General features: G+C 39.5%; 4 protein-coding genes and 2 long non-coding RNA genes across 20 annotated transcripts; 2 read left to right on the forward strand and 4 right to left on the reverse strand.

Annotated features, from left to right (window-relative positions):
• Nucleotides 1-16752: 16752 nt before the first annotated feature.
• Nucleotides 16753-91297, forward strand: mtd (TLD domain-containing protein mustard). Of its 15 annotated transcripts, none has more exons than XM_017154428.3 (19): nucleotides 29845-30024; nucleotides 30571-30723; nucleotides 40121-40477; nucleotides 41050-41552; nucleotides 50381-50452; nucleotides 57212-57315; nucleotides 58591-58890; nucleotides 61542-62027; nucleotides 62090-62196; nucleotides 62257-62411; nucleotides 63168-63732; nucleotides 64547-64719; nucleotides 65387-65538; nucleotides 65593-65755; nucleotides 66096-66297; nucleotides 85069-85190; nucleotides 85332-85491; nucleotides 86041-86210; nucleotides 86273-91297. In XM_017154428.3, exons 3-19 carry the CDS (start codon nucleotides 40211-40213, stop codon nucleotides 86406-86408), a joined length of 3837 nt encoding a protein of 1278 aa, XP_017009917.2. In that variant the 5' UTR covers nucleotides 29845-30024; nucleotides 30571-30723; nucleotides 40121-40210; the 3' UTR covers nucleotides 86409-91297. The 15 variants fall into 15 exon arrangements, with proteins under 15 accessions (XP_044250631.1, XP_017009922.3, XP_017009917.2 ...); XM_017154430.3 differs by having other exon boundaries at nucleotides 63192-63732; XM_017154431.3 differs by lacking the exon at nucleotides 50381-50452.
• Tim17b1 lies at nucleotides 55066-56511 on the reverse strand. Its single transcript, XM_017154450.3, has 3 exons — nucleotides 56108-56511; nucleotides 55638-55822; nucleotides 55066-55574 (listed from the first exon to the last, which is right to left on the reverse strand). The coding sequence occupies exons 1-3, from the start codon at nucleotides 56427-56429 to the stop codon at nucleotides 55554-55556; spliced, it is 528 nt and encodes a 175-aa protein (XP_017009939.1). The 5' UTR covers nucleotides 56430-56511; the 3' UTR covers nucleotides 55066-55553.
• Nucleotides 67302-67977, reverse strand: LOC138913251 (uncharacterized). The gene is made up of 3 exons (XR_011418897.1): nucleotides 67838-67977; nucleotides 67714-67783; nucleotides 67302-67657 (listed from the first exon to the last, which is right to left on the reverse strand). It is a non-coding gene; the product is annotated as an uncharacterized lncRNA (long non-coding RNA).
• Nucleotides 82447-84535, forward strand: LOC108066085 (uncharacterized). Its single transcript, XM_017154446.3, has one exon. It carries the CDS (start codon nucleotides 82687-82689, stop codon nucleotides 84316-84318), a length of 1632 nt encoding a protein of 543 aa, XP_017009935.2. The 5' UTR covers nucleotides 82447-82686; the 3' UTR covers nucleotides 84319-84535.
• Nucleotides 91298-96636: 5339 nt separating the features above from the next.
• LOC138913250 (uncharacterized) lies at nucleotides 96637-98239 on the reverse strand. Its single transcript, XR_011418896.1, has 3 exons — nucleotides 97824-98239; nucleotides 96921-97760; nucleotides 96637-96850 (listed from the first exon to the last, which is right to left on the reverse strand). It is a non-coding gene; the product is annotated as an uncharacterized lncRNA (long non-coding RNA).
• Nucleotides 98240-99379: 1140 nt separating this feature from the next.
• On the reverse strand, nucleotides 99380-103172 carry LOC108066132 (uncharacterized). The gene is made up of 3 exons (XM_017154518.3): nucleotides 102051-103172; nucleotides 101213-101329; nucleotides 99380-101157 (listed from the first exon to the last, which is right to left on the reverse strand). The coding sequence occupies exons 1-3, from the start codon at nucleotides 102641-102643 to the stop codon at nucleotides 100509-100511; spliced, it is 1359 nt and encodes a 452-aa protein (XP_017010007.2). The 5' UTR covers nucleotides 102644-103172; the 3' UTR covers nucleotides 99380-100508.
• Nucleotides 103173-108991: the final 5819 nt, after the last annotated feature.

Here is a 108991-nt window from a genome sequence, read left to right on the forward strand (position 1 = left end):
AACAATAAGAAGAAGGTTTTAGAGGAAATAATGCAAAAGACACGAAGTCAATCGGATTACTACAACCGGAGATTCCGATTGTCAATGAGAGGGTACTTTTTCAAAATTCACGTTTTTTGGCAAACTAAAATATTCAAAAATCAAAAAAATATTTCGGCTAAATCCTGATACACGTGTTTACTAATTTTCCTAATAGTACAGGCAAATCAAAAATGTGACCCAAGAAAAGGTGTTCGGTTTGTAAAAGAACCGCCCATATCTTTTCTCAGTATATTGGAAACGTCACAGCGTATCGGGATAAAATCGATGTAATAAATTGTTCGCTTTGGTCTATAAAAAGCTTTTCTCAGGTTTTCTAAAAATATGTATTGCACCAAAATCAACAGTTTTACGAATTTAAATCAAAAAGGTATTCTGTAGTTATTAGCCAGATTGCATACGCTGATTGGAAATGTCAGAAAGCCAGATTTGTCAACGTGAAAATAGCCAGGGTGTCAACGCTTTGCTCCACACACCTCTGGAGCCTCCCAACTCCCTCTTCTCGTCTGTCTGTCTTCATGTTGTCGTTTTCAGCTGTCGTTATCGCTGGCGTTGCGCATTCGCCCCGTTGCTCCCTGGTCCGCTCGCGCTTCTGTCCCTCTCCCTGTCCCTTTCCCACCTCTCTATCACTCTCACTCGTGGCGTCTCCTACGCACTTAACATTGAAAACCGAAAACAAGCCCCCAAGTGGCCAGAAAGGCCTGCCATCCGCCACAAACGAGAATAAAAGCCCATCTCACCACGCCTGCGCCGTGCGCAAGTTCACGGAGTCGGGGCAAAAAGAGAGAGCCTTAAATTTATGGTGCATACCTATAGAATCGTGATAGTGAAAGTTTGATAGCAACAACAATAATTCGTAAGTTTTGAAGTTTACAGCGGGCCTTTCTCGTATGACGAGCGCCCCTAACAGTAGGCAATACATTTTAACAGAAGCTTGTCATAGGAAACGGAAAATGGGGTTCCGAACCTAAAGGATACATTATTTACTGTCAGTATTAAACATATTTTGTTATAATTTACCTAACTGTATTCAAAATACTTTTAAAATAAATACTTTTTACTAAATATATAAAATAGAATAATACAGAACACAGACATAAATAGATGCCTGACTCAAATAAAAGTTAAAAGGCTAAAACTTTTAGACAATTATAATTTCAGGTTCAATATTTTAAATGGATATAATGATAGAAAAGCACCAGTTCTGTTAAAAGCAACGGACTAAAAAAAAGTGGCCAGCAAGAGAGAGTGAACGCCAGTTCCTTCGCTCTCTCTTGGCCATGTATTTCGGCCCTGTTGGCTGGAGCGACGTAAATACCGTTAGCACAGTACATCGTGGACAGTTGAGCGTGCAAGTTTGGGCAACCAGAAACCCTTGCCGATTATACCAGAAAGGCCAACAAATATAAATCAAAACAGAGAATTAAAAAGATTACAAAAATCGAAGCAAACAAAGAACAGAAACCTGTGGTTCCCTTTAACACCTAAAATGGCAGCCCGTAAAGCCTAAAAACACAAATCAAAGAGAGACGGTTTTGTATTTTTGGCCAATTCGTAAGGTTTTTTCGGTCCCTCAGCTGTGTGTTACATAAATCTAGGTAAATGTGTGCGTGTGCGTGAGAGAGTGCTCATGTGTGTGTGTGCGACTAACAGCAACAGCAGCTAAAAAAGTAAAAAAAGCAGCTAAAAATAATTATAGAAAAGCTACTCCCCGATTTTGATCTATCGTTTGTGTGCTTAGTCAATTGGGATCAACCCAAAAGCTGTTTCGGTGTCAATTACGAGAAAGTTACTACCTAAAAGTATTAAGCATACGAAGAAGAACCACTTAGAAATCAGCTAATCGACAGTCAACAACCAGTCGAAGCAATGTAAGTGGAATAAAAATCCTATACTTTTATTTTTTTACTCCCTAATTTTCTTTACCTTACTCTAAATCATAGTTTTTTGGCGGAAGAACAGTTTATTAAGTGATCAAGTAATATTGCTTAAGTATACAGAATGCTTAGTATACAGAATGACAATTTCTCCGAAAAATAAATCCTATTTATCAACAAATCTTGTCTTTCTTTAATTTTAAATTTTTTGTCTTCTTAGAATAGATTTTTTTTAAATCTGATAAAACCATAACTGACTTTTTCGGCATCTGTTTCTGTGCCTGACCTCGACCAATCGACTGTCACTGAAACCTGAATCGCAACGTCTGTTCAATTTTAGTTAATTTCGCCCCATCAGCTGCAACATGTGTAGCAATTTCCCAGCGCTACATTTTCCACAACATTTATCGATTATCGGCGCCCACTCACCCATCGCCACCTCCCGTTTTCTTCTGGTCAAGTCAATTGCTTGCAAAATTTAATAACCGCACACTTGGCATTTTGCGTTTTGTTTTGTGCCCCAACTTTGTTAATTTCTTTTCGGCCCCTTCTCCGTTCCCATCGTTTTATTGCTCTTTCTTTTGTGCTAACGCCCACGCAGTTGCTCGTTATTTTCACTTTTTGTGCCGCTTCTCGCCCGTCATCTGCCTGCCACTCCCACTTTCCTCTCGGAATCTCCTTTTCGCCCGTTCTCGCCTGCCTCTTTTTCTTGCCACCTTTGTGACCTGAAATGGGCAATATCATCTTGTCGAGGCCCCGGATTGAATATCTTATTGTTGAAAGAGAAATGGTATCCCAAAAGAGTTTGATTGATTTGTTGAGGGCTCCAAAGGTTCCTCAGACTGGGACAATGTGTGTGGTATATGGTCGTGGATATTCCCAACGATTATTATCAGTCGAAGTTAAGAAAGGAGGTGGCGAAAGAGAATATAATACGAGCCATCAAAATAAAAAATATAAAATATTTACATTAGCTAAAAAAACTGGAATCTGCCTGTAATTGATGTTCAAACATTGACGGTAACTTTGAGTTTCTTTTTAAAAGTGAGTCCGTTAATAAAATATAATAAAAATATCATCAAGTGTAAAAAGAAAGAAAAAAGGTTTTCAAAATATAATTTAAAAAAAAATTACTAGACATACAAATTTACAAATGTCAAATTTTAAAACTCTAAGTACATACACAGCATTTAGCTCTCGGAAGCTAAATTCTTATTGTTCTTATGGGAGCTATATAATATAGAAGTTCGATCAGCACACGCTTTTTTTGCCAGATATATCCGATTGCTCATATGGGGCTATAGGATGTAGACATCCGATCGGGTACTCATATTTTACGACAACTCTAAAAGTTTTAGATCGCTAGTTTTTAAACTGAGCTCGCAAACGGTATTAATGCAGACAGACAGACGGGCAAACGGACAGACCGACAGGCAATATCGACTCCCCTGTCGATCCTGATGAAGAATATAAATACTTTATGGGATCGGAAACGTCTCCTTCGCTGCGTAACAAACTTCTAACCAAAATTATAATACCCTGAGCAAAGGTATAAAAATAGTCCCCGACTCTAACCATTGTCCATGTGTTTGGAATTCGACGCCAAAGTTAAAACAAGAAAGAACGCTATAGTCGAGTTTCTTGACTATTAAATACCCGTTACTCAGCTTAACAACTTTAATATAAATATGCCTTCTTGTATGTTTTTCGCGCGCCCCATTTCAAATAATTTACATTTTGCGGTTTGTGGGCGTTAGAGGGGGCGTGGCACCTCGATAAAATAAACTTGCGCTGCGTAGGAAGCCCAAGAATATGTGTAGGAAATCTCAATCTTCTAGCTTTTGTAGTTTCCGAGATCTCAGCGTTCATACAGACAGACAGACAGACAGACGGACATGGCTAGATCGACTCGGCTAGTGATCCTGATCAAGAATATATATATACTTTATGGGGTCGGAAACGCTTCCTCTTAGCTGTTATATACTTTTGCACGAATACAATATACGCTTTTACTCTACGAACTCACAGAATAACGATTATTTTGAAAGTTTTAAATAAAAATTGCAAAAATGAAAATCATTCCATTCCATTGGCATTATTATAATAATGTCAGTGGTGTAGTTGGCTTTTTTCTACTTAGTTCTTCCTTGTCGTTGATTTTCGGTTTGAAATAACAAAAATAACAGTTATTTCCGATCCCTGGTTCACATACACTGGTGATATGATTTTGTATCAGTTTGATATGACTGTGAGTAAAGAGGAATACATTGCTCTGCTATTTTCCTGTACATTTTGGTTGCTTCCATTGCTTTTACGTACATAGATACATACAGTGGCATAGCCAGGATTTTGTTTAGGGGGATTTTCAGAACAAATATTCTGTAACACATTTTTTAAAACCATGTTTTGCATATTATTTTACCTGAAAGGAAGAAAATTTTACACCAAAAACCCCCTGCCTATGCCATTGCAATCCATATATTTTGTTTCTGCGTCTAAGCGAGGTTTTTGTGAGCAGCTTTGTTGACCACCCACGACGAAGACAAAGTCATCGTAATTTCCAGGACACATTTTCGCTGCCTGCGTTTTCGTCGTTTCATTTGTTTCCCTGTTTATTGCTTTCTAGCTTTCGTCCTGCCCATTGTTCTTGTTGCTGCTCACACTGCTGAAGGACTTCAGCTTGAAGTATTTTGCCATTTTCTGGTCAACCATCATCATTTAGACCGACTTGGAGGGGACTGTGGAGGAGATGAAGAACTTTTGCTCGAGTGTCGCTTCAGTTGTAGCCATTGCATTGGCATCGCATTTTAGCTCGTACCACTTTGGCAAAAACTGCCATTTATAACTGTGGCAAAAAGAAAGCACTGGAGAAAAAACGTAAAACAAGACAAATATAATTTTCCTTCTACCCTCTTTTTTTCTTAACTCTCAATAAAAGATTAACAAAATAAAATTTTAAGATAAACCAAACTGCTTTTCCACGTGTGGTTCGATTTTGTCTGATTTGTATATCTTTTTAATCTTTTGAAGGATCAATTTTTATACCCGTTACTCGTAGAGTATTCGGGGAAAAGTATGTATGAAAGCGTGTCCGTCCGTCTTCCGTCTTTGTGTATGAACGCAGAGATCTCGGAAAATATAAAAGCTAGAAGATTGGCATAAAGCTTGCAGATTCTTGGGGTTCCTGCGCAGCGCAAGTCAGTTCCATCAATGAGCCACGCCTTCTCTAACGCCTACAATCGACTTAAACGATTTTAAATGTATCTGGCTCACACATCTTTAATGATTTAGGAAAAGTATAAAAAAAAAGTTATAAGTGCAATTTGATGTGCTTATTAATACCTATAAAAATGTATAGGAAATTTTTTCAAATTTGTTTTTAATTACTTGTCTCATTATTCCTTGCGTCCTGCAAAAGAAAAAATCCTTTTTGGAAAGTTTCATTCCGATGGCTTCAAAACTAACAAAATAGTTTACGCTGAAACCGACGGACAGAGCAAAGACATTAGAATATATGATTATATTGGTCTTTGGACAGACGGACATGGCTAGATCGACTCGTCTAGTGATCAAGAATATGTCTACTTTATGGGGTCGATAACGTCTCCTTTACACAAATTGAAAAACAAAATTGTTCTTGAGTTGTATAATGGCATAATGGAACCTCTACTAGGTTCCTGGCTTTTAAGGAAAGTGATTGCAAATGTATTTCATTACATTTTCGCATTTCTTATCCTCTCGGCTCAGCTCCATTCAAATCTCATTTCCGTTTCGCCTTGCATTAAGATGTCATTTCAAATGAATTGATGTATATAAAGTATTGCTGATGGTCAAAGCGAAACATTCAAATTGCAGTTCAGTGCTTTTCGTATTTGCTTGTGGTTTTCTGTTGCACATTAAATGAAATTGAAAGCCATTTGCAACGCCAACAGATTTGCACTTACTGTAGATATAACGGAATGTCTACAGTTTAATAGCTCGAGCGTTGATGTAAAAAGAAAAGGACAATGTGGGAAGGAAAATAACTTCGAGTCAAATGTGTCTTCCTCTTTGGTGTTTGTCGGTTTTATTGTCTTATTATTGTTGCCAACATCGTACCGTTTCCATATTTCCTTTCTCCTTTAATAAAGCAGAGGGTTACAAGTTTTTCACACCATAAATATTGCATTTTTATGACCTACTATAGTTTTCCCAAATTATATAGTTAAGGCTTTTGACTTGATTTTATTTACTTGAGGTTTCTCCCGTCTTGAAATGCTAGACCCAAAAGTTGTCGGGGCACTCATAAAACCTACCAGCAGTTTGCTACTATATACTATCAAATAAAAACACCTCTTAACGAGGTAAAAAACTAGTGACGACCGCACCTTCAACATACAAAAGTTCTGATATCAACATTTGTGACGAAAAATTATTACACTCGTCATTAAATAGACTTTCTAATCTTTTCTCATTCGGCCCGCCCTAGCAAACTATTCCAGCCTTTTTCCCTTTACAGGCATTTTCTATTGCAGCGTGACGAATGAGAAAAGATTAGAAAGTCTATTTAATGACGAGTGTAATAATTTTTCGTCACAAATGTTGATATCAGAACTTTTGTATGTTGAAGGTGCGGTCGTCACTAGTTTTTTACCTCGTTAAGAGGTGTTTTTATTTGATATCAGAAGTTTTTGTTTGTTTACATTTGCTCTCATAGGAGCTAATATATACATTTAAATTTAAATTGGTCAATCATAATTTTTAAACTATTGTATTTTAACAAATTAAGTTAAAAAGGCGTTGAAGTATTTCAAAATACCTTTTAAACGAGGTATAGCACATGTCTGTACCTTTAGTAGTGTAGAACTTACAAACTAACGAAATATAGCTATTTTTAGCTTTTTCCCGCTAAAGTAGCGGCTTTTTCCAAAAGTCGTAGAACAAAAGATTCCTATATGGAACTCTTAAGTGAAAATTTACTGATTCCATGACCCTAAAATACAGTTCGGATACCCTCCCACAAACATCAATACTCAGGGAGCGTTAGTTGTTCTGAGCTGGCAAAAGTGGCTATTTTCGAATAAAAATAACTTTTAAACGTGACTTTTTACAGTAATGTGTTATATACCAAAATTTAAGGAATCTCAAGGGCTATACAGTTTAAAGTTGTAAGGAAAATCGTTAGAGCCGTTTTTGAGAAAATTAAAAAAAAGCTAAAAAAAAAGTTTAAACAAATTTTCTTTTGTTCATATCTTTTTAACTATTACATTTACACAAATTGCATATAGAAGGCGTTTATAGCATTTAAAAATACCTTTCAAACGAAATGCAGCACAAGTCTGTAGCTTTAGTAGTATAGAAGTTACGGCTTTCCGAATTTTCGCTATTTATAGCTGTTTTCCCGCTAAACTAGCTAGTTTTTCCAAAAGTGGTAGAACAAAAGTTTTTTATATCGATGTGATGAACGTCATATCAAATTTTCAGAACTTAAAAAACATATTTTGGACAAGTGGACAAACAGAATTAAATTTTCATTTTGGGAAGAAGAAGAAAATCTTATTTTGGCTATAACTTTTGAACGGAGAGTCGGATTTTGACAAATGACCCCTCATTCGACGGGTATTTTCAAAAGGAATACAACTAAAATATTGCGAGGGGGCATTTATCCCCACCGGCCCCAACAGCTCCAAATTTCGAAATTTTCACTTTTTCACTTTCACTGCTCTCTCTCCCAAGCCAATTGATTTTCTTAAAGTCTTGGTATGCAATTCTTTAAGTTTTTGCAATACCTTTCGATTGGTGTATTACTCATTACGATCGGACTATCCCAGCAGATTTTCAATTTTGCGGCTATATAATAGTAGTCGCCTTCGCACACTCTCCTGGTGCGCTTCGTCACTACATGTACTGCCGTCCATAGTGATGGCAAAATTAGCCTTTGCTATGTATGAGTGGGAGGTCTGACACGAGCGCCCATTAAATTTGGCCAAAATGTCAAAACTAATAAAAAGTTTGTTGACATTGTGTGTAGGGGAAATTATGCTCCTGCCACGGCGATTTCAGAACTCCTTTGTGTGCCTGGCGCTCTCTAAAATTCCAGTAAATTATAATACGTAACTTTCTCGCTTAAAAATAACAGTCAAACAGAAACGAGAACGCAAGCGAACTTCGGCAAGCGGAGTTTTAATACCCTTGCAGATTTCGCGATTGAAAATGTGACTAGCATAGTAGAAATACAAAACATAAATCAAGAGAGAACGCTATAGTCGAGTAATTCTTCTATCAGATTTTCGTTATTCAGCTAAAGGAAGTGCGAGGGAGATGGAGATACGCAGTCGTGCTCATAACTTCTTAATGGATTGTCTAATTTAAAAATGTTCGTCTACACTTTGATAGGTATTAATAAACACAAGAATAGACTCGAAAAGTGATCCTGATACTATACGAGTAACGGGTATAATAAATTTACATATTTTAGGAACTATGACGTGTATAGCCTATAGCTCTTAATTATTATACCCTCTGAAAGGATATAACAAGAGAAAACGCTAGAGACAAATGTCCAGACTATCATATACCCGTTACTCAGCGTACCGATTTAACTTATTTAATTTTTAACCGTCTGGCGTATAAAGTAAAATAAAATGCGCACTAAAAAAATCTTAAAAAACATAAGATTTAAAATAAATGAATACTAATTTAAAAAGATATTGCAAATAATCTAAAAAATGTTGAGTTGTAAACCCTTTTTACTTTAAAGATCCTAGCACATGCAGGACCTTGTACTCATCTTGCATTGTGTGTTTTCGACGGCAAAATCCGATAATCAATTCTCAGGAAATGGGCAGGTTAGCAGCAACAGCAGCGGAAAACCCAGAGCTGTTAACAGCCTAGGGAAAACCTGTTAAGTTAACAACATGCGCAGGGCCTTACATTTAATTTTAGTACAAAAAAAGGGGGGGGGGTCGTTTGAGAGAGAGCGAGAAAGAGAGCACAAACAACAACAAACAGCAGCTCAGCTGTTTTCTGGCCGTGTCGCGTTCTTTGTCCTTGACAAGGTTTTGTTTTTCCAGCATTTTTCATATTTTCCCTGCAGGAGCGAGCAAGACAGATAGTCAGAGCGAGAGAGAAATATTTTCGCTGGCTGCGCCATTTTCATTCAGTAAAAAAAGGAGAGGAAGCTAAAGTTTTTCCAAGGCGGAAACGTTCCTGGTGGATAGTTTGTGTGTGTGTTTCTGTGCGAGGCTCATGTTTCTTGGCTTCTTTTGTGGCTTCCATTCGCGTGCCGATGGCTCATAAGTTTTGAGAAATACCAAAATTGGTTGAAAGTTTTCGGGAAAGACACATCAGAAACCGCAGAGCCCCTCCGTCACTGAAAACCCTATTCTATTGGCACACGAAAGAGAGTACTTAAACTTTAATTGATAAATAAACCGGGAGGTATTAAAATTAATCTTTTAAGGAGCTAAATACCTTTAGTATCACACATCTTAAATTTTTTTTTTAAACGCTTTAAATCTTTATATTTTTTAATTTAAGCTCTTCCTATAAAATATTTTTCTGTGTACGTCACATAAAATATAAATTTTGGGTTTCCTTTTTTTATATATTTGGGTTCAGCTGTAATGCGATGACCCATTGTGGAACCCATTCGCAGATCGCACCTTTAATTCTCATCGTTGTCGTTTTAATTGCGCAGCACGTGACCCTTCCTTGGACAGTAAAATTCTACACTCCCTCCTTATTCCGCCGTCGTAATATTTTGCGTTCCAGCTGGATTTTATTTTTAGTGCCTGCCGCGTATGTTAATTAAAACGTTGATAAATTGTCGACTCTACGGGCGCTTAGGGTCCAGTAAGCGTACGTGTTGGCAGGAATGCTTAGTTATAAGTTGACAGATGCCTGAAAGCTAATTATCTTAACAGAACTTGGCTCTAATTGGGGCCCGCTTAGAAGTAATAGATTATGATTATCTTGATATCTGCCAGGCAAACCCAATTATTTGGCCGAAAGCTAATTCCCTACCTTATCCTGATTATCCTAAAAGGGTCAATTGAAACTGGTTTTCAGTCCTGTAGGTATTTGTACGATGGGTTCAACAAATCGAAGAAGTAGAACGGATTATAGCGATTTTGACCACTCGGCTGTCTTACCTTGAAATGTTTCCTATACCCATGATACCATGATACCCATGGATAATTCCCCTAGCAGTGCATAACAAACTAACTAAGTAACCTGCTCGCTGCCTGGGCAAACACTCGCCCACAGGTAGACACATAACCGCAGGGCAAACACTGCGTATAAGTAATTTGCTGAGCAGAGCTGCAAACTAAGCCTGCAATTAAATCCACTTGTAATGCGCTTTTGTTATTGCTTAATCCATTTGTGCATGGCCAAACAATGCCCTAAATCCCCTCGTTCTGTGCAAATTGCAATTACAGACGGGGGGAATACGCAGTTGACAAACCCAAAGATGCAGATGAAACTGCAAATGCAAATGCGAATTGCGAAGCTCGAGAGATCTGGAGAGAGTCATGTCAACATTAGCCAAGTCTGTCAATGTCAGTGCTTTATTTCTTTGTTCGGTCTTGTGGCAAGGCTGGCATTAATGCAAGTGAAGTGGCAAGGAGGCCGGGGAGGCTGAGGGGACTGCTCCATTATCCTGCAGCACATTGTTTGCCTTCTCTTTGGCCCTTAAAATCCGTCCGCCAGGTAGCTCGAGGGTCCTGGCGCAGTGGAAAATAATCCGCTAAGCCCCTAAATTCCGCAACCGGATTGGTATTCCCCCAAACATGAATCATCCCATTTGGCCAACTATTGACCTAGTTAAATGGTAAACATTTTGATTATTATCACCTACTCTTTTCTCGCTGTGTGACAACTTAATTGGACTGAATTCCGCTCGTGTTTTTCCTCAGCCGATGGGCAATTGACTTTGTCATGAGAACCACAACCAAAACATTCCTGCTCGTGTCGATGTAATTTCTGTCACTTTTTACACCTTCACCGCCCATCCTCCTTCCCCGAGAAGCCTTAAAAATATTTCGGTTTCTGCTGTATGAAAACTATGGCTATGTATTATGTGGACAGCACTGACAGCAAGCGGATGAAATTGCTATATAAGGCCTAGAAATTGTAAATAAGCTATGTTCTAAAATCTTCGTGTTAAGTGGGTAATTGAAAAAAAGCGTAGCAAAATAAAACGCTTCTATTAAAAAGAATAGAAAGAATTGCCAAATGTAATAAGAAGGTTACTTTGGATAGAATATGCATTTCTGCATATACCGTAGAAATCTAATAAACTTTAAGATAGTACAGAACTAATTTAAAAAATGGTAATGCCACGTTTTTGTAGACTTGCTTTCTTAAGAGTTAGATTTATAAGCAGGTTACTTCTTTGATCTTTTGGTCCTTCGAATGCATTACGTGCTTGCTCTGCATTCAAGGAGTAATTAAAGTTTTGGACATGCCATTGCCAAGGGACAGTGCACGCATTCGAGGACTGCAGGGTAAATACTAAAATCTATTCAAAATCCACTTTGTTTCGGGGCTCAATGGAGTCAATCACCGAGCATTAACTGCTTGGTCGCCCCCGTCCATGTGTCACTTAGGCCATTTTGCCTGCAAATGGAAAACAAAAGCCACATGGCGGAGGCAGGACTCCATTATAGGCATAAATTACATTTGCGGGAAGCCGGAGCCCTGCAAATCGAGCACACATAGACACTGGCACTGGGTCGCTAGTTCAGTTTGTGCAGCAGAGCACTAGAGTTTCCGATTTTCCGCGCTGTCAATTCCATTACGTATGCGCCCGGGTGGCCCGAAGGCCGTTTAAAATATGTGAATGCAATTTGCATTTGCTGGACAGTCGCACACACTGGACCAAGAGTAACTAAATTAGGGGTACGCCCTTTCCTGCCCGCGAGCTCAATTAGGGCTAATAAGAGTGAAACATTTGTGCATTGGGAACTCGTGAAAGGACGACAAGTGGCAGAGCGGAGCACACCGAGGAATAAAGAAACTGGGAGAGTGCAAATATTTTTTCAGTGCCAACTCAAGGATATCCCTGATGTTTGCCCAGCCAAGGAGGAAGGGCCCGTTGGGGTGGTGCCAAAAGAACTAAAACAAAATGCATCCTGCAATTATGAATGAATGCCGAGGCACCGAAACAGCGGAAGAGGAAGTCAGCCGGGCGCCAGCGGATGCGTTTGCGGAAGCTGCACGCGGTTCACTATGCAAATGTCCTTTTTTTTATTGAGGCACTGGAAAAAAACATGTTTAAAAGAAAAAAATTAAATATTTTTTTAAATTGTTTTATTGTTTTAAATGTATTTAAAACAATTGAATTGGCTTCACATATTTCTATAAAATAAATCCCATATCAATTTTATAGGATTATATCTTATTCCATTTAAAATCTGTTAAAAGAATGACACATTAAGTAGTTTCCCTTATGTATTTTTACGTTCCTTAATTTCTATCAGTGATAGTAAGTCAAAGGATGTGCTGTCCTCAGTTAAAGCCTTTGGCCTAAAGCTGGCCAACACACTTTACATAACATTTTAGCACTCTCCCTTTCGTCCTGGCCACTTCCTTCGCTGCTTCCCCCCTGCGTCGCGTATTTATGACCTCGCCTAAGTGCATAGCCTTCAGAATGAACGAACGACTGTCTGTGTAAGGACATTGGAACGCGTTGCCAACGCTGAACTGCTGAAATGCTCTGGCTGAAGGCAGTCATTACTCATTCCACACCCACACACATATTAAAAAGTGCGCCCGTCCTGTCGGGAAATGGATATGTGTGTGTTTCCGAGCTGCTCACTCTTACCTTCGCACTGTACTCAGGAATCCATAGGAGGAATGCATGGAAATATTTCGAATTAAACGTAGAGCTGCAGTTTGAGTTTCTTCTCTACCGTTTACTGGTTTTACAAAATGTAGAAACTTGACATACCTTAAAGTAAAAATAATGAATGAGCGATGTGAAAGAATTAATTCATAATTAAAAATATGTTGCATACTTACGAAGCTTACTTAAAAGCGTGCACCAACTTATACTTTCCCAATCTTGTTATCAGAGATCAACGATAAGATATAAATCTCTTTCTGTAGTGGAAAGTCAGTAGACTTTTTACTTCCTTGTTTTTCAAATTAAAATGAAAATAGTTTTAAGTATGTGAGACTTCATTATTTTATTTTACAAATTTTAGTAAGTAGTTCTTACCACAGTGCCTTCTTTAGAGCAAGCTTCAAGTGCGATTATTAAATGTGTCTCGCTGTTCATTTCATGGCACCCCTATCTCCCTTTCACTCCGCTCACTTTTTTCTGGCGGCATCCAACTGAATGCCACATTTGAGGGTACACGGGGGAAAAGGGGGCAAGGTGGCAAGGGTGGGCATTACGTCGAAGGGCAAAGCAACAGACTTGGCTTGAATGCCGGCCAAAAGAGAGAAACTACTCATAATAATCATAATGAGCGGGTGTACGAGTGCAGACAGATGCAGTGCCTTTATGCAGGACTGCTGCTGTTCAGTTCGGTTTAGTTGAGCTCGGCTCTAGGCCATGTGGCTGCGTTTAAGCCAAAGCTATATATGTAGCGTGGGCAGTGACGTTGATGTTGGCGTAATTACAGCCAAAGGACATCAAACCAAAAAGCGCCATCTGCCCGGCAATACATTAAATATTAAATGTACGTAGAGCCGTAACATTGTGTAATTTATGACATTTATGTTTTCTTAATGAAGAAACTTAATTTTCTGTGCATGTATGCACATTGTAGCTCATTAATTTTGGTCGTTTTTATCTATAAAACTATTCGTAATATTTCTTTCCTATCTTTCCTTATTATATTTATTTACATATCATACACTTATTGGTTTAATAACTCTACTTCATATACTTAAAACTGAAAACAAATATAAAAGCACTTGCTTTAAAAATATCTCTCCCCTTATACCACCACTATTTCTTTAAAAACTATTTTTGGTGATTGGAAATTTTCAATTTTGTATATCAAATGTCAAGTCGTTTAGGGTTTTCGCAGCAACGACATCACAGCGATTTTGAATTCGTTTAACATTTTCGAATGTATAATGTGGGAGGAAAGCTCCTTGGCCCTGCACCCGCATTGATGCATAATTCATTTGGCGGCTTCTGCATATTTTGAGAGCCGGCACACTCTAATGCAATTTGACATTGGGTCTATAGCCACGTGCAGGCTTAGGGGATTTTAAGGGTTTGCTCTCTGCTTCTTTTCAACGGCATTTCCTGTTACAATTCAAACGAAAAGTAAACGGAAAGTGGGGGAAATCATCGTTGATGGCGCAAGCGGGTTTTTGGAACATGCCCATTTCGGAATGGCATTGAGTCCGTTTATTTTGCGGAATTTCATGGGGCAAAATGCATTTCAGCCAATCGACAAGAGAACATTTATGAAGACTTTTTTCTGCCCCCTGGAAATCGATGTTGTTGCTGTATCGGAAGGCTGAATGTCCTTGCAGGAATTTTGATTTTATTTTACATGCATTTTGGATGTTCTCTATTTGTACGCGTCCTTTTTGCAATCAAGATAAAATGTTGGAAACTGCACTTGTTAGTCAAAATGTTAATGTAGAGTTAAATATTTGAAAAAAAAATGTTTATTTTTATTAAGATAGACTACGATAATTTTCATTATTTTACTACACGTTAATATATAAAAGTTTTAACAGCAATCTAATGTGACAAATAGAAACAAATTCATAAAAGTGTGACAGTTCTTGTTTCCTCTTCTTGCTTTTTGTCCTCGTTTTAATGCAGATGGTGTACATCGTTTTCGGATGCTTTCAGATTATTAATATTTTAAAATTAAAAAATAATTATAAATATAAATATTATAGATTAACTTTACCCTAAAGTAAAACTTATTTTTTAAATACCGAATCTCTGCCTTCTTACATTTCTTAAAGTATCATCGATAAACCCAACATTAATCCTTTTCATTGTTTTTCTTTGCAGGTTCGTTGCCCATCAGATACCCAATATCTAATCCACTTATAAAAAATATAAATATAATGATAATGCTATTAATACGACTATATAGCGCACACAAATAATCCGAATCCAACTCGAACACGCCACAAAGACCCAGTACTCGAAACAAAAACAAATTGCAGCACCAAACAAATACGAACAAGAATACAAACACAGAAACACACTGAACAAATATCAAATAGAACGAATATGCATATTGCTAATTAAATTACGAATAGCTAAAGCTAATTAAGCAACAATGCCCGTACAGCAGACACATAACTAGCCCATATCCAGTACTACCTACCTGTAATCGTCCGCCTCTAGCCACATAGATAAGCTGCTAATATTTGCGCAACATTTAGCAGCAAAGACAGCAAAGCCACAACACTGAATAAAACATATTGAACAAACACGAGAAAAGAACACCCAGCAAATACCGAATACTGAATACTAAATAGCGATATCAAAATCAAATATAGATTGCCTTGCCCCCCATATAAATGTCTACCTAAATGTACTGTTTGATCGTTCTAACCCGTAATGAAAGTAATGAACATCCGCTCTTACTGTTTGTGTGCCTTCGAATGTGCAGTAAATGCAGCTTCTGCATCGGCTGAACACGCTATGCCCAATATCTGCTATGCCACCTATAGCTAACCCGACTGCAGTCAACCCTACTAGCCAGACATATGTAAATACAGACTCTACCTACCCAAACAATCAAAGATCAGTTTCCAGTTCCTGATTTCCCAAGCCATTGGATCACCCGACACCGATAACACTCACACAATCCGTGTCCAGACTCCTGAAATCCCGCAGAAAGGCGACAACACACGAACTGAAATGTGCGTTTTTTCCTTCCTCCAAAAGTTGAAACATTATCCACCACCTATCTGAACTTGTCAGACTTTTACACACTTTTCAAAACTATTATCTTCCCGATTCCTTTAAGAAATGTACTATAACTATAGCAATAGAAGGCATGCTGCTTGTGATCGCTTATGACTCTTATACGGCTCTTATACATCTCTAAAACAGTTCGAATTATACTCCTCTCATATATTACTCATGTAAAACACGCTTAAAGTCTTCTAAATAACTTAAATAAATTTTAATACGTATACAAATATTTTTTGTAGCTTTCATTACAAAGCGTTGATTTTATGTTTAAATAAAATATACATTTTACCTCTATAATTTCATTCAATACCTTATCATATTTCTTGTACCTTCTATGTGTAATTTCCAAAGCTGTACAAAATCTCTAACATTTCTAACTCTGTTATCCTATGCTATATACTACTATTTTTTTAATACAACACTAATACAATCAAACATACACCGATATACATTTATGCTTATATTACCCGCACCTTTTCCATGCCCAAAACGGAAATCCCAACGAATGTTTGCCTCTAAGTGTCGCGTATGCCAAACCTATATTTTATTTCGATCAAATGCAACGTGTTCGTCGTATGAGAATCGTTTTTCTATACTGTTTATCAACTCTACTCTTTTTTGATATTTTTCTTTGGTACATGCCTAACCCCTCCGAATAGCCAACTTTTACACACCGTTAATACTTTTTGGCTCTATGTGCAATTTAAATCTCAATAAACTCACCACCTAAGCAACAAAGTTAAACTAAAACCAAAATATCAAAGCAAGTTCAAGTCGCTCGTTCGTTCTCTCTTCATCTTAAAAACAAAACCAAAAAGCAAAAAAAAGAGAAAGCTTCAGATAATTGGCTCCAATTGAACTAATCGTTTTATGCTTCTAATTGTTTTATGCGAAATTTCTATCGATAACTAACCGCCAAACCAAACCGCTTAAAATCGAAATCGAAATCGATCTGTAATGTCTCGCGAAAACTCGCCACGCCACGGCTCCTTTCGCCGAACTCTGAACAGCAGAGATCCTTCGGCAGGGGCGCCGGGCTCTGGAACCGGATCGGGACCGGGATCGCCACTCCACCAGCAGTCGAACCACCAGCACTATCACCACCACCACCAGCCGCCGATCATGGAGCACGCCGGAGCGCCGATCTCCACTTCCGCCTCGAACATAGCCACTGTGCTGGAGGACGGCGAGAACGCCCATCTGCCGCCCCTGACGGGATCGGGGCCCAGTCGCCAGAGGTCCCTGCGGGATCGGCTCAAGGACGGCATCACCGGCAGCTTCTCCTGGCAGTAAGTCCCGCCACGCTCCTTCTTTTCGATGCTTCTTCCACCACTTTTGTTCCAAATTTAATACCACTCTTTTCCAACACCCCGAACTTGAAATCGTTTGAAATTATTTTCCGTAGATTTATTTTCCAGTAGTCCAATCTCCTCTGTATGTTAAAGCTTTTCTTTCTAGATTTGAATTCGATTTAGTTAGTACCCACACGAAATTTAAGTGCACATCGTTGTAAGTAAGCAAGTTTAAAAAGACTCTGTTAAGAGTGGAAGCCTAATCGAAGAGATCAACTAGATTGCACAGCACCCTTTTTTAAAAACTATAAACTAAAAACCCAAACTAAACTTTTAGCACTTATATTGGTATATATTTGGTAAGTGATAAATGCTATTGATTTTGTAGCATTAAAAAACAGGGAGTAGAAGGTCTTAAATATCCAGGACATATAAAGTTGGAAAATTAGATGACACGGTATTTTTGAGGTTTTACTTTGGAAACAAAATAAAAAATGGCGTATTTAGACTTATTTCGTTGATGACTGACATTTGGGGAAATATAATGAAATGAAAAGCGAAAGCTGAAGCAAAACATCTCTGACGTTAAATAAAACCCACAACAAAATGAAACAAAAATGAAAACAAAGCGTTTATGCAATTTTAACGGTAATAATGAATCACAGGTCATAAATCAATTAAATTTGACATTTTTATTTCCCAATCCTCCTTCGTCTTCCCAAAGGGAACTCACGCGCAAACAATCACCTAAAGTGGCTCAAACATTGCATAATTAATATAAAAATAAAAATAAATACTAAGGGAAACGTCGGAGAAAGCGAGAGAACATGAGGAGGTGGCTATATGACGGATTGAAAGGGTGACATAAGCAAAGTCAATGCACTTCACTTCCCAATTGAGGTGGGAAAAGCAAGGAAAGGTGACAGCACGTGGAAAAGCTAATTTACCAACAGGAAATACAAATTAACACACTTAATTTATATATTGTGGCACTTACTGTAATAAACTCAAAATGAATCAATTTACGACTCGACTCCAATTTAAAATAACCGTTTTATAATGTGATACAATTTCAAAAAATAATGGTAAGTCCGTTTCTGAAATTGTAATAGGCCAAATATTTTTCTTAACAATGATTTTCAATATTCGGTTAAATCAGAAGAGCGAACAGTTCATTTCATTAACATGTTAATATATTATTTCGAAATATTAGTTTAAAACTGTCCATTGCCTTTATAACTATCATCAGCGTTTAAAGTTTCTAGGTTACCCAACAATGATTTTCGAAAATATTTCCATAAGTCAAAACAGCAAAGAACAAAAAAGAAACTTGCAATTTATTTGCAAAACAATTGAAGCACGTGCGACGAGCCTTGAGGTCATCATAAATGCCTTTCCCCGACACTGACCCCTTTACCCAACTATGCCTTCCGTTCCACCAAAAAAGTTGTTATAAAGTCAGTTCAAAAGTTTGGCCTAACAACAACAATTTAGCAAACTTTTTGGACATTTCATTTGGCGGGTTGGCAAAGGGAGTAGGTTGGCAATTTTTCCGTTGGCCAAGTAAAAGGAAAAGTTCACTTCGAGTTGAGTTATTTTCCACCCGGCGTATGCGTAATATTTATTGTTCTAAAAACTTTCACTTCATGTTCGCCACCAGCTCGGTTGTGTCATTTTCATTATACAGCACTTTTATATAGACACCAGAGTAGTTATCGTTGTCGACTTCGCTCAAGCAATTTGACCTTCAAAGTTTTGCCAGTATACCTGCACTTCTACTCCACTTCCCCACCCGCAACACACCGTATCCCATACCCTCCGGATCTGTGTTGTGTCTTGTATCGGGCACTCCTCAAACTTGTTCTTCGCGCAGACAGCTGCAACTGCAGATTGAATCTGTGCAGTTCCTTTAAACACTTTAAGGTGGTAATTTATAACCTTGAAGCCTTTTTAAGCTGGCCTTGTTTCCTTTGTTTACCTGCTGCTTTTGCGGGTTCCCTCTCAGATCTTCTTTTCTCTTTTTTTAGCAGGTAAAGGCTTTACCCTTTTCGAGTGGTCGTCTGGCCACTTTTCATACCCGCTTCAAGTGAAAGCAAGGGTATAATAGATTTGTGTCAATGTGTGTCTATACTACTCCTGATTACCACTAAAAGTCATCCGTCGGTGTAAGCAACGAGATCTAACGATGTTTCAATGCAAAAATTATTTGTTTACATTTAATAGCTTGTCAATGAATTACGAGGTATCCCATAGTCGACACACAATGCCGTTCTCACTTGTTTAAGCCGGCTCAAACTCAGAGACAGACACTTGGCAGGCAGTTAAGTGAGCGGTATTTATTGTGAATTTTTGTACGAAGACTATAAGGAATGAGCCAGCTTCATAAAATGGGGATAGACGTTTGAAAAAGGCTCTCAGTTTTCAGTGCTTTAATTTCTTTAATTTCCGCCTTGGAAATGTTTTATTTCTATTTTGTCAAAAGTTAAGTAAGTCAAAAGTTAATCTGCTTAGTAAACTCCGTGTTTTTCTGATTGTGATTAATGTTTTTAATCCTATTTCATTCGAGATATTTTTAAATATTATATTAAATAGAATAATATCATTTATGCGTAGTCACGATACCTCTTTAACATTAAAGCTCAAAGTGGCGGATTAAAAACATCCTCCATACAAATTCTTATAAGTAGAAGGGGGCTTCAAATAAGTAGCAGATCGACCTTGACCTGGTCTTTAAATTCGCATCTCATATCGAAATTCGATCTTGCCTTCAAGTCACAGACGCCCACACACGATCAATTCAGCCAAATGCTAATTGAAATTTCAGGAGCTTGTGGCTTTTGTTTCGCCACAAAACCAAAGTGGGAAAAGAGAACAATGACAATAAAATCATAAAGAATCGAGACAGTCGCAGCGTTTGTTGCCTGAGCAAATACTTTCGACAGGCCCCCGTAGATCAGATCGTCGAGTTAGCCAGGCCAAAATGGCAAGGCACGACACGAGAGCAGTTCGGAGCGGTTCAGCTGAATTTTGGATGTGTGAACAATTTTTATGTGTCGGCATTAAGACCTATGACGATGCCATGCACGTTCCGCGGCGCAGCGTTGGTGGCTGATAATAACGATAAATGGCCAAAATGATGATGGTAATGGATGTGTGGGCGTTTCCCCCAAAACTGTTGACTGACTGGCTGTTTTAGTAAATCCTTTCCCCAGCCTCACGAACACACACCATCTCGTGCGTACACTCGAAAAAATTATTCAATTATCTATCCATATTAACCATCCTTGACTATTAGTTTTTTCCATAATTTGTTATATATTTATGGTTTTACCACTCAAATTAAAATTCATAATTATGTTTTTAATAAAAATTCAAAAATTTGTTAAGATCTTATACAATTTTTTTTTTGTGGCGGACTTAACTAACGTTTTCTGAGTGTAACTTGCGCTGACATTGACTGTAAATAGCAGTTGACCCTGAAACGATGCACATGAGAATCTCTCCCCTTTCTCCCAACCCTTCGCCCCGCTAAATAGCTGGCAATTTGTGTGCTCATGTGTGCGCTCCTGGCCGAGTGTAAATGTGTGTGCCGGAGTCTAAAAGCGTTTCATGTTTGACTTTCACTTGCAGCTGTGACGAGCTGCAACGTTTGCCGCGCCTGTCAACGCCAGCAACACTGTGCAACAGCAACAACCACAGCCGACCAGCAACAACCAATGACTACGACAACACGCTCGTTTGTATCGCTCATGTTGTTGGCGCTGACATTGTTTTTGGCCATAATTTGCATCGATTGCACAGTGGTGCACGGCGCGACCTAAAAGGGTCTTAGTCAAGTACCTCGATTACTACAATTTCTTGTAAAATAATAATTAATTAAATATTGCAAATTTAAATTCACAGATATTTAAATGGGCTATTATTAAAACTTTTTGATATTTTGTTGGTATATTAAGAAATTTTCGAAATTAAATAGAATACTTTCACTATCCAAATAATTTGGTTACTATAATTTTTGTTACAATACTATTTTAAAAAGTTTTCATTGTCATTTTCTTTAAATTTTGAGAATACGTTTTCCCAAACCAACGAAAAATATTTTGAACAAATGAATTTGAAACAATGCTTGGGACCTTCACGTGCACGAGTTCGACCTTGGGGGATACTTTAGATAATCCCCAAAATGTGTATCCTTCACCACAGTGCCTGCCAAAAGAGCACTCATCCGATGAGCGTTTCCAGCCGCCCGTGTTTGGGGTTGTTGCTGTGGTCTTGTCTTCAGCCGAGGATAAAATGCAACGTCAATGTTGTCCACTGCCGCCCCTCCCCCAACATCCTGCCCCGCCCGCTCACAAATTTTCATTAGTGTTATGCCATCGCTGTTGTTGTCATTGATGTCGTGGCCTGTCGCTGGCAGCTGACTGCTCCTGCCCCTCATCCTAATTTCCATTCCGCTCCTCACCCTGCTCCCCATCCTTCTCCTCATCATACACATCAGGTTTGACGTGGGCGTTGCCATAGTTTGGGCAACGGTTATTGTGCTTGCGCTTTGCATAACGATTATGAAATGACGCTTAATAAAAAAAGTGGCAACCAAGTCAAACAGAAGCCAAGTCGCCTAGCTGCCGCCAGTCCCACGCGGCGTATGAGCAATGTGCATGCAAATACTTTTAACGAAGCCTTTTAATATTCATTAATTGCTACAATTAATTGCCAGCGTGTTAATTGTGTTGAATAAGGCATCCTGGCGAATAAGAACATTTTGTTGAAAAACCAAACCTAATAACAGAAAAGTATTAAGCCAAAAAAAGGAGTTTCTTAGAGAATATTGTCAATGACTTTCCAGTTTAGTTTATTTTCTTCTCAACCTACGTGCAATCGTCTTGTTTCATTTCAACTTCATTCCTGCATTGCATTGACTTTACCTATCGCCTCGTAAATCAAACTCATCACTTGGTTTTAAGTTTCACGCTCCGTGATGCTCGTGGCAATATAATCACCCTCAATAGTCGATAATCCCTTCATGACAGTCTTAATGTACAACCCCTAATAGCAACTGTAAGGCGCAATCGTTGGTTTATTTATGATCAAAGAAGAATTTAGGATTTTCCTAATTAACACAAAAGCCACAAGCTGCTAATTATAGCTATCAACTTACTATATCCAATACTATAAATATTATAGTGTATAGAGGGGAATAAATAAAGCTAATTTTTGTTTCGCAATTTCAATTTCTATGCTTTCGCTTTCCTCGGATTTGTGTTATTAATAAATGCAATGACCTGAAGACTTGTCTGGCTTTTGGCTCTCAAGAAGCACTGCAAATCGTACGGGAAGTTCTGACAGTCGGACATGCATATATATGACGCTCAGATACTATATCTATTTATACATATGTATGTGAGCCACAATGTCTGCTGGCATTGTTGGTGCCGACATTTTGCCTGACACTTTGTAAACAAACAATTTTCGTATTTCTTTTCATAAATTGCGACGAATTATATTTCGTTATCTAAGCAGAAGATATCCACACAGGCATGCAAATATATACAAATATATATTAATGTAAGTGCGCGCCAAACGGAGGCAAATGCACTTAGCCAAATTGTTCGCATTCATTTTTAATAACGCAAAGAAAATTTTCTCATCGCTTTTAGGGACTTAATGCGCTGGTAAATTCAGAGGAATTATTTATTGCTCCGAAGTGATTTTCGCAAAACGATTTGGTTTATTCGTCTCGAATGGCAAAAACTGAATGATTAACCATTTTCTAAAAGCTTTCTTAATTGGTAAATTTACAATTTGTAAATGGGTGTAATTTAACACAAAGGAATTCAAATAGAATCTCAAAATATGACTAAGAAAAATTATCAAGCATCCTTTTCAGCAATATGGATTATTATGAGAAACCGAAGCAGTTCCAAAGAATTTTCCAAACATCCCAATGAACCCTCTGTATGGCTTTTTCTCGCTCATGTAGAGATACGTATTTAATCGATTTTCACACCCTTTCCAGTGGCCATTTCAATGCCACATGAGCCGCCACACCAATCAATTTGGCATTCAATCTACGAGATTGCTCATATATATCAATATAATTATCTGTCATTATTGTTCAGCCGAACACATTACGCGAACAATGTTCGAACTGCTATCGATTGTCTCGGATCTGTGTTCAGGTTTGTTGCCCGTGTTGTCGTCCTTGCTAATCGAATTCAGCATTATGATTTGCTTTACAAATTTATTGCTTTTGAAATTGGCTTAAACATGTGGAATTAAGCACGGCAAGGCAGTAAAACATAAACAAGGATATGGGCCCGGGGGATTGACACGTGAGCCCCGGATCAAGGAACCCAAATATGGCTAAACAGCTCAATTAGTTTATGGACAGAATGATTTATTGACAGGCGACCTCACTTCTATTGGATCAGAGAAGTAATATTCTTCGCTTTCGTTTTGGATCGGGGAAAACTTATCGGTTGTTTGTTTGTCACAAGACTTTTTGTCGCCTGCTCGGATTCGGAATTTATTAATCTCCCTCCTACGCTGTCTCTTTTGGCTTTATTTAATTATAAATCCACAGGCTGCTTATCGCATCGGCTACCTGATATTTGCCAGTACTTATATTAGGGTGGCTTCAAAGGCAAAGAAGGCCGCCGATAAGGCAACCGATCCTCCCACCCTCCGCAAATTTCCATTGTTGAGCGAAGGAAAATTCCGAACAACTCATAAAATCTTTTGTGCTACGCTGACCCTTCGAAAATTAAGAGATGATAGATAGGTAGCAAGATGGTTCTTTGTCTGCACTTTGGCTTTGTTTGCACACACATAAATATTTGATTGCCAGTCAGAAATGGAAAATTAAGGAGATTAGAGAGGTGTTGACTTGACTTGCATCACGTACGTATTCCACACGAATTTTCTAGAATAGAATTGTCTATTCTTGAAAATTCCATCAATGGAAATTTTTAAGTTTAGCGATCATATTTATTATAAAAATAAAACGCTAAGAATAAAGTAAATAATGAATGTTGATGGTTTCCCATTTCATCATTTATTAAAACCTAAAAAAACCTTTATGTCTTTAAAATCTTGAATATAACCTTCTAAACATTTAAAATGGGTTTTAAGAAACCTTTTAAAATACTGCCTTATCGCATGAGAAAGATATACTTTATCTGGCAAAGAGACTCCTACCATAAAATGTTAGGTTACCTGCTATTTTGAAAATTTTGGATACCATTGAGGTGATACATCATCTTTTAAGTCTTGTGATTCTATGATGGGCCATTTATAATAATTCGATTGCGTGCTCGCTGGAATCCTTCTTGTGCGCCTAATTGATGTTTCGACTCGACTCATAAATAAAATATCAGTATTTTATTAAAAAATGAAATGTTTACCTTTGTCTTTGCCCCTGTCAAAATACTTGCGGTATAAACACAAATACAGGCTAAAAGAGTATACTACGCCTGACATTGACCCCAATTATTGCGCCCATGTGTTGCCAAAAGCGTTGGAAAAATACGAAAAATATTGATAACACAAAAACAACCTTTCTACGGTTTTTATTTACCATGTAAATAAATTATAAGCCATATGCCCCCAGGGGGGAAAAACAGTTTGGGTTTTTTGTTTGCGTTTTTGGCGAACAAATTGTATGTGCAATACAAATTGATTGACTGCATAATTGGAATTGAAATTGAATTTTCCACAAACCGGACAAAAATGGATGAATATTTAAATGTTCCATGACAAATGTTTTAGCACGATCCCCAGTCCTTTCCCCCGACAGCCCCAAATGGCAAATGTCAATGGGTTTGTCACTTCCTTTCGAAACAGAAATTCAATAGGTCTAGAATTTATGTCTCCGACAGCAGCCGTTGACAGTCATTTTGAATATAACAAATTCATTAATTAAACTCTGGATTTGTTATTGAAAAATAAAAACAAAATAGAACACTTTTGTTTGAGTAACGAGCTTAGTGACAGCAGCAGATTTCAATAAATACATATTTAAATCCGATTTGCCATGAAATATAGGAAATACTAGAGTATTAAAAAGATTTTAAAAAAAAATTGTTCTGTGGTTTCTGAAAAATAATATGTTATAAGGAAAAAACAAATTAAAATTAATTACTAAAAATCGATTTAGAAACATGAAATTAAAGTTTTGTCATTAACCACACCACCAAAATCACAATAAAAATAGCAATATTCTTAAAAAAAAACTGTGTATGATACTTTCTAATACCAAAATCAAAACTATATTCAGCAAAACACGAAAAAGATTTAAAGACTATTTGATCTCTACTATTTAATTGTTTTGTTTTCAATATTCTGTGCCACAACTGAAAAACAGAGCATTCAAGAATTCAGACAATTCAGGCACGTTTTGCAATTGCTTTGCAAATTTAAGGCACATTTATTTATATGAATCAAATGGCGCGCCGCGCCCAAAGCGACGGATTTGATTGAAAAAAGCCGAATCGAAAAAGTAAAGCTCGAATCAAAAACAGTAAACAAATATAAATTTCATTCACAGCGGCGGAATAGCCGTTGGTCCATCCATATAAATTTGATTTTTATGCATTGCATCAATTAAATGGGAAAATGAAAAGTAAACAGAAGCAAAAACAACAAGAGAGAACGCTATAGTCGGGTGCCCCGACTATCAGATACCCGTTACTCAGCTAAAGGGAGTGCGAAAGAGATGGAGAAAAACTTTGATCCGCCGTAACTTTTTAACGAATGGTCCGATTTAAAAAATTTCTTCTACATTTCGATAGGTATTGATAAACACAATAAAACTGCATTTTTACTTTTCCAAAATATTGAAATTTTTAAAATCGTATATAAGCGATTGTGGGCGTTGGAGGGGGCGTGGCACCCTTTTGAAACAAACTTGCGCTGCGTAGGAACACCTAGAATCTGCATGCAAAATGTCAATCTTCTAGCTTTTATAGTTTCCGAGATCTCAGCGTTCATACAGACAGACAGACAGACAGACAGACAGACAGACAGACAGACGGACAGACAGACGGACAGACGGACATGGCTAGATCGACTCGGCTAGTGACCCTGATCAAGAATATATATACTTTATGGGGTCGGAAACGCTTCCTTCTAGCTGTTACATACTTTTGCACGAATCTAGTATACCCTTTTACTCTACGAGTAACGGGTATAATAACTGCCATTCAGCAGATAAACAAACCGCAGCACATACCGTCGTCTAGCCGGGACTTCAACCGCCTTTTGGGGTTAGTAGGGGGTGATGATGTATGTATATAGTGGGCTCGAGACCCAAAAATGCATTTTATTCAGCTGCCTGGCAGCGACAACGAAATCGTTTGAATTTTTTCCTCATTTAAACGAAATTCGCATTTTCCTGTCAAGCCGGTTTTCCATCGTTTTTCCTCGCTTTGCCGCCGACTTTTCATTATTGGACCACACCAGCATGTGCTGTTGCCATTTGGCAAGCCAAACAACTTGCAACCAATGCGGCGACTTTGCTATTTTTAGCAGCTGCAACAAAAAGCCGTCGAAACATTGCTGACCAGAGATACTTGGTTTGGAAGTACCTTCCGTCATTTTCCGTAGGAACAACAACAGGCCCGAGCAAAAAAGTGAGCAAAAATTAAAAAGTAAATCTTTTTTGCTTTCCTCGAGCTTTGCATATTCAACAGCTCAACAACTCAGCAACAGCAGTCTGGGAACGCCGACAGTTGGATGGCAAAATTTTTAAGCTGCAATCGGTTTGGAAAACTGAGCGGCGAAAATGCCATTTGTTATTTAAATGAAGCTGCTTAAAAGGGAATATTTTCGCTCTTGTACTTTTAGTTTAAGAGCCCAATGAATTTGTTTATTATGGAGATGATTTGGGGGCAACATAACCCCTAAATGGAAAACAAGAAAATGGCTAAAAGAAAAGTTTTTCAAAAGCGGAAAAAAAACATAAATTTATATAGCTTCTTAAATTTATATTAATTTAAAAACTGAAGAGGCTAACAAATAACGTTATTTAAAAAGCAATAGTTTTTTTTACAAGGTATTACAAAGCACATGCTATAAAATTCACAATAAGTCTTCTTTGGAAGTGAATGGCATTAGCTCATTTATTGTATTTCAATAGCTTCAAAAGGTAATTACAGGCTTGTCTTTATTTTGGCCAATCGAGAAATCAAAACATTATAATGTCGATTCTTTATGGCTCTTAAGCTAATTAGCATTTGAAGTTGAATTCCAGTCGGAAGCAATGAGGTGGGTGTGTAAGCTTTAAACTCTTCCAACAGGTTGATTAACCTTTAGTTTTTGAATGTTAAGGTCGAGAAGCATTTATGAAATTTCATTTTAATAAGTATAGTAATTTATAAAATCTCCAAATAAGTTCATCATGGGTCATGTATGAAAACAGAACTTTAAAATACATTTTTAATTCTTTTGTTAGTGCGATTTATGTGTTTACCTCACCGGGGACCTGGGACTGGTTCGACTGAAGACCCTGATTATCATGCCCATAGCCGTGTCCATAACCATAGACATAGATTTAGTCATAGCTTTGGCTATGCATGCGATTGCGCTTTTTATTGGCCCCAAGGCGCATTCGAAAATATTTACATTTTAGTTCAGACAATTTATGATTGTGTAATAATATTGAAGGCTGAAAATTATAATCGTCCGAGTCCGAAAAACTGTAAGTACGTAGACGAAGGGGGGCGGAGAACGACTAGCAGCAAAATGATGTTGCACTTTTTCTGATTTCGTCGAGTTGCGTATTTGAAATTTGCATAATTTGCAATTTGAGCCCAGTCATGCGTCTTAAATGAGCCAACGAAAGAAGAAAAAGTCAGCCGTTACCGCTAAATGGAAGAAATTCCCAAGGTTAAATTGGAAATTCTATTTTCCCCTCTTTCTCCGGCGCTGAAATGCAGTTCACCTTAGGGTGAATGTGAATTCTCTGGGCAAATGCTTCAACCTTGGCGGTAATTTCCTTGTCGGATGGAAAACGCAGGTGGGAAGGGGCTGGCCAGATAATTGCAGCACTTTCACCCCTCAACAATGACCTACATTAAAGTTGAGGAAATGCATTTGCCACCGAGAAGCTCCAAGCGAAATCAAATAATTGCAGCGGCGTCACATGGCGTATGAGTAATTTAAATGAAATTACAAAGTCGCCGCAACTGACTAACCTCCAAAAAAATAATAGCAACAATAAGTGTATCGCAATTGCAATTCAAAACAAGTTCATTGCACATGCGCACCAACATTAGAAGCAGCAACAAAAAACAGAAAAAACCTAAGCTAACCGAATATTTTATACACTTTCTAAGTACTAAATAAGATAAGGATCCGATCAAGAATTCGTATAAAGTCTTCATTTGTAAGTCCTTTGCTTTCTTACGAAATAAACTATTCAAAGTTTTGGTTTGTTTGAAAATACCAGGTAAAACTGCTATTCTTCTGGTATTTGCAGATATAGACCTTCATCAAAACTACACTTTAAAAATATTTATAAAATACGTTTTCTACATTTTGAAGTAAACGATAGAATGTGTCAGTTAGACGGAAATTGAATGCTTATGAAATTATCCTTTTTGGATAAACCATGTATCTAAGCATCGTAAAATAAACGCACACTTGGAAAAAAACGGAAATAAGCCAAACGCCTCAAGCAGGTTTTAAAAACAAACAAGTTTATTGCAGCACATGTGGTCGCGAGAGAGAGAAGAGAGTAAGTGAGAGAGCTAAAGACGCAGCTGCGACTGCGCTGCGATCGAAAAACATAATGCCGACGTCGCACAGTGGCTGCAAATGCCACAAAAACATGCGCGCTGACTATCTATTCAGTTATGCGAAATTGAATTATAACAAAAAAATTAGATGTATCATTTTTCTAGGTCAAGCTTTCGAAGAATTTAAAACTATTAATTTTTAAAGCTGTGCATAAATAGATCATTTTTTTCCAGGGACCGTAATCATTATAAGTGATATAATAAAAATCAATATTTAATGATTATTTATTGATTTTTATAAATTGTACTCCATTTTAATAATTACTTGTTGAGTTTTTTTCAATCGCTCAAAGAATAATTATTATTATTGTGAGCGAAAAATATATCGATTAAAAAATAATGATTATTTTTTGAGCGTTATTTTTTCGCTCAAAATATCGCTCTTCCATATATATAAAAAACTATTTTTTAAACTACTGAGAAAGGAGATAACACAGATAACAATCACAATAATAATAATTATTCTTTGAGCGATTGAAAAAAAACTCAACAAATAATTATTAAAATGGAGTAAAATGTATAAAACTCAAGAAGTAAAAGATCATTGCGGATATGGATAGAGCACACAAATAGTAGCCGATTGGTATAATTCGTTTGTTTGTACGGCTTTTCCAAGTGGATGATTTTTTTGCTTGAAAAATACATCGATAATCATTATTTACGGTCCCTGTTTTTTTCATAAAATCCTTGTGTAGACCTACAGCTAGATTCAGATTCTGCACACCAAAATCAATTGAGGATCATTTATCAATGTGTAACGTTAAAAATATACGATCACTTCATTTGGTTCAATAGCTCTGAATTTTGCAACGAAAAACTCAAATGGACCCACTGTGCGTCGGCAGCGATCAGCTCGGTTCGTTCGGTTTTCGGCTCTCCACTTTCTGAATTTTTTTTTTCCACAAACGTAGAAATTTCGTTCGATTCGATCAGTTCAAGTTTTCCATTTGCACCGATCGCACGCCCAGGAGGTCCGCTCCGCTCCCCAAAACAAAAATCAGCTGAATAAAAACACAACTGAGAGTCCGCGCCAAACGAAAACGAAACAAAATAAAGTAACGCGCGCGCGCTCAAAAGTCTGTGCTTAATAATAAGATATACCCATGTGGAGCATCAACGATAATAATGTAAAAATTATTTTTAAAATATGATTAAGTTGTGCGCGACTGTGCGAGGCCGAAAATTGCAGTCTGATAATTATTTTTCTGCACTCATTTTCCGATTGTCCGTTGCATTTCGGCCATTAGCGTCCGTTGCTCTGGCTGTAGTAATAAATTGAATTGTTTAAAATCTCACAAAAGTCCATAAATTCCTTAATAACTGTCTGCAGTTGCAGTTATTTGTGAGAGTCTTTCAGTCTAAAGAGCTTACGAGTTGAAAGGGAAATTTCTCTACAGATAATCCGAATTCAACTGTAAATACCATTTTTTAAATTATTGAAAACGGTTTTTATTTCAACCAATCTGGTTTAAATAAATTCATAAATTAAAATGTTTGTGTCATAATACTAAAAAGATTATTTGAATTAATAAAAACACAAGATGTAGATTTTCTGTGAGTAATGTTATTTTTTATGATAAATTGAGGAGTACAATTTCCTTTTGTGAGTGTACGAAAGTAATTATAAGGAAATTAAAAAATTGTATTATTTTTAATCACAAAAATATCTGCAGAATCAAAACGTTTGTAATTGTGCGCGAGTGCTGTTTTAAATCCAAGCCAAAGTGTCAATACTGTGAAATCAATACGAATGAGAAATGTGACTAACCAACCGAAGGAAAACCAATTGTGCTAAACTTCGAAAAGAGACAACAAATTATAGAAAGGTAAAGCTTCCAAAATGTGATGCAATAATTAATGGCTGCGCTTGCATTTTTTTGACAAGCTTGGCTTAAAATTATCTCTCTCTGCTTCTCTTTTGCTATTCTGTTTTGCGATTGTTTTAGGCGCGGCTTGCGGTTTTTTTTCCAGATTCTTTGTGCAGTGAACGGTTTTTATTTTAGTCGGTTGGTTTTAGTTTACCGTTTGTATCGGCATTATTGCCCCACAGCCACTCGGCCATTTCCTTTGTTCTTAACTTTTTCAGGCTTTCATTTTTAGAGGCGAAACACAGCACAAATTATTTATATTATGTTCTTCGGCATTTTCGCCTGCCTGCAGGTCATGACATTCGTGTAATATCTTTTTGTTACTGCTTATTACAATGACAAAAGTAACCAAGAAAAAATATAAAAAACAGCTGACCACCACAAAAGAAACCAAAGAAAAAACTTGGCCAACAATGACGAATACGACAGACAAAAAAAACGAAAGACCTACGCCTAATTTAAGGTCATCAGCACAATAAAACAACAACAATGACAGTAACCACCGTCGGCAAAGAAGAAGCAGCACTAACTGCTTATGGCTACGAAAAAAAGTTGAAGTCGCCAGTTTCTCTGATTTTTTTTTGGATTTTCTGATTTTGTCTATGGCCCTTCCATGCCATTTGTGTGGAGAATTAAAAGGCAACGGTAGATAAAAAAGTAATGATCGCACACATACGTACGGCCCAAATACAGTTGCTTTCCCCTCCCAAAAGCTCATTTGCCTTCATGGCCTGACCCGCAAAAAGTGGCCACATCGTAAATGAAAAGAAAACCCCCACAAAACTGCAGACGACATTTTTCGAGCTAGCCAAATTTAATTATCGACCGAAACTTTTCATTAAAAATTATAATAATAATTTCAACCGAGTTACAAATAAAGAAAAAATAAATTTATTGAAAATATCAATTCACCTGTGTAAATTTGTTGAAATTTTCTAAACGGAAACCACTCAAAATAATATGCTCCCTAAGAGGAAAATAGAAAACTATGTAAATCTAAATTTATATAGATGCAAACCAGTTCCAAAATCTTGCAGTTCGATTCGCAGACTGTTTGGCGACTGCAGCAGCTTCTCTCTTTGATTTTCACGGCGAGAAAAGTGGAAAAGAGAAAAGCATCCACTTTAGATAATCGATGGCTCAGGTCTTCTCAGTGTGCGCTTGTTTATGTTTTTTATAAATAGCACAAAAAATGCGTAAAATGAGCAGGCGAAAACAGATTATAATTAGAATAAATGCTAAGCCCAAACATTGACATATACTGAATACTAGGCGTGCAGAAAATAAATCTCAGCACAATTCCCAATTTAAGCCAAACTGTGGTATTTCGGAAATAGAAAAATATATTTCCGATCAATTGCGACGCAAAATTAATAGCTAAAGTGTGATACGCTCCATCAAAACTTGATAGCATAATTAATGCGGATTAACTTTTCAGTTTCTATTTAGACGCAACTCAGCAAAATGCCGCACAAAGCGTTGATACAATATTTATTGACAAAGCCATTTATCACGATGTCCGCAAGGTGTGCATAAATTTCGGGCCACGTGATGTCGGCCGACTTCTAGATAGTGAAACTAAATAAAATTCTATACTATTTTAGTGGGGGCGCTGTGCTACGTAGTTTTCTCCGCAAAAAACTGGGGGTGGCCCACGTTAGGTGCAATTGACTATGCAAATCAATTAAAACTGTCAGGAAACGGCGAAAAGAAAATGGCAAAATTAAAATAAGAAGAAAGGGGAGAAAATGGAAAACGAAGTGCAAATAAAATGACTTAATAATTTAAAATCCAACACGGAAATGCAAATTCCCACAGAGTATCTACGCACAGCCGCGTCTGGTTTTTTACTTTTATTGATTTTAAGTGACAGCTCCATACCCATTCGATGTTGAACGAGGAAGTCTCTGAGTCACTTAGCCGTTGTTATTATTACGGCAGACGAAAGGAGGCTTGTCACAGGACAGAATATTTTAATCTGGCCTGCTCAATAATTAAACTTGTACATATATTTTTTATGGGCTGCTCTTTTGTCATGTTGTCTTTTCGTGTGATTTATTTATGGGCTTTTGTTTGCCGCTGCTCACTGTACCTGACTTCGCTGAATTCTACTTGGCCCAGACAAAGAGGCTTACTGTTATTTGTTTGCTCAAGTTGGCGTGAAAAAGTGTCATAATTACACAAATAAATATAAATCTATAGATATTTATAAATGCATATGTACCTACCTACCTGTGCGCCGAAATTCGAACAAAGGCACTTGAGATGTCCATCCGATCGTTCAGTTACTCGAGACAATAAGTACCCTCCATCCCCTATAAACATACTTTTGATTTACTGTCGACAATCGATGATTTAATAAATACCAATATTTAAGTATCGCGGAGAGCGTTCATAAAATTTTTATTACACATTTTCGGTTCTGGTCGCCCAAAGTGTGCCAAATTTTTCGAAAGCAGCTGCCAAGAAACTTTTCCGGCAATATGCTCAATAAATTCTATATATACTTTAGGGTTGGATAGATAAGACCAATTAAATAAAATACGCCTTTGGATTTGGACCAGTAAAATGAAACAATTTTGGGAAATAGGTAAAATGTACAACATTTTAAAACACACTTTTACAATGATTTTAAAGGATCAATTTATTTGTATTTTTAAAACTGGAACTAGAATATGTAGATCCGCAATCAATACAAAAATTATAAGGTGTTCCTTATGGCTCCCAAAAATCACTTCCACTTCCTGAGTGTCACGCCTACACATCTATCGAGTCTCTAGATCATTAATCAAGCAACTGCACTCATAACCCATTCAAATCATCGGGCGCTGCGTTATTAAAGGCGATTCTGATTTGCATATTGATTGCCGCCGGCAGGTGATTTTATTTTTATAGTCTTCCCATTCTGGGGACTATCGGGGCGTGAGGCCCACCCATGTGATTCGGTTCCGTCTTTGGCTTGTTTCGGAGCACTTGTAATTTGTTTACGCATACCCGCTGTTCTCCAAGCTGTTCACATTTTGCGGAACACAAAGTTGACGATTAATTGGGTCTGATTGAGCGAGTAGTTGCGCGGGAGACAGTGAATTCCGAATCCGAACTGGTTTCCCAACAAAGGCGACTCTACTTCCGCCATGGTAAGATACTTTTGTTTTGCTTCCAGTGCGGCAAATAATTATCGAGGCTCGAGAAAACCACAGTCGTCAGAACACTTTAATTGTTGACCGGCTCGAGAGCACAAAAGATACAGATACAGATACCGGGAAAGAGCCGGACTCGGATACCAAGAGCATGTCAGCATTCTTTCTGCGGTTCACACACAAATCGGCTCAAGTGTCACGGTTACGGATTATGTCATTCCATGTCGCCATATCAACCCGGCAATGTCCGCTCTCTGGTTACAAGTGCCCAATCCCCCGACTCGTTTGTCAGTCGGCGGCTTTTGAGTATCATGATTTCGATTCTAAGGCGGATTTATAGTTTTGTCGCTTGTTTATTAATGCTTGTAGACTAAACAGCGGGGTTACAGGTGTGATCAGACTCATGGAGACATCTCAAGATATGTTCCCCAGTCAACAACAAACATTATTGGTCCCTGTTGTTTACTATTTATATAATACTCAATTATCAGCGGCTATTTGTGATACCTGCTTGTTACTTTGTGGAAAAAATCGTTAAATTTGAGTTGGTCTTTAGCTATACAAATTTGTTATTACGTGTGCCTTTCTGGAATTCATATATTTTATATGGCTTACGTGTTCTGTTTAGCCAAGTGGCTGTATTTCATTCTAAAAATTCCGAAAGATTATATTCTTGTGTCATCGAACGGGCATCTTTTTTTGTTTGCAAACAACTTTATTTTCGAGTTTTTTCCGTGGATGTTTATTGTGATTGTATTGAATTACTTCTGGGAGCGGAGGTATCTGTAACTTGAAAGTGAGGCTTGTGTTTCTGGGAATGCTTATCTGAGCGGCAACTTTCGGGGAGCAATTACTTTTATCTGGTAGATACGGGAAAAAATAGGGTAACGATCAGTGGCGGATCTAGGATTTTGTTGTGGGGTGTGATAAGAACAATTTTTTTGTTGTATACTTTTTGAATACCAAAATTTCTTTCATTTTTCATCCGAGTGAGTGGTGATATATCACCCATATCACCTTCCGTGGATCCGCGCATGGTAATGATACTTTTGACTATTAATGTATTTATATTGGCAGTAATATTTCGGACCGTATTTCAAAAACTAAAATTTAAAAATATTATTTTCACAGCTTTTTGAATGGAAATTAATGTTTGAAATTGGTTGGAGAGTGTAACATCAAATGCGGAAGAGGCTTGAAAAGTCAAGTTACTTTCATAACGGACTGAGTTCAAAGGAGTGTCTTGCAGGGACTGAAGAAATAAATAAATATGAAGGAATAGCGATAACGTTTCGCCAAGAGACCGCCGTGACCATCGGACACCCGCTCTAAGTCCGGACCAACGACCCAACCCATTTTCGCCGGCTCGCACTTATAGAAGCCCAGAAACGAAACGCAGAACACTCCCACGCCCTCGCCTGCATCACGATGGTAATGGTATAGGGGGCCCCACCCAACGCCCTGCATTAGGTGTGCAAGCCCGGCCAGGTGTAAACAGGTTAGTTAGTGATCGAATGGACAGGCGGGAATTCGCCGGCGAGCAAACGCGTATGGGCAATGCGAGCAGAGTCTATTAATAAAGCCGCAGGCCGTCTTGTCATGTGAAACTGGGCTCAAATAAACAGCCGGGCTGCTGCTGATGCAATTGTTTATGGCGATTCCGAAAAGGAAATTCGAGCGATTGGGCAAACAGAACGCAGACCGAGAGCCACTCGTTTCTAGCAGATATGTGAGCCAAAACTGTCGACCACTTAGCACTTTGGCTAATGACAACGCCCGCTAAAACGGTAGCACATGCAGATACATTTGTCTCTTGGCCGCACACGTAGATACACATGTCACACTCGACGGTTCAACGACTCCCAGCGACCAGTTTTGTTTTCATTTCGAAAAGGAGCGCAAGAAAGGGAATTAATTATTCCAAAAGTGTGATTTATGGGCTCGAATTCGCGACAGCTGACAACCCTAGCACTACTGAGGGTGCTCGACATTTGGCTGGGAATTGGCTTGGAATTCGGCTGCTGTCGCACATGATATCGCAATTTATGAACCTAAGACGATTATTAGCGAGTTATTTGTTCAACCGGTTTGCCTAATAAGCAATTGCCAGCTGCTTACGCAGATCATGATTATTCAAAGGGGAGGGAACGAGTGGAATGCACATTTCAAAATTCTCATTTCTGCCCGTTTTCCCTTTCATCTGGGCAAACGGTTTCGCTTTCCCACCCCCGACGAGATGTTTGCGGCATTTATGTAGCAAATTGCTTCAACACAACGTCGGACATATCGCTTACATGCCGTGCACACGCGATGTATCCGCCAATCGTCGTGTGTAGATACATTTGTATCTGTACCTCCCAGTGTCCATTGTTGCGCCGTCTGAGTGGTTTATTTATATCGTGTTGCTCTTGTTTCGCTGCTGTTTCTGTTTCAGTTGCATTTTGTCTCCTCTGCCCGTTCGCATTTCATTCCATTTCATTTGGCCCCATAACGCGTCTGCACCTACCAGTCAACGTGTGTATCTGCGAGATACATTTGCTGCCGGTCGGTTTCTATCGAAATCGAAAGTGCACTTTTACGTGCCCGCAGCCCAGTCGAAATGCACTGCTGTCAAGGTTATTATTCTAGGGATCGTGAAAATATGAAACCCAGGGTTCCTTGAATCTCTTGGTGAATATTAATTACATATGATTTTGAAAGGGTGGCCAATATTTTTCATGTAATGCAATTTTAGGTGCTTGCGTTCAATTGAAAACGAAAGTATGGTTTTAGATATGCTGCTGCCATAATGACATTTCTATAGAAAATTATGGTTCAAAAACGTACCCATTTTTAAAAGATTGTAAATGGTTGATCTTAACTTTTTTTTAAGAAGTAATAATTATAATCAACAATAATGTGAATTGTTATTCTGGTTATTCTGATGAAACCGAAATTTAAGCGAACGTCAATCCCGTTTACGTATTTATTTAACACAATCAATCCCGTATTATCGTAGGTATAATTCTTAGGATTTCCCAATCATAAAGCCAAATCCTCAAGATTAGTCCCATCAAGTGGGCCATAAATCAATGTCGGTGGACAGTTTTACCTACTCGAATGGCTGGCCAAAGTTTCGCTTTAACTCAGCCGTATTTCCCATACCTTGCCCCTTTAAACTTCCTGTGATGCTATAATCTATTCTCGGCGCTCGTTTTATTTACCACAGCGTATAAACATAGACTATGGAAAATTTTCACACTTGAGCACATCAAAGTTTATCAACATTTTCACTGGACCTTGCCATGCACTGCAAATTGCAGCTGCAGCCTCAACCATGTGACAGTTGGCCTCGTCATCGAGTGTTTTATGGGCTCTTGTCTGCGGCATTTCCATCTGAATACGGAGAGGCGATCCGATACCCCCCAAAGAGGTATTTATAAGTCTGTGCTCTCGTGCGCCTTTCTGCGTCCTTATCAGCCGCAACTCCGCTTATCACGTGCTGTAGTTTTCCGTTCTTCTGGGAGTTCCATGGAAAATTTTGTTACACAGAGATTGCACTCGATTTTCCAGAAAAAATGAATAACAGAGTAATTAAATAAAATCAATAAGAATTTTAGTAATTTAAAGATCAGAATAATGATCTACGTTGCTGTACATTATAATTATAACTCTGATAAATATAGTTTTTTATTTTCCTCTTAGGGAGCATATTTTCCCTTCAGAAATTGTCAACAAATTTTCAGATATTTTCAATTTCAAGTCCTTATATCTTGCTAAATACTCAAAGTATAAGAAGGATACTTTTTCATTGCTAAAATAAATTAAAAATTAATTTTTCGTTCAGCCCATAAATTTTATTACTTTTCTTTCCGCCCCAAAAGTGCTAGCTAAATTTATTAAGGGATCCACAGCCCGCGACCAGTTTATACGCTTGACTCGCCATGACATTGACACACTAAGACTTTTAATACGGACTTTGGCTGCAGGTCTTTGGATTTATTTATTTATGCGCGCATTGCACAATTGATCAGGCGACAGCCAAATAGATAATAGACTCCTCAATGGATTATTAATATGGGCCATAAATTATGGAATGGATCCCACCTTCGCGGCCCAATGGAGACCGTGTGGAGAGCCGAGAGCCAAGACCTAGACCTAGACCCCATCGCCAACCAAAACCCGAAGCGAGACCCCGATCCAGACCAAGTCCAAGACCTAGACCCGTGACTTATGTACGTGCCTGGCCGTCAAGCGTGAACTCCAATCCATTCCAGTCCAGCGGAACCTGCACTTGATTCGAGTCGAGTTGGACTTACAGTGTAAGCGCCTTGAGCTCGACCGGTTGTGGTCAGTTTCGAGTTCCCGCTCTGCTCACTTATCGAGCGGACAAGGTTGGCTTTTTTCCATCACAAAGCTACCCGTATATTCAAATTGCTCTCTTCCTATATATTCGGCCCGATAAGGTGGCGCGTATTTACGGCTTTGTCAAGTGTTTGTGCGCAAACACTGCGGAAAGCCTGCCAATAGCTCCTCCAGAGATATTACCAGGGACACATGTGAGCAAATCTCGAGTACCGGCCCACTTCAGTGATCTAATCATCTGGGATTGCTATGCACTCCATACCCCGCCTGGGAAATAAAGTAACTCAGTCTCGAAATCAAGGATGCCTAAGTTATAGTTACAAAATGCTATTTGCCTTTTGAGTTTCTATAGAATATAATGTATAGATTAAAGTAATAGTTTATAACATAGTCTCTTAAATCTTTTTAAAACCACTTCTGAATGTTAGAATTTATTACACCACTTTTTTCTGGGTGGCCAGCACAGCACTATTCATAGTCTCGTAATTTGTCGCGTGGGGTCTAATGACCCATTTCAATTAGCTACCCCTGGTTCCCCCCAAACATTAACTACAATTTTCCCGGCCCGAGTGAGAATTGGAAATATAAACAGCCTCTCACGACTTGATCTGGCGTTAAATTGTAAAGTCTGTCGGTTTACAGAAACATATGCGGGGGCTCCCGCCCCTTAAATTGCCGACTGCCATCCATTGTTCCGACCAGAATCGTGTGATAGCGACAGTTGTAAGGCAAGTCGAGCTAAACTTTAGGCACTTTCGATTTCACAGCCAAGTGGCGTATCTTGGCCCCTTGTTCCATCCCCCATCCCCCACTCCCCCGATCCCAGCAATTCTAGTCAGTCATCGCCGGCATTATCATCATCATCACAGCGCTCGTCGTCATCATTGAATTTTTGTGCTGGTTTCTGTAATAACCCATGCTGTATAGGCTGTTGTTTTGTTGTCGTAGGTTGTTGCCCATTGTTACTCGCCCATGATGTCATGAAGTTTTGAGTTAATTTGCATTATTAACTGCTTTGTTTGTTGCTACCTCCGCGATGTAAGTACGTATTTTGTTGCGGAATAGGCAGGCAAGCGGGTTAAAAGTGAGAGGACTGAGCTGAGCTCTGTTGGGTGTAATTGTTTAAGTACACTTTTCTGGGTCGTTACGCGGATTAGACTTATTTCGGATATTATGAATCAAAGTGTTCAAAAATAGAAATTCAAAAAACATTTTATTTATTTTATCTAAACTAAATCTAATGGTGCTATAATTCCCACATATACAACTCAAAATTAAATTACATTAATATGTTACTTATAATAACTCACTTTTCAACGTTTTATGATGTTGGCTAGGAAAAATTTGTAATGACTGCAACTGATCTCATGTCTAAGGTTCTCAAGTCTTATTGGTTTTATTATTCAATCAAATATTTTCATAGCTAATTTTATTGGCGTTCAAAGGGTAGGCAAATTGAATGATTAATGTCAAACTGGCAGTATGTTTACATATCGATCTTGATTCGCTGCCCCTATCTTCCCCTAATGAAATAACCTCCCTGCTTTCCCTACTGATAAACCCGGCCCTCATCCCCCTGGATAGTAATAGTTCCCGATGCACTGGGGTATTCCAGTGCAGGCTGGTTTTATTGTGTTTGCTTGTCGGAGTAACGACGACGGCGTTCCGCTCGACCGACAACGGCCTGCTAATTACCACGCTAATGTCGGTTCAATAGAGTTCACCGAAAGTAAAAGTTTCGCAACCGCAGAGAAAAAGAGAGACAGAGAGAGGGCAACGCTTGGTAGTAATTGGAGCGCGGCAATTAACAGCCAAAACAAACCCCGTAGCCATGTTTTTCGACGATAATTAATCGGTTCGAGTACTTGCAGCGCCTAACGGTTAACAGTTATCGGCTAACGGTTAGCAGTTACCAGTAACCAGTCGCCAAATTAACCGCCCGAGAACCGATCTGAGCCACGATGAGCATTATCGACAGCGGCAAGTACCGCTTGCGGAAGGACTGGGCCAGCGCCTCCATTCCGTCCTTGGTCAACATCGATGAGCACGACGGCGACTCCGGATCCGGGGACACGGAGGGCAGTCTGAGTGTCACGGCCCCACTGCCCCCACAGAAGCCCCCGAGGCGCAGCTCCCTGGCCCTCGGACTGTTCTCCAGCAAATCGGACAAGAGCCAGAAGCGTCGCAGCTCCATAGCCGTCTCCTTCCTGCGGCGGGATAGTAGTAAGGTAAGTGCAACAACCCACTCAATATTTTGGATCTTAAATTCGTTTTTATATCCGATGTATCCCAGAGTAGGAGAGAATACGATCATAATCAAGGAATCTCTAATATTTATCGAACTCATTTCCTATTAATTTTCCGACTGTTTCCGTGGTAGATAGAGGAAATAATCGTCAAATTTTTTCAAATCAAATTCAAATTTCAGAAATATTCAATTGCTTATATCCCTAAAAGGACAGACAGTATAAATATATCCTCTAATGATTTACTTTCTAAATATTATAAATCTAGTACAAAAAGATAAGTCCAAACAGCTTTTAAAAATTTTGAAAAATGTTCAAAATCATATTTCTTTTTTTATCTGGTAAAAATAAATAATATAAGAAATAAGTTAGAAATCAATAAAAACTCTTAATATGTGATTATTAAAACCAAAAATGTTATTGTTACGGTCCCTGGAATATACAGAAAAGAAAGAAAAATGTAAAAGCTTACAGTTTTTAGTCAGAATGTTTTATGTTTAATATGAAAACCTCATTTGGTCTGAGTATTAACCCATTAATTTTTCCCCTTGCAGAACTCTACCAAAGACTCGTATGAATCGGCTGTGCGCAGCGAGAAGTCCGATGGCTCCGGCACACCCAACAGCCCGGAGATCGTATACAGCTCCGAGGAGAACATCAGGGCCAGTTCCCCCAATGACCCCGGCAAACAGACCTTCTTCGAGGATGGCAGCCAGTCGCCGAGACCAGTGCTCCAGGGGTTGAACACCTCGTACGAGGGTCCCGCCAACGATCGCCAGAGGCGCAGGCGCAGCTCCCTGCAGACCAAGTTGGACAGGCATCGCCGCAAGAAGATGGAGTACATCAACCAGAGGAGCTTGGACTCGGGCCTCATGTGCAGCGAGTCCCAGAGCGACCTCACCAACGACAGCTTGGCCGAGGCCTCCGGCAGCTTTGCCAATGGAAACGGCAACGATGACGAGGACGACATCATCGATCCCAGCCACGGAGAGTATTTCCCGCGCGAGAAGCGCCACTCCTGGTGGAACATTTTCGTGCCCGATAATTTCAAGAACAGGTTCGCCCCTCTCTCTTTCAATCTAACCGTCTGCGTGTTTAACAAGCGCCTTGCCAAGTGACTAAAATGCATCGATTGCGTAAGAGACCCTTTGTGCCCCCAAACCCACCAATCTCCTCCCGCTGCGAATGTTGAACTAACACCCGTCGAATATGTGATTAATTGCCGGCATGAAACACTCCCACACTCAGACACACACTTTCAGATAAGCTTCCGGTCTCCCTGGGCCTGGTATCCAGCTCCATCCTAATTTATGCGATGCGTCGGGAGACATTTCCTCAGAGGAGAACCTCCGCGCAGCTGGATTATCACCAGGCGAATCGCTCGATTGCCAATTAAGCATAACGATTCACGCACTCGCCAAAAGTCATTCATCACCGTCGAGGGTTCTAATTAAAGATTTCTGGTTAGCATTTTTCGGGTTAAGGGGTTGTCAGGGCTTATAGCAGGACCAAAATCGGTTCTAGAAAATGTTAAAAAGAAATTTTATTTTTGGCTTCACAGTTTAATAGTTCCTTGAGTCATTTTCCATGTGCACTCCATACAATCAAAATGTTAATATAGGTTTTACCTAAATATTTTACAATCGTTTTGACAATCATATGCATATTGGAAATTAGATACCTCTGCCTTAATTCGCAAATTCAGTGGCAGTTAAAAAATACAAAATAAAGATTGCTTTGGATGGATCAACCTATGTGGGAGGATTGCTGGTTTGGCATGATAAAGTAGTTTCTCACACCTGCTCTTCTTCCCCATACGAAGACAGACTTTTAAAGACCTTCGGCTGGGAGCTCAGAGGTTCATTCACTGACCCCGACCCGCCGACCGGGCCAAGTCATTGCCTCAGACGCCCAACGGGGGCTTTGGATCTGTTTCGGTTTCAGCTTCAGCCTTCGGACCCGCCTCTACTCCATTAGCCATTACCCATTTGGTTGTCTAGCAGGCGAGGCGGAATAAGCTTCATTATGCTCAGTATAATTATTATTTTTAATGCCCGCACAAATCTTAGCCCCCGGCAGCGGCAATTAGAGCCGGAGAAGAGCGAAAAGCCCTCGAAATCAGCTGATGATCGGACCGTGCAGCTCTTGAATTACGGGAATCGGCTTATAAATATTGCACATCGATGCCGATATTTCTCGTGTAATTTGTGCTTCCTCAAAAATACACTTTTTTGTTTGTTCTCGTCATATCTTACTTTTAATTACCCAGCATTTTGTATTGTTTTCTTTCTCTTGTCACACTTTGCTCATGTCTCGATTTCGATTTGAGACTCTGTTTGTATTTTCGTCTTGCCTCGCATTTTAATTATTTTTGATTATTTGTGATTGTTTTGTTGTTTCATTTTCTTTAATTAAAAACGAGAAACAATAGAAATTATTGCCCGAAAGGCCGTGTAAATAACAAACCTTTTGGGTGAACATATTGATGAGCAAATAATGCAAGACTGGACTTTTACATCAAGGCTATACTCTTTCACTGTTCATTTTGCAGTAATTATTTTTTTCCCACGAAAGAGGACTTTGAACATGTAAATTATGCAGTTGCAAAAAATTTATCTTGATCGGGTTTATATCTTTTGAAGGAACCCTCTTTTTCTGGCTTACGTAAGCGGCCTGGGAATAATAAAACGCGGCATTTACAGTTTCCAATGTCAATTAAACTTGTAAAGAGAATTAATGGAGCCCACAAATAAAGCGAATTGTCCAACGGAATGTAAACAAAGGCAATAACCGTAATTGACCATATTTGCTGCATCGGTCGCCTCCGTTCCTATGAGTCCATCCTATACATACATAAATATTCTACATCGAAGTGTCGCGCACTTTTAACTGCTCGGGCAGCACGTTTTTAGTACACGCGATACGGATCTGATTGATATTTTAAGGGAATTCCAAATGAAACAAAGGTTAATTTAGTGTTGAACATATTGTATAGAAAAGTATTTAAAGTAAATATTTTGTAATGCTAAATTAGGTAAAATATTTATTTATTTTTTCAAAAATGCCTCCAACGACCCTTACTTTTATACAAAAATCTTTTGTAAGCCCCACCAAAGATGAAGGGCTTTGTTGCTCGAAACTTTGAAGCTGAAATATATCCAATCATGCCAATCGATTGACTTGTGTGCTCTTGGTACTTTTGTGGATTTTTTCCCATCGAGTATCCGTTGAAAAAAGCGCTAAGCCCCCGCAAGCTTGCCACTTGAAATTGTTAATTAAGCCTGGTCCAAACAAATGCGAACAGCCTCCAGTCACAAGGCAGAATTTCGCCTCACGTGAATATTTGCTCAGCTTGGGGGCGCTGTGCCCCTCCTTATCTTTGTGCCTCCCATTCCCATTTGGCTTCTGTTTCAGCGCGGTATTGACACAAGTACGAATTCCATCAGTCCAACAATATCCCATAAGGTGCTTAGACTTAGACTTAGTGATTCCAACAATTTTAGCAAACATTTGATCAGCTTATATGCTTGTGTGCAACTGTATGCAAATGCCATAAATCCTCACATACCTTTTATATAGGGGTTCTGACGCTATCTTTAGAGTAATTTTAAAACAAGGCAATAAAATCAAATCGGCGGCATAAAAATATAAAGTATTATAGTGAATTATTTATGAGGTTATTATTTGTTTTTGCCAGTGGGCGGTAGGTGTGAGGTTTAGTTTAACCAAAAAAGTGTACCCAACCCCTTTTGAGTCTATTAAGTTGTCACAGTGACCCAAAAAAAGGCATTAAAGTAAATCATTTATACAACACTTTATAAAACCCCCAATTATAAATGCTTTACACCTCGTCATATATTCATTTCTTTCTCTGACTCACCGTGGGGATCAATCCATAAGGGGTAATAACTTTACCATTATTCTTGTGTTTGATACTGATTCATTTCCCAAAGAAAAGCACCTCAGTTATAGGGTTCAAAGAGTTTGGGTGACTCATTCGCGGGTGAAGTGCCTAGATCAAACTTTTACTGGTAGTCGGCAACTGTCGATTCCACACTTGAAAGTGTCTCAATATCAGATTCAAAGAAGCAACTATTTTTTTCGAGCTGAGGCCCACTTCAGCTTATCAAATTAGCACAAGAAACAACAAGCACACGAACACGGGAACCCTTTAGGAAACTCGGTACAATGTTCACTCCACCTCACCGCCTGTCCAGAACTCGTAACGCCCCCTTCGATGGCGTCGAGGGCTTAGTTAAAAACACAAACAAAAATAAATACAGAATACAAAAACAGAAACAAAAACGTTTCGAGCGAGAGGTAACAAGAATTTGTGACAGGTACTTGGCGAACGCAATGGGCTGGGAAGTATACTTTATTATATTGTGTATAATCGTACGATTTATGGGGGACTGACCAAAGACTTCCATAAGACCTCAATCGGGTTCGGCTGGCCTGACATTTTGGTATCAACATATATCTCTTTATAGCCGCCCAATATAAAGCGAATTGAGTCGTAATTCATTTTTACACCTGCCCCCGCCCCTGGCCATATATGTATGCCCCATAAGGTAAATACAAATGTGTGTCCGTTTGTCCAAAATCGATTTTGACTTTTTGTTTACAATTCGTGCTGTTTGGCTTTAAGCTATCTCTAATATGTATAAAGCGTTCTAAACAAGTCCGCGTTGATGTAATCCCACGGGTTCGATTGCTTCAATATTCATCGATGATCAGTGCAAAATTAATTACCCAGCTCCAGGCTCGAGAAATTCTTAAAGATAATTAATATTGCAACTAGGTAATACATTAAAATGGGGCCCAGACAGCTCGACGAGCTCAGGTGGGAATCCAGTAATAATGAAGTGTGATGGGATGATTGATCATAAAGATACCGCTTAGGTTACTAGACGATCATGCTAATTTGCTGGAAATGAGGTAAATATAATAATTAATTTTAAAAGTTTATAATCCAGTTGAGGATTTTATGACGAGAATACATAATGACTTGGCAGATAGGGAAGGGATTATCTCATTGTGGACTACGAATTATTATAAAATATATTAGTTAATTGCGTACGAAACAGTTATTTCAATTTACCGGAGTGTTTCGATTTCCTATCAAGCATCTTTATTTTCTATTATAAAACGAGATTCCCTTCTCACTGTTTGTTTGCTTAACTATTTAGCGCGCACTTTAAATTAGTTGCTCAAATATTTAACTAAACTAAACATATGATAACAATTATGAAAGACGTAACCTATCGTTATTTGCGTAACTGTCGCAGTGTCAACGTGGAAGTCATGTACTAACTGAAGTTAAGTCAGATCTATTCGGATATTTTCAGATCTGCTAACAATTTAATTTGTATATCATCTTGAGTTGATTAAAATCAATGCAGATATTATCAGATTGACATCAAATTCATTGAATCTCCTGTTAATAATCCTAGTAACTTTTTGCTTCAATGATGTACTGTGATGTATTTACATACTTTCGCTTCCACCCCAACTTAAGTTCCACACTGAGTGGCATTAAAGTGGGGATCTGGGGATCGCTTGGGTCGAATGATTACGTGCGTGTGTGCACAAAGTCCACAGAGGCAGAGGCCTTTTATTGCGCTCGGCTGGCTGCTGATTTGATAAATATATATTAATGTCAGAACAAGAGGGCAGCGGAGCACTCGCACTCGCACACCAGCGTATCCAGAATGATAACATCCAGTTCCAGTTCCATTGCCCATGCCATTAACAATGACAGACCCAGAACTCAGAACTGAGACCCATGGGATAATTTTATTTTGCGTCTGTCAGTTGGAAATGGAACTGTCGCGTAGCGAGACATTTGAACCGTTCTCTCTCCCGATTCCCCGGCTGGATCACACCCGAAAAATCGTAATTTTATGCAAATGCAAAGTGCCAGAGTGTTAAACTGGATTCTCAGTGCCTTCGCAGAGAGTGTGTTGAGTTAATTGCAATTCATAATTTATTTACAATGCGAATTACTTATATATTTATTACGAAATGTGCAAAGCAATTAGGCTTTATGGCATTAAATATTCATTACATTTAACGAAACTCTTTAAAACCAATTAAATGCAATTTCTTCGAGCACCTCAAATTCCAGATGGAAACCCAGAGAGGAAATCGTTGCGATATATCAATATTTGTTCATTGATGAAAATTTGTTCGATTCGAAGGCGGGTTTTGCATTCGTTTCAATTAGATTCTCGCTTTGTTCAATGCTTTGTTTATTGGTTCGCGTTTTTTCCCAATGATAAGGTGGTTCTTATCTTAATTTACGTAAAGCAAGTTTCAATTTAAATGAAAGATAACAGTTCCTCGGCGCTGTTGTTGCCGCGTCAGTTTGTGTAAATATTTTGAATTTTGGCCAAACGGGTTTATTGAAATTTCGTCTCTGCCTTTCTTTGTTTTGAATCGTTGTTTTTTATTCGTGTTGTGGAATTTACAAAAGTGAAGGTCAGTTAAGTCGTTGTTAGGTGTTTGAATTCTGAGTTCTTTAAATTTTCCTATCAAGGGGCTCGTCTGTCCAGCCACCAAAGATTTTGGCCAGGTGTTGCTTGGGTCCCCATATGAATTACCTCAATAAGCCGCTAATGAAGGCAGGCTGACAATTCTCACAGATTGGCCACAGAAATTATAGGCCCCGTGCTAAATACCTGGCAAACACGACACATCCAAACTAGATTTTATGTGAAATCAGGTGAAATAAAATGTATTCACGCTGGAACAAAAGTTTCAAACGAGTTGCTGATGTTTTCATTACGACGCCGCCGGCGCCGAGAAATTAAAGGCAACTGACCACAATCAGTCGTGCTCACACCCGGGAGGCATTACAAAAGTGATATAAAATGCAATTAATTGTTTCAATTAAGGCCAGTCCAAAAAATGTTGGCGTGCAATATAAATGTGCGACGATTATTTCCTCGTCTGCGCATGACTAAGAACGCCGCCAGCTAATTTAAATGTTTACAAACTGCCTTTTATATCCAAATACCGCAAACGAGATAATGCCGCCGTTGACTTTCTTTTCTGGCTGCGGGTGAAGGCCAACCTTAACCCAAATTTGTGTGTTTCTGTTGGTTTTGCGGAGGAGGATTACTTTCAAGAGCAGACTGAATGAGCAGTGACCTTGTGCGGGGTTCATGACTGATCACTCGGGAGCTGCGGCTGAGGTAATCAATGAAGTAATCAATGAAACAACCACTGATCTGGGGATCATTATCAGTTGGGCAGAGAAGAGAATATTTTATTTTATTTTAATTTATATTTCTTATTTCACAATTATTTTGTGTGTCATTATACAAGAGCGTTTTATCATATTTTCCACAATTTTGGCTGAAACTCCGCTGAGTCAAATTACGCAATCGTCACGTGCTGACTGGCCCTCGAACATGACACATTTTGTGATGCAAAAAATAGCACAGGCAGAGGCAAAAATGTGTCCAAAAATCCAATTAACCTTTTTCTTCGTCGTTAAGTTGGTAGCAACGGACGAGCAAATACAAACAGCATTTCGTTCGCCTTATTTTTCCAGAGCAGCAAAAAGCCAGGGCAAACAGAGATAACAATGCGGCATAAAATTCTAATTACGGGTGGCAGGAGGGGCAGACCTTAGGGGGGAATTTAAATATGATTATCAAAAGTCGGGCTGGGGGCGGGGGGCGAAATGGAGTTATATCAAAATCAAAGTCGGAATTAATTCGCTGACCGAAGAACACGTGACGGTGTTTATACGACAACTACTGCAGTTTGTTGTCAGTTGTGTTTGCTAGCATTCAGCCAAGACTCCGACTGATAAGGGCCGACTTTGGGCGTTTTTCGTAGTATTTTACCCTGCCCGACGACTGGCTCCCCCGACAAGCTAATTAATTTCGCCATCAATATTTTCCACCACCTACAGCAGTGACAGCCAAATTGAATCATTAAAAGTCAACAGTGTCAAGTGAATTTATCTTTTGTTTGCCTTAGCTACACTCCGCTTTTTCTCTCGCTCATCTGTCAACTGCTTGGGCTATGATTGATCGACTAGTTAATCGGTATCCAATATTTTCCCCGAAACATTCATCATTTCCTTTAATTGTTTTAGCCCTTGAGTTGTGTGTGAAGGCATCACAGAAATTGCATTTAATTTTGGGTTAATATTGTCTCTACTTTAGAGTAAGCAAGGTAATGAACTAAGTGAAAAAGTCGTACAAGTAGAAAACAAAATGCAGAACGTTATAATAACATCGCAATATTATTGGTAAGCTAATTTGTATCCTGAGTTCATACATTTTCTTTTAACAAAGCTGGCATCAAAGAGTTCTATTAAGAAATCAATAATTGCCTGGTAACCAAAATACTTCCCTCATAAATTGTATCTTTATGACGATTGTTAAAAACTTTCGATTAGAGTCCAAACGTTTTTGTCAGGCGATTTTTTAAAAATTGTTTACCAGGGGCGTGAGCTCATTATTAAGTGTAGGTTTTTATAAATAATCCTTGGGAAATAACACATTTTCTTTATATTATTAAGTTCAGAGAAACATCAAACCGAGTGTCTTACGATAAAAGTAAATCTTTTGAGCTGGGGACTAACTTCCGGTGAGCTTCAAGCCGAAGACCATTGCAATCAAACACTCCAAACATGATCTTGAGCACGTACTCATATTCCCCATGCTTCCAACCGAATTCCCTTTTGTTTGCCCATTAAGTTTCGCCTTTTTGGCGTTGTGGGTCAATGTTAAGTAAAGTGAACAAGTCTTGTAAAGCCAAAAGACGAAAGTACAAGCAACTCTCATTAAATAAAATATTTTATCTGCTGTTAATTACCTTTTAAAAATGTAAGATGTTTAATCAATTTATAAATCGTTTGCTGAATGGCTTTTTTCTGGATTAATATATTTATATGCTATTTAACGAATTTTTCTTCCAATTTCATTGGCTCATTTAACAAAGCTTCTCGCAAAAATTTCCTCGACACCTATTAAACACAATTCCTCAGTCGATTAAACGACTGTTTTACAATTGCCCTAAATTTAGATAAACTGTCTATGCCAAATGATTTGACCATGGGCTATATCGGAGACTTTTCGGGTGTCTAGGTTTGTGTATAAAAAAAACCTTGAGTTCTAGCAATCTTACCTGAAATAGTCGCGAATTGTGGGATTTTTGTGTGCACTCATATCATATCGGTCTATAAACTGTTCACCCTTGACAAGCTAAAGTATTTTTGCAGCTCAGGTTGGACATTGGTTTTAACAAGATTTCGAGTGCGTAGAAGAAAACAAGAACTCTAAATACCTACATATTGATAATGCTGATAGTATCAACTGATTGCAAATAAATGGTAATTCTTGAAAGGCACTTTTAAGTCTGAAGTGTGGAAGATTCTATGAATTTCTGAAGAGTCTACGTACAACTTAGTTTGGTTTAATCATTATCAGAATTTGTATTATTATTATTATTCCCAAGTCGGTCCCATTTATTTCCACGACCTCACTCGATTCGCCTTTTTTCTGGACGTGACGACTCCAAAGCAATTAGCTCAAAGTCGTCTAAACCACGTGCTCCCCACAGACATGTAGCCCTGTAGATACCCAATGGTGCATATATGGCGATCCATTAGACGGGAGGATTCGGGGCTGGGATCCGAGGAATTCCTCCAGCTACGTGTGCATTCCATAGACTGGCGTTTGTTAAACTCGCGCGATTTAGGCGATTTAGGAATTTACCATTTCGTAATTATATATTTTTATTTACCATATTATTTTCTCCGTTTATTTCTTTGGACCTACTGTATTTGTTTTGGCGCAATTTGCCCATTTAATTGGTTTTGTCCGCCTGCCCCGATGTGCTCCTTATGATTTGCGAACGTGCCAGGTCACGTAGAGCTAGTCAAGATGTTTCCAGTTTGTCACGCAGCGTTGACAATTTGGCGATACCCGTGCGCAGGTAAGTTGCAACTAACGATTCCACCTGTCCATAGAAGCACCCACACCCCACCCCACGCCACCCACACCCACACAAATGCAAATGAGCCAGAGCCACATCCAGTAAACGTAAATGTAGAAAAGGCACCTGCATGACATAACTATCTATATCTTTATATAGTCTATGTTAATCCACGTATCCATGTTGAATGTTGCACGGCCCGACTGTGTTCTTAACTCACCTGCATGCCCATATTTGATAACCCTGCACTTATAGAACTAAGAAATAATCATATATCTGACTTTCAGCGAATTGTGACCATAGCTGCGAAGCCAATTGGGCTGGCAATTTATGAACTTTCGAACAAGCCAATCGATTGCAACAATAAACAAGAAAGGAAGCTAGCTTCGGCCAGCCGAAGCTTAAATACCCTTGCAGATCATTCCTATTAATTAACAAATCGCAAAAATGTTCAATTAATTTCATTAATCTCATTAATTTTCCGATCGTTCCTATGGCAGCTATATGATACAGTCGTCCGATTTTGATCAAATTAAAATTGAAATTCGGAAATATTTAAAAAGAGTCATATCCTAGAGTAGAAGATAATACAATAAAAACCAAAGAAGTTAGAATTTATTTCCTATCACTTTTCCATTAATTTTCCGATTGTTCCTATGGCAGCTATATGATACATTCGTCCGATTTTTTAAATATTTAATTCGAAATTCAGAAATATTTAAAAAATAACATCCCCAAAAGTAGAAGGTAATATTTCAAAAAACACCGAAGCTAGAATTTTTTTAACGTTTTCTTTTCCGATCCTTCCTATGGGAGCTATAAGATATAGTTGTCCGATCCGGTCGGTTCCGACATATATACTACCTGCAATAGAAAGAAGACTTATGGGAAAGTTTCATCCCGATAGCTCAAAAACTGAGAGACTAGTTTGCGTAGAAACAGACAGACGGACAGACGGACAGACGGACAGACGGACAGACGGTCAGACGGACAGACGGACAGACGGACATGGCTAGATCGACTCGTCTAGTGATGCTGATCAAGAATATATATACTTTATGGGGTCGGAAACGTCTCCTTCACTGCGTTGCAAACTTCTGACTGAAATCATAATACCCTCTGCAAGGGTATAATTAGGCTGAGCGAAAACTAAACCGAAAACGGCAGGCAGCAAATATTGATAATTTATAAAGCGAGCGGGCCAGCGTTCAAATTACACTCGCTCCCAGATTATTTATAGATAATCTTAATGTTCGCTGTCGTCTTATTAACGATTTTTGATAATTTATAAGTCGCGTATAAGTGTAAATAAATGGCTGGTGTTTAATTGATGTCGACAGATAAAATCCGCGGTTTGAAGAGTGTGAGATAAGGCAGTTTTTTAAAACGCAAATATAAATATTCCATTGGGACTAGAATATTTAGATCCTACCCTACACCCAGAAAACAAAATGGACTAAAAAGGGGCCTAATTACCTAAAATTTTAGGAAACATGGCCAGAAAAATGCGCCAAGGCCATGCATTACCTTAAATGTTGTCCATGTGGACTATATTTTTTACGCAGTTTTGAATTTATTTCTGGTAATCGTTACCTAAAAAAATGGCTAGTGGACTAGATTTTTAGGTCAAAATTACCTAAATATTAGGTATTTTCAAAAAAAATTAACATTTTTACTATTGATAGTAACATATTTGTTTATTTTAATTGCTTATATTGTTTTATTCGGATAAGTAAACATTTTACCTTTCTGAAAAAACAATCATGTTATTTTGTCCTCGGTGGGAATCGATCCCCGGTCTTCTGCGCCAGAGTCCAATATGCTAGCCTCTGGTCTACGGAACTACTTAAAGGCCCTGCGGCAAAACCAAAGCCTGCTTCTAGGGGCACAGGCGAATTCTATTTTTAGAATAGGGCACTATTACCTTAAAAGTAGGAAAATAGTCCACGTTGGTATTGAGTTTATATATTGAAACTTTTATATCACTAGCTTTAAGATAAGTCTAATAAAAATTTTTAATAATAAACTTAAAAAACCGAATAAATTGTTTATTAATATTAAGGACCAATATTTTTATTAAATTGTGTGTAATAATCGACTTCAAACTATTCCTAAATTTTAGGTCTTATGGACCAATTTTAAGGTTACGATGGCCTATAAAAATCTCTTTAGCTTTACCTAAAAAGTAGGAACATAGTCCACATGCTAATATTTTAAGGTAACCCATTACCTAAATCTGAAATTTTAGTCTATGAAAATTTTTTAGGTCATACATTACCTAAAAAATAGTCCCACATTTCTCTGGGTGTAGGAAAAGGCCAATAATTGCGTGGAACGACAAGAGATCATTTTATTATCAATTTCACAACTGCAATAATCGCCAGTAATTCATGTTATTGTGCGTCGCACATTACGTACACGTAATAAAACTGAGTCATTGGCAGAGTTCAAGTCGTACTGTCTGCAATTCGCCACGATCGATGGTAAAAATAAATAAGACGGGGCTTCAAGTAACAACACCCCCGTGGGTTGTTGACACTTGGCCCGGTGGAATTGTGCCAGTAAAACGGCTACTGCTGTTTTCGGCGTTCATGCCACTGATCGCAGCCCAGGGCCAACTTCCCGAAGGTAAACAATGCACAAGAGCGATAAGATATAGAGGCCCAGTGATCGAGCCCTGAATGACTTGGGCTTCATTGGTTTCACCCAGTGCCCCCTGGCTATTTATGACACGCCGCATTCCTGCTATTTTGTGTGACTTTCCTGGTAGTGCACTCACTTTAACTTTGATTTTGTGGGAAATATGAAAAAAAAGGAAAACTACTTCAAGCATATATACATACGTCGCTGGAAAAGATGCCTTAATCAAAGATACCTTTTTTATACCCTTGCGGGTTTATTGATTTTAATCAGAAAATTGCAACGCAGACCCTATAAGGAATATATATTATTGATCAGCATTATTATAATAGTCGATCTAGCCATGTCCGTGTGTCCGTTCGTCAGTCTGTCCGTCTGTTTTTGCGAAAACTAGTCTCTCAGTTTTAAAGCAATCGGGATGAAACTTTCCCAAAAGTCTTCTTTCTTTCGCGAGTGGTATATAAGTCGGAACCAGCCGGATCAGACAACAATATCATATAGCTTCCATAGGAACGATCGGAAATTTTATTTTGGGAAACAATTTTTTTAATAATTTTCAGTTTTGAATTTATTTTTATCAATGATCAAAAAATGTAATATAAAATAAATAGGAAACAATTGTAGCTCATGGGTTTTTATTGTATTCTCTTCTTTTTTTTATATTTTGAATTAAATTTAACAATAATCGGACGATTATAGGAAACTATCCTCCTGTAAAGATAATACAAAATTAAAAATTATTGTAATTTAATAGGAACGATTTGCAAGGGTATACATAAAAGCTTCGGCTGGCCGAAGTTAGCTTTCTTTCTTGTTGCATTCCACCCACTTAGGTGGAAGATACTATCCACACAATATCCTCGAACATGTGATACTGCCAGTTTTTGGCTCGCCTCGCTTTCGCTGACCTCCCCGCCAGCCGAATAGAAGAATGCGAAAAATAAATTCAGCCTCCGAGAATAATATTTATGTCATTTACAATTGCCCGTGTTTACTTGCCGAACAAAAGCGAAATACTTTTCCATATTAACGCGAAAGCCAACTGTGCAAATGGGATTCCATTGCTGTCTGAACTCAATAATTTAAATGGCTAAATAACTCGAGACGTGGTCGTCGTCAAACGCAGCCAACTTAAAATCAAACACAGTTGTTTCGCCCAGCCCGTGTTTTTGCAAGGGTTTTTCACTCGAATAGGCCTATCCTTAGTGTGGATGTAGAAAGGTTTTTTCAGCTGCGCAGCCAGCCCAAGACTTTCCATGGAAAATTCTCATTGGCGAGCGGCGGTAAATATGGGTAGGAATTAAAAGTGGGGAAAACAAATAGCGAGTGGCCGACAAATATGCGTTAAATAATTATTTAGTATTTGCTTTCATTGTTTATCCCCGAACAAAAGCACTTTGCATGCGCTGCTGCCAGCTGAAAACTTCGGCGAACAATTATTTTACCCGCTCACATATTTATATTTTATCATTGATATTCAATTATGGTTATCGCCGTTTGCTCGCTAATTGGCAGCGCAGTGAAAAGCCACGCGCAAATAAATTTTTATTATTTTCAGGGGAAAGGGGGACACTTCGGCAGAAAGAAGCCCCCATACAATTATATTCACGAATATTTCCCCCTCCGTCAATTCGGACATGTAGTTGTCATTCACTCAGCTGCGATTCAACTATCTTGGCAAAGGAAAACTTATTTTCCCGCTCAGAATCGAAACGGAAATTAGTTTTGCCAATCAAAGGGGCCGCAATAATAGGGAAAGTGTCACATACTCACAAAACTGCAGGAAAGTATGAGTCGAGGGTAGAAGAAAATCAATTTCACATAATAGGAGTATTAAATTTAAATATCAAACTAAATAGCTTAAATCATCTAGAAAGGGTAAAATAAATCTTAGGCACGGAAATACATAATAGTCAGTTTGAATATAAAAACACAAAAAATAAACTTAAAACAAATAATATAAATGAAATATATTTAAAACCCCAAGGTACAGGTGTGAAAATGAACACCGCTTTTATCTATTTAGGAACTTGGCAACTTGGATCATATATCAAGGCGGTAGTAAAATAATTCTTGCTTGCCAACTACAGATAACTTCTATCTGGATCCAAGGGGTTTGGGGAGGTAGCCCCGGATGAATATGGAATTTCAATATGGAGCTAGGAAGCACACGCGCCTCCCTAAACACCACGACACTTCGGCTCGACTTCAGGCTGTGCCTATAAAAATGCCGAACCGAACTAAACAAGAAACGAAAAGGAAAATATATTAATGATTCTAAAACTTGCAATGGACGCCAATTGAATTTAAATTGAATTCGGAATCGGAATGCCGCCAGTCTCAGATTTGGAGGCGTTGTCGTGGAACAATCAAAGTAAGATTGTGTGGAATTGATATGCAGTCGTCGATTCGCGGATCGCGGATGGATAGCGAAGACTACGCGATGACGCAGCAAAGAATTCTACAATGACGACGGATCTGCCTGGAATTGAAGGGGCACCAGTTATAGGAAGAAGTATTCATCGCTAAAAGAGATTTGACTTACCTCAGCAAATTCCGCGCCAAAGGTAGAAAAGCCCTTCTGCTGCTGCCTGTAGAGCTCCTGCCGCTCGACGGGCGACACCTGGCGGTAGGAATCCGCCGAGTAATGGGCCACCGCAATGCCCACGCCCTCGATCAGGGCCAAAAGAATCCCGCCCACCAGGGCACTGCTGATCATGGAGGTTAGACCTGCGAACAAAATGTTAGGAATACAAATTTAAATGGTATTTATTCAACAACTTTTTGATACACATTCACTACTGAATACTGAAAATATTTTAGAAAAATGGAAATATGTATATACCCATCTATGAAAAACCAAGACAACAACTCTGAGCTATTATAATTGATATGTACTGAAAACGATCAGCCGAATGCGAGAAAAACTAAGATATGCTCTCACAAAAACCAACACTCAACGCTCAACCGTCTGTCAAGAGTCGATAAATCACCTGAAAGGACACAAAAACTCACCTGTTCGAGCAGCCAGAATGCCTCCGGTGGCCGCCCCACTAATTATCGCGTTCCACGGGTCCTCCTTCTTCCGGTAGTGGACCAGTGTGCAGTCGATGGTGCTGAAGGTAGCGCCCCACACCGCGAAGTTACCACCCACTAGGCCAGATCGAGCCCGTAACGCCGATAGTCCCCCGCTCAGACGATGCTTCAGGCCGGAGGGGGCGTTGCGGAAGCCCTTGATCGCCTGGAAGGCCCCTCCGCCCAGCGCGCCCATGGCGAAGGCCCCACCGCAATCCTCGATAATGCGAAAGGGACACGGCTCCCTGCTGTACTCCTCCATTTCAGTTGATTGTGCGGATTTGAGGCAGAGGGGAAATATTAATCGGGTGACAAACAAGCTCTATACAGCGAGGATAGATTTTAAAATCAAGGCCTTCTTTAAAGCTTGGTTATTTAAAACAATATTTATACCCATGCAAAGGGTAATAGCAAAGACAGAACATTTATAGGGAATTAATTAGGGAAAAAGTTATTGCTTCGTTGGTTTTAATGACACTTTCTTCTACTGTGGTAAATACCTTTTTTTTTAATATTTTAGAGTTCCAAATTAAATTTTTGGAAAAAGAAAAGGATCTAACAATGAATGTCAATATAATACAAAAACCGCTATAATTTTGTTTGTAGTAACCTATACGGAGTAGAACTAAATTAAAATTGTTTGTAGTTTAAAAGTAATGATCGAGCTAAGATTGTTAACCTAGCAAGCATCTTAAGGACAAATCAAATGAAAATCGTGACTTCCCTCAAATCGCTTAAAGGCTAATTCAAAAAAACAAATCGAGAACCGTTTAGAAAAACATTAAAACGCGTCGTTTGCCTTATTTGGACACTCACCGATTGTCAAGATAAGCTTTACAAAACGATAGCAAAATACACAACGAAAAGGCTGAATAAAAAAGGCAAGCGGGCAGCCAATAAATAAATTGTTATTACCCAGTTATGGTCACAATTCGAGCTGGAAATTTGTAAGTGATAAGGATCGCAACAGATTGCGCTCCGATCGCTACAAAGCCCAAATATTCCCTCACAGTCGATTTACAACCGTTTTGTGGCTTTTTCCAGGAGCAAATCGCGCAGCGTGGATCACGGCCTTGCGGCTCCGTTTGACTTGGACTCGCTCCGCTCGAAGGTGGAGCAGCGCTTCGAGAGCGTCGACAAACTGTCAAGTGAGTATCGCCATCGAAAAGCCTACTAACTAAATATCACCAGAGATGGATCAATGTCGATCTATAGCTCTTTCGCAGGGATTTTTCCGGTATTATATACCACCAACAAATTAGTAAACTGGTCCAATAGCGCCACCTATCGGTCTGTGTGGCCAAACTTGTATCTTGATTTCGCTGGCAGGTGTCGCCATTTCAGATTTTGACTAGTAGAAGATCAGGCCGCTAGATGTCTCTGTTCTATATTACCATAGTGCTACCTTGTAAAATGTAATGTAAATACTGGTACAGAAAACGGAGAGGCGGAGAGAAGAGTAAAAGAGCAAGGGAACGAAAAGTATTGATATAATAGGAGAATGGGGAGCAGCAGAAGAGAAATGATGTTTGCTGAAAGGCGCGTTATTCAAAAATTCAACTGATACACAAATGAGACCTTATGTATATAATTTATTTTCTTGGCACCATACGGTAAAAAAAAGGTTGTGATTTTTTAAAATATTTATTTTAAATTATATTTTAGTTTGGTTCATTTTAGAAACATATTTAAATGGTAATTAAAATTAAGTCTTTTACTGAGACATACATTTAGCCATAAGTAAATTTACGGTTGCTCAAGTGCCGACAACTTCCTGCGAAATCACTATTACTCAGCATTTGAACAACGCAAGGGTTAATGGGAACATCGATTGTCAACATATCGTATCATCGATCGCATAAGTAATAAAGCTCGCAGGTTATGTGAGTCACTGCAGAACATGGGGGGTTACCTATAAACTAATTCTTATCGCGTTTTTTCCGTATCAACATTCATAGTTGGTTTGATAACAAACAACGCTGTTTGCCCTGAGTTTGTGTTTTTCCTTCGGCAGTCGCTTTAGTTTTTCGCACGGTCCGTCCGCAGAATGTTAGGGTTTGAAAATGCGCGCCCAAGCCAACAGCGCAGATTTTGACAGCTGACAGAAGAGATGAGGATGTGCCGGCATTTCGGAGAATAAGCACCACAGAAAGTCTTAAAAATTCTGGGAAAATGCTGGAAGTGATTGAGATTTACTGGCATCTGCCGACAAACGAATTCTCGGTTATCTACCTGTGCCGGCAGCAGGTTCCGCCCACAGGTGTGCTTTACTCTCACCTGCGACCCGATGGCGAATTCTTCGAGGTCTTCCAGCAGAGGGAAGATACAAAATTACCCCAAGTTAACCCGTCGAGTAACGAAAAAAAAAGCGACCACGTTGCGCCAGTGAATTTTATTAATTATCATTTCTTTTCGTTTCGCAGGGCAAAAGTCTTCATTGCCCACCATACCCACCATTTCCTACACCGTGGGCAATCGCGACACCCTGACCTCCGTGGCCGCCCGCTTCGACACCACCCCGTCGGAGCTGACCCACCTGAACCGGCTGAACAGCTCCTTCATCTACCCGGGCCAGCAGCTGCTGGTGCCCGACAAGACGGCCAAGGACAAGGACAAGGACGACGCCTCGAGCAGCTCCACCCACGACCCCGACGGAGGCAGCCTGTCCGGCAAGTCGAGTCCGGTCGAGCGCAAGCTGTCCGCCGAGGAGAGCCGCGAGAAAGGTAAGCTCCGTGGAAATGGTGCAATTGGTGCGACGATAGTGAAGCATTTGCCATCATCGACGCTTGAGATCTTTAGTTGCACGAGCTCTGCATGCCATCAGGTCGAAAAAACCAATCAAAGAACCAGGTGCACCCTTTATGCAAAAAATTTACATAGTTTAAAAGTGATTATTCATTGCTCATCATTCTCATTCAAATAGTTGGGAAGCCAGTAATTAGGAGTCTATCCTTAAATTAAAAATTGAAAAGTTCGTAATTTAAAAACTTCCACCGCCAGTTTAAATCAGTTTCAGGAATCCCCCTCATTTAAATTGGTTAGCTATAGTACAACCAAATTGTACTAATTTTTCCCACTGCCAGTTGGCAATTCATCTTCCAGCGGTCACACTATTCAGACAACAGCTCAGCCCTCAATTTAACAGAAATGTTTAGAAAAGGGGGATTCCCTAAACTGTTGAATTGCTGAATTGTTGAAAATTCAACAAAAAATTTCAGCAATTAAGGGAACGACCCAAAATGGTTCCTGTTGAATTTTCAAACAGCTGTTATTTGTTGAAAAATTTCACGGAACTTAAAGCATGTAAAATTTGATTTATTATTGCTAGTTAAGCCTAGTACTCAGTTCGGCTAAGAGTTTTACTAGTCGAAAAATATTAATATTTTAGGGTGACCGAAGTTTTCGGAGTTCATCCGCAATGCATGTAGAATGGTCTTACTCTCAGCAAGCAAATTAACTGGCGCCAATTTTGAAATATTACAAAATGATTAGCCGACCTAGGTCGCAAGCTTTAAATTTGCTGTTGGAATGAGGATATGTATTGCTGCAACTCCTACAGGCAGTTTTCCATTGGTTTTTGGGGTTTTCATTCTATTTATAATATGTTATTGGCACACCGCTTCTGCACAAACACAGCCAAAGATCAAATTTTTTATTCTTTGGGCCGCGGCTAAAGGCGTTCATCAGAATTCATCCGCTAAATCTAGTATTTTAGTGGTATTTTCTTACTATTTCCTTAGCTCAACTGAGTACCGAGGTGGGAAAAAGTCCCCGGCTAAGGGCTTTAGCTACCTATTTGCCTCTCGCTTACTCCTATGCTTAGCTAGCAGTTTTCGTCGTACTGAGTACTAGGCTTTACTATCTAAAAGTGTTATAAAGGTAAAAAGAACCACAAATATTTTGTATGGAACAGCTGATTAACAGCTGACCAAAATTCAACAACTCAGCAATTCAACAGTTTAGGGAATCCCCCTATAATTTTTTTCAGCAAAAACAGCTGTATCAATAAAAAAAATAGAAAAAGGGGAAAATATAAAAAAGGCTTATTTTAAGAAACGTATCGGTTTTTTTTAAGAAATTAAAAAAGTAATATTGTACTATTGTAGCTAAGCAGCTAGTTGGTAGTCGGGAACAGCACTCATTGGCGAAATCCATGCCCAAAATTCTTTGTAAATTGATTAACTGCAAAACACTCGTTTTTAAATCTTCTCCATCCACTCATCAAACTCTCAAACTTTTGTTTGCACGCCTCTTTTAGCAGAGTTACTTAATTTTATTCGGTTTCGCAAAAGATTTTTAGCGTTGGAAGCCAAATGAGGTGTGATGGAAATAAAGTTTTACCATTTCGAGCCAACCCAATTAAAACAACCCAAAAATTTTAGTTTTAAAAAGTTTTTAAAAAGAACTGTTTAAAAAAAAAGCGGAAATACCCGCTGCCTGCTTTTATCAAATTCCAAAAATAAAATCCAAATCTGACGGGAAAGAAGCGAAAATGACACCTCTGCTGCTGACACATACGTTTGTCCAAAAACTGCGCATTCGGAGTGGTCACACTGCTAGAATGAACAATAAAAAAATTGCGGTTTTCCACCTTATAGAACGTGTTTTGTTTTGATCCGCCAATTACCGACGTCAGGTGGTTGATTAGTGAAGCAGCGACGGAGAGAGCGGGATAATCCAGGAAGAGTGCAGCAGGACGTACCAGGATCTGCCATTTCAGCATGCACACCGCTGTCTTCTGGCGCAATGGAGGTTATTGTTTGTTTTTCTTACCATTGTTGTCGCACCGAGCTGTGAACAGTGCTAATTGCGGTTGACAAACTTCTGGCCTTGAGCGGTCCAGGTTTTCCGGAAGCAAACGGCTACCCACGGGTCACGTTTTCACGGCCTTATCCCGGAAATCGCCAATCTCTTACTGGTGATAGAGGGGTACTTGTGTCTGGAAATTTGGTTTTCTTATTATACTTTATGGATAAATATTATTTATAACAATAATTATCCTCACAAAATACTTAAAACAAGTTAATAACTATATTTCAAGTTATCTTTTTACGTTATTACCTTACCCACCTAAAAAAATCGCATAAATGCCGTTCCCATCGCCACTCGTCGTAACGCCTAAAACAACAAAGGAGGTCACAAGGCACAGATTTAGTTTAAACTATCCCATATATCAATTTTGCTTTCACTATCTTATCGCCGGCCACGGGTGTAGTTGATAAAAATCACAGCCCAGCAAAGGCCCTCCGAAATCCCCCCGAAAAGCACTCGCACCCAATATATTATATTATATTAATAAAACGCCTTTTTTGCAGAGCATGTATTGTATTTTCGCACCCAAGACGTTGTATTAATTGAATGCCGTTCCTTGCAGACATACTCGAGGGCCTGCGCCCCGGATCCCCGAAGCCCGGCCACATTGAGCGCGTGGGCGGCAGCAGCCAGCAGCAGGCGGAGGAGGAGGCCAACAAGAGCGACGACCCGGTGATCACCCAGCGCTTCCTCAAGATCAATGTGCGCCACATCACGGACGGACAGGGCGTGGTGGGCGGCGTCCTCCTGGTCACGCCCAACGCCGTCATGTTCGACCCCAACGTCAGCGATCCGCTGGTCATCGAGCACGGTCCGGAGAGCTACGGCGTCATCGCGCCCATGGAGCTGGTGGTCAACGCCGCCATCTTCCACGACATTGCGCACATGCGAGTGGCCGGAGGAGCAGGGCAGGGGCTGAACTCCGGGTCGGGCGACGCAGAGAAGCCGGAGATCTATTATCCCAAACCAGTATTAGTCGAGGAGGACTCCAAGGAGTTGTCCGAGCAGCAGCCGCTGCTGGGCGAGGACGGCAAAGAGCGTTTGGATGGTGAGTTATTCAGTTACCAAACTTAAGTTCTTTATATTTATATGTTCCTCTACCAACCGTAGCTGAAATCGGATCGTTGGAGATTGCCGACGACCAGGAGTCGCTTTGCTCCAGCACTGGACGCGATGGCGACGCCTTTCCCAAAGCCTTCGACCGCGAACGTGTGGAGGTAAACCGCTTTAATCATGTTAACCTCCTATATCAACTGACTTGAGTCTGTTTGCACCAGGACTTATCCACGGAAGCCAAAGATAGCGCTAAGACTGACGCTCAAGACGACGAAGACAAGAAGACCGGCCTGGGCCTCTCCAGCACTCGCTCCACCCTCGAGGAGCGGCGCAAGAGTCTGTTGGATCACCACTGGGCCATTCCGAGCAAAGACCGGTTAGTGTTTGCCCAGCTGCCGCAGCCTTTGCATTTCACACATTCTCCCAGACATTTTGTTTGTTGAACCACATTTAAAGGTTTTTTTCTCACATCGCGAAGTAATGGGAATTTAGATGAATAATTGAAGACTTTAACTTGGTTTGATTCGTCTGTTTAAAATTGATTGAAGCTTTTCAAATTTATATAATATATATAAGTGGTTATTTACCCTTGCCCATTATTTGTGATTAACATTGATAGGAGATAATATTCATTACCAAAACGAATATACATTTATAGCTTCATCACGGAATTATAAGTCGATTTATTTGATGTATCATAACAAAAAACTTTGATAATTGATAATTATGCGATTTAAATCTGTATACGACTTCTCATGATTACCAAAGAGTTAATTAATTTGATAAATCTAGGCTAAATGCGCATTTTATTTTTTTTATTATCTCAAGTAGCTTCCCCAAAGTAATTAACTTGGAATATAACTAGGTGAACTACTTTATCATTCCGAAATCATTCTAGATTAGACTTTGGCTTGCCGAAGAGCACTTTATTTGCCCTAATAACTTTCTGTTTGTATTCTTGTGTTTTTATTTTCATATTTCGATCCACGCCACGCCAAAACCCCCACCCATAAATGCAATTTGTGTTATCAAACCAACCGCTTTACACCAAACCCCAATCACATCACACCCACAAACTCCCTCTTGTACATAAATCTGTGTGTGCCGTGCCACGCCCCCGAAAATTACTCAGCTATTGTTTGTCTAATTCCCGAAGATCCTCGGAAGACGAGGCCGACAACGAGTCCAACATAACCGTGGACAGCGGTGCCCGGGTGCAGGATCCCCATTCGGCCAATAGCTCGGTGAGCGGCGTGCCGGCCAGCCAGCCCCTTGGGGCAGCTGCTGCCCCTCCCGCCTCCGCCTCCGCCGTGCCCCCTCTGCCCCCCTCGGGCATCGACCTGGAGCACCTGGAGGAGCTGTCCAAGCAGTCGTGCTACGACTCGGGCATCGACATCCGCGAGCCCGTTCCCAACGTACAGCCGATACCAAAGAAAACCGTCTACAGCGACGCGGACATAGTCCTCAGCTCCGACTGGGTACCACCGAAAACCATTGTGCCGACGCACTTCAGCGAGTCTCCGCCGCGCAGCACCATCCTGGGCCAGAGCCTGGACGCCGGCACAGGAGGCGCAGGAGGAGCCCGCAAGAAGACCTCCAGCGTCAGCTTCAGCGTGGATGACGAGGCCGCCCAGCAGGCTCAGGCCCAGGCGGCTGCACTGGCGGCCACCGACAAGCAGGCGGACAAGAAGAACAAGGTAGTGTGTTGGGACTAGAGCCCTGCATGAATGGATTTAATGAATTATTTTAAATTTTTTGTTTTATAGGAATGAATTAATTAGAATTTTGAGTTTAATAGAATTGAATGAATGAATGAATGGCTTGAATTCCGAAATAATTCAAACGACAATTTCTTTTGAAGAAGAAAGGGCTATAATTTTGTGATAAAGTATGCATGCATTTTATTTTCTAAGCAGTTAACATTGATTTGTTAAAATTTTCCACTTTTTGTTCTCAAAAGAAAGTACAAACAAATTCTAGCAAATTCAAAAAATTCATAATAAATACATTCACTTCAAAATAATTTAGAAAAACATTCAATTTATTTCACATAGAATTGAATTAAACAAATCAGAAATTTCATGGCATACTATTGAATGATTGACTTGAAAAATTGAATGATTCACTTGGGATGTCGAAAAGGGAGTAAATCTCTTTAATTTAGTTAGGTACTGAAGATTCCATTTTAAAGAACTTTGAATTTTAAATTTCCTTTTACTCTTATATTTTGAGACATAGAACATATATAGGAATGCATTTGTACGCAGTTTTAAAATACCCTTTTAGTTTAGTATGGGATTCGGTTCTGAAAAGCATAACTTTTTAAGGTATTCAGCTGGGTAAAGGTGCCTCGTTTTAGTTACTTTTTCTAAGAAATACAACCAAAGATAAGATAAGACAAACTAGTTATTTATTTTCTGGTCAAGAATGACCAGTTATCCTGTTATATTTCGTTTTAATCCAAACATTTAATTAATTATATATTTATTTTAAACCCCTCTATCCCTCTAGATGCTGAAACGCCTCTCATACCCCTTGACCTGGGTGGAGGGATTGACCGGGGAGGGCGGAGCTGCGCAGCCCGGAGGCGTGGGCAGTGGTAGCCTGAACAAGTCGGGAGACACAGATTCGGCGCCCAACACGGGTGACTCCAATCAGAGTGTATTTTCGAAAGTATTCTCAAGGTGAGTCCATCCCGAACGCAATGAATTCACGCTTAGCGATCTCTGACTATAATTGGTATCAACAAATTTTGTTTATTTCGTTTCGAAAACTGAACAAAAACCGAAAAATCAAAATGCTTACCTTCGTTTTGTGCGGATCGGCTGCTTTGCTAAACATACATACTCCACTTATTCCGCTCATACCTTAACACTTCACAACCACACCACATGGCACAACACAACACGATACATAACACACAATATTTCACAAACTATATACACACACATGCATATAGCTCGCCCATTACTCTGGTGTCAGAGCTGGGCGGGAATCTATTTTCGAAAACACCGTCCGAGGACTCTGGTGGCTCACCTGTGCCGCCATTGACTCCGCACTCGACTCATTCCGAGGGTCATATGACCTATGGGTAAGGACGGATCTTGGATCAGCTGTCACCACTTTCTTGATGTGTTCTTGTTGCTCTTGTTGTTGCTAGTGATGTTGTAGTGTTGAATCGCAAAGAAGTACCTCAGTCCACCGAGCACATTCACCCATTTTTGGTTTCAAATAATTCATCAGCTTCATTTTTGAGTTCCAAGTGTAAATTTCGATCATCGTTCACATGTCGTTCTCCCTGTTCCAGCTTTAAATGATCTTTGCTAATTCTTTTGCTCTCTACCTCCCCAGACGTTCCTCAATCGGTACCTTTATACGTCCCCACTCATCGGAGGGCACTTCGTCCAGCACCAAGCTGAAGGAGGCCAAGCAGGCGCCCAAGCTGGACTATCGCTCCATGGTATCCATGGATGACAAGCCGGAACTCTTTATCAGTGTGGACAGTAAGAGGGATATTAACCGCGATCGATCAGAGGCTAATATTGTACTTTCCGCAGAACTCATCCCACGACCGGCCCGAGCCTGCCTTGACCCACCATTGTATCTGCGCCTGCGCATGGGCAAGCCCATCGGCAAGGCCATTCCGCTGCCAACCTCTGTCATGTCCTACGGCAAGAACAAGTTGCGCGCTGAGTATTGGTTCAGTGTGCCAAAGAATCGGTGAGTTCGAAGCCTTTTTCAATCTCGGAAGCGATTTATCGATGCAGTACATCCAGTATGTAACTGGAACACATATTAAGTTAATTGCAAAATGCTGCGAAATCGTATGCACCCTCACGGACAGTAATTATGCGCGAGCAGGCAATGCATGCAAGTTTGTCTGTTAGATAATATTAAAATTAATTTCTCGGAAACCGAAATTTCCCTAAAGCGATAAACCTTTAGCTGTAAATAGGTGCCTAATATTATTGCCTAACTTTAAAAACTAATAACATTTTTGGGCAAAAAATATATAGATTTTTGTGAGTTTATTTTATATTTATCTGTCTTTACATTTTAGCGTTGATGAGCTCTATCGCTTCATAAACACCTGGGTGAAACACCTGTACGGTGAGCTGGACGAAGAGCAGATCAAGGCGCGTGGCTTCGAGCTAATCCAGGAGGACACCGAGTGGACCAAGAGCGGCACCACAAAAGCCGGCATTGGAGGCGGCAGCCAGGATGGCGAGGAGATTAGCGACCTGACCCGCGAGTCCTGGGAGGTGAGTCCGAATCCATCCACGACCGCCCTGATTTGGGGCTCCCCATGCGCGACTATCTCTTTATCTATCTTTCCATATTGTTTAACTCTTTGCTCTGAGTTTTCTCCTCGAATTGTTCTATATTTTTCAACGAATCTCTCGAGCTCTTCCACGATATTTTTCAATTCTGAACCAAATCGAATATTACATTTGCTTCTTTAGGTTATGCCTCAGAAATCGATTTAACAATTACTAATTAATGAATTTTTTCGCCAAATTTTCTATACATACTTATATGATCGTAAATCTTGTTTACATTTTCTCCCCACGTGTATTGTACATGCGTTTTCTTGATCTTTTCTTGTTTTTCTTCTTCCTTTCGTGTCTTACAATTTGATTTGCGTTTATTTTCCAATCGAAATAATCCTAATATCGAATAAAATCGAACCAAAAACCAAAACTACAAACAATCACCATGAGTCTGTCAATTCGCCCCAATTTAATACTGAACCATATGATATTTAACCTCCTGCGACTACGACAGCTTATAAAGGCGCCGTTCGCCAAGACCTACAAGATCATTAAAACGGCATCGCATGCCGCATCGCATGACTTGGAAATGTTGGGCGGCGAGGTTAGGACCAAAAACCCTTTTATAAGAATTCTTCACCTAAACCTAACTGTGTTGTCCGCACCAAACTTAAACATAAAAAAAAAACCAAAAACACTTTTTGGAAATTGTGTGAAAATTTTGAATTTTTGCAAATTTGTATTTCGGTTTTTTGTTATTGTTTATTTTTAATAGTTTGTGCTCGCTGGTCTTTAGTTTTTGTTTCCGTAGTTTTAAATAACTGAACACTGTTGCACATTTTATTAGTTGTGTTTCTTCAACCCACCAAAAACAAAAAAATAAATTTTCTACAAAAATGTATGGCACCTTCTACAGCACTTGTTTGCGGCACTCGGCACTCAAGTCTTTCAGATATTTTCAGCACTTTTTTTCCACTTATCATTGGTTATTTATACATTCGGATCCCGATATCTACCGCATTGGTTCATCTGATTATCAAGCGAGCAGTTAAAATGCACTCCTTTGAAAAACCAACCACCTTTTGTTTAGATTGGCAAAGTTGAATTATTCCCATTTTCAATAAACATCTTAAATTCAAACATTTTCATTGCATTAAAAATTTAAGTCAAATTCTGGTTAACTAATTAAGACAAGGACAACAAAAAGAGGTGGTGAAGAACCAGCCAAAATTTCATACTTTAGACTCTAAAGTTTAAACAAGTGTTCAAATAACGAATCCCATCATATTATATATTGTCTGAGAACTTTTGAACCATGTATTCATTAAACAAAAAACCTTTCAAGACAAAGCTATAAAAAAGGAAGTACAAATATCTAATTCATCTTTTTAAAACGAGTTTACATACCTTTTCTGAACCGATTTCCATGACAAATATCTCATTTCCGATAACCTTTTTGTTTACTTCCATTGTAAGCCTAGAATGTATATAATTTAGCGATTCACTGAATATTTAGAAAAAAGGCCACTACATTATTTTTGCTCTTTATCGTCTCAAGAAACTCTTTTGGGGCTTCAATCACCCAAATACGAAGCAACCACAACGAATCATTTTGAGGCTTTATCATTACAGAAACATGGCCGTATTACCCAACCTAGCCTAACAGCCAACGTAACCCATTTACATGCGAAATATATACGACCACAGCTGAGAGCAGCCTTGCCGGCGATCGGCGTATATCACCTGGGAGCCGATCTAGAGCGGGCCCCTTGATATTCTGCCCCTTTCGAGCTAACCGCATTCTTCGTGTATCAACACAAAGCACCAAATTGATATGCTAATTAGCTGGGGTTCGACGGGGCTCTATTTCGCCATACTTAACATTTTAAAAGGCACCTGCTAGTGTGCAGACACATTTTAATTCATCAGCATTTTTACAACAATTAGCGCCTTTCGAGTATTTGTTTGCGCAATATTTACGGGCACGTTTTCACATTCCCGTAAGCGTGCCACCTCCAATTTTGGCATCACGATCGATGAGTAATTCGGTGGCTTTCAGGGACTGGGGCCAATGTTTGGGAAGGCACTGTTGCAAGCCCGCTTTGAGTTTCTCCTTATCGCCGAAATGGTCGATTTGCCTTCCTTATCAGCTACCAGAATAGCAATGCATCAGCAAATTGTTTCCTCATTAGCGTCGCATCAAAACATCTATAATCGTTAACAGAAAGCACAGAGCTATCAATAGATCTTGGCACTCAAGGGGTTATCGCTCAACAGATGGAATACCTATTAACAACTAAGGTTCGCTTCCGTTGCGGACTAAGTGTATAAAAACTTCCGCTGATACAAAATGCCCCCAAGCGGCCAAAGTGCCAAAAAAAAACATCCAAGAATGGCCACTCTCGATCACATCTCTGACGAAGATTTCTTTGTGTTTTGTATGGGTGAGCTTAAAGTGACAACAACTCAGAAAATGGCAAGCAATTGCGTAATACTTGAGCTTATCTTGAAATGGATTTGATGGATGAGCGTGGACGAAAATAAACCAGGATTGTGTATTATCTTAAAAAAGCAATATATTTTATTCGTCGAATTTTTTTGGCCTTTAACCTGATTTATTTTGAAATAAAATCTTCTTGTCTACTTTTAATTAAGAAAAAATTATTGTAACGAATGCAAGCAATTAAGATATCAGTAGTTATTTGAATCTGAGAAGAATCGATTAATTTGCGGCCTGCAAACATTTGAAATCTATTCGACATAACTTCATGAATGAAGCACAAATGTCTATGTTGGATTTGTATAACAGATGAGTTTCATGATCGTTATTTCCACGAACCGGTTGAGTTAGCTGTATTGCAGACTACTTGTGCCAAGATGAGCGCGTGCCTCGCATAAATCGTTTATTAAACTTGGTCGCTAGATGTTTCAATTAGAAATCGATTCAATTAAATCCTGTTCGAACACATGTCGCATCAGGGGAAGCTACACCTTACAGCCAACTACATTTAACTATATTCTAATTAAATCTAAATTAAATAAGTATTTAAAGCGCTCCACAGCGATTGTCATTTAGCCGGTTTCTGTTTTTTTTTGCTTTGTGAGTTGATTGGTGGGGTCTCATCACCGTCTATTTTTTTCGATTCTAAATCCGGTTCAGGTGAATAAAAATAGCAGAATAAAATAAAGAGAAAATGAAAACAAGTGATGCGCCTTACTTAAACGCTCAATTAGCGGAGGAAGATCGGACTACCGTGTGTTTCGGGGAGTGCAAATTTCTAAGCGGTAGTCCCCAAGTCACGCCCCCCAATTCCCAGGGGCCGCTGACGCCAGCCAAATCAACTTTGCCTCCAATTGCTAAACGCCTCTCGCCTATATACTATAAATAAACCAATAAACCATACATATGTTTGTAGGCCGGGTATTGTACTTGTACGATCAATTGGTTTCAATGAATTTTTGCGAACGAAGCTGGGAGGACAATTGGAATTGGATTGCTCAAAGGCCTCCTCGCATCTTCATCTCATCCCCACCCGAATCATCTTCTCAATTTGCATACCACTTTGCCAGCCTTTTTCCTCCCTATCTCCCGGGTTATCAAAAGAGCTCCCCCGCCACATTGTAAATGCACTTTTATATTAAATTGCGCACTTTATTATTGCAGTCCATAAACACTTGTAAAAAGGTTTTTTAGTATTCCTCCAGAATAATTTCATTTCTTACTCACATAACTTATGGGTCGGCGTGGGTGCGGCTTTGAATAATTAAGAAATGCTGAGGTGCTCGCAATGATCTTGTTTCAAAGTAAACTTTTGCTCGGGATAATATATTGAGAGACTCTTAAATGGTTTTATGTATCTCTGTTTTAAATGCCAGATCTTTTGGAATTCCAGCAGATGATCACAGTTATTTAACAATAATCTCAATATCTCATCGTAATGCATAATAATAATTTATCTTTGCTCTTTCAAACAGTATTTATTCATTCAAACATATGACAACCAGCATTAATTAAGTAATAATCGTAAATATCAATTAATACAAGCTTTTTCAACCAGTATTTATTTAATTTATCCAGTTTATTATGAATATAGAATAATAATAATTAATAGCGATTACAACTACTTTTTGTAAACTTTCACTTGATGAAGTAATAGATAGTAATGGTCATTATTGGATTAAAGTTGATAATAACGTTTGGTTACAAAGTCGCCTTTGCCTAAATTAGACATTTTTATATATTACAACGGGCTAATCTAGGTTTTCCTCGATTATAAATAAAACTATAAGTTACACAAAAAGGATCTTTAACCTGTTCACCATCTTGATTATTTCACAAATTACTTATTGTATCTGCGATGCGATCTAGAATTTTCCGTTTCGAACGGGGGTGTGTCGTAAAATCTTTGACAGGTGCATTCGGAAAATTTGTGCAACGGATTTGATTGCCTTTCAAGGAATGCATACAAATAAGTGTATGCACACATTTAGTAAGCCGCTAAAATGCTTCGTTTAAAAGCGGACAAAGCAAACAAATGGCAAGGCAATAAATGCATATAGGCGGTGTGCAATCGATTGATTAGCATGACAGTTAATATGTTTGCATAGCTGTAAAGCAAAGCGCAGGCAAACACCTGAAAAGCAATTACCGCGACGGGGGAAAGCGGGAAGCGGCTCTCAAAAAGAGCAGACTCAACCCATTGCATAACAAAGTTGAATAAAGAGTGGCTTTTCCAAAGAGGTTTTAATACAAATATTATATGAGTATGTCTACTAAGATATTATATAATTGTATATTACTAAAATATATAATTGTATAATTGTATACTAAACTATTATTTATATTTAACAAGCAGAAAACGTATTATTATTTAAATTTTAATAATAGCAATCTTGCCCTCTTTGTAGTAAATCCTGTGCATATTTATAGCCAGCCTAAAACAAACAAAAAAATTCTGGTGTTAATAATAATAATTTTTTTTAGCCAAGCCTCCTAATGCCCCGAAAAACCGCAAATTCTTTAGCACCCACATTTATGATGGTGTGGAACAGTCTTAAAAAAGAAAATTTACTACCCATTCATATCTGCATTCTTTGAAGACAAATTGTCATGTTTCGATCGGTTACTTCTAGTGAAACTACCTTAAGAATGTTAGGACTGAGCATCTTTGGCACCTCTGGTAGAAGAAAGCCTTTCCGATGAGGATGACTAGCCTAGTCGATCTATCCATGTCCGTCTGTCCGTTCGTATAACCGCTGAGATCTCGAAAACTTTAAAAGCTAGAAGGTTGGGATTAAGTGAGCATATTCTTGGAATTCCTGCGCAGCGCCAGTTTGTTTCATAGCGGTGCTACGCCTTAAACGACCTGAATTTACAACGCCCACATCTTTACAGATCTTAAAAAAGTGGAGATAATATTTTGTTTGGCTTTGTAATACCTACCAAAATGTTTTTTTAATCGAGCCACTCATTCAAAAGTTATGAACGAGCAATGCATTTTCCGATAAATGGAGCCACTTCTAGTGACTTCTTGCCTTGTTGCACATTTTTCTGAGATTTATGCTATGAAGCTGCCTTTTAGAAGGGCAAAAGAGTTGAAGAGTAAGAAACAGAGTCCTAAAATTTCTTTTAGTACTGGACCCCTTCAAACGATCAAATGATCAGCATTTCTAATGTAAGATCACCCTCCCCACCCACAGTCGCGTCCCGTTGGACCGATATATAGACTATAGTCCGTAGCTATGGCTACATATATCAGCAGAAAAGCAGCAACGTCGATGTCCGCGACCAGCTGAGCCACGTTTTGTTGCTGATGATATTGTTATTGTTTTTACTGGTGCTCGCGTTGTTGTTGATGTTGCTTTATTTGTTGCTGCTGCTGCTGCGCCGCCGACTGCGACTGCGACTGTGTCGACTGAGCCAGCGATTGCTGGGCTTTTAGTTTTCGCAACACTTCCAAGCCGCACAGTCGCCGTCGCGTTCCATTCTGATTATTCAAAAGTCGAATTCCCAACTTGTGGACCGTGTGTGATCGTGATCCAGAAGATAGAACTTGTCTTCCGAAAATGTGACTCTAGTTCGACCGCAAAACAGAGCAATATTTGATCAACTGCATTTGGGCAAACAGCTTCGGTTGCCTTTCGGGTTTTTCCGCAGCGCAGCGTGTCCAAAATTAGATACGGAGAAAAACAGAAGAAGCAAGAGTGCGAAGAAAGCGCCACGCTCTCTCGGTCTTCGGTTCTCAGTTCTCAGTTCTCGACAATCTACAATTCCGCGATTCTTCTGCGACCGCCGGCTGAAAACGCTGCCAAAATGAGCGCCAAAACAATGAAAATCTCGAAAATAGCCAAATACATCAAGAAAAGGGTAAATATTTATGAATCAACGGAAGCCAGAGAAATATTAGTCTTCTGCCAGCCGCGAGACATTTCTGCCCGGGGTGAAAGTCTTTGCAGAAAATAAAAATAGCAAAGCCAAAAGCGAAATCGAGAAACAAAAAACGAAAAACGAAGAAAATTGTGTTTCAAAATGCAGTCAGATTTGTAATCCGCGCGCGTCTTAGCCGAAAGCCAAAAAGTATTCAATGCCTCGGCCATAAACGGTGGCCGTACTGATCGAAAAAGTCCCCAATTGCCGTTGGATCGGATCCGTAAGGTCGGATCCGGCCGAAAATGTCCAGCCCCGACGATAATGATCGTGTAAATGCCTTTGCCACGAAGGTGGAATGTAAATGGGTGCCATAAGCCCACTATACTATACTATGCATACCAGATGATCTGGGCAATCCTTGTGTGTGCCCGTAATTTGTCTGAGAATTAAATGTGAATTGTTAGTGAAATTGTTCAAATTGCCCAGCAAATTGTTGGTCGCTAAGCAGTCGATTATATAAACTTATTCTGTGCGGTTGAGCGAGGATTTCTTGGCCAGCCAGTGACTAAAAACGAATCTAAATTTATCTGGAAACTTTTCCACTTTATATTCCGTTATCGCTAAATTTGAACAATCCGTGTTTACACCACGATTTCTTTTCCGACCTCGACAACCTCTCATATTTATGTGGAACTGAAAAACAGACGGAGATCTTCAACTCCACTTGAACACACATATAACGCGGTTATCAGTCGCTCTCGGATCTTTTATCTCCCACTCTCGATCTATTGGAGTGTTTCGATTTGAATGAATTTCATTTTTCGGAGAAATTTTGTTGGAAGTTTGCGGGTATAAGCGACGCGCAAGTACCCTGGAACTTTTTTAATCTGGGCTAGGCTAAGCGCTCTTCTCATCTGCATAAACGCATATTTTAAGACATTTTATGATCGGCTAGAAATTCCCAATTTCCTTAGCTCGAGACCCGTCCAGCCGGTCTAAAAAATACTCAAATATTTTCGGTTTCATTTCAATTTGCATTACAAGCTAGCTTTTTTAATTCGGCTATTATATCTTATACGCGGCACATTTGACATTTCTTTCACCTTTCGGCATTGTTTCGAGGGTCGGGGTGTCACCTCTTTTTAATTATCTTTGTTTTGACTGTAATTAAATTTAATTTAAAATGCATTGCCCAGGTCCGTCCCACAATTTCAATAGGACTTTTTATATATGAACCGTTTTTGCGATTGCTCAAAACCGAAATTCAACGCGACAATGGGTTCTGTTTGGGGAAAGAAACCAGCCAGTTGTGAAGAGCCATATAGCCGTATAAGCTTTTGTTTATATCTGGCTTGGATTTCCAATGGTTGACTGGCATTGTCCCGTTCGTAGCGTATTTAATTTCTCTGAGGAGTGGCTAACTAGAGGTTAAGAAACGGGACAAAAATAGACTGGGTTCTACGTAATGGTAGGTGTGATTTCGGTTAGATGAATAATACAAATTCGTTTTACAAGTAGAGATTATTCGATCTATTTCGCATAATTTTACTGTTTAATGGGATCAATGAAGATTCGAACTCAAAACGATTCTGTGGTTTGGATCGTTTATTAGCATTTAATGACCGAGAAATATTTAATTGCTGGCCTTTTCTTGTTCCCCTCACTTTTAAGCATAGTTGAGTGCTTCCACAGACTTTCAAGTTCCTGTTTCTGGTCCCGTGAGTCGGGATATTGAATTACCAGCATCTAGCTGCAATTGTTGCCTCATTATGAACATGTTTTTGGTAACACAATACCCACTACCTGGCGATTGTCGAGAGGGCGTTGCATGTACTCTTACCAACTAACATTTGACAAATGGCCACACATCGGGCCCACATAAACAAGCAAATCGAATCACACACATCTATGGCTTTGATGTAAAGATACCCGCAGACACGTGATTGTTTCATCATTGAGGTCGCCAAAAAATAACTGCGTGTAGTCAATTTCGTTGTATTAAAAAATTGGTAGCTCTACAAAAGAGGTCAAACAACTTGTTAACAAAGTTTTTGGGAGCGTGGAATGCCACAAATAAACATATTCAGACTTTCTTGATTAAAAGCAAATGAAAAGATTTAAATATGATTTTATAAAAAGCTCAGAAAATTCTTATATGGAACTTTCTTTTGACTGTGTGTAGATTTTAATATTGAATTCATACCCAGTTAAATGCGACCTGCAATCATTTATTAAGTCCCTCGACTTCTACTAAAAATTTCTTTCTACCACATTCCCATATTAACCGGTTAGGATTTAATTACGAGTATCTAAGACCCAGCTTCGGAATCATAGGCCATAAATCAGCCAGTTGTGGGTGATGCAAACTCAGTCTTCGGTACGATCATGTGATCGAAACCATCTGTGGACTCTGAAACAAGGGCAATTTGAAGAGTTATCCGTTTTTAACCGGTTCGCAGTCGATTGGTCTCTTTAAAAAATCATATGCATTCCTAAGTAGAGCAATGTTCGGAAAGGCGATTCCGGTTTCAGTACATTTTTAAGTACCCAACTCCAACGGTTTAAGGGGCTTGTTTACGCGATTTGAAAAAACATATTTTAACCGGTTTGCTGCGTAACTAATTAGAATACGGATTGCATGTGGTGTAGTGTGTCTCATGTTGTTTTCATTTTTGTGTTCAACTGACCTGCTGATGTGATTGCCGCTTTTAACACGCCCACAAATCCGTTTAGTTATGGTCATCGTCTCGGCCACTTGTCCTCCTCTTCCTCCGGTTTCTGTAAGGCGTTTTATACAGTCAAACCTCGGAATATAAAACTTAAAAAACCTTTTCTATTTATCCAAATGGGCAATCTATATTAATTTATCCAGATAGATTTGGATATTTTTTATAAGAATGTGAAATAAAATATTTTTCTTATCATGTCCAAAATATGCAACTCGTTCATCCGAGCCACAGAGTTTAATTTATATACGCAAAACCTGTTGGTAAAAAGACGCATTTAACCAAAAAATGTGGTTAAAACCTTGGCCAAAACGCAGATGCAGCGGTTGAACAAGTAAACAAACCAAAACAAAGAGAAATAAAAAACATATTCGCACGTGAGTGCCAAAAAAAGCAACAAAAGACAATGCTTTAATTTCTAGCTTAGCAATTTGCAATCGCCAATAAATTATCGCACAAAAATAAAAATTACGTATACGCAACTTCCAGTTGGAATGCTCCCAGAAACATGTTGCAGCAACATGTGTGTTAATGTTAACTTCACGCCTAACAGAGCTGCTATCGAAAATGTAGGTGGCGTGTTAGCAGAGACCAGTTTTTATTGCTGAGGCTCCAATGAGAATCCAATAAGTTTCAGTCGGTAGAGCAACTTGTTTGAAAACACACAGAGCTGCAACGAAATGAAGCTTTTACTGTGAAAGAATAGAAGAAAAAATACACAAAAAAAACATCTGTGGAAAACCCGTGGAAAAGTAAACTAATTTAAGTGTTCTTAGTAGAAAACCAAGTGTTTACGTGTAACGAAGAAAGGCTGAAAGGCGGTATTGGAAAAGCGGAGAGAGGAAGGCGTGGAGCGTGATAAAAGCGGTGGCGACAACAGAAACGCAAATAGCGGAGAAAAAAGCTGAAGCCAAATCTCGTGGGTCACAAGACCATTCAGAAACACAAGAAAGAGAGTGAGAGAGAGAGAGGCGAAATGTGGAGCGCCAGAGCTTTCGCACAGTGCTAGCCGAAAAAGTGGGACACCCCCAAGCAGGAGCTTTCGCAGCTGCTACCGCTGCCTTTCCATTGACCACCGCTGTTAACCATCAGCAACATGTGGTTTGCCATTTCCATCTTTGCCATTTTGGCCGTTTGCGGGCTGGCCGGTCGCAGGTGGGGTCGCTACCTCTACCTGCACTACGGCCGCCACCTGCTGCCCCGCTCCCTCCTGACGGTCAAGAACCGCGCGCCCACGCCCCCCCTCTCGCCCACCAAAGATGACCAAAGTCTGGAGGCGCTGCTCGACGAAAGCGGCGAAATGCACGAAACGGTGAGTGCCGATCGTAACGGGACCGCCAGAAGGGCCTGTATACCATAGGATAGACCATCCATTGGATACATAAGTAAATAATTGATTGTTCAGAGAAACTGCAAAAAAAAGTTATGTTTATTCATTATATGAAATTGGAATTAAAATCAAAATTAAAATATTAAATCAAAAGTTCAAAGAAACTAAAAAAAAGTTATTTTCATTCATTATTCTGAAATTGGAAATAAAATCAATATTAAAATACATACTACTTAGTGAGTACCGGTCGTAATGGTACCGCCAGAAAGATGAATAGTCAACCTATCACTGTAAACGGCTTATGCAGAGAAACAGAAAAAAATTGTTTTTATTTATTCATTATTATGTAACTTAGACTGAAATTCCTAAATATTTTGTAAAAGGTATTTACTCATCACAAAGTTTCAGTTGAATTGCTCGTAGAGAGATTTTTGCGTTTTTGAGGAATTTAAAATGGATTAAATTAAATAATGCGCATATTAAGTGAAAATGTTGAACTATTTTATACAGTTTACGTCAGGTAAAACAAGTTAAGCGTGTATTAAAGTGCTACAAAAAAAATAATTTAAATGTTTGTTTTTATGTACGAAAGTTCTAGTTTACAGATACTCAGTATGTTAATCCAATATAATTTGCATAACCCTATGTAATGAATGTCTTAAATCGCAGATTATTACACGGCCACCTTCTTAACTTTGTTGCCCAGTGCGGATAATAATTAGTGTCAAGAATATAAGGGTTACGACTATTATAAGAGCTATTATCGCACACGTTTCTCCTATTACAAACCACTTTGGATGCGCGAATGAACGCCAAGTTAATTGCTCGAACTGATTTGCAACTATTATGGCATCATAATTAGACACAAATGTGGCCGAGGGTTCGGCATCTCGAAACGAACCCCATTTGTCAACCTGTCAGGTGTCTCGAACTTTGGTGTTTGCCCAGGGTCATTGATCTTTCCGGAGGAGTCTCCTCCATAGATGCTTTGCACTCACCTGGCACCCCAGAAAAGTCGGATGATTCCCCAGAGTGATTTGCTAGTTGCTATTTAGCTTTGACAAATACTCGACTTGTTTGGTCCGACGGTGTGACCTCACAACACATGATAACTAACCTAAGTTATTCTGTGAAACGTACTTAATATTTACTTGGATATATAAGCAACCGAGTGGAGAGGAAAAGCTGGGATGTAATGACCAAACGGCTTGCAAAATGACAAATTGCGCACCACACTGCTTCGCTTGGCTTTTTAATGCATTTTTTAGCAAAAACAAGTGAAGTAGAAGTAGAAAATAGCAAGTGCTGATAAGTTGATTCAAGCATGAAGAGAAAAAAAGTTGAAATAAAACGGGGGAAGGAAAGACAAGCGATAAGCAGTGCAGAAAAAACAGAAATAACAAAACAAGCTCCGGTTGTAATTAGGTTATCGGAGTTTAGAATTTCCTTAGGGAATTGGATATGTATGTGCCATTCCCACAAGTATGCATATTCATATATGTTGGTATGAACATATAATAATAATGGTTCCACGTTGAAATACGTTGAAATACATCTGTGCTTTATTATTATTACATACTAACGTCTGGGAAATTAATTGATCATGAATAGTGAAAATGCTAATTAGCACGTCTTCATGGTTTTATTTAACTGCTTAACAATTTTCTTTGGGGCGAAAGAATATATTGTTTTTATGGGTCTATATGAGCACTAATAAGGAAGTACTAAAGATCCTCTGTTTAGAGTGTGTTGTGATATTGATTGGTTAATAGTTCTGTTTTAGGATTATAAATTGACTTACTAAATAGTAATAATAACTTGGGTATTAGGCTTTGTTCGTAGAATGCTGCATAATTCCGATTATTCGCACCTTTCCCAGGCCAGGCCTCTCACACACCCTAATTACCACCCAACCCTCTACAATCACCATCCATTTAAGAATTCCTAAACAACGTATGCTTTTGCATACCTATTACCTTTTTGCCATGTCTGCTGTTCTTTGTTTTAGCCACTTTGTTTTGCTGGCTCTTTCGCGGCTATCAGGTCTCAATACTTGTTTGCCCGGTAAGCTCTTTTGCGCTGGCTCCTCTTTTCTTTTTGCCTTTGGCTTCTTTTTGTTTTGAGGCCGGTTCTTTGGTTTCGACTGCCTGCCATAAACTTTTAACTTTTCGGGCCCAGAGAAACCAGTTGATGCATAACCGTTGCGGAACATGTTCGCTGCCGTTCCTCAAGCCAAAGTACGTGTCCTCTATAAGTCTACAGTTCTTTAAATGGTTCTGTGGCTGTATATTAAAAAATAAAAAAAGAGCTAAAATAAAGTGAAGTCTTAAGCTTCTATCGTGTCAAAATAGTCACTTCCAGATATTTACGTTCTTGAAACGATTAAAATAATGAGCTCACACCATGTCTTTAAGACCATCGTCCCATCACAAGGACAGTCTAATATCATAGTCTCGCCTTCACCAAAAGCGATGGCCCCGTCAGATTCGTCGGAAATCAATTTCAAAGCTGCTGCCAGTCAATTATAATGAACTCTAAATTAAACATTAAAAATAGATAGCTAGTAATAGGGCTGTGCTATCTTATCTGCATCGGAGAGAAAACGAAAACAAATTGCAAATCTTGTTGTGCAAATATTTCTGGTCAACTGAAATTCAAGCCTTGTGTCGTGACTGAATTCGAGGGGGAAACTCCCCTGGGAATTATTTTCTTCCCTGTCCGATTGTGTTTACGACTCCTGACAAAACAAGAGGTCGTAAACATTAATTGCTGGTATATGGCGCCTATATAGATCTTATCCGGAGTGCTACTGATTTTGAGATGTAAGCAAAGTGGCCTGCAATGATTTCTGGCAAACATCGTAAAGATAGCAAGTTTTTAGTTGTTTAATTTATGTGCATTAAAATGGAACACCAGACTAACGCACTTATCGGTCCAATGTCGGTTAGCTTATCTTACTCTTCTTAGCAACGACGTGATTATACTATAATTAAATTATTAAAAATAACATTTTACAAGGCTTAGTTGATTTTCTTTAATTACAATTCCAAGAATATGGTATTTGTGTTCTCCCCCAGGCAGTTTTGTTCAAAGCACTTTTCAGATAAGCCACGCGATATTGTTGCATTTGAGAGTTTGAAATGAGAGAGCCATTTGTCACCGTATATTATATTTAATACAATTTATTGTATTCTCTGTTGCCCGATCTCAAAGCCAGATACTCGATATAAGCCCTCTCTCCGTGGATATAATATATGCGACTCTCTTTTCCGCCGAGCAAACTCACGACTTGAGCTGAGTTAATTTGAGCGAGCGGCAAATAAATATATTTTCGCTGGCGGCCAATAAAAACGGTTGGTCTGAACCCGCTGGCAGTTGGCTTTTAAACGCGCTACGCCAAAGTCGGTCAAGTCGGCGGAGTTAATCGCCCGCAGCATCTCTGCTATACAAACGCAGCTAGACGAACCCATTTTCCTGCAGAGCAACGGACGATAAAGATTCTGATTCGATCAACAATTGTGCCGAGCACGTGCCCGAGTGGCGTATACTTGATATTGCGCATACGCCACCTGCGTCGCCGTGAGTCGAGGGACTCTAGAGCCTCTGTGATCCCAAGAAGCTCAAGCCAATTGATTGAAAGTGACAACAAGCCCGGTGACAAAAACTACATGAAGATGTGCGAATTGATTGTCAGTCATGGACTCGACCGCGAGGTAAAAACATCATTAGTGCGGGCACGAACACATGATTCATGTGATTTCCCAGCTGTTCAATATGGGTTTTCATTAGTTTCGAAAGGTTTATATGGCTGCCAACTCTGCGCTCGGGCTCCACTGAGCTCGTGTTTTGAAGTGCTCGGCAAATGTATAAACCTATATGCGATATGTGTACCAACCAGACTGTCATTGACGTTTGACTTTGGCTCTCTCCCGTCGAATGTCCCGCTCTGATCTGCGATTTACAGCTGACCCTCGTTGAGGTGCGTTGGAAATCGTTCTATTTCGGTGTCTGTGAAATTGCGTTCTGTTTTTAATTGCGGTGGGCCTCGGAAAATTGCAGTCACGCCTCACTTGCGGGACTCTTTTGTCCCCATCGGTCTGTCGCAAAAATTGAATAAAATTGGCAATGTCTGGCGATCGAAATGAGTTTCCGATCTGTTTCACTGACCCAAATTGAGCCTCGCCGAAAGCAACACACTCGCATTCAGATCTCGCGACGACCTTCCATGCAGCTCAGCTATCTGCGACTATCTGACTCTATCGCAGATCTTATATCAGACTAATTGCAGGCGAGGTCGTCTGTCGCAGTTGAGATTGCTCGGGGAGTTCTTTGGTAATTGGTTTGAAGCCTAGTATATCGGCACTCGATGCGAATCAAAGTCAAGGCACAGTACTCCTATAGCGCCACTCAGGGGTTCTTCAACTCGAGTGTATAGCCCAAAGCTAATCAATCACCCGCGAGGATCGAGATTTAATCAGGCCCCCTACTGCGACTCCGAAATGCGAATACGACCTGCTGCATATTTTCCAAATTACTTTCGTGATATAAGCGCTGTAGTATTCGGCGAGTGGGTTTTGTTTTTGGGCCTTATCAAGACTTGCTAATGGTTGAATCACGGCCATCAAAAGCGGAGAGTCGGACGAGAGATTGCCTTGACTTTAAGATGGTTTCGGAAATGTGAATGATCTCACGTCTGAATAGAGCACAGGTGTTGGCTACTTACCGATGCGGGGGTGCTGTCTCCCTCCACAGGCAGCACTAGATGTATGCAAAACTTATGAAAACACCTATATCAAATGAGAAACAGAGTTTATTTTGGTAATTCGTACGAAGACAATTAGCACAATCATTGACGTCACTAGCGAAATGTTCACACGCTGTCAGTGTCGAAATTGTCACACCCAGCGACAATACTGAAAACAGTGTGTAGTAGCTAAAACAAAGTTCGAGTTCGGTGGGACTGCTCGCAAGAATTAGTCAGAGCGGCTAAGTGAATTTCACATGAAGGTGTAGCTTTGCTGCTATCAATCGATGGTAACATAAACAGCTTTGGCGATCAGAAACTGAGATTCCTGGCAGATTAGATTGTATTGAAATTAAACTCGCTCGTCACAAACACCCAGTTCTTGGGGTGGTAATGCTTAGTTCCTCGAAGAAACCTGAATCAATCGGTTGTCCGTCATGGGATTGCACGAAAAGCTGGTGAAGTTTCACCATCATCACAAGCGGTGTCCTCGTCAGCGAAGTTTTTCGGTAAGATTGGGATGATCTAGATAGTTGCCGACATTTCGAATTATGTGGCCTACATAATTGGACTTACCTTAATTATTTTCACTGAACTCTGCTCTCAATACATCACGGCATTCCTAAAAAATAGTTCATATTGTCATTTTGGAGTAGATAGAAAAATAAAAAAAATGGTTTTGTTGGTATATTAAATCCAATAAAATATACCAATGAAGACGCTTTATACCAAAATTAAAGAATACTGTGGAAAGTAGATTTCATTAATAAGAAAATGAGTTCCATTTAAGATTTAATTTTTAGAATTGGATTTCTGTCAGTAAAATCGTGAACATTTTGGGATTTTTAACTTTCGCGTTGACTTTCACTCATGGAAAGTTAGAAATGTTCTGTGTCATTTAAGGAATACAGCCTATAAAATGGTGTTTCACTAGCAGGCGTTGCCATTGCCTTCATCGGGTTTCATCCAGCGGCTCGTTGATCAGTTTCATTTCGTTGCCAGTCAGTGTTTTATTTCGTTCCTTAGGAGTACAGAGCTCCCCAAAGTAAAAATTCGTAATTTTCAACCCAACCGGGTTTCATTCCGTGTTTCGTCGTTCGCTTCTTTTCGTTGGTCGGTAGCCCGTATCCCCCCAATCCCTGAAAGTGAGTTCTGTAGTCCGTCGGGGAGCGTGGTTTTCCGCTAAATTGATCGTGAATCGGTTGCCGGAATGAGTGGCCACCAGTGCAGCCTGGGCAAGCTGGCCCAGCGGGGCGCCAGCCTGCAGATGCGCGGCTTCTACCACACGCGGAGCAGGCCGTATGTGGTCCAGAGCTTGGGCCAGTTGAACCGGTCGAACCAGTGGTCACACGACCACTTCGAGCGCAGCCGGGTGCGCAAGATCGTGGGGGTGAAGAAGACGCTGGTCAACCAGATGCAGGGCATGGCCCCCAGCCTGGGGCCCTCGAAGGTGGCGCCCTACAAGATCTACGGCAGGACGCGGCTCTTCTCCTCCTCGAGCAACCTGAACGGTCGTTCGCAGCAGCAGCTGGAGGAGGACGAGGCGGAGCAGGAGTACTCCGACCAGGAGGACCTGCCGCCCCACACCACGGCCTCGTTGTCGGCCACCCAGAGGCGGTACAACCAGGCGGCGGGATTCGGCAAGGGCATGGCCATGCAGGCGGCCAGGGACATCAGCCAGTCCATCCAGGAGGAGCTGATGGTGGTGGACGCCGATACGCGGGACATGCTCAACTGCGATCCGGGTCGCCAGGCGGTGCGCGACTACCGCGAGCAGCTGGCCCAGCGGCCCAAGAATCCCCTCGATCCCATGCAGGGCTGGAAGCATCCGCGGCCCCTCAAGTACCTCTCAAGTACCAACCTGCCGGTTAGCAGCGGCAGCGCATCGGGGTCAGGGGGTCAGCCCGAGGAGCTGGAGGATCGCCAGGTGAGGCCACGCCGCCGCCAGATGGTCGTGAGCCACGCCAAGGCTCCTCCTTCGCTGGCGCAGCTCGAGATGCCCACCTCCAGTGCGAGGGAGAAGTTCTCGGAGCAGCGCAGCGAGCTGCGTCCGCAGACCAGTTGGCACCGGCCCAAGCCGGTCGTCGAGGAGAAGCCCGAGGATCTGCTGATGGACGTGTCCCTGGTGCGGGCAGTGCGCCCGGACATCACGGTGGCCAGGGGCCTCCAGCAGGAGGGCGAGAAGGCCGCCGATCCAGAGTCGTGGTATGAGCAGCCCAAGGCGGAGCGCGAGTTCCTCAAGAAGGCCTTCCTCGGCGGCGCCAGGAGTCGCCGGAGGGCGGGGCAGCCCGAGTCGGCCGACAATGCGGCCCAGATAAGCGCCTCCCAGCAGGTGATCAACCAGAAGTACGCCGGCTTCCGCAGGTCATCGCGCGGAAATCAGAAGCAGATGGTTCGCCAGATTGTGGAGTCGGTCAACCCGACGCCTCAGCTCAATCCGCATCCGCGGGCCGCGTCGGAGCCCCGGGAGACGCGCAGGAGGCGTGGCGTCGCCAGGCAGGGCGTCGAGCGACAGGCCGCGCCCAAGTTCTTCGCGGGAAGAACTGCCGGGGAGCGGGACGAGGAGGAAGGTGGGGAGGACAAGTCCAACTGGCCGTCGGCCAACCACCCGTTGCTTCAGATGCACTCGCGGAGCGACTCTCGCCTAGAAACGGACAGCAAGGGGCGTGGGAGCAGGAATGCCATGGGCGAACAGCGGGGGCCCAAGAAGCCGGTGGTCACTGAACCATCCGTGGAGCACAACGACATCGGGATGCCACCAGGATACAGAAAGGAGTCGGCCGTGCAGCGCCTGGGAAGTGTTTCCTCCAAGCACAACAGCCGTGCCTTCAACAGCTACTAATATTGAGCTTCCGCTCCACCTGAAAGAGTCCTCCTCCATTCCAATCCGCGTCCATACTTCTCCCAGCCCGGAAATTTACGCATCGAGTTGTCAAAATCCTTAGAAGTCAACCAAATTGAAGCATGACAGTCTCTTTGGCCAAAGTGTAGTAGTTTCATCGTAGAACCAAGTAACTTGAATAAAATCGATTACAGTTGTGTAAATTAGCTGCAGCGAATATATTTTCATGGATTTTTGTAATCATGTTTTTAGGTTTTTCGATCCAGTTTTGGGGATGGAAAGGTACCTAATACCTTTGGTTAAGAAACTCGGGGAAATTTCACCCAGCATCTTTCAGCATTGTAAAATAAACATCTTTGAGCCGTCCCAAGTGTTTTTCTTTCACCTCCGTTCACTCAGCTAGTGCCGATGCCAAGCGAGCCCTTTTCATTTGTAGTACAGTTTATAACCAAGACAAGAGTCACCCAAAGTCAGCAGACACAGTAAACTAGCACTGCACACCAAATGATATACTTTATATAACCCAACAACCTATGCAAAGCACCAAAGTTGAAAAGCCAAAACCCAAAATCCCTCCCCAAAATAAAACAGCATAAACTACTTTAAGTATCTTTTGGAAATGTAACTTAAGTTTGATTCGAAATTGATATTCTTGCTTTTGACTTATCGATTAGATTATGTTTAGTAGTTATCCACCCGAATATTGTGTATTGTGCTAATAGTTGCCTTCTCCCCTCAATCGTCCTTCAGGTGCTGTCAATGAGCACAGATGAATACCGCAAGACGTCACTCTTCGCCACTGGTTCCTTCGACCTGGACTTCCCCATACCAGACCTGATTGGCAAGACAGAAATCCTCACAGAGGAGCATCGGTAAGTTGTCACTTTCAGGGGATTTTACCCTTTCAAATGCAATTCTATAACCTACCTTTATCTCGAGCTGCTCTGGAAGGGAATTCTTTCTCAAAACCCTTGCGAGAATCTTAGCTAATAAACACTTTTTTTAATTTATAGCGAGAAGCTCTGCTCACATCTGCCAGCTAGAGCCGAGGGATACTCCTGGTCCCTGATCTTCAGCACATCGCAACATGGTTTCGCACTCAACTCCCTGTACCGCAAGATGGCGCGTCTCGAGAGTCCAGTTCTGATTGTCATCGAGGATACCGAGCACAATGTACGTTTACTAGACATAATATTTAAGATAATAGATCTACAAATCAGTATAAGGGAAGTTCACTAGCCTTGTGATAAATGATAGAGTCCTTCATGAGTGTACTTGAATTGACAAACATGCAGGACTTTAATAAATAATAATATTTTCATATTTGCGAAAGAATATATGCATTTTGATAGCTATAACAGTAGTATCACTTTTATAAGGCTAGTGAACTCCCTGCATTCGAGAGAGATATATGTATAAAGGGCTGCGATGTTACTGATTGCCACTTAATTCTGTTCGTGCTTAAAACGTAATAACCAGTCTGTTTTTGATTGTTTAGAATGAAATGCTAATTGGACAAATTCTTTTTTATTATCTGTTTAATAAACACATTAACAACATTTTTGATTTAAGACGAGTGAAGTAAAGATAAGAGTAATTAGAAATTTTAAAAAAACTTCACAAAAAGAAATGCAGCACTTTGAGATGAAAACAAATTCTTGATGCAATTTAAATTCCAAAACCTACTACAAATTGATTGAATACAATAAATGTTTTTTTCAGGTATTTGGTGCCCTGACCTCCTGCTCGCTGCACGTGTCGGATCACTTTTACGGCACTGGCGAGTCCCTGCTCTACAAGTTTAACCCCAGCTTCAAGGTGTTCCATTGGACTGGCGAGAATATGTACTTCATCAAGGGCAACATGGAGAGCCTTTCGATTGGCGCTGGAGAGTGAGTTCAGGAGCCTTAAAAACATCCTTCGATTGCTAAAGCGTGCTTTAATTTTCTTTCAGTGGTCGCTTTGGCCTGTGGCTGGACGGTGATCTCAACCAGGGACGGTCGCAGCAGTGCAGCACATACGGCAATGAGCCTCTGGCGCCACAAGAAGACTTTGTTATCAAAACACTCGAATGCTGGGCATTTGTTTAAGTGAATTTCTGTTGTCAACAACAAACACATTTAAGGATGGGAGCGAGGGCCTCCTGCCTACCTATCTATTTAATTAATTATATGTACTTGTACTAAACACCAACAACCTGAGAAAGATGTCAAAAGCTAGTGTGCGTCTAGGGATCCTCCGGAACGGCCCACACAGCCCCAAAAACACCACAAAAAGGGAGGATGCAAAACACTGATCTGATCTGAAGGGAAATGCTTGTGAAAATTTCTGTTCTCGGAAGCAACATGCGAGTTAGCTATGCGTTGGAACGTATTAATTATTTAGTTTTTATATTATATATTATTAAACAAAAGCAACTAAATTATGTGTTAGACTTAAACAAAAACAGAACATGGGAAAACCCTGAAAGGCAGACAAACGACACGGAAATTTGAGCGAAAACAATTGAGGATAACATTAGAGGTCATCACACATCTCCATGAATTATATAGCACGCGCATACACCCACATACGCCCACACAAAACACACCTTTAAGTTAAGTTCTTATTATCGAAAAGTATAATCACCAAATTGTGAGAAGCAACATATGTATAGCCAAATTGCAGATTTTGATCATTTATCGTGCCTAGTTCTCTTGATTGATTTCAGTTTGCATTTAATTTCGATTGTTTGAGTTTCTTTATCGAGAGCACTGTGAGGAAAGCGAGCTGAGAAGTTGAGAAAAATAAAAAAGAATGTCGATATAATTTTTAGTGCAAAAGTGCTGATTGCAAGTAAAACTGAAAGCGAGGATAACTCTTAACGATTTGACTTTTATATACATGTAAAGCAGGAGCCGAGAAGAGCTGAGAGCGAGCGTTTTATTTTTTAGTTTTACACAATATACATATATTTAATTATGATTATTTTAATGCTAATGATGTTGACTTTTATGCAATTATACTAAAACAAAAACAGAAACAACACCAGAATGAAATACACAATATTATACAACCAAACTGGCCAAAGCAGAGGTTTTACTTCATCCCACACCCGATTGATCACTTGAACTTGTATCCTCGGTGTGCTGCACTTTTGTAAGGGTCGCAGGGCAGCAGAATTTGTTTTGTAGTTGTAAGTCTTCTCCGCAGATATCGGTCACACCCCCGTACATATACACAGATACTTCCGCAGCAGAATCAGACGGAGCTGTTGCTGCTGGAAAAGGTTTTGAGGAAATCAAACCAACAAACTTAAATGGCTTTATATCCCTTTTGAGATACAATTTCAGTATAACTATAAATAAATAAATTATATACATTGTACAATGGTAGAAACGTAAGTGTAATTTTTGTAGTGTATTTGCGCCCCAGCTCCCAATCGATTGTATTGTAAACTCCCAAAAATATAACGGCACAGCAGCCGACTCAGAAACATATTCTAAATATTCAAAAAATACACACAAGACGATTGAAGATAATTTGAGAGAACAAACGAAACCAAATTGCTGATATTTTACACTGAACAGAGTTCGAAACTAACGAAAAAGTAAAGTATATAAAACATTTCATTTCATCGGAGTTAAAGTTTTTACTGGTTTGAAAAGAGAGGAGAACTCACAAAGCAACGCACACAAGACAACAAAAGAAATTGAAAAACCTTAAATTGTAAAGATAATCCCAAACCCAGATAATCTCTTAGCATGCAACAATTTAGAAAAATTTAGCTGAAAATTTGCACGCACCCCAGCCCGAAAATTGAAATATACATATGAAAAATGAAGTAAATGGTGAACTATCGAGACTCACGCCAGTGAAGATGTTTTTAGATGTTATTTAAACGATCTTGACAGACAGTTGTGGATAGTATATTAACTCCCACTCTACACCCATTGAACCCAAATGAGAATCAAGTTGAAATTCCTGTTGTTATTGTGAAAACGGAAGACTTTCTTTTTAGGACTTTAGAGAGAGTCCAAACCAAACATTGGGAAGGCTTGTTTACTGAGCGACGTTATGATAACCAACACCCGAGAGATCGATTAGCTTAAAAATCACTCCTACTATACGCGAACTTCATTTAAATAACTTGAGACCAAAATGCGTTTACTAAAAGATATACTACGTACCAGGCGTAAACTCTCCGTCGAGACTTTCGTTCTTGGTCGAGCATAATATCATTAAATATTGAAATGTATACCGAACATTAGTTGGTTGACAACCAGTCAATTATGCCCCAACACTCAACCAAACTCACACACACGAGCTAGAAGCTTAATGGACTACATGAAAATCAAGAAACATTAATTTTCGCAGGCTGAGTCTGCGAAACCATATCGTTGAATTCGTAGATATTTTGTTGTGCGTTGAACAGAAATGAAGTGAACATAAAACCGAAAAGAGCGCGAGGCGAAATTAATGAAGATAATTTTATATTGTAACTTCTGTCAATTAAATTGTAGACTGGTGCATAAACCAAGCGAAAACCAAATAACTATGCCGCTCATATTGTTGTTGCAGCAGAAAATTGTTTGAGCCATCAATATCAATGCATGATTATATTGAGGCCGATAGTTCTGCTCCCCTTAAGTTTTTGTTGTGAGTTCAATAAGTGCTTAGATTTGTGTAATGTATTCAGGCATACATGAGTACCCAGATTTATATCAATGCTAAAGGCCAGTTAATTAGTGTGGAATTATCCCCAACCTAGTGCGATAACGAGAACTTTTTCCGCTCAGTGTCTGCAATTCCGTGCTTTGCCCATTACCAATGTTGAGTAGTTTGCAAACGTTTCTAGTTGTTGTGCACTGAAAATTAACAAAATGTAATTCGCACAATTCGACAAGATATTCAGGATACGGAGGCGATAACGCCAGCTAGTTGCGCCAGATATCCAATATACACCTTCTTAGAGATATAGATTTGCGATTGTCAGGAGCTGAAGGACCGCTTTGGATCCGCCGCTTATTTGAGTTACCCTTATAGAATGCTGATTGTAGAACCGAACGATTGTATAAACTCCACTTAGAAGAGAGCACAACTCTATCCTTGCCACTACCAAAGGTCCACGACACATAGCTATGTTATATAGGGGATTGGACGAGCAGGGGGTTTTACAGAGGATCGGGAGATCGGGAGTCAGGGAGAAGAAGAGTGGATGCAGCAAGTGGTTTATTTTTCTACCAACAGATTGCAAGCAATTGAAACACATAGTTGATTAACACAGGCCGACAAAATGTGACATGGGTAGGTGTCCAGGCCTGCCACCATTTTATTTCGATAAATTTGGCTTTTCTAAGCATAAGTTGCCACTAGGCCTATAGTCCATCAGCTCTGGTATTTGCGGTATCTTTAATTTAAGAAAATCACAAATTTTCTTCGTCTTTTGGGATATATCTTCAAGAGTGGTCAACCAATTTTGGTAATCTTTTCGGAATTAAATAGTTACATGTCTCTTTTATACGGTCGTTTTGGAAAATTCAATCTAACTCAACCACAAGAGGAGGTGGGCGCATTCAAAATTTAAAAGTCACAGAAAAGTTTAAAAATCTTCATTTGTGAACAGCGTTTAAAAATTAAATAAAAATATTTTCTTCCACGATGCATTTTTGATCCAAAGACACCTTATGACCTTAATTTTTAGGACACTCATCAGGTTTTTGTGAATTGTTTTGGAATTTTTAAAATTGTTTTTCTTCCTTCCTTCACAGTGACGGTTCACAAACAGTGCCCAAACCTGTCACAATTTTAATTAACATATTTCTAAACGATCTAAGTAGTTTTGCTTTGAATATAAGCACATGAGCGTAGCCTACTAATCTTTGGGGGCTGAAATGCCTGAAGTGTAATCCCCCTCCAGCTTTTAACTTACGCCCATGTATAAATATTTTTAAAGGAAGGGTAACTTGTGCTCAAAAATAGTTATGCGTTACGTAAAATAGTGACAGGTTTGGGCACTGTTTGTGAATCGTCACTGTGAAGGAAGGAAGAAAAACAATTTTAAAAATTCCAAAACAACTCACGAAAACCTGATGAGTGTCCTAAAAATTAAGGACATAAGGTGTCTTTGGATCAAAAATGCATTGTTGAAGAAAATATTTTTATTTAATTTTTAAACGCTGTTCACAAATGTAGATTTTTAAACTTTGCTGTGACTTTAAAATTTTGAATGCGCCCACCTCCTCTTGTGGTTGAGTTAGATTGAATTTTCCAAAACGACCGTATAAAACAGACATGTAACTATTTAATTCCGAAAAGATTTCCAAAATTGGTTGACCACTCTTGAAGATATATCCCAAAAGACGAAGAAAATTTGTGATTTTCTTAAATTAAAGATACCGCAAATACCAGAGCTGATGGACTATAGGCGTAGTGACAACTTATGCTTAGAAAAGCCTCATTTATCGAAATAAAATGGTGGCAGGCCTGGACACCGACCCATGTCACATTTTGTCGGCCTGTGTAATCGACGAACAGCAGCCATTACCTAAGTCGTGTGTATATACGAGATATATCTACCTACATACATATATATATTTTTGGAAAGCAAATCAAGTGTATCTTCATGATATCGGCTAGCTGTATTCAGGTCGCGGCCAAGTACTAAGCATATTTGCAAACGATATTGATCAGTGTAAATGTTAAAAATAAATCGAAAGTTCGCACGTTTGCCTTGGTTGTCTGGTTCGAATGGAGTGCATTCGTTGTTCTTTAGTTATTCTGAACATTATATAGATATCGGATTAATTCATGTGTGCAACTTGTATCGTACCTATAATATTGCATTCCAACAAAAGCAAAATCAGTAAAACAAAAAAAACACATGAGCAGAGTAACAAGAGAATATATATAAATATGCTATATGTAATTGTAAATTCATTAGACAAATGAACAACTTTTCCGAAAAATAAAATGTATATTCAAATATCAATGAATCTCATTATTTTGGGTTGTAAAAATGGGGGTATTCAAGGCCTTTCTCTCACGCCCATTTAGGGTCTGCGTATTGGCATTAAAGTAATCTATCGTGGGTGTCACAAGAATCTCTTCCAACCAAAGAGGGTTGGTTTTGTTTATTGATAACTATAACGGATTTTGGTTGAAAATAATTTTTGTGACCAGAAATTTTGAAATAATAAATTAAAATTGTTTTTTTTTTCTTTAACTTGAAGCTATTTCTTTTTTATTTAGCATAAAAAAGTGGTTAGCATTATTTTCATTTTGAAAGCAAATTGAAATACATTTTGAGATGAGCATAAAAAAGTGGTTAGCATTATTTTCATTTTGAAAGCAAATTGAAATACATTTTGAGATGAGCATAAAAAAGTGGTTAGCATTATTTTTATTTTGAAAGAAAATTGAAATACATTTTGGGATGAGCAAAGAATAAACCGTCATCAATTTATCTTCACTCCTTATTCGATAGCACTTCTAACTTTGGAAAGTTACTTACAAAAATACAAAGGTATGTATAAATTCTAAACCATTCGAAAAATGCAGTCCTAATTTCCTCGTGGATTGGTGGAACTAAAATTTGTTTATTCATAAATCTTTGATCAATACTTGCTCATAGCTTTTAAATGGATTCAACTAAATTGCATTTTTACTTTTGTTGTTGGTGCTTGGCGACCTTTTTGATTTTATCAAACGATTGGTTTGGCTGGCTCGAGGTCTGGGTGCTTTATTTTTGGTTTTTCCCCACTTTTCCTAAATCAATGAGCAACATCCTTAAAGGCGATCGTGGGCGATAGAGTGGACGTGGAGCTCGGCTGAAACAAACATGCGCTGCGTAGAAAGCCCAAGAATATGTATAGTTAGTCCCAACTTTCTAGCTTTAGTAGATTCTGAGATCTCTGGCTTCATACAGACAAACAGACAGGCAGACACACGGACGGACATGGCTAGATCAACTCGACAAAGTGATCCTTATCAAGAATATATATACAAAGAGAAAATTATCAAACGTTTTAAGTGCAAAATCAGGGGTGAAACATTTAAAAAAGGCTCATTCCACGTGAAACGTGACAGGCCAATTTGGGTCAAATCTCAGAATCAATCGAAACTTTTTTTTTCGATAGAGGATTGAAATATAAGGATCGGTTTTTATTTTTTTTTTTTAACTCTTACCGTTTATTTAAAAAAAATAATTTTCTAATTAAGCTCCGATTTTTCAGTTATGCATCACTTGAGACTCGTTTGAGTTATTTCAATATTTGGTATGCAACTTTGTGGGATATGTTCATGTCTTTCAGAAAAATAATTTAAAAAATTTTTAATTTTAAAATTAAGTATTTTTTAAGAGAATTTAAATTAAAAAAAATTCTGTACGCCGGAATACACGCGGTTTCCGAATAAAAAAATTATCCTCATATTGCTATATGTAATTGTAAATTCATTAGACAAATGAACAACTTTTCCGAAAAATAAAATGTATATTCAAATATCAATGAATCTCATTATTTTGGGTTGTAAAAATGGGGGTATTCAAGGCCTTTCTCTCACGCCCATTTAGGGTCTGCGTATTGGCATTAAAGTAATCTATCGTGGGTGTCACAAGAATCTCTTCCAACCAAAGAGGGTTGGTTTTGTTTATTGATAACTATAACGGATTTTGGTTGAAAATAATTTTTGTGACCAGAAATTTTGAAATAATAAATTAAAATTGTTTTTTTTTTCTTTAACTTGAAGCTATTTCTTTTTTATTTAGCATAAAAAAGTGGTTAGCATTATTTTCATTTTGAAAGCAAATTGAAATACATTTTGAGATGAGCATAAAAAAGTGGTTAGCATTATTTTCATTTTGAAAGCAAATTGAAATACATTTTGAGATGAGCATAAAAAAGTGGTTAGCATTATTTTTATTTTGAAAGAAAATTGAAATACATTTTGGGATGAGCAAAGAATAAACCGTCATCAATTTATCTTCACTCCTTATTCGATAGCACTTCTAACTTTGGAAAGTTACTTACAAAAATACAAAGGTATGTATAAATTCTAAACCATTCGAAAAATGCAGTCCTAATTTCCTCGTGGATTGGTGGAACTAAAATTTGTTTATTCATAAATCTTTGATCAATACTTGCTCATAGCTTTTAAATGGATTCAACTAAATTGCATTTTTACTTTTGTTGTTGGTGCTTGGCGACCTTTTTGATTTTATCAAACGATTGGTTTGGCTGGCTCGAGGTCTGGGTGCTTTATTTTTGGTTTTTCCCCACTTTTCCTAAATCAATGAGCAACATCCTTAAAGGCGATCGTGGGCGATAGAGTGGACGTGGAGCTCGGCTGAAACAAACATGCGCTGCGTAGAAAGCCCAAGAATATGTATAGTTAGTCCCAACTTTCTAGCTTTAGTAGATTCTGAGATCTCTGGCTTCATACAGACAAACAGACAGGCAGACACACGGACGGACATGGCTAGATCAACTCGACAAAGTGATCCTTATCAAGAATATATATACAAAGAGAAAATTATCAAACGTTTTAAGTGCAAAATCAGGGGTGAAACATTTAAAAAAGGCTCATTCCACGTGAAACGTGACAGGCCAATTTGGGTCAAATCTCAGAATCAATCGAAACTTTTTTTTTCGATAGAGGATTGAAATATAAGGATCGGTTTTTATTTTTTTTTTTTAACTCTTACCGTTTATTTAAAAAAAATAATTTTCTAATTAAGCTCCGATTTTTCAGTTATGCATCACTTGAGACTCGTTTGAGTTATTTCAATATTTGGTATGCAACTTTGTGGGATATGTTCATGTCTTTCAGAAAAATAATTTAAAAAATTTTTAATTTTAAAATTAAGTATTTTTTAAGAGAATTTAAATTAAAAAAAATTCTGTACGCCGGAATACACGCGGTTTCCGAATAAAAAAATTATCCTCATATTGCTTCATCAATTCTTCACGAAGTGGTAAAATAAAATTTTTGTATTTGCAAGACCTACTAGTAAAGACAACGATTTTAGTTTAGCAACTTTGCATCAAGCAACAACAGCGCAACGTGTAAGAAGAGAACAGCAATACGAACACGGGAGAGCAGCAATAGTGCTTTCCCTTTCTTACACGTTGCGCTGTTGTTGCATGATGCAAAGTTGCTAAACTAAAATCGTTGTCTTTACTAGTAGGTCTTGCAAATACAAAAATTTTATTTTACCACTTCGTGAAGAATTGATGAAGCAATATGAGGATAATTTTTTTATTCGGAAACCGCGTGTATTCCGGCGTACAAAATTTTTTTAAATTTAAATTCTCTTTAAAAATACTTAATTTTAAAATTAAAAATTTTTTAAATTATTTTTCTGAAAGACATGAACATATCCCACAAAGTTGCATACCAAATATTGAAATAACTCAAACGAGTCTCAAGTGATGCATAACTGAACAAGAAAGGAAGCTAGCTTCGGCCAGCCGAAGCTTATATACCCTTGCAGATCATTCCTATTAATTAACAAATCGCAAAAATGTTCAATTTTCTAATATTTCTCATTAATTTTCCGATCGTTCCAATGGCAACTATATGATATAGTCGTCCGATTTTGATTAAATTTAAATTGAAATTCGGAAATATTTAAAAAGAGTCATATCCTAGAGTAGAAGATAATACAATAAAATCCAAAGAAGCTAGAATTTATTTCCTATTACTTTTCCATTAATTTTTCGATCGTTCCTATGGCAGCTATATGATAAGTAGTCCGATTTTTTAAATAATTAATTCGAAATTCAGATATATTTAAAAAATAACATCCCCAAAAGTAGAAGGTAATATTTCAAAAAACACCGAAGCTAGAATTTTTTAAAGTTTTTTTTCCGATTGTTCCTATGGGAGCTATAAGATATAGTTGTCCGATCCGGTCGGCTCCGACATATATACTACCTGCAATAGAAAGAAGACTTTTGGGAAAGTTTCATCCCGATAGCTCAAAAACTGAGAGACTAGTTTGCGTAGAAACAGACAGACGGACAGACGGACAGACGGACGGACAGACGGACAGACGGACATGGCTAGATCGACTCGTCTTGTGATGCTGATCAAGAATATATATACTTTATGGGGTCGGAAACGTCTCCTTCACTGCGTTGCAAACTTCTGACTGAAATCATAATACCCTCTGCAAGGGTATAAAAATCGGAGCTTAATTAGAAAATTATTTTTTTAAAATAAACGGTAAGAGTTAAAAAAAAAAAATAAAAACCGATCCTTATATTTCAATCCTCTATCGAAAAAAAAAGTTTCGATTGATTCTGAGATTTGACCCAAATTGGCCTGTCACGTTTCACGTGGAATGAGCCAAAAGTAAAACGATTCATAGAACTTTTATTTTACTTTGGATTTCTAAAACGTTTTATTATACCCGTATAAAAAAGGGTATATTGCAGGGACCATAATCATTATTATTCAAAAAACTCAGAAATAATCATTATTTATGAGTTTTATAAATATGTTTGAGGAATAAATATTATTTATGAGTTTTATAAATATGTTTCAGGAATAATCATTATTTATGAGTTTTATAAATATGTATCAAGAACAAATAATGATTATTTTGTGAGAGATATTATTTAGCTTAAAAATCTCACTCAAAGTGCGATTGCAGCCGTTCTAAGCTAAATTTTACAAAGGTTTAAATGTGTGCGTGTAGGTGGAAGCTACTATATTGTATTCGTACAAAAGTACGTAACAGGGAGAAGGAAGCTTTTCCGACCCTATAAAGTATATATATTCTTGATCAGGGTCACTAGACGAGTTGTAGTAGCCGCGAGGTAGGTGTTCACTAGAAATTAGTATTAATCCCCAGCGTATAGACGATTTGGCATTGTGCACTTCTTGCATTTGCTCGGTACAAAGCTCGTCGGATATGGCGTGGGTTTTTTCCTCCTCGTCTATATAGCACACCCGTTCTACTACGAAAAGTTTAAGTGCACTTTCGGTATTCTCAAAATAGTTGCGATAATCAGATGTATTCGGACGGACCCTAACAAAGCAGATCCAGAGAGAAATACCAGCGTGTTGGGCGGCTTAGGTGTTATTTGCCCCCATTCTATACCCTCCCATCCTTAGTAACACGATAGATTTTCATTGTTACCCCTTATCAAATGTCTTTTATTACTTCATTACATCAAAATAGTTGCGATAATCAGATGTATTCGGACGGACCCTAACAAAGCAGATCCAGAGAGAAATACCAGAGTGTTGGGCGGCTTAGGTGTTATTTGCCCCCATTCTATACCCTCCCATCCTTAGTAACACGATAGATTTTCATTGTTACCCCTTATCAAATGTCTTTTATTACTTCATTACTTCATGTTCAGAAAACTCGACATTAACTTCGTTGTTCAACGACGGACCGTATAATAGGGCTTAATTACATAACTTCATATTGCTCCAGTTCAATAATATCTCAAGTTCATTTCAAAATTAGTTCGACAGTTCAATTTTTAGATAGGTGAACCTAAATTTACATACTACGTTATGTGATGCTCATATGTGTGCCCTAGCGGTATATCCCGGTTAAATCAAAATATTCGCATGCAAAATATAAGCCGATATCGGCGGTCACTTACGGAATATATATCCTTCGCTGCTGTTTCGCTGGGCCCATTGAAGATGCAGGTGCTGTGTGATTTAGACTTGGAAGAGCGTTGTTATTTGATATTAAACGGGATAAGTGTTGGCGTACATAATAGGCATTCACATGATTTACAAGCTAAATGAAAAGAAAAACTAACGTAAGAACAGGGTCGGAATTCAAAGAAAACAAATTATAGATATAAGTGGAAAGCTCAATACGACTTCCTTAGTAGCGATTCCTGGAGTGGTCGCTAGTGGACGGCTGTGCCGGCCCGCATGTTTCGGCGGCGACGACGGATTTCACAATAGCCTCTCACATGGCCACTTGACTCAAAATGATCCCAATCCTGTTACGTGACCGGCTTGGATCGCCCTCACGCGGGGCTTGTGTTCTGCTTCCGCTGTTGACTCCTTTTCTTTAGAGTTGATCTACGAAGGTGGTGATTCGGGCTGAGAGGTTATGGAAGCACGTGGGATTTGCAGCGCACCACTGTCCAAGAGGGATCAGCGTGGTCGTGGTCTGTCGCCGATTATCCGTGATCTTCCAGGCAAACGCCAACCGAATAACTTTCCTCCAGATCAGATCCAAGGGTAAATAGCTATGCCGCCGTGGCTCTTCTTAGTCCGGGGACGATCACAAGTTCCGGAGATGCGCGCCTGTGGGCGTGGCCCGACCGCGTGTCAATTCTTGGCAGCGGAGTCTCAGCTGCACGTGTTGCCTGAGGCACACTTTTGCTGAGTGCAACAATCGTAGCGCTTGGCCGGTCGTAATGGGTTAGCGATTCATTTAGTTGAAAGCGCGAACGCGCCTTGCGTACGGACCGGCCTTTTGCCTACATGGGAATTTTCACTATTAGGTTATGTTCACTGTTTCAGATTTCTGTGCGTATAAATACCCGCTGAACTTTATTCACGCGCCGGTGAAACAGATTTATGTTTATATCTCCTGTATAATTTCGTTTGTGGCTCTTTACGGGTACCCAAATTCCACGTGGGGAATGGACTGGTGATTAGTTTTTCGACTCACAGATGTACGACTTGATTGCCAAAGATCACAAAACGAAATGACCGAGCTGCTGCTTAACAACGCGCTGGCAACGTGTACTGGAAAGTTCGCGAGCCGCTAGGAACGGGACTATTCCTGATTTCTCCTCTTCCTCTGTTCTCCTTCGCACGCACCGACTGTACGCAAGGGCGAGAGGGAAGATCCAGCTCTGCGTGTGCGAGTAGTGCGACTAGTATGATCTACGTTTTACTCTAACTTTTGACTTGCGGCGTGTACGAATTGGGATGAAAGTTGAGTTATTCTACGCTCGTAAGGTTTCTTGTTTTCAAAGCCAACCTGACCCCTACAGAGTCGATATAACCATGTCCGTCTGTCCTTCTGTCTGTCTGTCCGTATGAATGCTGAGATCTCGGAAGCTATAAAAGCTAGAAGGTTGAGATTCTTGGGCTTCCTACGCAGCGCAAGTTTATTTCAGCCAAGTGACACGGCCCCTCTAACGCCCAAAATCGCCCACTAACGATTTTAAAATGTGTCTAGCGCCCATACCTTTAAAGATTTCCGAGAAATATAAATTTTAATGTGTATATTTATACCTATCGAAATGTAGAAGACATTTTTCAAATCGGACCATTCATTAAAAAGTTAGGCGCAATCAAAAACTTTTATATATTCATCTCCCTCGACTATAGCGTTCTCTCTTGTTTTTATTTTTAAGACGTTTTTACAAGAAAACGGCACTTAAATATCGTATATTTTCTCTGTGTACTTTTCCTTCTCCTTACTTCCTTCTCCCTGTTACTAACTTTCGAGTGCTACTATTAGGTACCCGTTACTCACTTAACCAACTTTAAAACAAGAAGTGCAAGTCGTAAAAGTGGGCGCCAACCGTTAAGGGCATTTGTGGGCGTGGCAAACTTTTTTTAAGTAAATCAATAGGTATTGACGAATACATTTGAGGTTAAATTTTTATTCTAGCTGCAAATTGTGGCACCCCAAGTTTTTCGAGGTTTGTGGGCGTTTGAGTGGGCGAGGCAAATTACAGACGGACAGACATGTCCAAATCGACTAGTGTTCCCGATCAAAAATATATATACTTTATGGGGTCGGAAACGCGTTCTTCTACCTGGTACATACTTTTCCTCGAATTCACTATACCCCTTAATTAGAAATGTTTCATACAGATCGGTCCACAACTTACGCGAGGACAGGCAAGACAGAATCACTTCTATCTTTTTGGAACAAACCGATTCTACCTTGTCATATTGACCGAAAAAATTGAGAAGAAAACGGCAAAAGATTACTGAGTTGCACCTATTATAAAACCTTCCCCACATAAAATAAGAAAAGATTAAGAATTAATGCCTAGTATGGAGCTAATGTCTTTATAGTTAAATTAAAATTAAACCTATGAACTTCAGAATCCACAAAACAATGAATTTCCAAATATTTAATTTATTTGTAGTTATTTTTTATTGACGCATACAACTCGCTGTATGTTTAAGTAATTTTGCTTCGTTTGGAATCGCTTGAAATTGCCTTTAGCTTAGGGAGAATTTTAAACATTTTTGTGTTCCGTAAATTTGAATTTCGTTCATATATGCCAACTTCTACTTCTTAATGATATCAAAGGTTTAAATTGATTTTGAGTTTTTCGGTGTTGTCTGGGTCAAGCAAATAATTTAAATGGGCTCCGCTTATCTTTTGCTTGGTTTTATAAATTAGTTCATATCACAACACACAGTTGATTTGACCGGCATGTTTTATATATAGATTTCTATATTGTTTTATCATTGCTGTCCTTACAGATAGATCGTATGTTTAGAGATAGTATTACATATAAATATTTATACTTGTATGAATGAATTGTTTACTTTGTCTCTAAGCTATAAATTCTAACAAACTTAATTAAAGTAGGAAAATTAATTTTAGTTGTGGCGTTTTCTCCATCATCCTGTTCTTTCCTTACTTCCTTACTAACCCGCCTCAAAGGCATGCACATAAACTAAATCGAACCGAAAACATAGAACGTGGTTTGTACATTTATCGAAAAGAAACACACCCGAATTAACATAAAATAATAGTGACAAAAGGTTGTGGTTGAAATATTATCAGGAATGACTTAAATTTTACAATTTTCTTTATACATTTAATACTTTTTGCTCTATGTTTTTCTGCATGACGGCTAAACATAAATATCTAAATTTCCATTTTGCATATATCATTTTGTATCATATTTTATTCGTAGCGGATACTTTTTGTTATCAGTCTTGAAGACCAAGCCAGAATGATGTAAAAAATTTGCCGAACAACAACATATAAAAGCTCAAGAAGTCAAGCTTTTCCATACAAATTTAAATTGCACAAATCAAACAAGACGAGTTGACCCACGTGTAAATTACATTGTTACTGGCTTATCTTACATTTCCGCCTACTTCAAAGGAAAGACGCAACACGTACACATAAACAGTAACTAGAACCCAAAGACTTAGAACTGATTCCTATTGTTGATTTTGTTTTCTTGTTTCTGCCATATTGGCTTACGTTCCAGTGAGCGAGCATCCAAGTTCTCTGGAGCTTAGTTGCTGGCGGAGATCTGCTGACGGGCTCGCTGTCGTGTCATGGGTGGCGAGGGACGCGCAGACAACGCTACTGATCCGCGGCTGCGCTTGGCAGCTCCTCTCTCAGTGCCTGCCTTGCGCTTCGTTGCGGTTTTGCTGGCTGCTACAGCTGGATCCGCTGAAGAGGTGGATTTGTTTCTGATTGAAGTGGCATCTACCACAGAGGCTCCACGACTGCGCTTGGCGGTTCCACTCCTAGAGGATGCCTTGCGTTTGGTTGGGGCTTTAATCGCTACGGGGGACTGGATTGGATCCACTGACGTGGCTGCCGTGATCGATGCTCCACGGCTGCGCTTGGCTCCTCCACTTGCTGCCGTTGCCTTGCGCTTGGCAGGAGGTTTCGCTTCAGTTCCTCCGTCCGCCGAAGAGGTTGATTCCGTATCATGCGCCTTGCGTCGTCTCTTGGCCGTCAGCATGGGAGCTCGACGACGACGCTTTGGCTTTGGGTTGTTGATGGCCTGGACAGAGCCTGAGGTGTTTGTGTTGAGGGAACGGGATCTGCTCCTGCTACTAGTGGTGGTAGTTGCGGTGATGGCGGTGTTGGTGGTTTCTATATAGGGCATCGGGACGAAGGCCGATCCTTCAGTTGTTGGCAATGTCAAGTTGCTAGCAACAAATACATTATTTGGGGGGATTTCGAAGTGTTTAATAGGCCACTCACCTGAGCTTTGGTTTGCGGACTGACTCGTCTTCGTCGTCGTCTTCGTCCTCTTCGCTGTCCGGATTCGCAGCGGGCACAAATTTTGGTTTTTTCAGTTCAAATCCGCGGAACTTGTGGCTGTCAACGATACATTAAGTAAGTAATATGTTTCGGTTTGTAAGTGTATATACAACTTTTGTCGCTTCTCAGTTTCAGATGTTCTACTCGAATTCCGATTGGACAATGTCGGATCAAATGGACTTTTCTTAGGAACGAGATGAGCAACTAACTTCGGCAAGCCGAAGTTTTATTACCTTTCCAGACTTCTATAGCTTTAACCCTGATCAAGATATTAATAAAAAAATACGATTTTGAAGGATTTAAGTCGAATGTTTTTACATTGTGTGAAATATCTTTACAGACAGCTTAATTTCGCCACTTATATCCGATCGTTCGAATGGGAACCAAACTTGATCTGCATACACATATTTTAGAGGGACTCTAAGTTTGGATTTATTATTTCTTGTATGTAAAACATACTAAGTATATTAAAATGAAGTAGCGAAATGCTCATTAATATGATGGTCTGGTTTCTTGATCGCAAAATAAGAATCCTGTTGCTGAGTATTATTTTTAACAGCTAAGTTGACCAGAAATATGATTGTGTCCCTATTACTATGTACCAAACTATTATTGACGGTCGGTGGGAATTCGGTTGAAAGAAAATCCAGGGACACTCGCGTGTTAGGTAAGGTCTAGAAATTGGATCTACAATCGGAGCAAACCTTCTTGTGCTTTGAGAAAGGAAAAGCGTTAACTTCTTAAATAGCTTTTGTCTCTAATATTAAAGAGTACTCACATCTTAATTGGCGTTATGGGCATGGGCCGGATGGGCTTGAAGAGGCACAGGTCCATGAGCAGGCTGTCGGTGCTGGGATTGCGTTTCCGGGCGGCTGCGGATCGATGGAGGGCTGTGGGAGCAACCGTGTAGGTGCGCAGAAAGGCGGCCGTGGGCACTTGGCTGGCCAGGGGAAGCCCCTGTGCCGATGGCGCCTGGTTGGCCAGGGCGTAGTGGTGGCTCCTCGAGCTGATGGCCATGGAGGAGGTCGTGCTGCCGAAGCTGCTGCTGCCCATTAGACCACCGGCGCCGCTGAGCTTGCGCTTGAGGCTGTGGTCCAGGGTCTTGGGCGCAGGAGCAGGAGCAGGGGCCGGCGCCACGGGCGTGGGGGCGGACATGACCAGGGCCTTCTGCACGGTGTCCTTGATGAACTCGGTGCCGCGGTGGAGGCGCACGGACAGGGTCTTCATCAGGGCACTGGCGGCGCTGGGCCGAGAGGCGGTCGCCGTGGGAGTGCCCACGCCGCCGGAGCCCACGCCGCTGGAGCCGGACCCGGCATTGCTGGCCAGTTTTCCGGCGTCGTAGGCCGGCAGACCGGCTGCGGCCAGCAGCATCACGCGATCGGATTCGGGATGTGGCCGGACTAGTCCCCTACTGGCCTGCGACTCCTGCGGACGGGTGCACTGCCTCCAGCGCCGGAAGAAGGTGATAGCGCATCAGCGATCGCACCTCGCACCTACGCACTCATCTCGCCCGGGATCGGGATTCCGGCCGAAGTCTCGAGCAAACCTAGATTTCTTTTTGTTTTCCCCGTCGCCGCGACACTCGCTCGTACTACTACTACACGCACTCGCCCACTACTACAACCACGCACACACACGCCCCCACTCTCGCACACAAACACACACACTATAGTAGCTCCATTGTGTGCCGGTGGAAAGGACGAGCGACTGGTTACTGTCCCGACAGGATCTCCTGGGGTCTCCTGGCCTCCTCGCTGCTCTCTCGGCGTCTCGATCCACTGGCCTATGGTTCTGCGGGGGGCGGCAATGGCCTTTCGCGAATTCGTTTTACGATTCGATTTTACGCTTTTTCCATTCACAAGCAGCTGTGGCCAATCGATGGTTCGATACGTGGAGGCATTCGATGTATCGATAGGCGGGCTGTATTTTCAGTGTTACCAGCGCACGCTCAAAAGATATCGCTAGTTCCTTTTCGCGATGTGCTAACCGATAGATATCGTCAAATGTTGAAGTGTAAATGGCGGGGTAATTTAAATTTCACCAACGGCGTGAATACAGATTAGTACTCAGTAAATTTAAATCAAATATATTTTGTTCTTACCATACGCGGATCCACGGGGGGTGATATGGGTGATATGTCACCCCCTACTCGGCTTAAAAATTAACGAAATTTTGGTATTCAACAAGAAAGGAAGTTAACTTCGGCCAGCCGAAGTTTATATACCCTTTCAGGGTAAAATGTTGTTTTTACATTGTCAAAAATCAAAACGCCTACTTTCTACAAAGGTTCAATAGTTATACCCGTTACTCGTAGAGTAAAGGGGTATATTGTATTCGTGCAAAAGTATGTAACAGCTAGAAGGAAGCATTTTCGACCCTATAAAGTATATATATTCTTGATCAGGGTCACTAGCCGAGTCGATATAGCCATGCCCGTCTGTCCGTCTGTTTGTCCGTCCGTATGAACGCTGAGATCTCGGAAACTATAAGAGCTAGAAGATTGACGCAGCGCAAGTTTGTTTCAAAAGGGTGCCACGGCCCCTCTAACGCCCACAATCGCTTATATACGATTTTAAAAATTTCAATATTCCGGAAAAGTAAAAATGCAGTTTTATTGTGTTTATCAATACCTATCAAAGTGTAGAAGAAATTTTTTAAATCGGACCATTCGTTAAAAAGTTACGGCGGATTAAAGTTTGTATCTCCATCTCCTTCGCACTCCCTTTAGCTGAGTAACGGGTATCTGATAATCGGGGCACCCGACTATAGCGTTCTCTCTTGTTTTATAACATTATAAAATTATAAAATCCTCTTGTAATTATGCGCCTTGCACTGCCAATTACAAGGTTATAAATTAAATTTTTTCTATACACAAACATTTGTATCTTCCTAGGCAATGCAATTTTAAAATCTTAACTAACTGTAGTTCCTCTCCTTTAATGTTAAACAATAAATTTGTGATAAAGAAAATCATAAAATATTATAGCTAGCTTAGTGAAAGGCATCCGCACAGGAAACAGTGAGCTAATTTAATTTGCACAAACTATTAAAACTAAGCCGCTTTGATACCTGCCGCTGGATCTTAGTGCCCGTAAAAACCTAGTAAAATTGAAATTAAATAGCCAAACTACTTTGCAGCTACTGTGCGGTATTTGCGGTAGCAATCGAAGATAAGAGCATCGGTCCGTATCGGGTTTATTATAGCGAAATAATTGCCGCGGCGCATGCGGTGCTCAATTTGCGAACCAAACTCGAATCGAACCAGCAAACCAATCCAAAAGGCGCCTGCGCACTTTTCTGTTGGAAAGACGACTGAGAAGTGCACAGAAAACAAAAATATAATAACACAGGTCGACAAAATCAAGACTTTTTCTTGGCCCAAGAATAAACGCTACAAAACCTGAAAGGATTTAAGCTGTAGATTACTACCTTATACTTGGAAACTTTCCATCACGTCGAAGTTTTTAGAAATCCGTGGTCAAAGTTCCAAATTTTCGATTTTTAGGCACTTTTTGCGGCTTAATAGTAAGAAAACCTTAAGTAGCCCAGAGCCACAATTTAGCGGAAGTGGTACCTTGAACCTTTATCTTCAAGAGTGTCCAATCACAAAGCTGGGCGACCTCTATTTTTTTAGCTACAATGGATTTTACAGAAGTACTTTTTGTCACTTTTTTTTATCTATAGTAGCCTGATATTTTCTTTGTTGAGCTGAGACACGTACACATACAATACATGAAAAATATCTGGCTACTATAGATGAAAAAAAGTGACAAAAAGTACTTCAGTAAAATCCATTGTAGCTAAAGAAGTAGAGGTCGCCCATTTTTGTGATTGGACAATCTTGAAGTTAAAGGTTCAAAGTACATTTTTCGCTAAATTGTGGCTCTGGGCTACGAAGGGTTTTCTTACTATTTAGTCGCAAAAAGTGCCTAAAAATCGAAAATTTGGAACTTTGACCACGGATTTCTCAAAACTTTGACGTGATGGAAAGTTTCCAAGTATGAGGTAGTAATCTACAGCTAAAATCCTTTCAGGTTTGGTAGCTTTTATTCTTGGGCTTTTTTTTTGTCGACCAGTGTAATGAATCTTTGAAATTTGTAGTAACATTTTCGTTTATAAAACGATTATTAAAATTTATTCAGGTTTAAATTAATAATTTTAATAACTTATAATATTTATTTTATTTTAGATAAGAATACAACCGAATCTTGAAATGTGCTACCATTTTATTAAGTTGAATTTGACTCTTATTTTTGACAAACTTAATTTTTTCAGTGCCGTTGAGGTGGAACGAGCGGTCCACTGGGAGAGCAAGGCACGCTTTTGTGGTCGGGCCACCCCCTATGGACTTGATGCGGTGTTCTCCACTGAGCCACTGCTGCTGTGACAGAAGTGTTTTTTGGCATGTCAAATGCCCGTTGCTTGCCCTCCTCCTCGTTCCCCTTCATCCGCTTAATAACATTATGAAAACCCGTGTTTAACAGCTCATTATGAGACGCAATCCAGCAAGGAAAGAAAAAAGAGGCCAGAAACGAAAGGACTGATGTGACATTTTTTTTCCTGTATAGACAGAATGCCATATTTAGCCACCACTTACAGAAATAAAAATAGGAATTAAATAACTAAAACTATGAATTAAATACATACTCATAAAGAAATTTCGGGAATAATACTTATAAGAACCGAAAATACCCAACAAGGAGTTCAAAACTAAAAACATTATCTGAAAAAAATGTTGTGACTTTTTCTCAAAAAGAAGTTTTTTGGGTTTAAAGGAGTATGAGCCCTAAACATTACTTACGTAGTAATAAAATTACGTAATATATTATTTGTTCGAACCTTGCCTTGCCTCGAATCGAAGGACAGGTATCTTACCAAGTACACCAAAAGCATAAGGGTATTCAAAGCTTCGGTTTTGTAACCCGAGGCCTCCATCTCTGTTGTTGGCTTGCCTGGCTGACAGACTGCCTGCCAGTTTCGAGCCAGGTCCTTGCCGCAGTGGCTCGGCTGGAGGTCACCTCGTCGTCAGCGTCGTCGAGAACGATCGCCCCCCATTGCGCCTCACCATGCGCCTGAACCACGCGCTTTTGGACTTCTGCGCAGCCGCAGCCAAACGTTTAGAACAAACAAAGGCCGGGAGCAGAGTGGTGTTCGGTGTTCTGGCTGCAGGATGTGGCAGGCGTCTCACTCGGGGCTCAGAGCTATAATTTTCCAATATGCAGATGTGATGGTGCCACAAAATGGCGCCGCAGCCCGCTCATTAGAGGAAGAGAGAGAGTGGAGTGGCGTGCCACAGCCATTGACAATTATGCAATTTTGCAGCACGACTAAGCAAATTATTTTCACTAAATTAAATTTTAACTCGTGCTGGGCGCACTTCTCGAGAATCAAACCGCATTACCACCGGATCCGCCTAAAAACACCACAGAATCCGGTGACTCCAAGTGCGCCTGTGGATTGACATGCGTCAGGGTGATGAAAAGCTCTGGAGATGTGGCCGTGTCCTTGGGAGAAGCGCAGCTGCCATCAAGAGGGGTTCCATGTGGAGAGCGAGTGGAAGGAAACAAAAGTTGGGCACACAAAGAAGTCGTCTTTCTTCGAAACTAATTGATTGATCGAAACTCATTGCAATGACAGAAGGCCAAAGCTTTGTGCTCAACTCGACCCATCCCCCACCACCTTCACTTCAATTATTTGCTCATTGGGCACTGATAATTGGAGTTAAAAAGAGTTTGGGTTAGGCCTCTTACAAATATATGAGACGACCCCTCAGATGCAAAATTATATTCGCCAAGAACACAATAGAAAAATGGTGGATAAAAATATAAGAAGACTGTGCGAAGGCGACTACACACAAAAAAATAGCTTGGTAAAATTGACCAACAAAGATAGTTACGTAACTATTAAAATAGTTAGGGGCTGTCCATATATTACGTAATCACCTAGGGGGGGGAGGGGGTCATTGAAATGATTATGTTTGATTACATGGGGAGGGGGGGGGTCTTGCACAATGATTACGTAATCATTTTATATAAATTTTTTTATTTAAAGAATTTATTTAAAAACTTTTTTCCTTTAATTATATCTACAAACTTAGATAGGAAAGCAGAGAAAAAATTTTTTTAGTGGCTGGGCGGCGAAAAAGAAAATGTTTAGTGGTTCAATCACACGAAGGACGCGAAGACCTGAAATGGCTTGACGAAGAGTATGTTGGAGATAATTTCAGCGTAGACGAACCGAATGTGTCATACCAAACTCCATTTATAAACAATATATAAGATTGGGTTGCATCTCCGTTTGAATCCACAGATTAAAACAAAAAAAATTTTATTCTTGGGATTACGTAATCATTGGGGGGGGGGGTTTTTTTTTTTTTAATGATTACGTTTGATCACCAGGGGGGGGAGGGGGTCAAAAATCACCAAAAACGTGATTACGTAATATATGGACAGCCCCTTATGTGTATTTTGTTTTTGCTTTGGGTTTGTGTCTTTGCTAATTGTGTGTATTTTGTTGTTGTGAAATGACTATTTACTTAGTAGAATTGACAATTTTGCTGGTTGGGGCCTGTTTGACAATTATTACAGTTGATTTTACCAAGTTTTTTTTTTGTGTGTACTATACATAGTGTACAGAATTGAAAATCTGCTGTGGTAGTCCGATCAATTATAACATACACCAATCGAAAAGTAATGCAAAAACTAAAAGTATTGCATACCAAGACTTAAACAATTTAAATTGGTTTGGGAGAGAGAGATTTGAAAGTGTATAAGTGAAAATTTAGAAATTTTGAGCTATTGGTGCAGGTATGGATAAATGTCCCCTTGTATTGGCCTAGTTGTATTCTTATTGAAAATACGCGTCGACTGAGGGGTCTTAGTGGGTTTTAGAAAACTATCCAACCTGAAAAGATTTATCGTCCCGTTTGTGCAATGCACCAAATCGTGGTTCTAGGATACTGAACTAAATTTTTTTCCAAAACCGAGCTGCCAAACACAGTAAGCAGCTTGGTTTTCGAAAAAACCTAGTTTGGCGGTAAATTATAAAAAAAAAAACAGATTTTAAGCGACTAAAGCCAACACGTTAAAAAGCTTAGTTAATATGTTAATTACGATGCCTTTGTTAAAAATTGTCGAAATATATTTAGATGCGTTATTTTTTTATTGATGATCAAAACCAAAACTTCTGATATAAAACAAAATCAGCGCCTAACGAGGTTAAGGGTCGCCACGATCGCACCAACATAAAAAAGTTCTGATATCAAATTTTGTGACGAAAAATGCTTGTACATTTTACTAAATAAATATACTTTATAAAATATTCTCAATTGGTCCGCTTTAGTAAAATATCTAAGCATTTCGCCCTGAAAAGCGTATACTATTGCAACGTACCTGTTAAACTAATTTCTTTCATATTTTACATCCACTCCACTTTGTTAGACCCAAAGTCAAATCTATCTAAATATCGTATTTTAAACAATATAATAAACTTTCAAAGAAAACTTTTACCTGCCCATAATGAAGCTCATTTCGGCAATGAAGAAAATTTATGGTCTTGGCCCGCTGGTGTTTATAATCGACGCGATCTCATAAGATAAATGATTATTGAAATGCGCAACGCAAATGAACCGAGCAGCAAAGGCAATAACAAAATTTGTAAGCAACAAATTCCGCGCATTGTTTTCAACAATTTGTTCAATTCCCTGGCTGTCTTTCGGGA

This window comes from Drosophila takahashii, chromosome 3R, assembly GCF_030179915.1.
Source record: "Drosophila takahashii strain IR98-3 E-12201 chromosome 3R, DtakHiC1v2, whole genome shotgun sequence".
Taxonomy (NCBI): Eukaryota; Metazoa; Arthropoda; class Insecta; order Diptera; family Drosophilidae; genus Drosophila; species Drosophila takahashii.

Coding starts and splice junctions, on each gene's coding strand:
- mtd (XM_017154428.3), top strand. CDS start 40,211: ATGAGCATTATCGACAGCGGCAAGTACCGCTTGCGGAAGGACTGGGCC. Junction 58,891..61,541: donor CGAGGAGAGCCGCGAGAAAG/GTAAGCTCCGTG, acceptor CGTTCCTTGCAG/ACATACTCGAGGGCCTGCGC. Junction 62,197..62,256: donor TCGACCGCGAACGTGTGGAG/GTAAACCGCTTT, acceptor TGTTTGCACCAG/GACTTATCCACGGAAGCCAA.
- LOC108066132 (XM_017154518.3), bottom strand. CDS start 102,643: ATGCTGCTGGCCGCAGCCGGTCTGCCGGCCTACGACGCCGGAAAACTG. Junction 101,330..102,050: donor CCCATAACGCCAATTAAGAT/GTGAGTACTCTT, acceptor TATCGTTGACAG/CCACAAGTTCCGCGGATTTG. Junction 101,158..101,212: donor GTCCGCAAACCAAAGCTCAG/GTGAGTGGCCTA, acceptor ATTTGTTGCTAG/CAACTTGACATTGCCAACAA.
- LOC108066085 (XM_017154446.3), top strand. CDS start 82,687: ATGAGTGGCCACCAGTGCAGCCTGGGCAAGCTGGCCCAGCGGGGCGCC.
- Tim17b1 (XM_017154450.3), bottom strand. CDS start 56,429: ATGGAGGAGTACAGCAGGGAGCCGTGTCCCTTTCGCATTATCGAGGAT. Junction 55,823..56,107: donor CATTCTGGCTGCTCGAACAG/GTGAGTTTTTGT, acceptor TTTTGTTCGCAG/GTCTAACCTCCATGATCAGC. Junction 55,575..55,637: donor TTGGCGCGGAATTTGCTGAG/GTAAGTCAAATC, acceptor CTTCAATTCCAG/GCAGATCCGTCGTCATTGTA.